The 144,179-nt window shown below is 47.3% G+C and overlaps 1 protein-coding gene across 1 annotated transcript; it reads right to left on the bottom strand.

Annotated features, from left to right (window-relative positions):
• Positions 1–24,584: 24,584 nt before the first annotated feature.
• WNT3A (Wnt family member 3A) lies at positions 24,585–122,653 on the bottom strand. Its single transcript, XM_066553473.1, has 4 exons — positions 122,583–122,653; positions 64,473–64,714; positions 28,296–28,561; positions 24,585–25,064 (listed from the first exon to the last, which is right to left on the bottom strand). The coding sequence occupies exons 1-4, from the start codon at positions 122,651–122,653 to the stop codon at positions 24,585–24,587; spliced, it is 1,059 nt and encodes a 352-aa protein (XP_066409570.1).
• Positions 122,654–144,179: the final 21,526 nt, after the last annotated feature.

The following is a 144,179-nucleotide window of genomic DNA, read 5'->3' as shown; positions in this document are numbered from 1 at the left end:
TGGCATTAAGGCTCTGTAAGGAAATGTCTGCCTATCTGTCCATCCTCAACCCATCAGGGAAGATACAGACAAGCAGTTTAATCACTCTCCTCCTTTATTTAAGGACTAAGTAGCTTTTCCTGTGTGATCCATCTCTTTTCTGGGCTATTTTTCCTCTGCGCACACCAATCCTGAATGCACTGAGGAGAGGCATTGTCTGAGGGATGGGAGGAAAAGGCTGCTGGGCACAGAGTGGATGTGGAACCCCAGCATCCAGGGGAACTGGGGGTGGGGTGTGTGGAGCACCCCAACTCTCCTGGGGGATGGATGCCCATGGTCACAGCTCCTTTTTTTGGGCAACAAAGTGGCTGCCACCTTTTCCAGGCTTTCTCAGGAATAGAGCAGAAACAGGAAAAGAGGGGAAAAATTAAATTATCAAAACAAAACCTCTCCATGCCAAGAATCCAGCAGCAGGGATGGATGACAAAGCACAATGTCAGATCTTGTCCTGGTGTAAAGCTGATGGCAGCAGAGCTAAGCTGGACTTAAACTGGATGAGCCCATAACCCTCCAAGTTATGGCATCGATAGAAAGCTCAGTATCAGGGGTTGGGGGTGAAAATTAAGGCACAAAAGGGTATTCCTGTTATATTGTGGGACACCCCTCTAATCAGGATATTCTCCCTCAGCTTTGCTTTGCTCTAACCTCTGATAACAGAACTGGGACATCTCAGTGAGTGGGGCAGGTGTGGGGCCACATCTGTGTGTTTGGGGCTGGGAGGGATTGTGTGTCCTGTGCCACAGACTGGGCAGTGCCACAGACTGGGCAGTGTTACAAACCTGTGTCACAGACTGGACAGTGCCACAGACTGGGCAGTGTCACAAACCTGTGTCACAGACTGGACAGTGTCACAGATTGGGCAGTGCCACAGACTGGACAGTGTTACAAACCTGTGTCACAGACTGGACAGTGTCACAGACTGGGCAGTGTCACAGACTGGGCAGTGTTACAAACCTGTGTCACAGACTGGACAGTGTTACAAACCTGTGTCACAAACTGGACAGTGTCACAGACTGGGCAGTGCCACAGACTGGGCAGTGTCATAGATTGGACAGTGTCACAAACCTGTGTTACAAACTGGACAGCCACAAACCTGTGTCACAAACCCATACCACAAACTGGACAGTATTCAGAATTCTTGTGTCACAAATTGGACACAGTGTTACAAACTGGACAGTGTCACAAACTGGACAGTGTCACAGACCCATGTAACAAACCTGTGTCACAAACTGGACAGTGTTACAAACTGGACAGTGTCACAGACCCATGTCACAGACTGGACAGTGTCACAGACTGTCACAAACTGGACAGTGTCACAGACTGTCACAAACAGACCTTCTGTCCTTCTGTCCCCAGCAGCTGAACAAGGGGCACAGCTCCTGTGTTTTCCCTGTCACAACCAGAGGGTCCCATCCAAGCCAGCCTCGCCAGCTGGCTTTCAGACAGGGGAAGCTTATTCATGTTTTTAGAGCTCAGCCAAGCTCAGCCAGGAAGGCTGAGATGTTTTAAACTGGGGGAAGGGCTCAGGGAGCCAGGGAGGTGCCAGCTGGGACGAGGGAGGTGTTGCATTATCCTGGTGTGCTCTGGAGCTGAGTCCCCTTTGTGTGCGCTCCCAGGGATAGAGTTGTCTCCCTGTGGGAACCCAGGACATCCCTCTGGCTGTCCAGGATGGCCAGGACCCCTGCCAGGGGGCTCAGAGACCCTGGCACAGAGCCCAAAACACCTCTGGGTTTGATTATGACCCGTGGAGCAAGTTACCAACCTTAGATGAAGATCAGCAAGCCACAACAGTTTAGGTAGAATAATAGTGAGGTTATCACAGGGTGGAAAAGTTGATTTTATGGTTTTTGGTATGGGGGTTCAGGGGGCAAGATGGAGGGAACTGGGCATGTCCAGCCTCTCTCCTTCTTCTTCTTCTTGGCCTCCATCTTCTGCTGTGATGTTGGCACTTTTGGATTGGTTTAGAGTAGAAGCTCACTGTCTAACACAGGTGATAGGTATTGGAAAGTAATTGTAAACATTGTACACGCAGTTTTTAGTATAAAGACATAACACTGCCCTGGGGGCGGGCAGAGTGCCTGGAACTGTCCTGCTGGATGGACCTCGGTGGGGCAGGAGAAAATTTTTCATAGATAAGAAACAATAAACAACCTTGAGACTGAGAAATTAAGAGCTCTGACTCCTTCTTCAAACTCTGGGCTGGGAAAAGAGACTTTCCAACTTTTCTCGGGGTCACTCTGAGCAGCCAGAGATCTCGACATCTCCCTACCCCTGGCATAATGCTGCCTTGGGAGGGGACTTTTTGTGGCTCTCCTGGCACATGTTGAGAGGACAAGTCCACCCCTGCTTGCTTGAATCACCTACAGTGTCAGGAGAGGAAGGGAGGATGTGCTGGAGCACGGTGCTGGTGCTGAGGGATCTCACCAGTGAGTCAGCCCAGTGTAGGTGGGTGTTGCACTGCAGCCCGAGACACTGACACGTCTGCTGATGAACCAGACACAGAGGAGATGTTGATTATCTTCCTGTGGACAAGGTGTTTGCTCCCCATCCCACCTCAGGATGTTTCCTCTTCAGTCTGCTCCGAAGAAGGAGAGAGCATCATCGTGCTTTCCGTCTGAGGTCATGGGGGAACGTCCCAGCAAAACACTTGAACCACCTTTGTGTAATGTTGCTCCTGGCCCTTTTCAAGTGTAAAAACATCCTTGGATGTTTCAGAGCAGGTGATAAGAAGATCTTCTTCTAAGGAATCCTACCCTGGAGATCCCTCAGACGTTATCTCATGGCCTTACACACCTTTTCCTCTTTAGTCAAACCTCACCACCATTACTCTGCTGTCCTGGATCCTTCTCCACCCATTCTGGAATGTCACCTATCCCTCCCTGAACAGCACGTCCTGTGGATGTGGACAGGAGAGAACACCCACTGTGGGAATCCATAAAATCAGAGGGTTTTGGGAAAGCTGCAAAAGGCCTCAGAGACAGCAGAACTGTGATTGGAGCTGAGCAGCAGCCATGAGATAATTTAGCAGAAAAATTATTTAAAAAGTAGAAAAGGACAAATAGAACAATGGTCTGTGTATTAATGCTTGTCTAGAATAACTCCTTAAGCTGCAGAAAAGTTTATCTAGTGAGATATTAAGAAGTTCTAAGCTTAATAATGGAGCTCTGTGCATTGTGTTTGAAGGCTCACAAGCAGGTATTGTATCTGAAATAATCAAGCACTGTTTAACCAAAGGTACCTGTGCTTACAGTGGTTGGATGGAACTACTGTCAATGTGCTTTTGCTTTGTGTAATCGGTCAAAAAACTTTTAAAGTGAGTTGTAACATTGAGTTCTTGGTCTGCTGCCTGGGATGTGAGCTGCTGGCATCTTCCCATTGTCATGACCACGTAATGAGACTGATGCTGGAAAATAAAACAGCTCAAGGCACGTTCCTGGCAGTCCTGTCCTGTTTGTGATTTGTACAGAGGCCCCAGGTGGGGATAACCCAGCACTATCCATCGGGTTCTCCATGACTTTCATGTTGTGATTCCCACTCCTGACCCCACAGCCACTCCCCAGCACCCTTTGCTGGACACCTGGAAGGGGCTAAGCAGGGCTGGATGAGGGTGTTTGTTGGAGAAAAACCTTCTGAAGGACACTTCTCATCCTGGTTACACTCAGCTTTCCTCACCACAAGCTTGGAGATCAGACAAGGAGCATCACAGGGATCCTTCTCAAAGTGCCCTGTCTCTTGTGGTCCTCTTTGGTCTGCTCTTGGAGATGAGTTTTGCACCTCAGGGGGTTTTTGGTTGATCCCTGAGAGCTCCTCTAGAGCTGTAGGATGCTCATGGACCTGCTACAGCCCGTGCTGAAGATGCTGTAACACAAGAGACAGTGTGTCCTAAACTTGGCTGTAAGCCTGGATTAGAAATTAAAGGCAAATAAGGCAACCTAAGCTCTGGAACTGCATCAAAGGCAAAGCCAGGATAATGGGAAGGATCCAATTTCACAGTTAAGTTTGTTAAACAGGTGGGTGGTGGCTGTCGGTGCTGCACACGTCCCTTTATTAACAATTTAAAAATGAAAAGTCCCTGCCTGGAGATAGCTGAAGGATCAGAGCTTTTTTGGGCTGATCCTTTCTCATGCAAGGTTCCTACCAAATCCAGCAGAGCTACCCCAGGCACAAGGACCATCCTGGATAAATGGAATATAGGAGCCAGGAGAGAAATAAACTTTTGGCAGTCACAAATCTTCCTCTTTCTTTTTCATTTGTGGGTAATTCATGAGTAAATAAGTCCCAGATAGAAATTATTCATCTGTTGATTCACACAAATATCGTTTTTGTTTCAGATGGCTCCTGAATTTCCCTGGAATCAATTATACCCCAGGGTGCTCCCCTTGCACTGAGGCTCTGACTGCCTTCCCTGAGATAGACTCTGGTTAAAGATGACAATTTGGCAAAGAGAATTTGCCAGATGATTTTTTTCCTTTGGCTACAAATCTTAATGTCATAATTATTGGATAGTCATTAAAGCCAGAGTTAGCAGAGATCTCACTGACAGCATTTTTAGATCTCTTTGCAATGTAGAAAAAAGGCTTTGTGTAAACTTAGAAAAAGTTTAATAGCTTCATTCCAAAGCTCTCCCATATGTTTGTTTGCATTTTTCACCAAACAAGAATTATTAAAGGTGTCTTTTCTACCTACATCAGCATCAGGATGAACAAATATGATTTTCATTTATTTCTGTGCATAACTTTCTGTGCCCTGTTGAATTATTGCTACTTTGTGCCTGATTTTTTTTCTTGCTTATGGCACTTTCTGATTCAACTGCAGACCTTTTATATATCTGGACTTTTCCTCACATTTACATTCTCAGCCATGTGATAAATGAGCTGAAAAAGAAACAAAACCTCTTCCCTGGATTTTCACAAAACCTTTTCTCTTGATTTTTAGCACGCAGAACCAGGACGGAGAAACACCCACATGAGGACTCAAAACTCAGAAATAAATTGCACGGATCCAGCATGAATTATTTCTAAGGTGTCAGGATGTTTGAACAGATCTGATGATTTTGGCAGAGAAATGCCTGGAGAGGTTGTTGGGCTGCTTGGCAAGGGCAGCGCTACACGCAACAAGGCTGTAAACAAAAGGAGGTAATTAAAATACATTTGCCAGAAAAGAGCCCCAGATTTCCCATGCAACGAGGAATACTCCAGGCAGCAGAGCTTTTCCTTTCTGTGCTCCCCTCAGCTCCTTGGTTTTGTCACCTCTCAGTCAGAGGCAGGCAGGACAATAGAAATTCTTTGAGGAATTCTCTACAGGGGACACGACGCCGAGGTCTGTGGTGCCAGTTTTACATCTCCTTGGGACTTGTCTTCATGGCAAATGTGACCAGAATAGCTATTTTGGAATTAGCTGTCTATGGTGTCACTATTCCAGAGGAAAGAGATTTTATTCCAGATGAATTACCCCGTTGAGGAGGGCGCTTGCTGTTTTTGCAACTAAAACACGTCATGGGTAGAGCAGCACATGGTAACGTGCAGAGCTATCTGACATGAAGAGGGTCAGATGTGATAAGGCCACATTAATGCCATGCTCAGATCATGGTCTTATCTGCAGCAACATGTGGGAAAAATAGAGTATTCCTCCTTAAAATGTATTTTATTAAAATACCTTGTCCAGCACGGGCTGCCCACCTTGTGTCTCTCACCAGATAATGGGGTGAGAGGCTCCTCCACAAGGATCTTGGCTGTTTCGGGTATTTTTGGGTGGAAGAATTGCTTTGTATAAAATTTTACCCCTCTTTGATTAGGAAGGGAGCCAAAATTCAGAGCTTAATCTAGAACAGCGGGAGTGGTGATGAAACAAATCCTCCTTCAGGTGACCTCTCTTCTCAGACAGGGCATGGGACTCATCCTGCCTGCTCAGATCAGGTACAGGTTGTGTTCTCATGGTGAGAACACCTCCGACAAATCCTGAGATATACATTTAAGATGCCAGCAGGTCACCTGTGGACAAAACCTGTGCACCTGAGTTCAGTGGTGGGCCTGGGTTTCTCAGAAATTGTCACCTTCTCATGAATTCCCCCACACCCTTATTACCTCTTGCCAAGCATTGTCTTTTGTGTGGCTCATGTCCCTCCCCATGCATGTTCTGCCCTGGGTTTAAAATGTTTTTAAGCAGAGGGAAGCTGGCCCCCACTGCTTGGCACTGACCGGCCTGCAGAAATATCCATCCTGCCCGTGGTGGAGGTGCTGATTCTGGATTTTTAACCATGTATGGCCCATGGGGAATGATAAAAACACACAGCCCATGTTCAGGCAGCATCTCTGAGCCACAGAGCCTCCGTATCAACTGCCCCAGAGGAGAGATGTCTGCAGGGGTTCTCCCAGTTTGATGGAAAATAAATAATCTTAGCTTTTTTTTTTGGGGGGGGGAAATGTGAGGATGTTCCCTCCAGTCAAGTATTGTTGGGGAAATTGGTCCATCCCCTGAAAGACGCTCCATAAATTCAGGGGAAAATCAACCCTACAATGGATTAAGGCCAGTCAAGAATTTGTGGAGAGGGGGAATATCCTTTATTGGGCCATCTGATATGACCAGAGCAGAGAAATGTGCTTCTGGCTACACAAGATCTTCTTCTCATCTAGATCAGCAAAAATTAGGAGAGATCAGACAAACGAAGTCGTTAGATTAGATTGTGCCCTGTGGTGGTGGAGGGTTTGCAGCCTCCCATCTGTGACGTAGGCTGAGCCTTATCTCATCAAGTTATGCTCAGAATTAACCTCAGGGGCCCGTTCCTGCTGCAATCATTTGTACAGTCCCTGGGGATATGGATGGATGGCTCTGGAGAGCATGGGCTGCAAGTCCAGTGTGTTGCAAGACCCAATGTGCGGATCAAATATTGGCAAAAGGCAAATGACAAAGGATGGGTCGGCCTTTGGAATGTGGGGATTCCATCCCTGTGATGCAAGTGCAGCACTGGGGGGAGTTATTTGCTGTGGGACCCATCTCACATTATTTACCAAAAATTGATGTCTAATCCAGCATAGTCTTTCACCTTCTGCTTAATTAGAGAGGCCTGGTTGTCTGGAAAGGGATTTGCCCAAAGGATTTTGGGGGCAGAGCATGACTCTAATTCCTGGTGTGTCACATCAGCCTCACTTCAGCAGCTTTTGCAGAATGAGACATCTCCATCTGCCTCTCCAGAAGGCAGCAAGAGACTCAACTCCTCCACTTCAGGAGACCAAAACCAAATAAAACAAATAATATCCTGGTTTCTTTGTGCTTCTGCTCCTCACTTGTAAAATAAAAGTGAGCAGCCTCTGCTCCATCACAGAGACGGTGTGGATGGAGATGTGTTAAAGAACCTGAGGTGAAGCTGTGGCTGCCCCTGGATCCCTGGAAATGCTCCAGACCAGGCTGGAGAGGGCTTGGAGCAGCCTGGGTTAGTGGAAAGTGTCCCTGACCCTTATTTTATCAAAAGGAATAGTGGTGGGAAGGCATGGAGGACTGTTGTCACTGGTGGGTGCTTGATGCCCAAAGCTGACCTTGGAAATGTTGATCTGAAAACCTTGTCCAACACAGGGGAGCAAAGAGTCTCTTTCTCTATGGAAGCACCTCTGGTGATGGGCACTTTACAGCCTACAGCAGACGCTGAAGAGCCAGGTACTTCAGAAAATCCCAGGAAAAAAAAAATAGGGATAATGGAAACTCTGCACTTCAGATCTTGGGGTGCCAGGAACAATGGGAAAACAACACAGTGTGGGGCAGCAGTGCAGAATGCAGCTCATTTGGGTCACTTTTTCTTCCCTGTTATTTCATCCTCTGAGAGGAAAATTCCAGATCAAATCCCTGTGCTGGTGATTCTTTGGGTTTAGAGTCTGGGGGGATTTACCAGCTAAGGTGTGTCTGGATCATCAATGCCTCAGCTCTAATACCTGGAGTTCTTGGGAAGGTTTGATGTCATGAGAATGGAGAATTTGGAGGAATTATTGACAGTCCCTCTGCAGGATTAAATTCCAGATCCTGGTTTTAGTGCTGCAGCTCTTCTCTTCAGACAGATTTTGTCTTGGAGGACTGCAGGGATGAACCAACCCTCTGCCCCACCTGGACCTCTGCTGCCAAGTGCAGAAGAGCTTCTTTTGAAGCCTAGTGGGAGAAAACCTTCATTTTCCCGCAGTATTTTATTTAGAAAAGGAGAAATCAAGGTGGGATTGATCATCACCCTCTGGATGTCCTCTGAGCTGAAATGAGAGAGGGCTGGAATGAGACACACAGGCTGTTTACAGTGAAACCCAACATCTGAGGCAACAAGAAGAGAAAATGTGTCTCAACAGACACATTTTGGCACATTTTTTGCCCAAAAGAACAGATGGAAGGTTTGCTGTTGAAGAGAGAGATGTGGCAGCACACGATGGTGCTTCAAGCAAACTCAGTGGTGTCACATCCCTTAAGGGACACGTCCTTCTTGAGACATCCCCCTTCCCAAAACACCTCCCCAAACGCACATTTCCTGCAATTTTCCTTGCAGGAAATCATTCAGCCACCAGATGTCTCTCCCTCCTGCCCTGGTGAACAAGGAGGACGAAAAATGGAAGTCAAGTCATATGGATAAAAATGCTTATTTATGGATTTGCACTCTTGCCTTTGTTAAACCAAATGCTTGGAGTTTGTTTTTCGCCACCTCGGTGGGTACTCTGCTTCAGGGGTGGGTTTTGAGGCATCTCCATGGGTTGAGGAGGCTGGAATAAATTGGCTCTGGGGCTCTTTTTGCCCATGGTGGCAATGTTGGAAGATCGGTGCCAATGAGGTCACTTTGGAGGTCAGAGGAGAATTAAGGAAGAGATGGTCTTTAATGAAGGGATTCCAAAGTGAGGAGTGTCCCAGACGGAGTGGAGTCCCCGAAGAACATCCAGCCATGAATTTAGAGCATGGAGAACACACCTGGAGAAGGCTCAGTTCCAATCTCCACTGTTTCTCCAAACTGCTGACTTCCAAGCTTTTCATCCATCAGATGTCCAAGATTCAAACTATCCAAAGTCTGAGGCAACTTTTGCTTTCTTTTTGAATTGAGAAGTTTAAAGTTAAAGACCATTTTGTGAACTGGGCACTTCAGAGTATTCCCAACAAATGGGGAGTTTCCTATGGAATTGCACATTCCTGAGAATAAGAGGTCATGGACCTGGAATAAGTGCAAGTTCCTCTGTCCTCACAGATCATTTATTCATTTAATCAATTAATTCTGCTTGGTGGTCAGTCTGCATCAGGTTAGGAATGAAATGTCCCAAATTTCCTCTCTTTCCCCATGGAAAATCCACATTTTTCTTTAAAAGCAGCAGAATGAACTGAGTTTGTGGAGGTCGTGGACTTGCAGCCTCTTAAATTTACTCTTTAAAATCACCCTCAATTTGGATTTACAGCCAGCTCCTGAATCCAACAGAAAAATCCAACAGAAATCCTTGTGCAAGTGAAAGATGGCAGCTCTGATGACTTTGGATCTGGAAGAGGAGCCCACCCTCCACCACTGCACACTGGGAAAGACTCAGCAAGGTGAGGGCTGGGTTTGAGCACCTCCTGCAAGGTCTGAATCTTCCTTGCAGCCACAGAGTCGAAATCCAGCTGACTCAACTCAAGCCTTTTGTGCTTCTTCAGCAGCTGTTCAGATTAATGCCATTAAGGATTTATTATTTCATGGTCCAGGCAGACACTGAGGGCATTTTTTGGTCAAGAATTGGATTTGTTTTGGTGTCTTCAGCTGCAGGTTTCTCCCTAGTTAGAGGTGGCCTTCACTCTTCAGGTCTTGTGATTATCAAGGGGTTTTCCTTCTTATGGAAGCGATTGTAGACTTCTCAGGGAGAACTATTTTTGGGCCAGGGGCTGACATGTTCAAAGGAAATTTCGATACCAAAATTTATTTAACCCATACAAAACACTTCTGAAACATATGTACATTTCCTTTAGTGTTTTATACCCTTTTTTGGATACTTTTTCCAAGTTCCACCTCACAATGGAGAACCCTGCAAATCTGAGGTGAGGCATGCAGTTTTGGGAAGGTTTCATCAGCCCTAATTTGCACCTCTAAGAATGAGATGCCCAGGTCCAAATCAGTCAGCCCAGGCTTGTTTTGTGGTCAAGGGAGAGGAGAGTCACCCCGAGGGGGAGATTCATCTCCTAAAGCAGACACCCAGGGTTGGCCATGCAAATCACCTGCTGGACATTGTCCCGCTCTCTCCTTGGCTGTAAAGATTTTTCAGGCTTTTAATCTTTTCAAAGTCAGGTGGAATGACCACTGTCTTCATTTTTCCAGTCACACTGAGAGAAGAAATCACCTTTTTCTGAAAGCCATTCCATCCTGAAGTGTTGAAGGAACAGTAGAATCTCAGGATCAGTTTCATGGATGTTTATGCCCATGGATTTATGATCAGCTGGGCTGGATCAGGCTGTGTTGCCCCATCTCCTGTCTCTGACACAGGTCAGGTGTAGGGGAAGGGCAGGAGAAGAGGACAAACCCAGGGTGACACTTCCACTCAACTCCCATGGATTTCCCATGGAATATTTGAGTCTTTCATATAAAAACTCCTCAAGTGTCTTTCTTTGCTGAGCACTGCCCAGTTGCTTCTTAAATTCGGATAAATTTAAATACCCACAGCTCCCTGTGGCAGAGATTTCTGCCATCAAACCCCACGAGCAGAAAACCTCCTTTCTGCTGCTCTCACCCTAATTACAGTGGATGTCTCCTGGGTGTAATATGATGAGAAATGGTGGGTATTGGATCCACATTCACCTCTCAGCACTATTGTGTCCCAAAGCCTGGCTGCCCCAAGGATTTCTTTGGTGGATTGTGCCAGCTTGCACCACGTAACCTGTGCTTACAGAGCAGTTCCCACCTTCTTCATGCCAGCAAGCTCTAACCACCTGCTTGATGAGCTAGCAGAACGTTAAGATTTTCATTGGCTTGTACTAATTGCAAGCCACAAGGGAAAAAAAGTAATTTCCTTGACATTACAGGTATGATAAATGATGGTGAAAGGTGGACCTGGCTTTCCTCTAGTTAACCAGTCATTGTGCTGTTAATAATCTGATGTTTTTCTCCATTTAGATGATTTGCAAGACATCTGCTTGATGTGTAGAGCTGTGTGACCTCCTTGGGTACAGCTGTTTTTACAGACAAATGGCTCAGGCAGCCCATGGCAATGCTTGAGAGCTGGTTTCATCCATCAGCATAGCTGTGGATGGAAACAGAGATAGCCAAAACCAGATCTCTAAGCCTGGAAGTTCTTTGGGACGGGGTCCACCACCCTGTGCTGTGTTTGGGCATCACCCAGCACACGAGGGATGGTCTCAGGATGGTGATGAGCCCAGAGGCACCACCACTAAACAAGGATTATCATTGTGATCGAGGCTGTGATAACAACAATGACACCTGGATCTCATTGTGTTCTCCAGCTATCAAAACATCCTGATTAAAGGGGAGGGAAACTAATCCATCCAAGCTGCACAGCCAGTCCTTTGGTCACATTTTATTCCGTGTTTGGAGTGTCTGCTGCCTTTTAATGAGTAACCTTTCTCTTCCCCCAGCAGGAACAACATCTGCTGCTGAGGCAAGGTGTGCCCAGCAGCCCCTGCCAGCCTGAAACAACAGCTGGGAGCTGGGGAACTTATTCAGAGCTCTTGAGGACCACTCAATTATCATTCATTAACAAGCCTAAAGGTTAGCTCCTTGCCAGCCCTCCGTGTGCCAAACCCCTCCTGTGTGACTGTGGTGCTTGGAGGGTGGTGTTCCCACTCCATGGCTGGACCAGGAACAAGTTTCCTTATTGATTTAGCTGTTCAATGTCAGCCAAAGTCCTTCCCTTACCCACTTCAGGATTATTTACTTGTCCTGCCCTCTCCACTTCATCGCGACACTGCGTTGTCCCAAGGGACACTGAGGGAAGCACAGCAGAGAGAAATCCCCTGCAAAGTCCTGGCGTGGCAATGTGGAAGGTAAAACCATCTGTAGGTGCTTGAAGGGGCTGTGTCTCACTAAATTCTGCTCTCACTGTGACAATTCTTGGTCAAAAAACTCCCCCATCTTCATCCTGATTCACCCAAGTCTCCCCCGTGGTCCCTTCCGTGACCTTGGGTCTGAAAAATAAGTAGAACCACAAGCTGCTTCTTTATTTTTGATAGAAATTAGAAATAAATAAATTTCTGGAATCTGGAAACACACTTGGAATCTGGGTGTGTTGCTTGTGAAGGAGCAGCTTGAGGAACAGAAATTCCAGAGGAAGCATTTGTCCTCTGGAAAGCAGCAGCTTGTTGAAATTGGAATTCCAGCGGGGTTGCTCAAGACCAGGCTGGAGTTATCAGTCCCTGGTGACTCAGGCAGGGCTTCAAACCTTTGTCTGATAGGGAGGGGAGGCTTGGACCTGGATTTCCATATGCTGCCATAAAGGCCTTGACATTCCCAGGATGAAAGGCACTTCCTGCACAAAGCAGCTGCATTGATTAGGACAGAACAAACAGGTTCAAGGCTCTCCCCGGATTCCTGCATGAGAGAAATTCTCACCGTAGTAAAGCTGGCACTTCTTCACTACCACCACTCTTTCCCACACACAGAATTGAGAATTATCTCTCGCATTCCAGGAAAAAAATAATTACAGAGCAAGTGGATTTCTGAGAGCTCAAGGGCTTGGTGAGGTGTAGTCAACACAGCTTTGCTGTGCCTCCTGTCTGACAAAAGAGCAGATGAAATTCAGGGTGTTGGGATGTTCCTGAACCAGGAGGAATGGCACAAGGACTGAAAGGGTCAGATCCAGACCACAGATCTGTTTTAAATCACCATTAAAGTGATTTAACCTTGCTGCCCTTGCACAAAACCAACTTGAGGAGGAACTGAGCTGACCTCACCCTAACACCATCACCACCAAGTTCATTAGTGAGCACTTCACCTGTTGACACTCCCAGGCAAATCCCAGACCGGATTGAAGCCCTGTGGAATGCAAACCTGGCTGTGTGCCTCCAAATGACTGCATGGTGGGGGGAAAAAACCCTTCCACACCTGCAAATAAAAGACATCAGTAAGCAAATTCCAGAGCCAGGCTGGGTAGCAGTGAGATGGCAGAGCTTTCAGATTTTATTGGGTCACAGTGTGTTTCTTTATGGCCTGGTGAGCTGCTGGACAGGAGCTGCTTTCAGCTGGATTTCACAGCTTCAAAGGATGCTGGGTTGGACTGATTGCTCAAGCGGGATTCAACTTGCAGATGAAGACATCATAATTTGGGTGGCAGGATGCAAAGTGCTGCCTGCATGTGCTCAAGGGCTCTGAGCTCCTGTTGCAGCCAGTGGAGATGGGATTTTCCAGGTGCCTGACTGAACACAGGTGTCCAGAACCATCTGTGGTGCCTCAGTGTCATTCCTCTGGGTATTCCCCTGCCAGTCCAGAAGGACACAGAGCTCCCAGAGGGTCCTGTATGTGCCAAATCCATATGACATCCAGATTTCCAAAGGGATACTGTGACCATGTTCACAGGGGTCTCAGGCTGAGGGAAGAGATGAGGATCTGACTCCATGTTACAGAAGGCTGATTTATTATTTTATGATATATATTACATTAAAACTATACTAAAAGAATAGAAGAAAAGGTTTCATCAGAAGGCTTAGCTAAGAATAGAATAGGAAGGAATGATAACAAAGGTTTGTGGCTTGGACTCTCTGTCTGAGCCAGCTCACTGTGATTGGCCATTAATTAGAAACAACCAACATGGGCCAATCACAGATGCACCTGTTGCATTCCACAGCAGCAGATAATCAATATTTACATTTTGTTCCTGAGGCCTCTCAGTTTCTCAGGAGGAAAAATGCTAAGGAAAGGATTTTTCATAAAAGATGTCTGTGACAGGATACAGGCAGCACTCAGCCCTCATGGTGAAATGAACCCCTCAACTCATTGTGAACAAAACCAGGAACTTGACAGTCAGACCTCAAGTTCAGGCAAATCGGGCTCAGTCACTTGGCTGGAGTGTCTAATGCCTGGTGACATATCCTGGGGGATCTGAGACATCTCCCTGGAGCCCCCAGACATGACACAGACCCGTGGTTCTCCTGGAGCAGCACCCAGAGGACAGGCAGAGCCTGGAGGGCATCCCCGTGCCTGTTTGTGGTTCTGTGGGCACCTTCACTGTGCGAGTGAACCCATGAGCTGAGCCGCACCCCCTGCAGCCCATGAAGCCTGTGGGACAAGGCTGTGACTTCATGGAGGCTTTGGGGGCCTTGCTCAGGATGCCTCGTGAAGGCTGACTAGAGCAGAGACTAGATGGAGCTAAAGAATAAAGTATTTATTAGTATAAGGTATTAAAGTATTAAAGTATAAGGTATTTATTAAAAGGATCTCCTCCATGGACGCACCTTGGGCAGCACCAGAGCCCAGCCAGGGCTGCACCCAGGATGAACCAAAATGGCCCCAAAATGCACCAGCGCTCCCGGGGTCTCTCCCTGGGATCAGTTCTGCTCCATTTGCATCTTGCAGTTCATTGTCCCATTCCAGCTTTAGCCCCTGCAGTCCCACCCTGCTTGTTTTTCTCTCTCCAGCCCACGGGGTTTGTGCTCCTGGGCTGAGATTTGGATCATTTGTCCTTGGTGCCCAGCTGGAGCAGGAATTGTTTTGTCTCCCTGCTCTGTGCACAGAGCTCAGCATGCCCTGATGTGAAGCCCAGACCCACACACTAAAGCAGCGCAGAATCTGAAAAATAGAAAAACTAAAACCTGAGGCATCATTCACATTGGGGGTGGTTGGTTTCCACCAGACTGGTGCAAAAGAACTCAGGTACAGAACAATCTGCACAGTTCCTGTGGATCTGGCACATCCCTGGCTGGTTTGAGGTGCTGTTTGTGCAAGGGAAACAGTCAGGAGAGGAGATGAAGTGCTGCCAGAAGTGTGAACCTGGCCATGGTTTGCTGAGGAGTAGCTCAGTCAGTGCTGAGGTGAAGGACTGAGAAATTTGAGGCTGTTCAGCCTGGAGGGGAGGAGGTCACAGCACCTGCCAGGATCTGAAGCAGCTGCATGAAGCCTGGAGAGGGACTCTTCATCAGGAGCTGTAGTGACAGCAGAATGGGAAACAACTCCATACTTGAGGAAGGGGAATTTAAGTGAGATACAGCAGAAATCCTTCCCTGTGAGGGTGGTGAAGCCCTGGCACAGGTGCCCAGAGCAGCTGTGGCTGCCCCTGGATCCCTGCAAGTGTCCAAGGCCAGGTTGGACAGGGCTTGGAGCACCCTGGGATACTGGAAGGTGTCCCTGCCCATGGCAAGGGGTTGGAAGGAGATGAACTTCAAGGTCCTTTCCAACCCAAACCAGTCTAATTCTAATTCTCATTCTAATTCTAATTCTAATTCTAATTCTAATTCTAATTCTAATTCTAATTCTAAAATTCTAATTCTAATTCTAATTCTAATTCATTCTAATTCTATTCTATGATTTTTTTGCTGGGGACCAAGCTTCACCAAGTTCAGTGCGCTGTTTCTGAAAGGAACATGGAGCTCTCAACTCTCGTGGCTGTCAGGTTCCTGGTACCCCTCTGCAGCACCTCAGTCCTTAAATTATGCCTGGGGATGAGGTTTGGCACTTGGCTCTCCTGTCAAATATCTCCCACTTGGTTGTGGAGCAGTTTTAGGTGACTTTTGTGAGCTGGGTTGTCTTGAGCAAAGGCCACTGCCTTGGCTAAATGTGACCATAGTTTGTGCTGCCTTCCAATGGGGGAATAACTCTTCTACAAAAATAAAAGGAAACTTCAAGAGTTTCTTTCATTCCTAAAAGGATCTGGAGGGGCTAAAAGCATGTGTAAGCTGAGAGTAACTGAGATGTCCACTCATGTCTTAGTTTTCCCTATTTAGGTTCAAAAAAAAAAAAGGAAAAAAGACTCTTGCTCAAACCTGGCAAAGCAGGCAACACAGCTTAACAAATAGGCTTATCTCAAGTGCTCTTTAATAAGAATGTCTATCATTTATTTCTGGAAAATATGCTGAGCCCGGAATGCTGAAAGTTCTCCGTGGTGTTTGACCTGTGTTGTTCAAAGCCAGGCATGGGGGGTGGTTTTGGGAGGGGGATATTTTGTCCAAGTGTGCTGCCCACCTCCCTTCCCAGGGAAAAGCTGTTTTACATTTATACAATAAATTATAAATTATAAATGAACACATTTATAGATGTGTTCATTTAGAGCCTCTGTAAGAAAACAGATTTCTCCAGAAGGTGATTTATACCAGCTCAGGTCTGTGGTTTAAATAATTGGGATAAATCTCTGGATGTGCTTAAATCCCTCTGTCAGTTATAAAGAAGTCATCAAGCTGGGTTTTAGAGCAGGTTCAAGGCTCCCAACCCAAAGTAATAACAGAGGAAGGAAGGAAGGAGTGATTGGAATTGGCAAAACCAACATGAAATTTCTTCTTCTTCCAGAGACATTGTGAAAACTCATCCCTTTGCCGGGATGATAACAAAGGTTTGGCTTTTTATTTAAATTATTTAAATGCTGGCTTTTTATTGCTCTGGGGGAAGAAGCTGGGTCCCTGAATGGTGATGCTCAGCTGAGAAATGGACTCATGACAGTTGAAATGGATTTGTTTTATTCATATTTATGTTGTCCCCTCCCACAGAAGCTGTGCATGGGTTAAACGGTGACGGCACAGGTGACATCTCTCCTTCCAAAGCACCCAACTCCTGTCCCACAAGAGGAAGGCATATTTATTTTTTATTTCTCATAATCTTATTCTCATAACCTTATTTCTCATTTCTTATAACCCAGATGAATTTCAGCCTGTAATATGAAATTCCATCCAGTCAAAACCAGGGAACGGTGGGAAAAAGCACCCAAACGCAGGTTAAAATTAATGCACTTTTTTTTTTTTAAATTTTAATTATAAAGTTAACACATCTATCAAACTTAACTGGTAACAAAAAACAGTTACAAGACATTGCTAATGTGCTGTCAGTAGAAAATGGGGTAAAAGCCAATGAGGTCACAAGCACAACAGCAGAGCAACAACACTGTCCCGATGAGTTATTTCCGCAAATATATACTCTTACTAATATATACATTTATTCATAAAATAAATAATCATAAAAAAATCATCAGACTTAACAAAATACTGAGAGGGAGGAAAAAAAAAACCAAAAAAAAAAAAAAAAGAAAAAGGTGACAACTCTACTTTGTACAATAGCTTTGGAATTCCAGGTTGTATCATACATGCAATCTGTACACAGGGGTGAGGGCAGGGGTCACAGACAGTGATGGAGCTTTGAAGGAGGTGATGTAATCAGGCAGACAGTCTGTGGGAAGGGAAAGCAACAGCAAAAAAAACCCACTCACAAGAAGGTACTTGTCCCTGACTGCTGGACAAGCATGTTTTGTACCTGGGGGAATCCCCTGGGGTGTTACAGGTTTGTGTTTTATGTCTTCCACACTGCTGGTGGGCTTGCCGGAGAGTCCAAAGCTACAACAGGGCTTGTTTGGGCAGGCTGGGTCCTGGGAGGGACAGAAAGTGATGCCACAAGGGATTGGTGGGGTTGGATCCCACTGGGATGAGGAGGTGAAGGCTGAGCTGCCATCAGCTGGGGACAGGGACAACCAGGACTACAGCAGAGACTCAGGAGGATTTTATCTGTTTTTGGAGGTTTTGGGAGGCTAACCTGGAATGACTCAGACCTCTTGTGCTTTGCAAGGGGCAGCAGCAGCTGGCAAGTGTTGGCAAGGAGCTCTGACACCATCCCTCAAAACCATGGGGGACACTCAGATGCTCGCTCAGCCCGTGTCTGTAGCAGACCTGCCTTCAGGATTTTTGGTGGAGTGGAATGAATGGAGAGAAATAAATAAATACTAATAAATAATAAGAAGAAACTTGGAAAAGGAAGGGAAACGGGGAAAGCTTCTCCTCACGCTTTCCCCACTTCCATGCAGGGCTGTCCAAGACCTCCCCTGGTGTGCAGAGCATGTGTAAGAAAAGCTCTGCAGAGACAGAGGAGGAGATCATGTGGAACAGACCCTTGTGGCTCCAGGAACTTTCTCCATCTGGGTGGTGTCCACCTAAGAGCAGGACCTTGCCCCTGGATGGCTTGGTGGGACCTGTCCATTCCCATTGTGTGCTCCTCAGCAGGAAGAGCAGAGATGCTCCCCTGGGGTCACAGCCATGACAAACCTGGCAGTAAAGTAGATTAAATAATTGTTTTTACAGAGTAGGCCCACTTTCTGCTCCCCTTGAGACACTTGTACCTGATTTTTGTCGGCTTAAGTGAGAATTGAGACCATGACCAGTTTTCCACCTCAGGGAATCTAAAGAGAGTTTGGAATCTGGAGTGGGATCCTGCTCATGGATGAAGACACACACAGCTGTGGATGTCCACAAGCCTGTGTCTGCATGGGAGTCAGACATCTAAACACCCATCTCTGATGGAGAAGCATTGCATGGGTCTGCCAGATATGCCCTGAGATCCAAGGGAAGCCCACATTCCTCCAGAGTAGCTTTTAGGAGCCAGTGGGGTACCCTGGAGCATCCCAGATGGCTCTAGACACCCATTTCAATAATTTAGTGCAGCCCTAAATGCTGAGTTTAGGCAAATGGAGCCCATAATTTGGCTTGTGGGGGGTTTAGGCACCTAGCACACATGCAGATACCTGCCTTTAAGCATCTCACTTTGTATTCCAAATCCCACTGCAGGTGCCACTGCCTGGGGAATCAACTCCTGGCCTCTTGTTCATGCTTGAGAAAAAAAAAATCTCCTCCTCCAAAGAGGAGATGCACCAAACACCCCTCTGCAGCAAAGTGGGAGCAGCCAACTTAACCAAGCCAGGAAAACACTGAGAGGGGCAGGAATGAGAATTAAACACCCCTTCTGGAAATGGAGGCCAGAGGAGCCCCCATTTCCCACCAAACTGAGGAATCTGCACCCCACAGCTGTTTATGGGGACCTGAGCTGAGGGTGAGGAGCTGCAGTGCAGGAGCTTTGATGGAGAGCACAAGGGAGGGCAGGAAACATGAGGATGGAAGGGTTTAGCTGTGGATAAAACAATTCAGCCAAATGCCACTGCTGCTTCCAGTGAGAGAGGGGAAATCTAGAAAAAAGAGATATTTCCATAATGAGAAGTCACAACTAAAGCAGCCAAGGTTTAGCTTGGAGGGAGGTAGAAAATAGGAAATTATAGGTATGAAGAAGAGATGAGGTCTTGTCCTGCCCAGCCCACCTTCTCTCCCGTCATCCAACACTCTCTGACATCTCATCCCAGCAGCTGCTGGAGCTCAGGAATGACAGATCTGAGCAGGGCAGTTGGGTTTGGTGCCTTTCGTGGCCCTGTTTTCATCTTCCGAAATGGATTTTGTTAAAGCATCAAGGGAAGTCTGGAGTAATTTCCATGGTGCAGATCCTGGGAGTGGATTCACAACTCCCAGCTCCTGCAGAGTGCTCATGCTGCAACCCTGAATATCCCCAACAACACCAAACACCAGATTTTCAGCACTGAAACCAATCTTTGAAGCTAAAAAAAAAAAAAAAAAAGAACCAAAGCTCAGAGTTTTTCTCCTGTATATTAATTTAGGATGGGGGCACAATAAGAATATGAACACACATTATGTAACATAATCCATGGACATTTCTGTGGCAATACCTCTGAATGCAATGAAAACACCAAAAACATTTGAGATTGAGAGGCAGAAGAAATTGTTTTCTGAGGTTTGTTAATACAGAAAATCTGCAATGCTCAGCTTAGACGACAGCACTGCAGGGCTGACGTGGTCAGTGCTGACTCAGGGATTTCTGTGCCATGTTGCATTTTGTGGTGTGGTTGTCTCTGCAATCCCCTCCAAAAATTAAATCCCAACTGCTTTAGTTCTGCACATGAAGCTTCCCATAAGGAGTGGAAGTAATTTTGGAGATTCCAAAATGCTTTGGAGAAGACTGTCAGTGCTGGGCACAACACTCAGCTGAGAGAGACAATTGGGGTCAAGCAACAAAAATGTTCTTCCCCCCCAGTATTTTCATTTTCTCTGAGAAAGAGAAGCCCCCAAATGCTGAAACAAAACCAAACCAAGGGCAAAAAAAAAAAAAAACAAAACAACCAACCAAACAAAAAACAAACCCAACAAAACAACCAAACTCCTAAACTTTCCATTTCTTTCATAGAAAGAAAAGAGATGAGGCCAAATTCACCCCTCGCAGGTAACGCCGCTGTCTTTAATACCTTGGATGTGGAACTGATGGGGCCCATCTGACCCATCTGTTCAGCTAAAGGAGAGGCTGGATAGCAGCACGGGAGAGGATGGAGTTTTGGTCCTTTTTCACTTTTATTTTTTACATCTGTTACTTTGTTGGGTGACACCTTGTCCCTTTTCCCCGTCCTGCCAGACACACCCCAGGTACAAACCATCTGCCTGAGGACAAACCTCACCTGAAGGGACACTGAAGGGAGGGACACCAGGGAGCACAGAGGTGAAGATGGCCAGTCCCATTTGTGGGAAATGAATGATGTTTTCCTTTTGACCATAAACTGGAGCATTACACCAAGGTGGGGGAGAGGGTTTGACAGAAAACCATGTCCAGAAAAGCACCCAATTCAATTTCCTGCACAAAGACACCTCGGGTCATTTTGGACACCCAGTGGTCTCTGACTACCCAGGTTTATGATCTGTGTGGCTCTTAGGCCATTGAAACAACATCTGGACCCCACAGGGCACCTGTAAAATCTCACCAGGTGTTTATTTTATTGAGTGAAATGCCAAGACCCTTCCATAAGAAATGTCCTACTGTTTTCACAGGAGAAGCTGAGGCAGAAGGCAGCTCTGGGTGGTATTCAGACCATCTCCTGTAGGGAAGGATGGCACCTCACTCATCACTGACTAAATTTTTCTCACCGGTGCAGTGGAAACCCTGACTCGAGACACCTGGTGCAGGCAGTGGAGAGGGATCTCAGTTTTCCAAAGACACCTCCCAAAGTCACCTGTAGCAGTGAGCAGCGGCCCAAGCCCCCTCTCCAAAACCATGGGCTCAGCCACAGGCCCAGCTCCCAGACCCCTGACAGGCTCTTTTCCCCCCTCAGGGATGGGCAGAGTCAGACCCAGGACTGGAACCCCCCCGGGTGTGCTCGGGGTGATGAACAGAATTCACTCAGGCATTTTTCATTGACTTTAGTAGCAGCTGCTCAGCCCCTTACATTGGATCATCACAGAGATGATTAATTACATAACAAACCCAAACAAGCACCCACAGGCTTCATTAAAATCCCCTTGAATAGGGGGGGAGGAGTCCCCAACCACTGAGCTGGTCCAAGCCTGACCCCAGCTTGGAGGGAAGGAGCACAGCTTCCAGCCCATCTCAGATGAAGATCAGGTTGTAGCTTCACCTCCTTGACTCATGGTGGATTTCACATCATCAGTCTGGACCCATGGAAGAGCTCATAGTCTGCTCTGAGCTCAGCAGCTGAAGTCAGAGATACACCCAGAGGGCACTCAACCAAACATAACTTAGGTACCATCCTAAATACCATGAATCACCTTCTGGGTTTGTTTCTTGCCATTGATACCAGCAGAAAATTAGATAAATAGCTTAGACCGGATGAAATAAATCCCACTGTTGCAGTCAAAATTTGTTCACCTCTAGAGGCAATTGCTCAGCAAATGCCCAGTTTCAATTTTTTTTTCCCCTGCTTCCCAAAAAGCTTCACCTGCTGGTGATGCTGGGTTTGCTCTGGTGCAAAAGCAGAAATGGTGGATGTGAACATGCTGTGGATGGGCTGGGGCCAGATTCCAGCTCCCACTCATGGAAGCCAAATCCTCCAACCAATTTCTTCACTGGTGTGGTATAAAAGAAGGAGTTTGAAACCACTTGGCTTAAAAATCTTAGGGTAGAACCAGTTGTGGGTGTGACCCCGCTGAAGTCAATGGATTGAAGGGACTGTGGCCTGCAATGATTTGAATTTTCACTGTTGTGTCACCATTTATTGGCAGAAGTTCCTGGTAGGACGTGTCTGAGATCTCTCACTGTGGCTGCTTGCACTGCATCACATTAAGTAAATCAGATGTATCTTCCCTTATCCCATCCTCTCCAATTTATCAATGTCTTCCACCTCTTATGTGGCTTTCTGGAGCATTTGCTTTCCTGACAGATTGTTTTTGAATGTTGGTTATAGGTGCAATCTCCCCCTGCAGTGGCTTCCTTCTCTATTTCCCATGATTAAGTTTTCCTTTTCTCCAAGACTGCAATATGAAAATCAGTCATGCATCCATTAATTGATCTTCATTTAAGTTTTCAGTGACCTATTGCCTTCTCCACGTGGTGTGTGGCCATTGATGGGGTGCACTGTTTACATGGACAGGCGTCACAGATTGATTTCCTCCCCATATTTTTCTTTGCTTCTCTTGATCTCCTGTCTCCTTCTCTTTTCTGCTCTCATTTCACTGCAGCATTTTTTTTTTTGGCAAAGCACTGATAGAAGTGCCTCCATCAATAAGCAAATCTTGCTTGTGCCTGTGGGCACAGCCCTGAGACAAATGGGTGATGCATAAACTGCACCAGGCTAGGAGTAGTCCCAGGAGACGCTGTGAGTCAGAGCCAGCCCTTGGAGGCATCATTTCCTCCTGTTTTCTCTCTGATGGGATTAAGCTCTGTTTGTTCCCTTCCTCTTCTGCATACTCCCTCCGTTGGTTCCTGGGAAAAGGCTGACACACAGAGAGGAGCACTCTGATTTCTCTACAAAGATTTCCAGGAGTGAAACAGCTAGAACCAGATAACGGCCATAATTACATTGCCATGAAAAGGGAATTAACTCATGCCCTGTTTCCCTTTCTGTGCTGAAGAGGCAGAATAAACATCCATCCATTGTCCTTTTTCCAGGATAGGAACCCAAAAGCAGGGGTGAGGCAAAGAGGACACAGGGCAAGTGCATCTGGGGCTAAAACAGGCCGTGACTCCATGCTTGGTTCACCCCTCATTTACCCCAGTATTGACCAGGAATAGCCCAAGCAGGGCTCCAGTGCTGTAAATACCAAGGTGGTGGGCTGAGCTCATGCCTGATACCCTGCAGGAACTCCTGATGGAGGGGGTGAGACCTGGTTCTATAACCTGTGATCCTGATCTGGAGTTGGAAGCAGAGCAACATGCAAAGATGGGCAGTCAGGGGTGAGCAGCAGAGATGGGCCAGCACTGCAAAGCTGGGATTTGGCTCTGTGTCCAAGCTTGCCCAAACTCTGGGCTGGCTCACACTCTGGGTTTTGTCCATTTTAATCTGTGCCACTTTTACAGGTGGGAATGGCTGTGGGAATTAGCTGTGGAACAAGGTTTGGCTTGAGTCTGAGACTGCTCCAGCTTGTGGGGAGTGGTGGTGGCGGTGGGCCGCTTCACCCTCATGTCAATTAATGGGTGACAATGAATCCTTCAGATCCATGTTCCCAACAGACCTGTGGGCTCAGGCTGCTGCCAAGTGCCTGGGAAGCCTGCATCAGGTGCAGAGAGTGGAAGAACTAAGTGCACTTTCCACTGCTGGTGGCAGACCTCCTTGACCAGGAGGGAAGGGTGAACACTTTCCCTTGCCATCCTTTCCCTGGGGTGCTGAGGAGATGGAAGTCCTGTGCTCAGGAGTGAGTGTCCAGCCCCAGAGACTCACTGCACCACGTGTTTCCAAGGAAGACTCACTGGCTGAGCCACGTGCCAGGCTGGAGAGCTGGAGCAGCATTCCCAGGTGTGGGACTGTGTCCTTCTCAATGCACACAGAGTCCTCTTCACTTCACACACAAGACACTGAACTTTTCCGTACTGTGCACATCACCTGTGTGCCAACAGGGAGTTTACAGGAAATCATCAGCAGTTTTCTCTCTTCCTCTCCCTCCTCTTCTCCCTCCTTCCCTTTCTACAGATGTCACAGGATCCTATGTCCAATCTGGCAGAAGCTACTACGCTAAAAAGTTCACATCAAGAGCTTGCCCACTCTCCAGCTCTGTTAAATATTTGTAGACTTCTCTGCTTCCAAGGCAAAAGCAAAGAAGTAGTCATGTTCTCTATTTAAAAAAATCCTTAATTTATCTGCATTTATTTCTTTTGCTGCTGTTGCTCATATTACACAATCTGGCCATTCGGGTTTGCAGAGAGATCTCTCAGAAAGCTCAGTGCTGCTGTTCAGCACAGCCTCTGCCTGGCTGAGGGAAAAGGAGATGCTTAGGAAGATGCAAGTCTTTCAAAGGACACTTAATCACACGAGTCACTTCAGGTGGGTGGGAGCAGAGCAAATCCATGCTTTTGCTAATGCTCTTCTTTCCAGCCCGGTGTTGTGGGCCGGTGGAAAGAGCTGCTCTCCTTCCAGAGGCATCGGCGTCGGGGCAGAACTTGTGTGACTGCCAGATGTACCTCAGGATGGCCCAGAAGTCATTAGACCTATTCTATCCAACCAGTTTTAGCCTTTTTATTTTTAAAATTTTTTTGTCCAGTTTTTATTCTTTTTAATATCAAAAAAAGTAGACTTCTCTCACGTCTGCAACCTCAGAGGAAGTAGGCTCGAAAATCCATTTCTCCACACGGAGCCCGGCCAAGGGGGGGTTTTACGCCTGATTTATTTGCACGTGTGGACGTCGTAGACTCGTATGCACTCCTGGCAGCGGACGTAGCAGCACCAGTGGAAGATACAGTGACACTTCTCTTTCCTTTTCTCAGTCCTCGTGTTGTGCCCGCGGCCGCAGCACAAAAGGTCACAACCGTCAATCCCGTGGGAGGTGACGTTGCAGATCCTGTCGCGGGTCCCAAAGGAGCCTGTCTCGGGGTTGGGCTCGCAAAAGTTTGGTGAGTTCTCGTAGTAGACCAGGTCCTTCTCAGTGGGGGCCTTGAAGAAGTTGTATTTGGGCCGCAGGGTCTCCACCCAGCCGCGGGATTCCCGGTGTTTCTCCACCACCATTTCGGACGCGCTGTCGTACTTGTCCTTGAGGTAGTCGCCGATGACCCTGAAGTCTGGCTGGGACCACCAGCAGGTCTTCACTTCACAGCTGCCCGAGAGCCCGTGGCACTTGCACTTGAGGTGCATGAGCTCAATGATGGACTGAAAAAGAGAAGAAAGGCAAAGGAGAAGGAAGACGTTAACCTGTAATTAAAACTCTTCATGACATTCTGCCACTTGGCCATGATTTTCCAAGGAATTATGGATGTTTTCATAGATATATTTATACTCTTGTGAACAAAAATCCCCTTATCTCCCCCTCACTGCTGGGTCTAAGCCATAGAACTTCTGTACTTTATGGTTTTCAGCGACTGGTTCTGACTCTCAGCTCAAATTTAAGCATTTACCAAAAACTTTCACCAAGGAGATTTATTAACTTCTGTCCTATCAATGTTCAGGTGGGAATATTATAGTGCTGTCACACAGGAAAAGAATTCAAACACATCTGGGCAGAGAAGAAAAGAACACACAAAGCTACTCAAACAATGCCTTCATAAATGGAAAAGGCAGCTTTTCTGTTGGAAACAAAAGGAAGATGAAGTGTCCTAACTATCTAGAACAGAACTCCATCCTTTACATATGTTAAGCAAACAAGGTTCAAGTCTTGCTATGACTACTTTCAGAAACTGAAAAGGGATTTGTTTTTATTTTAAAGCCAGGGTTATGATTTTTCTAAAATCACTTCAAAGGAAAAAAAAAAAATAAGAGCCCTACTTTTGATTTTAAAGGCTCAGGCTTCAACACAAAACACTCTCCTGGGATAAATGGGAGGGTGATTATTGATCCCAGAAGCTTGCTACTTGTTTTTACCTCTTATACAATGAGTTAAATAAACAGAGGTCTTGCCCTCCAGTACTCTGGGTGGGAGACAACCTTACGCAACAGCTTGATAATCTGCATTTCCAGAGAGATCAGCAAATTTCTGGGTACGTGAACAGGCGAGTGCCAGCCTGAGTCCAAGAGATTTGCCATGAATCAGCACCTTGGTGCTCACCAGGTGTTTTCCTGTGTTATTTATGGAGTATCACCTGCCACAAAGCTGGCTGCAATTAACGAGGAGAGAGAACCGCAGAAGGTTTGGTTTGTATAATCACACTGAGCTTAATCAAAACTCCTGGTGGAGCAGTAGGGTTGGAGTTCCTGTGGGAACTGATATGAAACATTGCCCATGGCTCAGGTTTAGCTGGGAACACTCAGGTATGGAGGCCTGGAAGAGCTGTCCCTTGGGTGCTGGCATGGTGAGGATGGAAAACACCAGTGCTTTCTAAAATTGTGGGATTTCAGGTCATGGTGTGACATCTGTGGGATTTCTGGTCATGGTCTGACACCTGTAAAACGTCCTAGAAGAACTCAGAGTCAAGGAACAAGAATTAGAGTAAAAAGGCCTCTGCAGGCCTGTGATCACAGGGAGGTTTGTGTCACAGGCATATTTTATGAAAAATCCTTTTGCCAGGATTTTTCGTCCTGAGAAGCTGAGAGGCCTCAGAAATGAAATGTAAACAATAATTATCTGCTGCTGTGGAATGCAACAGGGGCATCTGTGATTGGTCTCATATGAATTGTTCCTACTTGATGACCAATCCCAGTCCAGCTGTGTCGGGACTCTGGTCAGTCACAAGATTTTATTATTCATTCCTTTCTAGCCTTCTGATGTCTCCTTTCTCTTTCTTTAGTGTAGTTTTAATATCTCATTTTCTTTTAATATAATATGTATCATAAAATAATAAATCAGCCTTCTGAAACATGGAGTCAAGATTCTCATCTCTCCCCTCATCCTGGAGACCCGCAAACACCACCATGTTTGTTTGTTTTTTTACAAGGATTCTCACTTTAAAACAAATTCTCACTTTAAAGGAAACCCCTCTTTTTCCCACTATGTATCCCAGTAACTGCCACCAGCGCTGCCCCATCCCTGGGGGTTCCTGGGATAATTTAGGCCAGAGCTGGAGGAAACCACATTATTGCTTGTGGTCATCTCCATTGCAGACAATTTTGGTTTCTGGTGGTATTTCCCTTTCAGAAGTTGTATTCCAACAGCTCTGCTGTGGTGTGAGGTGGGATAACACCACTGGGAATTCACAGTATCCACTTCAGGAGCTCTCAGGAAACCCCAGCCTGCCTGTGGACGTGTCCCAGCACAGCAGCTGTGGAGGCTTTGGTACAGCTCAGTGCACAAATGTCCTCCTGGATATGTGCAAGACCTTCTGCTCTGGGGACAAGACCACATTAACCTGTTCCCTCTTATCTCAGAGAAGCTGTGGCATAATCTCTGTTAGAAAGGGCTTTGTGGTTCAGTTCTACAAATGATTTCCCACAAATTGCATTCTTCTGGATTTATGGGCTATCCTTGAGATTAAAAAAATAAAAAAAGGAATATCCCCCTTTTGGGATTATTCCACCTAGGGAAAAGATTCATTGTGTATGTGGCAGATTTTGTGCCTTCTTTCCCTTTACATATTTTGTTCCAAGATTGTTTGAAGTAAAAACAGCTTCAGGGAATGATCCAAGTTTAATCAGGAGGCACCAGAGTTCTATTGCCTCTAATTTTGTTTAAATATTTCCTGGGAAAAAGAACAGGGTTGAGAAGATGGGTTGTGGGAAAAGCTCTCCTGGCTCTTCTCCTCCCTCAAGGCTGCAGAGAAGGGGAATGTACAATTGCACTTGAACTTCAGGTGCCCCACAGGCAATGGAAGGGAACAGGCACCATTAGGACATTAATAATAGCTCTAATAGTGGAATAAGGGTTAATAACTCTAATAGTGGAATCACAGAATTATTTGGGTTGGAAGGGACCTTAAAAATTGCTCAGTTCCAACCACCCTGGAATGGGCAGGGACACCTTCTGCTAGCCCTGTCCAACCTGGCCTTGGACATTTCCAGGAATGGGGCATCCACAACTTCTGGGGGTAGATATCCTCATAAGATGGGATCAAATCCCATCTTCTGGGGGTAGACATCTTCCTAAATTGGGATGAAATCCCATCTTCTGGGGGTAGATATCCTTGTAAGATGGGAAAAAATCCCATTTTCTGGGGCTAGATATCCTTGTAAGATGGGAAGAAATCCCATCCTCAACCTGCCTTGATCCATCCTCTATAAAAGAGATCTGGACAGCTGACTCCAAGGCAGGTGCTTACATCTGTGTGGGTGAATTCATGTGGAATTCACAGACCAGGCACGTCGATCTAGAGCTATCACAGGATAGGTACTACCATTTTGTGACAAAAATTTTGCCCCAGTTTAGGTCTTTTGAGCCCCCTTAATTCCCTCCCACCACTCATCCTCTCAGGTAAGAAAACACCAACAGGAAAGGAGGAAATGAAATGTCCTTACCGTCCTTCCAGCCTCGTTGTTGTGCCTGTTCATGGCCGAGCGGGCGTCGGGCCGGTTCTCCCGCGCGTCCGCGAACTCCCGGGACACCATGCTGCCGAACTCCACGTCCTCACTGCAGCCTCCCCACTTCCAGCCCTCGCCAGGAGAGCCCTTGTGGCGCGTGTCACACCCGCAGATGGTGGCCGAGCCCTCGGCGCAGGACCTGGTGACAGCAAAAGCCACCCCGGCGGAGGCGATGGCGTGGACGAAGGCCGACTCCCTGGTGGCTGTGAGAGAGAGGAAGTGTCACTGGGATATTTTATGGAAAATCCCTTCACTGGGATTTCTTCTCCTGGCAAGATGAGAAGCCTCAGCTTCTCTATGTTTTGCTCCTCTAGAATGTGATTTGGAGAATTGCTCACCCCAGTATGTGAATTGTTTTTACTTAGTAACTAGTCCCAGTCCAGCTGTGTTGGACTCTCTGGTCTGTCACGGGTTTTTATTATTCATTCTTTTCTAGCCTTCTGATGTATCCTTCCTCTTTCTTTAGTATAGTTTTAGTATATCATTTTCTTTTAATATCATATCATATCATATCATATCATAACATAATAAATCAGGCCTTCTAAGAACTTAGAGTCAATTCTCATCTCTCACCTCATCCTGGGGACCCTCACAACACCACAACAAGGAAGGGCCAGTGAAGGATGGATTTGGTCGGTGCTCTGAACACCTTCTCTGGAGGCCATGGCAGAAGGCCAGGGAATCCTCCTCTTCCCTGTGGTCTGGCTTGGACCTGCTCCAAAGACTTTGTTTTTCGCTAGGAAATGAGTTCCTGTGCAGACAGGACCAGGCTTGATTCAAGGCCACTGAGGGCAGCCAAAAAGTTCTGACTGGGGTCATCCTCAGGCCTTTGGAGAGGGCCATGGCACCACAGACAGTTGTGCAAACCTGAATTTCAGGGGAATATTCTGTATGGTACTGTGCAGCCAATGCACCACATGGCCAGACCCTGAGCTGTGGGCTTTGCTTCAGAATTTGGGTATGTTCCCAAAAAAAAATAAAAAATGCAGGTTTACACTTAACAGCCTCATGGTCCCACCACCAGGTAAAGCTCCTCTTCCTTGACAGGGAGAGGTGCTGGTGGCTGGAAGGTAGGAAAATGCCAGGATGGTCACATCCTCAATCCTCAGGATGAGAACCAAACCTTGTCCCCTCCCTCCATCTCTTTTCCCCAAGGCTGTGCCTCTCACTCAGTGACAGCACTCAAAATGCACCTTGCACTTGCCCCAAGTTTTCCTCCTTTGCCTAATTAAGGTCCCTGCCAAGGGGGACTGGAAATGAGCTTTCCCTTGTGCCCACGGGCTCAGGCTGGAGGGTGGGATCAGCCAGGGGATGTCATGGCTAAGGACTGAGGAGTTTTAGTCTTTGTGGAGAACTTCCCTCACAGCCTTCCATCCCAGGGAGAGCTGGGCAGGGAAGGGGAGCAGGGAAGGTTTTCCTGGATGTCACAGCTTTTTCCACACTGTGCCAAAATGAAAACCAAACTTTTCGAACTGCTTTGCAAGTGGGGAGCACCCCAAGATATCAAATTTATTTCTCTTTCTCCCCATGGTTTTGGTTTCTTCACTGACAAGAAATGACCCCACAGTTCAACATCACACCTCAGAAAACACCAGTAGGGTAAAAATGGGATTTTTACCATGAACAGGGCTGTTCTCAAACCCTTGGGGCAATTCTAAGCAGGCACAATGATTCTGATAACTGACCTCCCTGAACCTCCTGTATTATTCCCCACTCACCTTGTGCTTACAGACCAGTTATCCTAGAAATTGTGTTCTTTCTTACATTTTTTAGATTATTCCACTGAGACATTGAAATATTAATGGATCCATAAAATCACAAGGTCACATTTTCAGTTGATGCAACTTCACCAAAGCTTCTACTGAGCTTTGTATCACCTGACTTCTCCAAAACCACTCAAACTGTCCCTGCACCATATTTTGCTGATCTGAGCTTTCCCTGGGCATTTTGGCTTAATCTTTGCCTTCCAGATGCTTCCAGGCTTTGCTAATGTGAAGAGAGTTTAATGCAGCAAGCCAAAAAACTCAACATGTTTTCGGGGAGCAATCACAACTGTGGAGCAGTCCTGGCTGGATTTTAGGCTTAAGCAAGAACTCAAGCTTTGCTTTGGGAAGGCTACCAAACACAACAGTATGCAAATCCCATAATGTGCATGAATTTACAGGCTGAAGGGATGAGCAATGTCCTGGAACATGTTTGCCAGGGCACTTGGGGAGATTATTAAGTCACCAAGGGCTACAACCAAAATAAAAAAAAAAAAAAAAAAGGAAAATGCAGGAGCCCTCAGGTCCCCAGTGTGATTTTGAAAAACCCTTGTTCAGCATCTGGCCATCCTGGAGGATGCCAGCATCCTGCAAATGATGACCATGCAGTTCTTGATTGTGAAAGCTCAGCTTGGAGCATGGACAGGAGAGTCCCGTTCACACAGGACTGGGGACTCTGCATCTTGCACTTGCCTAAGTCCAGGTGGGATCCAGAAACCAAATTTTGGGGGTGCAGCAGTTCATATGAGGTCTCCAAGAACATTTCTGACCAGCTCTGGAGTCTCTGAAGAATGAAAGGCTCCTCACAAAAGCCAGTGAGGTGAGGCGGTGGGGTGGATGCCATTATAATCTGGTCGGGAGGTGGAAGGTGCAGTGTCTGACCAGGGAAAGGCTGACACACTTCCCACCTCCTCTCAGTGTGGCCCAACTGATCCCGAAACCTTTCCATAAAATCACAGAGTGGTTGGATTGGAAGGTCCTTAAGGGTCAAGTGGTCTCAGCATTCCCAGTTTTCCTACTCAGGGCTGCTTTCACCCCTTTCTCCACCCAGCCTGTGTCTGGGATTGGGATTGGCCTGACCCTTGTGCAGGACTGTGAGAAATGGATTTGTGAAGGGTTCTCAAAACCTGACTGAAAGCTCACACAGCCTTGTACATCTGTGTGCAAACTCTGAGTGAAGGTGTGCTGGCTTAGGAAGGTCATGGAATGGAGATGACATTGCTGAGAGAGAGATTGAGCAAGAAACCAGTTTCAGGAGATGGCCTTGAAAAAAGACCAGATATTTTAGAGAATTTGAACTGTGAAAGATGCATTGTAGCAAGACCATATGGGGTATAATAATAGGTGATTATAGGTGATTAAAATAATAGGTGATAGCAGAATTGTGTGGCAAAAGCTAATAGGCTGAAAAATATTTATGAGGTACATCTTTATAAGGTAATATTTATGAGGTAACCAGGAAATAGGTTGGCTTCTGATAGATTAGCATTGAGTTTTTCATCTCTTATGTCTCACCCTTCATCGAGACTGATAACGGAATAAACTCTTTTAAAACACCTCTCAGTTTCCCTGTCTCTGTAGAGCTGGGACTTTCCAGCACAGGACCTTGCACTTGGGCTTGAGCTTCATGAGGTTTGCACAGAGCCACATCTCCATCCCTCCCCTCTGCCTGGTGTCACCAGCAAAGCTTCTGAGGGTGCCCTGGATGCCTCTGTCCTTGTCACCAACAAGCAGTGCCAGCCCCAACCCCCAAGGAGCATCGCTGCAGTGCCACCGTACAGATAATTCCTGACCCACAAGGTGGTCCATCCATCAAATCCAGGTATCTCCAATTCAGGGACAAGGATGATGTGCTTCCCTAAAGTTCCTTAGTTAGGCCAGCTCTCATCTCTTAGGAATCACCCTTTCCTCTGCTCAGGAGAGATATGATCCAGGCCTGGGAAGGAGCTGTGGGTGCTGAACTGATGTCTGCAAACCTCGGGGAGAACCCCTGTGCCTTGCCAAGCTTGGGCCAGAAAGAAAATGTCTACAGCAGTGGGGTTTGTGCAGGAAAACTTCTCCTGTGTGGGGGTGAGAGGGGTGGCCTTGGCTTGGGAGTCCATGGTTGGGATTCAGCAGGAGCCATCAGCCCAGTGGTGTTTCCCTGGGCGTTCCCCTCGCTACCAGAAAGACATGGAGGGGCTGGAGCATGTCCAGGGAAGGGGCTGGAGCACCAGGAGGGGCTGAGGGAGCTGGGCAGGGGCTGAGCCTGGAGCAAAGGAGGCTCAGGGGGGCCCTTGTGGCTCTGCACAGCTCCTGACAGGAGGGGACAGCCAGGAGGGTCGGGCTCTGCTCCAGGGAACAGGGACAGGAGGAGAGGGAACGGCCTCAGGTTGTGTCAAGAAGGAAAATTTGGGAAATTTTAGGGAAAATTGGATATTTTGGTTGGATATTAGGGAAAATTTCTTCACTGAAAGGGTTGTCAGGCACAGGGGAGTGGTGGAGTCACCTGGAGGGATTCAAAGGATATGGCACTTGGGAACATGGGTTACCAGTGGATGTGGCAGTGCTGGCATCATGTCTGGGCTCAGTGACCTTGCTGGTCTGTTCCAACCTTAAGGATTCTACAGTCCAATGGTTCTGTCCAGGTGCAGAGCTCAAACCCCAGGGAGCATCAGGCAGCACAGCCTGGAGAATTCCCATATTTGCCAGGGCTTGGCCACAGCCGAACAAGCAGTTCCAGCAGTTCTTTGGCTGTAGACACCAAACCCTAAATCTCAGGTCCATCCCCTAAACTCTGCGCAGCTTTTAGCCCTCATTGAAAGCCAGGAGGGTATTGATGGGATTTTCCTTAAGAAGCACCAATTACATCGAGCTCTGCTCTTCCCAGAAAGCGCCCGGTGCCTTTTACAGCCTGGATAGGACTCAATCACTCCCCTGCTTTTGAAATGCAGCCACCACTTAAGAGCACACAACAGGAAGCAAATCGCCTTGTATCTGATCGTAACTACCTGGGGAATGCAGGCAGGCAGGGCAAAGGAGCTCAGCTCTGGCCCCGGGGCACCGAGGTGAGGAGTTTTGTCTCTTGAGAAAGTCGCAGCCCGGTCCCTTAATGACTCCACGAAATTAGGGCACTGGCTTTAACATCTCCTACCCCCCTAAGTTAAGGCAGCGGGTTCAATATTGACGCAGATGGAGCCGTGCCATGGCGTGAGTCACGTCCTGCCACCTCCCAAAAGCCGTGGGACATGTCCTGCCTTCCCCGAGCATCCCCGAGCATCCCAAAAACATCCCCGGGTTGCAGCCGGGGGCGGTGCGGCTGCAGGAATGGAGCAGGAGCAGCATGGAGATGGAGATAAGCAGGAGGAAAGCATGCACTTGTGATGGAAATGAGGGGTTATTAAGGTGCCATATAAAAATGCAAGAGATTTGGCGAAGATAGCAGGAAAGTGCCGCGTGTTTGTCGGGTCGCCTCGTCCCTCTCTGGGTGGCTCTGGTGGCAGGAGGTGGTTGGGGCTTGGAGAGAGTTTCTGGAAAGTCACCTGGCCAGGAGGAGGTTAGCAGGGACCAAAATCTCACGGGGATGTTGACTTCAGAGCATTTTAACCACTTTATTTTGGTCACCAAAGCTCTGGCTTCATTCAGCTCCTTTGATTCCCTGAGTTTCCCTGCAGGGCCCAGAGAGTTGGATATCTGCAGCTTCTCCAAAATTCCCTCTCCATTCTGGGAGGACTGAATATCAGTGAAAAAGTGACTTACAGAGGGCCTTTAGGGGTGTCCTCTAAAGGAGAGGTCTCTCTCTCTCTGGAAAGGGTTTCCTAAGAAGCCCAGACTGAAATCTGAGGAAATGAACGTCCCCTGAATACCCTGTGCAGAACCTCTCTGACCACTTGTCCCAGCACCAAACCCACTTCAGATGCAAAAACACTTGGCTGAGAAGTAAAATGTGACCCAAGATTTGCTTTCCTGCTGTGACAGGGCTGTTTTATGTGACTGTGGGCAACTCCTTTAGTCGCTCTGTGCTTCTCCCTCCTTATCTGTACACCTGAGGACAATCCTGCTTATCTCCCCAGGAGCCTGCAATGCTAAATTCAGTGATGTCTTCAGAATTGTAGGCAGAAGGGATTGGAGCCCAGCAGAGGGTTCTCAGATTGTGGGATGAGGAAGGCAAATGAATAACTGCATAAATATCTCAGCTGTCTGATATGTGGAAACTGCTCTCCTGTGTTCTTCTGCCCAGACAGTGACTTATTCTCCCTGAGTCTTTCCCTGAATGATGAAATGATTAACCCCAGATCAGGTCAGGTGGGTGTCCCAGATATGTGGCAAGATGGACTGTGGTGATGCAGCAGGACGAATAGAATGGTTTATTTTTCTCTGAATATCCCTTTCTATCACAGCTATATAGCAACACTGGGCCCTGCCATCTCCATTCCTGAAACCCTAAATCTTTCCTTTTTGAAACGGAGTCCTTGGAGTGAAGCACTGACTTAGTGCCTTTTTGGGCTGGATAATGTATAAACAACATGGAAAAGAACAGAAATGTCCTAGACAACAAAGGAAAGAATTCCCAGCCATGTCTGCTCCTGAGGAGAGGATCCTGCTCCATTCCATGATTAGAAAGACATTGGAAAATTTGTGGCTGTGAGCCCTGAATTTCTGACACCACAGACCTCTGGAGTGCCCTTGGGAGAGGCATTTTGCTACAAATGGGGTGAAATAGAGGAAATGGTCTGTTTGTTTAGCAGGGCTGTGGGGAGGAGCCGTGCTGGCTCCTCTGAGCTTTGTTTTTCAAAGCTAAAATTCTACAGAAAGTACCTCTAGCTCCATCTTAGAGGGGTGGAAGGTGCCAGGGCTTCCCAACATCTTTCTGGTAGGGCAGAGTCCCTAGGTGCACCAGGGAGTGTTAGAGAGGGTTTCAATTCCCTCCTTGGCTCCAGGGGATATAAACCCACAGCTGTCAGTTAAGATTTGCACAACAGTCGACACTGCAGTGACTCTGGGTTAAAATGGAAAAAACCTGACCAAATAAACGAAATAAACCCTAAGAACTAAGAAACTGGAAATAAAGCTGGGAACAACCCGGTGTTTCTGGTATTTGGAGCAGCACAACCCAGCCTTTTACACTGGGGGCCCATCCTAGCTCACTCTCCCTGGTTCCTGTAGTTCTCCTGCACCTTTGGCATCCCAGGAGGTGGTGAGGAATTTGTGAGGAGCTTTGGAGGCCCAGCCTTAGACTGAGGTGGGGTGAAGCACAAGCCCTGTGAGGGACCCCTGAGGGAGCTGGGGGTGCTCAGCCTGGAGCAAAGGAGACTCAGGGCTGCCCCCATCACTCTCTGCAGCTCCTGAAAGGGGCCTGTGCTCAGCTGGCCCTGGGCTCTTTCTGCAGCAGCACTGACACAACCAGAGCACACAGCCTCGAGCTGCACCAGGGGAAATACAGGCTGGATAGCAGGGAAAAGTTTTTCACAGAAAGAGTGAGAAAGTTCTGGAATGGCTGCCCAGGGAGGTGGTGGAGTCCCCATGCCTGGGTGTGTTTAACAAAGCCTGGATGTGGCACTGGGGGCCAGGGTTTGGTTGAGCTGTTGGGGCTGGGTTGGACTCTGTGACCTTGAAGGTCTCTTCCAACCTGGTCATTCTGGGAATTCTGTGAATTTGGGTTTTGACTGCAGTACAAAGATCACCACCCAGCTGCTCTCAGCACACTGTGCTCTCTTTGAATCCACCCAGAAACATCTCCACGAAGATAAACCAGAAGGCTTTGAATCAAAGCTCACACTGCATCACTTTGGATGAAAAAGAAGAATCCCAGAAAAGATTAATACAGAACGAGCCTGCTCAGTTGTTGAGGAGCTGGTGGCCCTTGGGAGAAGGAGTTTCTTTAGGCTCTGACAGCCTTGCAGGCACAGCTGCTTTCTGAACAGCAGGAGTGAAATCCAGAGGGACTGGTGAGTCAGAGCTCCCAGGATTTGCAAAAGCACACGGAGGCATCGCTGCTGGCTTATACCAACACAAACGGCATTGCCTGCTGGCCCTGAGAGCCACGTGCAGGAGGAGCAGTGCAGCCCAGCCTGCCCCAGATTCCAGCAGAGGATACCCCAGTCCCTCAGCACAGCTGGGCTCTGCTGGACCTGCAGCAGATCAGCAGCTCCCTGACCAGCAGCTCCCTGAAAGCCAAAAGCTGAGAGTTCAGGACATAGGGATGGTGTCTCCCACCTCATGATGCTCTTTAGTGGCTTGCAAGAAAGCTGGGGAGAGACTCCTCAGTAGGACCTGCTGAACTAAAACAGGGGCAATGGTTTTAAGCTAAAAAGATGTGGATCCAGACATAAGGAAGTCATTTTTTATGACGAGGATGGTGAAGGACTGGAGCAGGCTGTCAAGAGAGGTGGTGGATGCCCCATCCCTGGAAGCAGCCAAGGTGAAATCAGGTGGGGCTTTGAGCAAGCCTGATCTGTTGGAAAGGTGTCCCTGCTCACTGCAGGGAGCTGGACTAGATGAGCTTTAAAGGTCTCTTCCAACCTAAACCATACTAAGAAATGAAGGTTCATATTTTCACGGGACATATTTCTCCTCAGGGAAAGGAGTGATAGTGGGGAAAAAGAAAAATAATGCTAAAAGCCTTTTTTTTTTTTTTTTTTGAATGATCCCCAAGCAGAAAATCATTTGCCAATCAGAACTATTAAATATTGGCCCAGCACCAGGGGAAGGCAGAGAACAGGGAACTCCTTGGCACAGGCTGGCTGACAGATCCATCCACAGGCTGTGCCCAAGTGCTGGAGGGCAGCAAGCTCTGTTCCCATCACAGGGGAGGAGGAGGAGGAGGAGGAGGAGGAGGAGGATCACAGGGGTGTCACAGCTGCTGGGACCCTGACAGTGCTCAAGGGGAAAACACTGGGAACGTTGGAAACCAAATATTGGCTCTGGCAGCCTTGGAGGCAGCTGAGCTTCAGCTTCCCCACATTCCTCTGGGTTGTAGCAAGAAAGGATCCCATCTCAGATAAAGCAGCTAAAGGGTTTTACATAAGTCTGGCTCAGCCTCCAGCTCCCCTCAGCTTCCCTCTGGAGAGGTCCTTGTTTCCAGAGTTCCCATTTCCCTTGACCCATCCTCACCATCTGCAGCACCTCAGACCTCCTCAGTTATCCCTTTACTCCTTAAAAAGGGGCTCCTTGTCCCACACTTGCTGCTTGCTTTCCACCCATTAGGATGGAGGATTTCCACCCTTGGATGTGCTCAGCACGAGGACTCTAAAAGGAGTCAGGATTCCTGGTGGGAGGGACACTCATTCCACAGAGCACATTCCCAAATTCTGCAGCATGAGCAGTGTCCAGTTCATCCTGGTTGTGTTGGAAAACTCTTCCCTATAAGTGAAAGCTTCAGGAAGAAATCCTGAGATTCTGAGATCTTTAAAGCTTTTGTTTCTTTCCTCGGGGTCACTCCCAAGCCTCAGCCACCAAGTGCCCTGACCCTGAATTTCTGTTTGACCCACCAGGGAGCCCTTGTGGAGCCTGCAGAGGCTTTGGGAACATCAGAGCCTGGTGACAGCACCAAGGGCCTCTCTGGACATGGGTGACTCCAAAACTCTGCCTCAGTTTCCCCATCCGCAGAGCAATGGGCAGACAGCTCATCTTACCCTCTCCAGCCTGAGCTTTGGGCACCATTTCAGCATTCCACAGGTGAGGGGCAAAGGACAGGAGTGTTCTCCTCAGCCAGGGCTGCATGATGCCTGAGTACCCCATGAGTGCTGCTGGGATCACTGTTTATCCATGGAGCCCTCCAGAAGAACCTCAGCACCCTGAGCTGCCCCAGGGCTGAGCTGTGGTCACCTCATTGCAAAGGGGTCGGACTAGAGGACCTTTAAATGTCCCTTCCAACCCAAACTATTCCATTATTCTTGGGCATGGAGACTTTCTAACCAGCACCTCACCTAGTTACAGGTCTTGGCAGCAGCTCAGGATGTTCCAGAGCAGCTCTGCATTGCACTAAGGTGTGCCCAGGGTTATATAAACCCCATCAATCTTGTCCTAAAGACCTTGGGAACCTCTGAACAGGAGCAGAGCCTAAATGGCTGCCTGGGATCCCTTGGATGCAGAAGGATCATTAATTGCATTCCTCAAAGATCTCTTTGTGAGATTGCAGTCAGAGAATTACAGAATCAGAACGGTTTGGATGGGAAGGGACCTCAAGATTGCTTCTTTCCAAGCCCCTGCCATGGGCAGGGAGAACTTCCACTAATCCAGGTTACTCAGAGCCCCATCCAGCCCAGCCCTGACCATTTCCAGGGATGGGAATCCACAGCTCCAGTCTCCACACAGTTCCACAGACTGGCCTGAAAGATCTGGAGTCATTCCCCAGACTCCTGCTGCCATTGCCTTGTGTCACATCCCCTCCTCTTCAGCAGCGTTCCCGAATGGTTTTATCTCCAAACCTAGGGAAGCTCACTCCACCAAAACAGCAGTCCTTGGGGGCTGCAGGCAACTGAGGCTTTCCCTGGACTGGGATGGGGGTGGCTCCAAGAGCAGCTGCAGCTCTGGCAGAATTGCAGCACCCACCCTCAGCTCCTGGTGATGCCAACCAGGAGCTGTCCCACAGCTCTGTGTGACACCACAGCCTGTCCCCTTCCTCACAGAGAGCCCTGCCAGCTCCGTGCCCAGCTGGCTCTGCACAGTTTCTCATCAAAATCCAGCTCCAGGCTTTGCCTGGCTTTTTTAACCACTTAAAAATCAGGCCCCTAAATTTGCAAAGACTTATGCAAATGCATAATAACAAGAAGTTAACCACACTTTTGCATATCTGAAAGGAAAGGTTAGGTTTGGGTCCCATCTGTGTTTTGAACGGAGTTCTGATTGAGTTCTTGTTTCCTCTGAACCAGCTGTGCTAGTGTCAACACATCCCTGGGAAGATGAAAGGCCCTAAAAAGACATTTGATCAGATTAGCAGTGATTCAGCTCATTGGAGGGAAATTATTAAATGGGCAATTCCTGCCAGGGAACATGAAGGCGATCCAGATAAGAGGGAATGTTGGATTGAAGGAGGTTGGATTAGCGCAGCTTGTAAAATCCTGAAGGCCAAGTTTCCCCAAAACATCTGACTGATGGGGGCCTTCTGTCATTCTCATTTTCTTTTCACTTTCTCCCTGTTGGTTGCTCATGGTTCTCGTTGCACAACAGAGCTGCAACCTCCAGTGTCGTGCTCAAACCTCCGAACTTTTCTCGCACTTCCAAACCTTTCTCGCACTTCCAAACCTTTCTCGCACTTCCAAACTTTTCTCGCACTTCCAAACCTTTCTCGCACTTCCAAAGGTTTTTCGCACCCCCAAACCTTTCAGGCTGTGCCTGGAACAGGCAGAGCCAGCTTGCCCAACGCCAGGGCAGCCTGCAAGCCCTGTGTCCTGGGAGCAGGGCCAGTGCTCCCTGCTGCCCTGCCTGTGAGCCCAGCGTGGCTGGGAGGCTGGAATGCTCTCCCTAATTAGCCACTGTCAAAACAACCCCAGGTGATCTCGCAGGTAACCAGACCCCCGAGATAGGCAAATCAGCCGGACGGTCTGGTATCAGTTACCCGAGTCTGATACCTGCAAAGCAAACACTCCCTTATCTCTCTCCCTATCGCCCTATCTCTCTGCTGATCTAATCATTGCCGTGTATGTCTCCCTACCTACCCTGCTTAGTGCTTTATCTGTCTTTCTGTTGGCTTGATCATGTGTGAAACGTTCTGATCCCCCCCTCCCTCCATCCCATGAATGCCTTCTCCTGAATATTCCATCGTCCTGGAGCAGCACGGTCCTCTCGATCCGCCCTGAATTGCCCCTGGTCTCCCCAACATCCCTGGGAGGCTCCGGACAAAAGGAAGCTGTGTGTGCCAATCGGGGGTGATTAGCAGAGATACAGGGTGCTCATTGTGCCAGGACAGGGTTCTCAATGAAAGGGGAAGGAGGAAAAGGAGCAGGGAAGGACTGGGGTGAGATTCTCCAGGTTAAAGAATCATTGGGGTCCCTCCTAGCTTTGGGAAAAAAAAAAATAAATAAGGCAAGAAAAAGAAGGCCCCAAAAAGCGCCATGCAAAACAGCCCCAACGGTCAGTAGGATACAGGGGAAGCAAAAAAAAAAAAAAAAAAATTGTATTCTGTTATCAGAAGCAACATGGTTGAACAAAAGGATCTCCTTCGCCCACCTGAGAATGGAATGCGAGGCTCCATTTCGCTGCTCTGATCGCATTTGACAGCCCCCCTCGAGACTGCCTGGTTGGTATGGCAAATCGTCCTTATTACCTGCTGGGGGGAATGAATCCCCCTTTGTGCTGCCACTGTCACGCCGCATTAGGTTGACAATGGGCCGAGATATTTTATATGAAATTTGCCCTCACTTGTGATTAGCCAGCACCAACTAAGTCATAGCAACCTAGAACTATGCATTGGCCGGGCCCCGTTGTCGGCCGAAAGGGAAATCCCTATTCAAATGGTTTAATAAAACAATCTAAAGGGCGTGTGAATCGTGAAAAGCATTTTCACTTTTCTCTTTAGCTTAATCTCATGGTCGCTGGGATATTGTGCTCCGAGCAGACCCCAGCAGGGTGTGGGCTAAGGTCCCCCATCAACTTCTTTTACAGCCTCCTTTTCTGCGAGTTAATGATATACCGGTGTGATTGCCTCCCGCAGCAAGAAGAAACACGCATTTGATGAAAAGGATGGACCTCCTAACACATCCTAAATGGCAACAATTTCTCATCCAAAGGTCACAGGTCATAACCTGGATTTTGAATCACCACCCAGATCTTTTTCAAAGCCCTGCTAAAGCTGGGGGATTTGGCGAGGCCGTTTTACACACACACACACACACACACACACACACAGACACGGCGTTATCTCCAGAGGTTCCTGCTCTGCTTGAGACCTGAGCTTAGAGCTTGGAAACAATTGGATTTTCCCCTGGTTTGGGGGCTACAGTTTGCTGCTTTTCACATCCTCTCAGCCCCGGGGAGAGGCGGGCAATGCAGAGATGTGCAGCCCCTGAGGGTCACCCAGAGCTCAGCAGCTCATGGAGTACAAGAAACGTCCTTGCTTGAACCAGCAGCTTCTCAGTAGGGCCTGCTGAACTAAAACAGGGACAATGGTTTTAAACTAAAAAGATGTGGATCCAGACATAAGGAAGTCATTTTTCATGCTGAGGGTGGTGAAGGACTGGAGCAGGTTGTCCAAAGAGGTGGTGGATGCCCCATCCCTGGGAGCAGCCAAGGTGAAATCGGGTAGGGCCCATTCACCCCAAACCTGTCCCACTCCCAGCCCCAAACATCACCTCCAGCAAGGCTTTGAGGTCTCAAAACACTCCCCACCTGCTTGAAGTGTGGAGAAGCTCCCCCAGTGCTGATCCCTGCATAGATGAGATCTCCCATGATGGGTGAGATGCAGCCACAGACTTTTGGAGTGGGGTGGGGTGGGAGGAGGGAGAAGGAGACACACAGGGCTCCCCTTCTGCGTTTCTGCTCCACTTCCTCACTGGGGCTGGGAGGAAGCAGGGTCCCTGCAAGGCTGGATCTCAGCATTTACCTGAGCAGAGGAAAGCTTTGCCTCTGCAAGGCAGGGCTGGAAATCCCCAGGATAACAAGCTCCCTCACGAACCTCCCAACCTCCCGCAGCCCAGTCCCTGAGCACAAACCAAAAGTGTGAAGGGGAAAGCAGCACAGGAACCTGTTCAGTTTTCCCCACTTTTCTCCCCTCTTGATTCCCCTCACAAAGCCTTAAGCCAGGTGGGGAGCTCATCTCCTGCTTGAACATCAAGATTCTCCTTTGAGGTTTTCCCACTGGAGCCCAGCAGGAAGAGTGGGGCTGCACAGGCTCTCGTGAGGGACCCTCTTGGCTTCCAAAATCCTCATTAACCTCTCCTAAAAGGTGCTCACATGAGCTGTGGTGTGTTTCCACTGCAGCTCCCCACATAATTGCAAGCTATCTGGGGCAAGGAATGGTTCTGTTATTAAGTGCTTGTACACTATTTAGCACAATGGGGCCCTGATCTCTGCTTGGGGCCTCAGAGTCTACTGTAATACAAATAATTAACCATAATAGAGCTGGGAAAATATCTTAATAAAACCATGGAATCAATTTGAGGCAATTAAGCAATTTTTCGGCTTGCAGAAATTTTTGCTTTGCAGGCTCCATTTGGAGAAGGGAGGGGGTCTGGGTGCTGGAGGAGCTGCTCACCTCCCTGCAGCAGGCTTGGGCAATCTGGTTTTCTGGGGCTTTTTGGGGTATTTTTTTTGGTTTTTGTTTTTTTTTTTTTTTTCCTGTGGGTTTCAGTTTCACCCAGTTGGGGAAGCAGAAAAATTTGATGTAGCTCCCACAGCACAAAAGCCACTTTTTATAAATAGCTCGTGAGAGGAAGCATGGTTTGGAGGCTGGATTTGCGGCCCCTAAGGGAGAAGGGGCTCAGTCCTACAAAACACAACTTTCAAACAGCTCCTCTGCCCCAGCTGCCCACCTGTGAGATGGAGAGCCACCATTGTCTTCCCACTTTCTAATCCCAAACACCCGAGGACAATGCTGGGGAATTTCAGATCTATTTAGACACCAAGGAATAAGGAAGTTGCAAAGCCCCAGACACAGGCTGGATGATTTACAAGCAATTTTAAGTCAGCAGATAAGCTGGGGATGACAGATATTCTGCTTATAGTTGGAGCTCTTGTATAAATCTCAAGCAGAAAAGGGAGCTAAATATATTGAACACTTGTCTGAAATTTCTCCATCACTGGGGGGGTGCACGTGGGGACACTGCTGAAGGAACTCAGCTCCTAAAGATGAGAAATCCAGAAAATCCCCTGCCTCACCCAACCAAAACAGGAACCCCAAAAACTGAGCTACAGTTCCCTTTCCAGCAGCTCCACCTGCCATGAACACATCTGCCGCCCGGGTGGATAAATAACTTTATCATGCATGGATTGTTATGGCCCTTAGAAACAAGGAACATTTCTCATGGAACCACGGAACCACAGAGGGGTTTGGGTTGGAAGGGACATCAGAGATCTGGTTTCAACTCTTCTGCCATGGCAGGGACACCTTCCACTGTCCCAGCTTGCTCCAAGTCCCATCCAGCCTGGCCTTGGGCACCTCCAGGTATCCAGGGGCAGCCACAGCTGCTCTGGGCACCCTGTGCCAGGCCCTCTCCACCCTCCCAGCCAAGGATTCCTTCCCAAAATCCCACCTAACCACTCCCTCTCCACCTTAAAACCATCCCCCCCGTCCGATCACAACTTGCTCTTTCACCCTGACCAACAGCCGTGTTTTGAGACATTCCCTTAAATCTTTCAATCCTAATTAGACACAATCAAAATAATCAGAAGAGAAAAAGTGGAAAAAACCCCAAATTTCCTCCTTATGTTGTGCATTGCCAGCATGGCTGAGAAAAGTCTATGAGCTGGTGATCAGCCTGGTGCTGGTCCCAGATATGGAGAAATGAGTCCTAGAGGTTAAAAATGGAAGAAAATTATCCTGACCACAATTTCAAAGCAGACTTCACCCTCTACAGCATCATTTAGATAAATAAATAATTAAAATAAAGTTTCATTTCAGCCACCAAGAGGAGCCAGGCTGCCATTGTGTTGGGCTGAAAATGTCACTGGTTGGGTTTGGGAGGCTGAGCAAAATGCAGAAAGTGAATACATGGCATGGGACCTCCTGGGAATCTGTCACACCCTGAACAAGACATGAGACCTTGTGTTCCCAGTGAATATAAGATCACAGAAATGGGATTTGTGGATGTTCTTCATTGGCTTCACTGTCAAATCATAGACAGATGTATAATAATAATAATAATAATAATAATAATAATAATAATAATAATAATAATAATAATAATAATATCAACAGCACTAAAATAGCCAGAACTTGTATCTGCTTGTGATTTAAAACAGTGAAGCTCTCACCTTGCCCTCACCAATGTGAGTGGGCTATTTGACCTCAAGAAAACCCCAAAAAATCAAATAACCTGCTGTAGAAGCAGAGGATACCAAACACCTCTGAATCTGTCACACATGAATGAGACATATTCATAAGATATTGTGCTCTTGGTGAGTATAAGATCACAGAAATGTGATTTGTGGTTGCTCTTCATTGGCTTCACTGTCAAATCATTGACAGATGTTAAATAATAATAATAATAATAATAATAATAATAATAATAATAATAATAATAATAATAATAATAATAATAATAATAATAATAACAACAGTACTAAAATAGCCAGAGCTTGTGTCTGCTTGTGATTTAAAACAGTGAAGCTCTCTCACCTTGCCCTCACCAATATAAATGGGCCACTTGACCTCAAAAATACCCCAAAAAAAACCAAATAACCTGCTGTGGAAGCAGAAGATGCCAAACACTTCTGAATCTGATATACCCTGAATAAGACATATTCATAAGACCTTGTGCTCTTGGTGAATGTGAGACCACAGAAATGTGATTTGTAGTTGCTCTTCATTGGCTTCACTGTCAAATCATTGACAGATGTATAATAATAATAATAATAATAATAATAATAATAATAATAATAATAATAATAATAATAATAATAATAATAATAATAACAGCACTAAAATAGCCAGAACTTGTATCTGCTTGTGATTTAAAACAGTGAAGCTCTCACCTTGCCCTCACCAATATAAATGGGCTATTTCACCTCAAAAAAAAAAACCCAAAATCAAATAACCTGCTGTGGAAGCAGAGGATACCAAACACCTCCAGATAATTTTCTTAATCAGGCATCATTTGTATTCACAAGACAAACCAATTTCATTCATCTGGTGCTTCCCTTGTTTTATCCAGGTTTCTTAAGCTCAAATAATGACCACCTCTAATCAGAGAGATGCCCTGTGCCGTGCACTGCTCAGCCCTCACATCCAGGAATCCTCTCTCCTCTGGAGATGATCTCTTCCAGCCTGAACTCCACATGGATTTTGCCCTCCCAGGCAAGGAAAGCACTGGGGACCAGACTGGGAATAACCTCTGGGCTGGGACTGGGGTCTCTCTGAAGGGACCAGGGCAGTGGGACAATGGGGAGAGCAGGGAGGTGCTCTGGGGTTTGATTCAGGTTCAATCCCTGTCTCTGGGCTCACCCACTTTAAGCCAAATGATAACAGATCCCTTGATGAACCATTCCCTTGCTCAAGCTATGTGTCATTGCAGTATATTTTCTTCTTTTCTTTCACATTCTGAGGTTTTTCCAGAGCTTTGCCAACCTGATTGCAAGAAAACTCACAGTTCCAGCTTTGGCTTCTCATTCTGGCTGCTGACAATTCACCAAATGCCTGCTTGTTCTTCTATCAACCCTGCCTTCATATCTGAGGACTGGACATGATTTTATTCCTGATTTGGCTGATTTTAATCCTGATTTGACATCTGATGTTCTGTTTCAGGTTCTTGAAAAGCATCCACACCCCCCAGCCCTGGCTGTGTGCTCTCCAGAGCTGGGGGGAACAACTCATGGCTCCTTATGCGTGATATTAATTGGAGGGGAGGTGATGACCTGTTCTGATTTTGGTGGCTTTCGTGGGAGGGAAAGGCACTTTTCAGGCTGCTGGAGGAACCCAGCACCTTGAGGATTTCCTGCCAGTGCACATTGCTTTCATCCTTGTCTATCTTAGAGCAACAAAATCAAAGCTCCGCATCCTGCGGTCCCTTGGGATGGGAATTGCTGAAGATTCCTCTCTTGCTGTTAAAATGTGAGCTCCCTTGGTGGCAACACTGCTGCTGCCCTGTGTAATGAGTAGGGGGAAGATGACATGTGAAGTGCAAAAAAACTGGGGAAAAAAAAAAAAGAAAAAAAAAAAAAAAAAGAACTGAACAGCCTTTGGAAATGTCTATGCAAATCAGATACTGAATAAATCGAGTCAAGTAAAAATATATATTTTGGCCATCAGCAGAAAAACACGTGGCCTGATTCTCCTCTTGGCCTGGTGTAATTTATGTCTAATTCAGTGGAAGTGGCAGAAAATTAAGCCAGTGTGATTAGGGGTGCATCTTGGTATTAAAATACTCTTTTTTTCCTAGAAAAACTTACTTTGTTTATGATACAAATTTGACTTTGCACTGGATAGACTGGCAGGGCTCAGCCTGTGCTTGTCAGAACCCAGGACATCCCTCTGGGTGCCCTGGAGGATTCAAGACCCTGGCAAGGGGCTCAGAGACCTTGGCACGAAGACAAAGACCCCTGTGCCTTTGGTTTTAACCCATGGAAACAATTACCAACTTTGTGTGAGGAGTTACAAGCCACGAGAGTTTAAGTAGAATGATAGTTAGTTTGTTACAAAGTAGAAAAGTTGAATTTTGGGGTTTTTAGAATGAGGGTTCAGAAGCCAAGATGGAGGGATATGGGCATGCCTTGTCCTTCTTCTTTCTTCTTCTTGTCCTCCATCTTCTGGGTGATGGTGGCACTTCTGGATTGGTTTAGAGTAGAGACAGACTGTCTAACATAGGTGATAGGGATTGGAAAAATATTGTAAATAAAGTACAGGTAGGTTTTAGTACAAAAAGATAACACCACCCCAAGGGTGGTCAGTGTGCCATGAACTGATGTGCTGGACAGATCTCAGCAGGTCAGAGAGAGAATGGAATAGATGAGAGAGAATAAAAACCTTGAGAACCAGAGCCAAGGAATCCTGACTCCTTCTTCAGCTGCCAGGCTGGAAAAAGAGACTTTCTAACACCCTAGGGTCATCCTGGCCACAGAGACCCCGAGACGTGCTCCAGAAGCACTTAAAATCCCAGATCCCAGACTTGGACCTCTCACCCTGATGCCCAAAGGCAGGATCCAGTGTGCCTGAGCCATGCTGACAGATGTTGCTCTGATTTGTTCTCCAAAACCTCCCAGGTTGGGGCTCCCACCCTGTCGGAACTCAGTGCATCCCTCCGGGTGTCCAGAGTTGCCAAGGACCCCGTTGGGAGGCTCAGAGACCCTGGCACGCTGCCCAGAACACCTGGGGATTTGATTTTGACCCTTGGAGCAAGTTGCCAACTTTGTATGAGGACATGAAAGTCACACAGGTTTGAATGGTGTAATTACAAAATGTTTATAAGGTGAAAATGTAGATTTTAAGATTTTTGGTATGGGAGTTATGGAGACAAGATAGAAGAATCTGGGTGTGTCCAGCCTTCTTTCTTCTTCTTCTTGTTCTCCATTTTCTGCAGTGATGCTGGCACTTTGGGACTGGTTTAGAGTAGAAGTGCACTGTCTAACATGGGCGATAGGTATTGGGAATTAAGTGTAAATATGTTATATGTAGTTTGTAGTATAAAAGGACAACACAAAGAGTGCCTGTGGCTGCCCTGCTGAGCAGATCTCGGCTGGGCAGAAAGAAAATTTTATAGATGAGAATTAATAAACAGCCTCGAGACCGAAAAGTGAAGAGTCCAGACTCGTTCTTCAGTTGCATGGGCCGAAGCAGAGACACCCTGCACATCTCAGGGCAGCAATTATCAACAGCAACCCCGTCCCTGCTCACACCTCGCTGCCCTCTCCGTTACTCTGCTCTTCCCCAACTCTGCCCTGCCATGGGCTGGAGATGGAGAGAACTTGTCCAATTCACCTGGAGGGGGTGGGAGTGAGGGGAAGGGGAGGATGGAGCTGTGGAGTTGTGTAACAGAGCTCAGCTCCCTGGGCTCTGTGAGTTATTCCTGCGTAAGCAAGGGAGCCCTTAATTTCTAATTCCACTGGGAACCTCGCCTTTCTCCTGGCCTTTTTTTGAATTTGTTCCCTCTCCACGCTCCTGATGCTAATTTCCCTTCCCTCTCAGCATCTCTCACATGTGCCCTGGGAGGGAGAGGCTGCTGTAACACGAGCAGTCCCTGACTGAATCATCCCTTTGCTTCTGCATGACTAACACCCCTGCTATTTGTCTAACTATTTCCACTGATGTACATTTAATATGTAAAAAGTTAATTAAAGCCTTATTCATAAAAAAATATCTGGGCCAATTTAATATTTTTTTTATAAATACCTCAAGGTAATATTTCAATTAGGGACTAAATACCAGAAAACACTGTCAGATTCACCCTTCCCCCCATCATCACCTCCCTATCTCTAATCAAAGCATCAGGTTCTGATATTATAAAGGAAAAGCCACCAAAACCACAACAATATTTAGAGGAATTCGCTCTGCAGGTGCAGAGATCAATCCTGAGAGAAGCTGAGAACACCCAGCTCTCGTGGGAGTCGCTCTGAGGAAAACCCAGTTCCATGCCCAGAGCTCCTTCCCAAGTGGATCTGTGCCCATGCTGGGCTTGGAGAACCTGCTGAATCTTTCTGATCACTTTGGTCCAGCAACCTTTAATCATGTAAATGGTTCAATTCTTCTCTGCAGCTCCAGACTTGCCAGCAAAAGGTTTGCAGGACTAAAATTGGGATTTCTCCTGGCACAACAAAGCTGCTGATGGTTCCAGGCTGGAAAATGCATCCCAACAAGCAGATGCTTCTCCCTGGTCAGCTGGGAGGAGTGGAAATTCTGGAGCTTGTGAATCACATGGTCCAAACAGTCTGGTCAGTGGGGCAACATCATCCAGGAGCTCAGTGGATGTATTGGTGCTTCGTGGAATCCCAGAATGATGGAATGGTTTGGGCTGGAGAGGAACTGGAAGATCACTCAGTGCCACCCCTGCCATTGGCAGGGACACCTTCCACTGTCCCAGGCTGCTCCAAGCCCTGTCCAACCTGGCCTTGGACACTGCCAGGGATCCAGGGGCAGCCACAGCTGCTCTGGGCAACCCGTGCCAGGGCACAGGGAACAGGTTTTTCCTCAATATCCCACCTAACCCTCTTCTCCTCCAGCTTAAAGCCATTGCTGTTTAACCTGTGAGCATCCCACACCCTGTAGGTGACCTTAGAACAGGTGGCAAAGGCACCTCCAGAATGTGAATTCTACCAAAGTCAGGAAGTTCTTTACCCAGAGGGCGGTGAGGGCCTGGCACAAGTTGCCCAGGAGAATTTGGGGGGGGGGGAGGGGGGGGGCATCCTTGGAAGAATCCAAGTCCAGGTTGGAAAGGGCTTGGGATGGTGGAAGGTGTCCCTGCCCATGGCAGGAAGTTGGAACTGGATGATCTTTGAGGTGCCTTCCAACCTAAACCACCCCAGGAGTCTGACTCTGGGAAATCTCAAAATCTGTTGCACCAAAAAGGAGCCAAATGAAAATGGCATGTGGAAGGAACAGTCCCCAAACTCTCCAGCAAAGGCTGAGCCATGAGATTCATTCTGAAGAAGATCTCCAGCCCCATTTAACCCAAGTCTCCATTTCTGGAATTTTTATGGGGTCATTCCAAAAGCTCCTCCATTTGTGCCTTCAGAGAGGGATAGTGGGATTCCTGGAGAAGCTGCTGGAAGGTGATTTCCCTCCATGGAGCCTTGCAGGGCACACCCAGGAGCTGTCAGAAATGCTAATATGGGAGCACAGGCCTCGACTGGAAACCTTAAAGAGGGGATTAGAACAGATGAGTCTGCACTGAGCTCTCCAGAACAACAGCAGAGATAAATCTGGCTGCTCCTTTGGAGGGTGTTAAAGGAGGATTTCCTGGGAGGTGGATCCCCTCAGTGGGGTGTTATTGTATGGGCTGTGGGCAGGGAAGGAATGGATTAAGCCACTGGCAACGGGACGTGGGGCCTTTTCCTGTGCTGACAATGGATCTGAGCTGGGCAGGGTGGAAAGCTGTCCGTGGGTGGAGGAAATCAGGGGTGGCTCCTGGCTTTGTCCTGGAGGCCACACTGCTGCTCTGGAGATGGGAATTACTGCTCAGATGTTCAGCCATGGCTCTGCTGGGCCTCCTGGCATGGAGAAGCAGAAGCTGGGTCACCCACACACTGCCCAATCCTGTCCTGCGGTAGAACAATGCCAATGCTGATAAGAAATGTTATAAATGTTATTTCCTGCCTATAAATCACTCCTAGGTCCCACCGTCCTCTTGACTTTCTTGAAGATGCACAATTTTTTTGGTGCTGTTTCTTGGCTACAGTGGGAATTTTGGGATGTTTTCCTTCCAATCTCCATGTTTGTTCTGTTGTGGATAATAGTGTTTTGGGCATCACTACCAGCCTTGGTGCTAATCTTGGGGATTGGTGGAATCCCACACAGAGTTCAGGAACTGAGAGCTCAGCTGAGCAAAGCAGAGAGAGATTTTGGAGAGGAACTGCAGGGATTCTTTTCATTTCAAAAAATCATTATTTGATTACTTTTTATTGATTTTAATTAATTAATTATTTTTAATTTCGGTGTTTGCTCTTAGCTTAATACTGAGCGCAACACGAAGCCTGTGATGCTCAGAATCCTCTTGAATAAATACATTTTTTTAACCCAAGACATAAAATTCCCACTACCTGCAGATCCCCACAGTCTCACAGAGCTGCTTAGAGGTCAAGCACTGAGATGAAGAGCTCCCATGTGGTGAGTTTTACACAAGGCAGACAAATCTTTCACCCAAGCTGGTTAACCTCAGTTGGGTTAAATCAGTTTTTATGGCAGGGCAGCTTGTGCACTTGCCTGGCTGAGGTCCAAGGCAGGTTTGGGTTTTATCTTGGGCGAGGAGCTCGGTTCAAGCTGTGAGGGCTGGAATGACTCCCTAGCAGCAGCTCCTGGATCACGTGTGGCTCTGCAATATTGTGTTGGTGGTCTCTGGCCTGGCTGTGGGCAGCAGGGCTGTGCCCAGCAGGCTGGGTCACTCTGGGATGGGGTTTTCCTGCTCAGATCAGCTCCAGAGGAGCCACCACCACCACCCCCAGCCTCTGAGGGAGTCCTGGTACAGCACCAGGCTGATGTGCATCACCTGTGGTGACAGCAGGACGAGGAGCCACCATCCCACACTCAGGCTCGTCCCAAGCTGCCTGATCCCAATCAGGACCAAGCTTAGCTCCTCTGCCATTTTAAGCCAGGCTGACTTTCCCCAGCCTGAGCTAAGAGCACCCTCCTTATTCTGGCAGCGTCGATGGAACCAAATAAAAGCCTAAAGCACCACGAGTCACAAACCTCACAAAAGAAGGTGCAGCCCTGCATTTACAAACCACCTCCAAGCCTCTTAAATATCTGAAGACCCATCCCTACCAAGAAAAGCCCAATATACTTCCAGCTTTTAGCCAACCACAGTAGTGGTCAACCCCATAAAATGGGTAAATGCATGTGGTGAATTGGGCTTGATGCAGTGACCTCACTGAGTTGCAGCACCAGTGATTACAGGCTCTTTTCCAGCTGGAATGCTGATCCATATGGTTTTAAATTGCATCTACCCCACTCTCCAGACTTGGAATAACTAATATTTTGTAGCCAGCACCAGTGGAAGAGGCTTGTCCAACAACTGGTTGGTGTTAGAGCAAAGTATATGTGAAAAGTAAGGTTAAATATGGAAATATGTTTGGAATCCTTAAAAAAAATCAATTCACAAAACAAACACTTCACTATTTCTTAAAAAAAAAAAAAAGACTTTATGGCTTTATGTCATGTTGGTGTGAGGATTTCAGGGATGTCACAGTGGCTTTAACGTGTACTGGAAACATCCAAGGTGAGGCTGGATGGAGATCTGAGCAATCTGACCCAGTCCAAGATGTCCCTGCTCATGGCAGGGCTTGGACTAGGAGACCTTTAAAGATCCCTTCCAAAAATCACCCCCATTTTCCTCCTTTTTTCCCCTAATCTTTTCCTTTGGATCCTGACCCTTTTCCAGCTGAAGCGGGAAGAGGGAAAAGCTGGGAAGGGGGAAAAGCAGGAAAAGGGAAGAGCAGGAAAAGGGAAAGGCAGAAAAGATCAGGAAATTGATCCCACTAAAAAACACCAACATCACCTCAATTTTCCTGCATTTTTCTCCAACTTTTATTTTTCATCCCAATCCTTCCTGACCTTTTTCCAGCCAGTCCGGGTGGCTCCATAGTGGAAGGAAGGAAAAAGAGGAAAAGGAAAAGCAGGAAAGAAGAAGGGCAGGAAAGAGGAAAGATCAGGAAATAACTCCCACTAATCACTCAGCCTCAATAATATAAAACCCACTTCTATATTCTATAAAATACTAAAGGTGTGAGTCTACGATGGTTCAATGATTTTCTATTTTAGCATAAGATCGAATTTAAGTTAAAAAGAAATTAAAATGCCTCTTTTTCAATAATTCAAATGAAACTATCTGAAATGTGCAAAAATAAAAAAAAAATTTAAAAAGGCGGGAAAAAACCAAAATTGTGAATTTTTTGTTTTCCTGGAAATTAAGGAGAAGCTGCAAAACATCTCCAGTTTGGTGCAGCTTCTTTTTCTGCTGGAAAACTGGCTCAGAAGAATAAATAAACACATTTTTGACAAGATACAAGATCTCCTATGTTGAATCTGGCGTGCTTAGCCTAAGGGGTCTCCAACTTTTCCATGGCTCGGGGTGAGCAGAAACATCTCCTGGTGCCCTCCCCACCCATTCACACACCCACAACACCCCTGTGGCAACAGCTTCCCTGGGAAAGCAGCGTGATTAGGAAAGGATAAACCATAATTATTAGCTATCATTGAATGTGATTTAGCACCTGGAAATAATGGGGAGGAGGAAATGGTGCCAGGTGCTGAGTCAGCAAACTGCAGCCTTACCAGGGAAGTGTTGCTGCCCTGTCCATCAAACTGCAAGAGAAACGCTCATGGAGGCCAATAAAAGTTCCTAAATTGTGCTTCAGGAGCTGCAGGGCCCTACTTGTGACCTACTTTGGGATATCCAGGTGGTTCCATGGAAAATGGAGAGGCAGGGGAAGGAGGATCTGCTCTGCTGCATCCAGAACCAGAACCAGAACCTCTCTTCTCTGCCTTGCTCCCCACCACTGCCCCTGGCTGGGTCATGAGTGCTTTGTAAATTTTCTCTGTATTTTGTAAATTTTAAATAGTGCTTTCATGATTTTTCTCCTCTGGGAAGGGTGAGATGAGTCAAAATGGAACAAAAAGTGAAAGACACTTTCTGTTTCTCCAGCCAGGACCTGCTCCCAGGGCCTGAGGACAGCTCTTCATTTCCCTGGATCTGGTGGCTTTCTGCATCTCTCCTTGTGTTTTCACAGCAGCATACAAATATTGGGGTTGGAAGGGACCTCAAAGCTCATCCAGTGCCACTCCTGCCATGGGCAGGGACACCTTCCACTGTCCCAGGCTGCTCCAAGCCCTGTCAAACCTGGCCTTGGGCACTTCCAGGGATCCAGGGGCAGCCACAGCTTCTCTGGGCACCCTGTGCCAGGGCCTCAGCACCCTCTGAGTAAAGAGGAAGAATATGAATTCTATAGAATTCACATTCTATAGGTGGCTTTGCCATCAGATTTTAGGGTCACCTCCAGCCAATCTCCAGAGCTTCCCTGAGGTTCCTTCCACCTCCTTAAAAAGCCTGCTCAGACCAAAACCAGCCCACAACAGCTTCCTTCAAGCCCTTCCCTGGAGCATTTCCAGACCGTGACATATCCACATCCCTCCTTTATGGGCCCACCTGGCAGTGGCCCCTCCAGGAGCATCTCTGTGAGCCCTGGGAGCACAGGAGGTGGGCAGGAGACAGAGCACTCACTGAAGGGCTTCATGGCTTGGGGTCAGCTTCACACAGCCTTCAGCTGCCTCAGCTTCACCCATCTCATGCTGCTTTCCAAAAAAATGCCACTTCTGTGGCACAGGGAAACTCCCCACCTGCATCAGGTGGAGCTCTCTGACCTCTTAGCATCCCCCAAGATTTTGGAGCCCTCCAAAACCTGCTTTCCTCCTTTGTCCTCACTGCTCAGCCTCGAGCCAGCTGTGCCCTCATCATTCCTAGGAGCACATCATTCACCTGCACCACAGAAATCCAGAGTCACACCAACCCTCCTGAGCCATTCCCTCTCCTCCTGGTGACTGATCCCTGCCTCTCTCTAAACCCTGTAGACCTGCTCAGATGGCCAAGTCCTCACTTTGAAGGAGATGCTCCCAGAAAGATTAGGCTGAGGAAACAAGGAGTGAGAGAGGCTGAACCATCCAGGCACAGGATTCCTCCTGCACCAGAGCTCAGCAGGGATTAAGCATGGAAACTCCATGGTGCTCTGCAGGAGACATTCCCATTCCTCTGCCATGCTAGTCCATCACAGGAAAAGCCAGACAGGGCATCTTTATCCACCCTGGTTTTCCTTTATCTCCTTGAGGATGGAGAGGAGGAAAATCATTCCTGAAAATCATTCCTGAAAATCATTCCTGAAAATCATTCCTGTCGGGGGTTATTTGGGCGAGTCAAAAGTTGAGTGTGGTTAGGAGGATGCTTAGGGTCAGTGATAGGGCTAGGATGAATAGGATTATGTTTATTACTCTTCTCTGGATTTAAACCAGATTCTAAGGATTGGAAGTCAATTTTAATTAATACACTAGAAGAGTAAGATCCTCATCAGTAGATAGAAATGTAGAGGAATAATTATACGATGTCTACTAAGTCCAGCTGATGCCTCAGGGTTTGGCTTTTCTATTTTCAGATTCTGTGCTGCTTTAGTGTGTGGGTCTGAGCTTCACATCAGGGGATGCTGATCTCTGTGCACAGAGCAGGGAGACAAAACAATTCCTGCTCCAGCTGGGCACCAAGGACAAATGATCCAAATCTCAGCCCAAGAGCACAAACCCCGTGGGCTGGAGAGAGAAAAACAAGCAGGGTGGGACTGCAGGGGCTAAAGCTGGAATGGGACAATGAACTGCAAGATGCAAATGGAGCAGAACTGATCCCAGGGAGAGAGCCCGGGAGCGCTGGTGCATTTTGGGGCCATTTTGGTTCATCTTGGGTGCAGCCCTGGCTGGGCTCTTGTGCTGCCCAAGGTGCATCCATTGATTAGGATTAATAAATCCCTGCTTTATTCTTTAACTCTGTCTATTCTCTGTTCTAGATCAGCCTTCTCAAGGCATCACACCCAGATGATCCCACAGCCCCTTCTGCCCTTAAACTCCCCTCCTCCATTCAGCACTGCCAGCTCCCAACGCATCTCCCGGGGAAGAAAAGCCACATTCACAAGCTTGGATCCCTCTTTGTCAGGAGGGAATAGAAGACACATTTTCCACTCCTTTTGGCTCTTTGGGACGTAGCAGACACATTTACGTCCTCAACCAGCCAAACCCACCCAGGGCTGGTTGGTTCTGGAGCCATCCCAAAGCAGCCCCCAGCTCATCCCCCTTCCCCCCAGCATCCGGGTGAAGGAGACCAAGGCTTTGCTGTCGCTGTTTCCCTGCTTGGCTCCTATCCATGTGTGTGTGTGTGTGTGTTTGTGCCTCCCGTGGCGCGCCAAGGGCCCGTTTGGGGCCGGGATTCTCCCGGGACAAAGGGATGCTAATTCAGCTCCCTCTGCTGTTCCCTTTTGTCTAGGGCCAGCTCCCACGCCTGGACTTGGCACTCTGGGGATGCGGCAGAGGGAGCTCCTTGTTGCGACCAACCTGAGCCCTCTTTGGGGAATGTACGCAGCAGGGGAAGGGGGAAGGAGGGCAAGGGCGGGAGGAAATAAATCCGCAATTCCGCGCATTGTGAGCGCAGCCCCAGGCTGGAGCTTCCAGTGCCTCCCGACGCCGGGGAGAGACGGCACCGGGTTTTGTAGCCACGGGCTGTCTTGCTGCTTTTGCCCTCCCCTGATCCCCTGTCTGATGGTTAAGTAGCCAGGAAAAAAAAAAACAAAAAACACCAAAAAACCCAAAAAACCAAAATACAGAACAAAAAAAAACCCCAGCAACAACAAAAAAACCAACAAAAAAATCCCAAAAAACAAACAAACAAACAAAACCCAAAAAACTAAACAAACTCCCCCCCCAAAAAACAACACCAAAAAAACCCAAAAAACCAAAAAACAACAACAAAAAAAAACCCAACAAAAAAACCCCAAACATGCCAAACCAAAACAAAAAACAAACCCCCCCAAAAAACCAAAAAAACAAAATGAAAAATAAACCACCCCCCAACAAAACCCCAAAAACCAAAAAAACCCCAAACAGAAAAGCCAAAGAAACACCACCAAAAACCAATACAAAACAACAAAAAAGAAAAAGAAAAACAAAAACCCCAACCCCGTCCCAAAAAAACACCTAAAAAATCCCTGCAAAAACCCTAAAAAATCAACCAAAAAACCCAAAAAACCCCCAAAAAACAAACACACTAAAAACCCAAAAACAAAAACGAAAAACCAAACCAAACCAAAAAGCTCCTGCATGTCAGGGTTGACAGATGAGTGGGAGGTGGAGGGAGCACAGAGAGCAAACGGGATCAGCTCCTGGAATTGCTGCCATTTCCTTTTCCCCATCACTGCTCTCAGGGTTTGCAGCCTGCACCGGCTGTTGCCTCTTTACAGCTGTTTCCAGCTGTTTCCAGCTGTTTCCATGGGCTGTCTGCTCTCCAGATGCACGGGAGCCAGGTCTTTACCCCAGGCTCACTTTATCACAGGGAGCTGATGAGGTCAGAGCCCCTCAGAAAGCCCCAAAACCCGAGGGCACTGGGGATGGAGAGGCAGATGCACCAGGTGTGATGCTGTCCCTGCCCAGGGCTTGTCCTTGGACACCTCAGAAGGCACCAGAGGATGAAATGACCCCTCTGATGGTCCCACCTGGCTCCAACAGCAAGAGGAGGAGCTCCTCACCACCTCAGCGCACTCCTGCTCCCAAAAGCTGAGGGATAACACCTTGGCACCTTTCCTCAGCATCTCTGTTTGCCGCCCTTGCAACCTGCCAAGGCTCAGGGGAAGCTGCAAATCCCCCACAGGACTCTGTGGGATGCAGCCACAGCTCCTCCAGACATCCCCAAACTGCTTGTCCAGCATGCTGCAGCTCCAGCACGCTGCCTGCACTGAGTTAGCCACCCAAAACCCAGGTCAGGAATGCTGAATTTGGGAATTTGGGCTGCAACTGGGTCAGCAGTGCAGCATCCCCTCATCCCATGCAGTATTCCCCACTCCTAACTCAATTTCCACAGACTGGAATGGGCTCAGCAGTGCAGCATCCCCTCATCCCACGCAGGAATTCCCACTCCAAACTCAATTTCCACAGACTGGAATGGGCTCAGCAGTGCAGCATCCCCTCGCCCCATGCAGCAATTCCCACTCCAAGCTCAATTTCCACTAAACCTAACTGGAGCTGTCTGGAGGAGCTCCAGTTGGATTTAGTGGAAGTTCAATTTCCACAGACTGGAATCTCCAAGCTCAATTTCCACAGACTGGAATGGGCTCAGCAGTGCAGCATCCCCTCATCCCATGCAGTCTTCCCCACTCCTAACTCAATTTCCACAGACTGGAATGGGCTCAGCAGTGCAATATTCCCTCACCCCATGCAGCAATCCCCACTCCAAGCTCAATTTCCACTAACCCCAACTGGAGCTCCTGTCTGGAAGAGCTCCAGTTGGATTTAGTGGAAGCTCAATTTCCACAGGCTGGAATGGGCTCAGCAGTTCAGCATCCCCTCAGCCCATGCAGCATTCCCCACTCCAAGCTCAGTTTCCACTAAACCCAACTGGAGCTCCTGTCTAGAGGCTGGCACGTCCTGCCTCTGGATTTCTGCTGGCAAACCTCTGGATTTCTGCATCCTGCTGGCCAAGAGGAGCTTGCACAGTCACATTTTCAATCCTGATCCTTCCAGTTTCCTTCCCCATAGTTACAGGGCAGAGTTTGTAGATCTCCGTTGTTGATACCAGGGCAGCTGCCCAAATTGCCATCAGCGGGGAGGGAGACGGGGTGGGGCTGGAAATCAGATCCTCTTGGGAAGAGTTTCATGAGAGAGAGGAGAGAGAGTACCTCCTACATGTAACAAACCTCCTGGATGGATCAGTATCTTGTGGCTTTCTGCTCATGCCTTACTTTATTGCAGAAGTGGAGAAGGCTGATCCAGAGCAGGGAAAAAGGAGGGGGGAAGTCTCCAAACTCTGTTTGGCTCGGAGACAACTGAGATGCCAAAATGCCATCAGGAAAATAGGATGAGATCTGCTAAAGGGATTAATTTTAAAAGGTTATGAGATGTCGTTATGCCTTCAATAGCAAGGGACTGGCTGCATTCAGTGGTCCAGGAGATCCTTTCCATGTTGTTCCATTATTAAAATAATGGAACCCCCTCTCCAGCAGGGGCTGGATGTCAGGATTGCTTTCAACAGGAGAAATGTGAGGGGTGGGAACAATATGCCCCCAAAATGGGCCTCTAAGAAGCACCCATGGAAGTCTGAGGCTGTAGCCCTAGGCTCCCTCTATAGTCAATGGAGAGAAATAAACATCTTGCTATGATTCATGTTATCCTGAGATAGGTGTCTGAGATAGGTCAGATGAATTGCTCCCTGGAGATGCCGGCTGCTCTCCACGGACTACAAAGGGAGCCTGGGGTGACTGCTCAGACTCTGACAGCTAACTCTGGGAGATGAGATCAGGCCCATCAGGGAGCCCGAGGAGTGAGGCTGTTATGACACAGCAAGAAAAAAAAATATGGAGGAGACTTGTGACTCCAAGGGATGATAACTGAATCTAAAAGTCTGGTTCCATTCTTGCCTGATCTGGGGAAAAACTCGCATGGATTTCACCAGACATGAGAAGAGCTTCCTCATCCACAATGGGGAAGAGTCAACCCTTGAACACAGCTTTGTTTGGGCTTTCTTGAGAGAGAGAACACGTGGGGCTTATCCCCAAAATATCTAGAGTACAAAATAAACCAAACTTCACAAATGAGCCGAGCCCAAAATCAGCCTGGCAGCAAAAGTGACAGTGCCCAGCATTCCGCAAGAAACTGGATGTGATTTGAATCCCCCCTCTCTCAGGAGCTAGACAGATGCCTGCTCTGCCCTTCATGCAGTCCCTGGGAGCAAGAGTCTTCTCATCCAGAGCCGGTCTCCCTGGATTCCCTCAGTGATTGACGGAGAGATGTAGAAACGTCAGGGTGTGAATAATTTAATCCAAACTGTCTGGAATACCTCAGATGAATCATGCCCTGGAGGACCCCAGCAACAGCTGGAACTACCTCGACCTGTCTCGCTGTCTGGCATCTAGGACCCAAAGTTCTGCTGACCCACTGCTCTTCTGCAGGCCCCCCAGTTTTAACTTTTTAGGGAGAAGCAAAGAAAATGGTCAGTGCTAGAAGAGAAAATAGAGGGGCTGGTTGTCAACACCAGAGCGGTGGAGGAGATTTGTAAAGAGGAGGCTGTCTATCTCTTGGTGATATGTCAAAGCAAAATGTCCTTTGGGAAGAGATGTTGCAGTCAAATTCAGATTTTGGTTTCATTCCAGAAGTCTGGAGGGGAAATTCTCCAGTCTGGATCATGCAAGGAGCCGGCTTGGATAATGACAGTCACGTCAGGCCATGAACAGGCATTGTGTGCTCTGCTGTGGGAAGGAATGAGGCACGGGAGATCAGGGATTCCAGATCCCTGATGGTAGCACACTGTTAGTGCTGCCCGTCTCCACTGCCAGGGGACCTTCAAAGGGGTTATCTGGTGTCACCTCCTGAAGGACACTGTAGGACAGTGTCATCTGCAGGAACGTGGTGAGGGAAGACAAGAGGGAATGTTTGGGCTTTGTGGTCATTCTGGGGAAGATGACAGAGAGATCCCATTCCACCTTGATTTGAGATGGAAGTGCTGGAAGGCAAGACACCCCCCAGTTTAACAGCAAAGCAATGCAGTGGTCTGAAATGCTCCATATTTCATCCCATCCTCAGCCTGGTGGGTGCCCAAAAGGAGCTGCACCAAAAGGAGACTCAGGAGAAAAGGAGACTCAGGGCTGCCCCCATCACTCTCTGCAGCTCCTGAAAGGGGCCTGTGCTCAGCTGGCCCTGGGCTCTTTCTCCAGCAGCACTGACACAACCAGAGCACACAGCCTCCAGCTGCACCAGGGGAAATACAGGTTGGATAGCAGGGAAAAGTTTTTCACAGAAAGAGTGAGAAAGTTCTGGAATGGCTGCCCAGGGAGGTGGTGGAGTCCCCATCCCTGGGTGTGTTTAACAAAGCCTGGATGTGGCACTGGGGGCCAGGGTTTGGTTGAGGTGTTGGGGCTGGGTTGGACTGGATGATCTTGAAGGTCTCTTCCAACCTGGTCATTCTGGGAATTCTGTGAATTCTGCGAATTCAGTGAAAGGACAGGGCTTTGCTGGCCACAGACGGGATTAACCCCAGGGAACAGGAGCAGAGGGTCACTCCACCACTGCTGTGACTCTCGACATTTGCCTCGGAGCAGGCTCAGCAGCCAACCATCATTTCCGGAATGAATTTATGCCCCTGGGCCTTGGTCACCCATCAGGCTCTCGTTTGTCCGCTGGGGAATTCACTGTACATCCTCACAGGGCTCATCCCATGGGTGCAGAGCCACGGGACACCCCTGCCCTGGCTCCTTCCCACCTCCTTGTGCACACAGAAAGGGCAGGAGTGGCTTCCCAAGGCTGCACACGAGTGTTAAAGTCTAATAAACAAGCCCTGCCGGCCGGGGCTGAAAGAACCCGAGCCCTCTCCAACAAAGCATTTAATCCAGTTTGGCGTAACCTTTGACATTATTAGGGATCTCAGTGACCCTAATCCAATCAGATTGATTAACTAAAGAGGAGACCCCATCAGCAGACCCCCCTCTGGCCTCTGCTATTTAGCCCTGACCAAACAGTGGGAGAGACGTGCCGTATTTACACCACAATGGGTCGGCGCTGAGAACCTGTTTCATTACAGAGAGACTTAAACTCCCATTACTCCATCAATGTATCATTCTTCAATAGTTCATTAAAAGCTGCTCCTCCACAATAACTATTAACCATTTCTCAGCCCAGCTGGCAGGTTTAAAGCCCTGGCCAGTCTTTAGCAGAAGGAGGTGGGAGTGAGTGAAAGAAATAGATAGACAAGGGCTCCCTTTTTAAATTTAAACGAACAGCGGGCTTAAATAGTTGGAGGTAATTTACTTTTATTGAATGGGGGGGGGGAGGAGAGAGAGGAAACTTTTATTTTGACTTAATTATGTGCTGAGGTCCTTTAAAGAGACAGGGCCATGATAAGCTTTAATTGTATTACTTCTCTTGAGATTGGTTCATATTTCTGCCCAGAGGAGTTTCAAAGGGAGCTCACGTGGCACCCAGAGACTCTAAACTCACAGCTTAAGCATGAACAGCCTCTTCAGGCCACAAAAGCTAAAATAAAGGCAAAAGGCACAATTCCCAATGCATGGCACTTCAGCTGGGGATGGAAAATGCCTGCTGGGTTGCACTGCTCACTTTCTGCTGTCAGTGATGGGGTGTCCTTCTCCTACACCCCCCAAAGTTTTGTTCTGCCTCTTTTTAGAGGCAATACAAAAATCTCCCTTTCTCCTTGGTGAGCTGAAAGATGCAACAGCCGCATCTTTCAACATCTTTGAAAGTTGCAACAACTGCATTAAAAACTGCCAGGCCTCTCAGGCAAGTGGATGAGCATGAGCTGTGGCTCAGTGGTCACTTCAGGTCATGTGGCCATTCCCATGGTTTTCTCCACTTCATAAAACACAGGTGGAGAAACAAATAACAGTATTTTTCCTTTCAATATTACGGTTTTTTCCTTTCAATATTAGAGTACTTTGCCTTTTGATATTACTGTTGCAAAAATTCAAGTGGGAGGTTCTTTCTACTGTCCAGCAGTTGAGACTTGAGCTTCTGGGAGACCAGAAATGAGTTGTAGTGTCTTTGTATCAGAAATGATAAGCAGATTACGTCCAGGTAGAGAGAAGGAAATCAGACTCAATTCTTTCCCCATACAGGAATCCTGGTTTTTTGCATTCCAAGTAGTCCAAACTGACCAAAACTCCCATTTCTTGGGGATTTGCAAGGAAGACCCAACAGTGACACCTGTCTGAATGTTGCTCCATGAAGTGGCACACCTGTCCATACACTCCCAAGACCACAGAGGAGGAGAAAAACCCCATCCCACAGCCCTGATCCTAAAGCTCATCTCATTACACCCCTGCCATGGGCAGGGACACATCCCACAGGCAGGGACACCTTCCACTTTCCCAGGTTGCTCCAAGCCCATCCAGCCTGGCCTTGGACACTCCCAGGGATAGAAAGTCCACACCTGTCTGGATAATTGAATAAATAGGGTGGGATGGGGGATTTCTGCTCTTCCTCTGCCCTGGAAGACGTACAAAGAGCAAAAGGGATTTAGGGTCAAGGGTTGCCTTCACCAGCAGCAGGTCAGGATCACTTGGACATCACCATTCCCTGGTAGCTGAGCTCATCAGTGCCAGTCCTGTTTAATTTGTGATTCACCCCAAAATCCCTGAATTGTTAGGGTTGGAAGGGACCTCTGGAAATTAGGCCTGGCTAAAAGAAAATTATACATAAATATAGACTTAGCTAAAAAATGGGAGATCTTTTTCCTTAAAAAGGCTGATGGGGGAAAAGAGTCTGGTTTTACAGGAGATATCAGAACATGGCTCTTAACAGGACCAGAGTCTGGTGACAGTTTGGCACTGCTGAATCACAGCTCAAGCCCATTCCTGAATGAGCAATGAGCTCCCACAGCAGCAAGGGCAGCCCAGACAGTGAGGCAGCCTCAGCGAGATTTGGGCCTGGAAAGGATTTCCTGGAGGCATTAAAATCGATCCTTTTCAGTGAAAGGAGTGCAGATAGTCTGTGAGGCAAAGGGGAGATGCTGTAGGAGCTGCTGAGGGAGGATGGGGATCCCCACTGACCCACACCAGAGCTGCACTCAGGTCCTGGGTGCAGATCTGAAAATCCAAGCTGCAAAACAGATTTTTGCTTCCTTGCTTTCTCTCTCTCTTTTTCCCCTTCTCTCTTTCAGGGTAGGAGCTCAAGTATGTTCCTACCCTGGGGGATCTGCCGCACAAGAATGCGACTGAGCTGTTTTTTTTCTCCCCCCCCTCCTGCTGTAGGTGAAGCAAAACTGAAGGGTGGTTTGATTCTCCCTCAAGGAACAACATTCTTCAGTTATGAAATCGTCCCAGTCTCCTCTCCCTCCCTGAGCCTGGCTACTGAGAGCCTCCAGTGTGGGGCAGGGACAGACCCTCGGTGCCGGCACCGCTGGGAGATATTTGGGAATTTGGGAGATGGTGGGGTTGGGGTTCCTCTGGTCAGCAGGGAGGTGAGGAGCAGTTTGTCCACGAGGATAATTGCTGCAGGAGATGTGGGGCGTAAAATCCCAGACTGTCTGGGAGAACATTGGCCAGTGAGGTTGTGGACTCCCCATCCCTGGAAATCCTCAAGGCCAGGTTGGATGGGGCTTGGAGCAACACGGTCTGGGGGAAGGAAATGCCCAAATCTGTTCTGAGTAATTCAGCAGGGGCAAAACTAAACAGAAAAACTAGATGGGAAGCACTGCAGAACACACCCCAAGGTGGGTAAAGATCAATTACATACACCAGATTGCCTGAAAATATTCCAAATGCTCCTTCCTCTTTTATATGAGAAGGAAGGGAAGGAAGGGAAGGAAGGGAAGGAAGGGAAGGAAGGGAGGAAGGGAGGAAGGGAGGAAGGGAGGAAGGGAGGAAGGGAGGAAGGGAGGAAGGGAGGAAGGGAGGAAGGGAGGAAGGGAGGAAGGGAGGAAGGGAGGAAGGAAGGAAGGAAGGAAGGAAGGAAGGAAGGAAGGAAGGAAGGAAGGAAGGAAGGAAGGAAGGAAGGAAGGAAGGAAGGAAGGAAGGAAGGAAGGAAGGAAGGAAGGAAGGAAGGAAGGAAGGAAGGAAGGAAGGAAGGAAGGAAGGAAGGAAGGAAGGAAGGAAGGAAGGAAGGAAGGAAGGAAGGAAGGAAGGAAGGAAGGAAACACAAAACTTATCCCAGACTTAGTGAGACCAGCAGATCAGCAGGACCAGGACCAGGCTGGGTTTTAAAAGACATCCAACAAGTTCAAAGAAGGATAAAGGAGTTCTCACAGGCTCCTATCAACTTATAAGGGAAAAGACCAGATACTTAAGCTTAGCTTAGGGCTTAAATCCCATAAGATTCAACAACCTAAGGCAAAAAATTTCTGAGAGTTTCCACTTCTATCAAGGGGTGCAGAAAGAGTTGCCTGAATTTGCACCCTGTCCTAAGCATTAATTGACGGTGATTTCCCCAGGCCTTTGATCTTCATTGTATTTCATGATAGTATAAAAACTGCTGTTATCTGCTAAGTCCAGTTCCTAGGAACCATCCCCAACAGCTCATCATTTCCCCTCTGCCATCCTCTAGAGAGCTGAAAATACAGCACGGGGTTCAGAAAAGGAGCCAGGTCCAGCTCGAGCACTGCAAACACAGAAACCCTCATTCCCAGGGTGCAGGATGATGGGGTAACTCATGCTGAAAGGGACTCAGAGAGGAGATAACCCCACTCCTTTATCCAGCTCAAGGCCTGTCTCTTGCAGGACATTTTACAGGAATTTTTTTTCAGAAGGGAACGAGTTCACAGGAGCTTTCTCAAGACCTCTGCTGCCAATTCCACCACAGATCTCCCCAGACCCGTCGCTCCTCACTCACCTTTATCCAGCACGGGCCCAAAGATGGCCAAGCTGTCGTTGACAGTGGTGCAGTTCCACCTTCTCCCTCGAAACTGGTGCTGGCATTCCTGGATGCCAATCTTCACCCCTTCTGCCACGCTGGGCATGATCTCCACGTAGTTGCGGCAGAAGCGCAGCTGCTTGGGCACCAGCCCCGGGATGCTCCCGCACAGGATGGGCTGAGTCCCCAGGGAGGAGTACTGGTGACCAATGGCCAGGGACCTGGGCAACAAAAACAGGGGAAAAGAGATCTGTCAGGCTGGGTTTCACCTCTGTGCTTCTGGCTCAGAAGAATGGGGACAGGAAATCAATGTCTTTAGTTCCTCGGCATTCCTCCTCACCAGGAAATACCATTTTCATTGTTATTGATCCCTAAAACATCTCCTGAAGTTCCCTACAGGCCCAGCAAGGCAAAAAACTCTACTTTAAATACCTTCCTTCCCTTTTATTTATCGTCCCAAAGCCTTAATCCATCGCTGTGAAATATTTCCTTCCTTCCTTCCTTCCTTCCTTCCTTCCTTCCTTCCTTCCTTCCTTCCTTCCTTCCTTCCTTCCTTCCTTCCTTCCTTCCTTCCTTCCTTCCTTCCTTCCTTCCTTCCTTCCTTCCTTCCTTCCTTCCTTCCTTCCTTCCTTCCTTCCTTCCTTCCTTCCTTCCTTCCTTCCTTCCTTCCTTCCTTCCTTCCTTCCTTCCTTCCTTCCTTCCCTCCTTTCCTTTCCTTTCCAGCCAGGGGGTCAAACATGCATTTCTTTCTCCGAGACACACCTCTTACAAGATGTTTTATAGGAAATTTTGGCAGCTGAGTCAAAAGCACTTCTGGAGCTACCCAAAGGAATAACTCCAGCAGCTGAAACCATCAAGCTCTGAGTCTTTGGAAAGGCAGCACCAAGAATTTGGGAAGGGGAGCAGCATCATTCTTGTGGGGCTTTGGTTAAAGTGAGGGGAATGAAATTAAAGCCAAACCAAACCAACAACCAAAAACCAATCCCAATTAAACTTGAGTGCAAACTCTGTGCTCAGCCCAGTGGAAGTCTTGAAAGGAGTGTCCATGAACCTTTATGTTGGTGAAGCCTTGGAGACAAACAAGTCAGCTCTGCAGGGAGATCAGCAGATATGCAGCTAATTAGATAGATTTTTAAAGTGTTTTTTACTGGTGCTTCTAATAATAACCTTGATTACTAAAACTGAAGGGATTTTTAGAGTATAATTTCCTTTTCTTCTAATTAAATCTCTTGATTGTCTTTTCTGCCCTGAATTAATGACAAAGAGGAACCTGCCTGGGCAGTGTGTATTTCTGTTTACATTCATTTTTTTGCTGTGTGGTTTTCATTTGGGAACAGCCTGGTGTGTTTAAATTATCAACAGGGCTGTCAGGGAATAAAGCCTTCACTCTCTTTAGCTCTGACTTAAAAAATAACACAAGAATTCTATCGTTGCCAAAGTCCAGAAGAAAATTAGTTTGACTTTAGCAGTTCTCTAGGCTAGGATAAAAATTATTTTAAAATTGCTTTGTTTTAAGGAGAAGGGTCCTTGCAGCCAATTAACTCCTGTCCTGGAGGGGACCTGGTCTAGAGGGGCCACAAGTGAGAAGAAGGTGACATTCACATGGTCAGGAGCCACATCTCAAGGGCTTTGCCAACTCCAGATTAATCTTTACAAATCCATCCTTTCCAGGCAAATGAGGACATCCATTTCTGGATTCCAAATGGCTCCAGCTAGGAGTTTAGAACCTGGATAATCAGCTCAGCCAAGAACGTGGCCTCCGCTAAATGAACTTCAGATGGACAAGGTGGAAGGTGTGTGGGAAACCAAAGGATTTCCAGCTGATTTCCTGAACTTAGATGCCTCTCTCCACCTCGGCTGGACTTCTGGGAGATGATTAATCTCAACATTAAAGGATAATTAATCTGACCCCAAGGAGGGAGGCTGAGACAAACAGCATGAACTGCCCGCCAGCAGTGCCCCTTTTTAACATTGCATTAAAAGGGGGAAGGAGCTCCAAATTGTGCCCCTGTCACCCACCCTCCAACGCTTGCTGGGGTGTCTCCAGCTCACCCCAGGCTGCTTTTGCAATCAGAGAGCAGCAGACATTTCCATGCCCCTGCCCAGCTGAGGTGTGTGCTTGGGGCTGGGGTGAATCATGGCCTTGCCCCCACTGGCTGGGCTGGCCAGACTCAAACCCCCCTGGGTGGCTGGGGCATGTCTGCACGCTGGGAGTCTCCAGGTGAGTCACACCATGATCCCTGACAACCAGCAGGGATAATAAGTTCCTTGAAACTCTCCCACCCAGGAAAGTCCAGCCCTGGGTTGAAGGACACACAGAGACCTCAGCTGGAGGAAGGAGATGAGTTCCTGCAGGTGCCTGCAGGAACCCGCGGGAGACAAGTGAGGAAAGGACCCATTAAACTCATTTTCCTTATCTCAGTGGCTAGATATGGGGTTTTCTGAGCTTTAGATTCATTCAGGGTACACAGCTGGCAGAGAGCCATCTGTGAAATGGAGCCCATGCCAAGTGCACGTTTTTGTTTTGCTGTTAAATATTATACAAAGCACTGGACCAAAATTTCTGGGCTAAAGACACCTTCTGATACTTCAGGTTTCAGAGGACTTGTTGAGTGTTGCCTCTGTCGCCTTGTTGAGTTTTAGGGTGCCACATACCCAAATTTTAATTCTTTGAACTCTCACAAGACTGGGACTTAGGAGGTGTTCCCAGCTTTAGGACTGGGAGGTAAGTGGTCCTATCTCTGTAAACCATCTGGAGAGATGCCTTCATTGAAGTCTCCAGGTGAAAACATCAGTTTACTTGTTCCTACTCATCCTCCAGCCATTGATGACAGGGAGTCCAAAGTGTGGATGTTTTCTGGTGTCTGAGGTTAACTCTGGTGGGAAGATCTGTAGAGTTTGTTTCCACATCACCTGCAGCCACCAACATCCTTCCCAAAGCTTTCCAAAGTCCCTTACCCAGTTCCCAACAAAGATAAAGTATCCATGAGTTACCTCCAACCTGTTGCAGGCTCCATCCACAATGTTGTGAAACCAGATGGATTTTTCTGAGCTATATCAGTAGGACCCTGATGAAGTTTAGGATTCCAACCTCATAAACTTTAATCATTTGAACAGCCAAACTCAAGCCTGTCTCTGGGTTGGTTTTTTTTGGTGGTTACTCCAGTGGTAAAATGAAAATACCAGTCATAGGAAGAGGAGTTTATAGGTTGGTGCCCTCAACTATTCATTTCCGTGGCTGGGAAGATTTTCTAAGATTAAAAAAAACCCCAAAAACATATAGAAATACCTGTAATTGCTTTTTCACTCTGCTCCCTGCTCAGTACAGCAGGGAAACAGTCACACCTCACTTTGATCTGAGTTACAGTCTGGAAAGTTTAATCTGCAAAAGACAATCTCCAGCGAGAGCCTTGTTCTCAAGGTGTCATCAGGCCCTGAGACGGTGCAACACCAATTTGGCATTTCATGGGGCACCGTGGAGTCACTTAACTCTCAGCTGGAGCTGCAGGGTGGAATCTCAAAACATCTCCCCATGAGCAGTGGCTCTGCTGTTGAGCAGAGCTGAGCACCTTCCTCCTCCTCTTCCTCCTCCTCCTCCTGCTCCTGCTCTTGCTCCTGCTCCTGGCTCACTCGCAGCTCCTGGAGTGTGATAACATCTCCCCCAGCACCCTCTTTTGGTTTCTACTTTGCTTCCAGCTGTAAACACTTTCTCCCTCTCTAAAGTCAATTTATCTTTAGGAGAACCCAGTTCTTTCAGCTCCCTGTCATTATTATTGATCATCAGGTGGGAACCTCATGAACCTTCCAACCTTCTCCTCCACCCAGAAAAAAACCCAACAACAACCCAACAACCAAACCTTTAGAAAAGATTGGGAAAGTCTGTAAAGATCAGAATCTCATTTCAGTGTTGCTCAACTCTCTCGTAGCTCCCATCATTCATTTTTTTTTTTTTCTTGCTGTTTCCAATGATCAAACCTGGCATTTGCATTTTTCCACTCTCCTGGGCTCTCCTCCTAAACAATCTCCTTCATGTGGGCAATTTTGTGTTGAGAAATGGGCCGAGTGTCATCTACTGTGGTCTAACCTTCAAATTCCCTGAGCACCACAACTTCCAGGATGCACTGACCCCAACCTCTCCTTTTCCATGGAGAATTCCTGAAGCTCTCAATTTTACAAACACACTCGTGCCCAGAACAGGCTCTGCTCAAGTCTGAACCAAGGGAAAGGGTCAAAGAGTTGTTGCTTTCAAACCAACCAGGCTTTTCTTCCCATTAGCACAGGAGGAGCCATGAAAACACTGCTCTGTATGTCCACAGCCAAAGTTCTTAGCTTATCTTTAAGCCTTGCATGCCCTGAAGTGTTTAATTCAACCTCCAGTGAGCATTTTTCTTTGCCAACACACCTCGAGAGCTCTTCATTTCCTTTATCTCAATCTATCTGCTCCTTCAGCAGAGCCGTTGTAAATAAGTACCTGGCCACCTTCTTAATAAATTACATGTACCCTCCCTCTTGGAATGGACACCCCAGCCAGGTTAGGAGGGAGAAATATGCAGGAAATACCTGCTCAGAGGTTTTTTTTCAGAAAAAAGAGAGGGTTTCAGCTCTGGATGACCTCACTGCACAGCACCACTCTGCTGACTTTTCAAGGTCAGCACCTTCTCAGCATGTCAAAAGTCCTTGACACATCAGGAGCAGTGTGTGGAGACTCCTACAGCTGCCTCCTTCTCCCTGAATTCTCTAATTCCTGAGCTTTGTTTTGCTATTCATCCTGGAGGGGCTTTTTGAGAGCTTCTTCCAGGGATGTCCTTCTGGGGTCCCCAACACAGGGAAAATAACTTAATTTATCAATGCTGAACAGCAAGGGTGCAACTTGCCAAATGACCCCAGAGAAGACCCTGTGGGCACCTAAATCCCACCAAATATTACAAACTGAGCACCAGGAGTGACTTTGCTCCTCTTGTCCAGCTAGTCCTGCTGAAGAAGTCAAATCAAAGGATGTCTATCTACTCATACAGAGGGATTTATGTTCTCTTACAGATGCCTTCAGTGCTTCTCTCTTTGCAGGGAACCCCCTAACAGCAAGATGCCTCCTCCAAGTCCTTTCCTATAATCCATCCAGGTTTCCAGAGGTTCAGCTCAGCCCCTGTTCCTTCCTAACTCATTTTGGCTGCCTCTCTGAGGTGCCACATCCCTCAGAAGAACCTCAACCACGTGATGAAAAAGGGGACAAATTGTGTAAAGCGTTTTCTCTAAAAAGATGGATTTTCACAATACATCTGTGGCATTATGATCCTAAAATATTGAAATTGAGAAGATGGCTGGAGAAGAGTCCATAGGAAAGGCTGTGAGGAAAACCCCTCCAGGGCTGTCTCACATCTCCTGGAACCAGAGGGGCTCACAGAGAAGCAGGTGAGGAGTGGGCAGCCCCCACTCCACCCTACAACATCCCAAACAGACCCTCTCTCATCTCTCACCATAACCCTTCAAGTTGACCAGCATGAAATCCATGTATCTGAGGCTGCCTAAAACCACCTTTTTTATTTTTTTTTAATTTTATTTGAGAAATGAGCAGCTGGAAGGCTGTGAAGGATCCAAAAATGGGGGCTGCCATGCATGGCTAATGTCAAGAGGCTCCTGGGGCAGGGTCTGTAAGTCAATTCCCAAAATCCCTCACCACCACAAAGGGCTGCCACAAGACAGATGGAGTGTGGTGTCCATCTAACATGGACAACTGGAAGATGGCAAGGATATCCCAGAGGTCGAGACCAGGAATAGGAGATGGAATTTTTTCTGTGTCTTGTCCACCCTGGACACACAAATGTCCATGAGACACATGGGGAGGACATGGACCTGCTGGAGTGAGCCCAAAGAACAGCTGCAAAGTGGATTTGAGGGATGGAGCGTGGTTCCTACAAGGAAAGACTGAGAGAATTGTATTTGTTCAGCTTGGAAAAGAGAAAGCTTTCAGGGTGTCTTCACTGTGGCCTTCCTGGACCTGAAGGGACCCACAAGAAGGATGGAGAGAGAGAATTTATGAGCCTGGAATGGCAGGACAAGGGAGAATGGCTTCAAACTGCCAGAGGGCAGGGAGAGATGGGATATTGGGAAGGAATTGTGCCCTGTGAGGGTGCTGAGGCCCTGGCACAGGGTGCCCAGAGCAGCTGTGGCTGCCCCTGGATGCCTGGCAGTGCCCAAGGTCAGGCTGGATGGGGCTTGGAGCAGCCTGGGATGGTGGAAGGTGTCCCTGCCATGGCAGGAGCAGAATGGGATGATCTTTAAGGTCCCTTCCAACTCAGGCCATGCTATGGTTTTATGATTCTATGGTTTGAACCACCAGCCCAGAGGCCCAGTGGGTGGACAGGCAGGAAAACTTCTAATTCTACATTCACTGAATGGCTTTGTTTTTCACAGAAAATACCAATATTCCAGCAGAGGCTGTGATTTATTTCTCTTTTTTACTGTGCAAACAAAACCTAGAGAAATTTTAGAATGAAAAGAAGTAGAACTTGTCACACCCCGTTATTTTAAATGGAAAAGGAAATCATTCTGCTCACTATTGTCCCTCCTGCATCAAAGTGGTTTTATCCTGTGAGATTAAAACTATCCTAAACCCAAGCAACTACAAAATGTGGACAATAGCAACAATTTTAATTGTTGTTTTAGTTGAAAACTTGGAAACCACCTTAACACAGATCAGCAAAATGATAGGTTTGGCTCTCGAAGACATGAATCAAGTAACTGATTCTGATGAAAGATATTTTTTCAGTTTGGGGGTTATTTTTTTGTTTTGCATGGACCAGTAACAATCAAGCTTAGGCCTAGGCAGTTTAAATTACAGAAGTGTCATACTTTAATTCAGAAATTATTACTCTCTGCAACATTGATTGTGGTGGGGTCTTCAACATTTGGCTCTGGGCATCATGCTATCAAACCTAAGACATTTCAAAGGGGTTCACAAAAAGAAATCTAAACCTGTTAGACAGCACAAATTCTGTCCTTCCAGATTTTTTTTCCTCCAGCCTGGAAAAGAAAAAGTTTGTAACCTACTGGGTTAACTGTTCTTGCTGGATAATTCTTCATTCATCTCCAAGAACAGCACAAGGGCTATATTTAAATCCTTTTTTTTCTCCTCTAACCCTGAAAGTATGCCCATAATTGTGTGGCCGAGTCCAACCCTGCACACACACAGAGGTTTGGAGGTGCCTTTTCTCCCACAATGATTCCCTCACCCTTGCCCTGTATGAATAACAGCAGTGGTGATGGTGATGATGCAGCAGCACTGGGTTTCTGCTGCACCTTTCATCAGAGCATCTCCGAGCGTGGGACTCACCTCACCCCACTCTGACCATCTCAAAGTTTGGAACCTCGGCCAAGCTCGCTGTCTACCGGGATCCATGGAGCAACATCAGCATCTCCAGAGGGCAACTCAGCCCATCCTGAGAGAGATGCCTCAGATAGGGGGGCTGAATCACTGGAGATGCCCCGGAGGCAGCACTGGCTGTGCAAAAATGAGGAGCACAAACTGGACACCTTTTGTTGTTTTTTTCAAGCTGAAAGTAGGAATTGGGAATTTCACCCTTTTCTTTTTTTTTTTTGGCAGAATCTCAGAAATCCTTGGAGAGCTGGAAGAGGAGGCCAAGGAAAGTCCTTGCTATCTCTAACGCGGAGCACGACAGATTGTTTAGAGTGGTTTGAGGCTGGATTTGAAAAATAATAAGCTCAGTGGCAGCTTCAAGTAGGTGCTAAGAAAGCAAAATTCCCTGAGCTGAGGTTTGGCCAGGACAGCGAATTCCCACAGGAACTAAGGCACACCACAACACTCAGCACCTTCCACTCGGAGTGCAAGAGATGTTGCTTTGACTTTGTCTTCCCTTAGGATCTACAGAACAGAGGAGGAGAGAGAATACAAGTATTAACAACCCAGTTCCTTGGAAAAAGTCTTTGGAACTCTTTAATTACCCAAGGCAATTAACTCCTTTGCTACACATGTCATCTGAAAAACAACCCAGGCAGCAGAATAATGGCCCCTCAAACCACGTTTTCAAGCCTGGATCCAGGTTCCAGTGACCCTGGTGTTGCTTCCATTCCCCATCCTTCATCTGGGGCTGCTCCCTGGAGGTCTCCCCACTTCAGATCTGCCTCCATGCAGCTCCATTTACCTCCTAAAACGTGCCAGGATGGCAGTGCAGGGTTTTAGAGATGCATAAGCCTTAACATTTTAATCTGCCACCTACACTGCAGTTTATGAGCGCTGTAAATCTCGTGGTTATAATGAACTCATCTAATGATATTGCTGATGGATAAATTCACCTGGGACGAGGAACAACAGTTACTTGCAAATGAAAGGGGAGCAATTTAAAGTTTCATGTAAACACCTTTGCTGCCTTACTTCTGACTTCTCCCAGCCTAACCCCTCTCAGGGTTTCATGACAAATGGAAAGAATGCGTGTTTGTGAGGCAGCCACTGGCTGGCCTGGAAAAGAACCTGCCTCCTTCTCCCCAGCACAATGCTTATATAACTTGGGCACTGGAATGAAGTTTTAGGTGAAAATAGCTCTAATTTTCTGGGTCAGGTGTGCTAAATTAGGGGAATGGAGGGAAGGGATAAAGCAACATATTAGGCAATGAAAAATGCCTACACAATGCAAAGATATTTAGACTCCTACTCTGAATTTCAATAATAATTACGACTGTGGCTAGTCCTAATGCTCCCAGTTCCCCCCCTCCTCACCCCTAAAACCTCCCAACTTGAACCTTTTTTAAATGCTCAGCAATATAAAGTACATCTTGTGGTTTCAAACCTCTCATTAAGGCTCATCCCCCTGCGCTGAGGTCTGGCCTGGGCTATGTCAGTGCTAAATACCTTGGAGGACTGGGCTCAAAGACCTCAGATCCCTGCAAAGATTGGATTTGGACTTCTAAATTGCTTAAGTGCTTAAGTGCTTGGGGGAATTTTATCCTGAAACTTCTCTGCCAGTGAAGCCAATTTTGAAATGAGAACCACGGACGGAGAGCGCCGTCAGTTTGAGGTTTTGGGTAAGAACAGCAGGATTTTCACTGTCCACTGCTCTGGTAAAGCAAATTGCTCACATTTCTCACCCTTTCCTTGGAAACTCTCACTTCTCACCCTTTCCTTGGAGAAGGTGCTGTGAATATGCATTGGGTGAGCACACACAGACCCTCACACACACAGGGCTGCGAGTTCCTCCTCTGGCTTTCACTGACTCATCAGGCTCACCAAATGTGTGAACTCACGCTATAATGTTCTCCCAGAAAAATAACAAATTGATTTCATTTTTACAGGCTACAGCATGCTATATAATTGGAGACACTGCCTTGTCAACTCAGACCGGTCTGACCCGACCAGAGACATTGCTTACAGCTGTTTACGGAGCCATAAAGTTTCCTCCTCTTTGTTTTTCCTTCCTTTTGCACTCTCTCTCTTTTTTTTTTCTATTTTTTTTTTCCCCTCTAATGAATCCTACAACTACTTTTTGTTCTGGTCATAAAATACTCCTAAGGAAAATGCAGGAGATTTAGAGAAGCACTTCAGCCAGTGCCTCGTGTTAACACAGGGGCTTGTGCACATATTTAAAACCGAGCATGTGTTTAAGGACTTTTATTGCTCCCAGACAGTCAATAAGGAACTTGTCACACTGTTATGTGCTTTTTTTTCATGTAATTATCGATACCAAATTAGAAGTTTGGATTGGGCAACCTCAGGGATTGTTTCCTCTGCAGACCCACAGCACAGTTCCAGTTTCATCGGGAATTTTGCCATTTCTCATTGTCACTGGGTCCAAATCTGAAACATCTGAGGAAGGGCAAACTCCTACACTAGTTTATCAACTCTACTGAAACTGCCACCTAGGACTGGACACAGTTTTTTTACATGACAAAAAAACCCACCCTGAAATCTTCTGAGTTTGGCATATTTGCCAAGCACTCATAATAAGCTTAATTTTTCTGACCAATGTAAAAATAACAGTTTTTTAGAGGGTGGATTTGCAAGCAACTGTATTTTGTGTAAAAATCTTTTATGTTTATCTTAAAATACTCAGAACCTCAAAAGCTAAGTGAAATGTTTTGATTTTTTGGGAAAAAAAAGGATTTCTGATCACATACCTGATTCTGCTACCATGAAAAAGTTGCTTCACTTTGAACTAATGAACTGAAAAAAAAAAAAAATCCCAAACCCAAAAGGGCTTTTCATCTACTTGCACTATCCATCAAAATACCTTCTAAGTACTTGGCAATAAATTATGGTTGTGCTTCCTTTCATATCACTCATTCATCATGGAATCTGCTCCTCCTTTGGCCTGAAATGTCACAATTCTCCTCTCATTCAGAGCTTCTGAACGACTCAAGGACTGATCAAGAGGGAATCAGCTGTTCCAGAGTCACAAATAGACAAAAACACATCTTACACCTTCTCTGAGGACCATTTCTGTCCCAGAGGGAATAAGGGGAATATTTGTCTGGATCCTGGTCCTGCCATACGGGAAAGGAACATGAGAGCAGGTCAGGAAAGACAAACTTCCCTCCAGAAAGAGGTTTCAGATCTCTATTCCAGCTTTTAGAAAATGTGGAAAGCAGCAGAAGGCAGAGAGCTCCTTATCCTCTCCTTCCCTCTCTTTGGGAAAAGATGACCTGGGATTAGACAGTGAAAAATCCACATGGAGGAAGGACACAAACAACACCAGAGCCCAAAGAGAAAACAACTCTTATTTAGCACTAAAACAGCAACAAGACTGCCATGAAGCCAAAGCTCAAACTTTTTTTTCTGCTTATAAAATGATTTTTTTCCTCAAATGAAAGTGCAATTTCTGCTGCAACAGAATAACTGGATTTTTTTTCTTTTTTTTTTTTTTTTGCAAAGAAACTGCTTTGCATGGGAAAAAAATCCTCATGGCTCCTTGACATGTTTCAGCTAGATCTCAGTAAAATTAAAGAGGTACAGACTGATGAGTCGCTCAGAGGTACAGGAAAAGTGCCAGTGGATGTCCTGGCATTTGTATACACCTTGAGAGAGAGAAAAATTCTCTCTCAGAGATCATCTCTTACAACAGAAAGAATAACAACCACAATAAAACCTGGTGTAGGGAAAGAAGGGAAAGGTTTAAGTTGCTTTACAGCACTGACTTTTAGCACTGTCTGCAGATAGCTCCTGTTTACTGAAATGGATGTGCTGGATCTCCTTCAGCCCAAAATTCATTCTGCTGTGGAGGGAGCAGCCAGGGAGGTTTCAGCCATAAGGCAGCTTCATTTTCTTGGGGTGCTGAGTAAAATCCCTCCATTTGGCTACCCCTCAACAGTGACAAGGACCTAAAGTCAAGGTTTTATAATCTGTTTTGGAGAAAGGAAGCCATATATATATATATATATATTTATATACATTTAGACTGGGTGTTCAAAGGAGACCCTGGGATGGAATTCCCAGAGCAGCTGTGGCTGCCCCTGGATCCCTGGCAGTGCCCAAGGCCAGGCTGGATGGGGCTTGGAGCAGCCTGGGACAGTGGAAAGTGTCCCTGCCATGGCAGGGGTGCAATGGGATGAGTTTTAGTGTCCCTTCCAACCCAAACCATCCCATGATTTGATGACTCTCAAGCAAGAGACGACCCACTCTCCAAATCTCTTGGGTGAAAAAAGATGATTGATATGAAAGGTTCTTCCAGACCTGGTCTAAATTCCAAAAACTCAGCCAGAGCATTGGCGCCACCAATGCGTGCAGCACCAGAGAAAGGACCAAGCTTTCCCCTCCAGGCTCCTCTCCCTAAACCTGCTGGGGTCTGCTGCTCTCACACCAGGAGCTGGGGCTCAGAGAGTTTCTTCTCCAAGTGGTTTGGCAGATGTGATGCCCTGATGCCCCTCAGAGGAACAGAACTGTTCTCCAGGGTGGAAGCTTCTCAGCTGGTGAGGCAGAGCCTGGATGAAAAACATCTGGAAAGGGTCAGGCTGGTGAATGGCAAAGAAACTGGGGAAGGAGGAAGAATCATGAAACAGAAATACAGCAATGGCCTGGGTTGGAAGGGACCTTGAAGGGACCTTAAATCTACTTCCAGCCCCCTGCCATGGCAGGGACACCTTCCACCATCCCAGGCTGCTCCCAGCCCCATCCAGCCTGGCCTTGGGCACTGCCAGGGATCCAGGGGCAGCCACAGCTGCTCTGGGCACCCTGTGCCAGGGCCTCCCACCCTCACAGGGAAGAAATCCTTCTTAATATCTAATCCAGCCCTACTCTCTTTCAGTGTGCAGCCATTTCCCCTTCTCCTGCCACTGCAGCCCTTGTAAATAGTTTATTTCTGTCTTTCTTGTAGCTCCCTTCAGGTCCTGACCACAATTAGGTCACCCTGAACCCTTCTCTTGTCCAGGCTGAACCATCCCCATTGCAGGCAGGAGGGGAAAGATTTTGAACGAAGAAAGTGAGTCAGGAGTTGTCCTTGCAGCAGCATAAACTACCCCAAATCTCTGACTTGGGGGGATGGAACAAGATTTTGGGTGAAGAGCCAGGGACCCCTCAGTGCTGGGGGCACGGAGCCTCCGTGGAAGGATTTGGGAACCTCTCCAGTGGCAGCAGCAGCACCTGCACACCTGAGCAGCATCCCAGCCTTAATGATTTCTGTCTGAGAGTGGCTGGGGAGCTCAGACAGGCTGCCAGACCGTGATCAGCTCGTGGAGGGGTGATCACTGCTAGGCACAGATACCAGCTTTGACATGCAGCAAGGGAAGCAGCCAAGAATTTGGGAAAGCAATCCCAGCTTTCTGCTGCAAGCTCCTCTGCCAAGATCCCTGCTCTGTTTACTTTAGAAACCAGAGACAAGCCCTCCTCAGCATAATAATAATAATAATAATAAAGCTTCAAGGTCACTCAGCTTAGCAGATGGATTCCTTCCAGCTTGGATTTCTGTGCAGAACTGAAGCACTTGGTGGATCTGGGGGATTATGCAATGTCCATAACTGGGTTTCACAGGAGATCTGAACGGTGACAAAGCCACTCTGTGGGAAGGGAGCTCCACTGGAGACAAAGCAAAGCCATCCATGGATCTCATGTGGGGTCTGAGTGGCCACAGGCACCACTGCAGAAGCAGCTCTGTCTCACCAAAGAGCTGCTCACTCCCTGGTTTTCAGCTTTCCCATGCTCCCAGACCCTAAATACAGAACTAGAGAATCATGGAATGGATTGTGCATGAATGGTTTGTCTGGGGATTTCAAAGGTCACCCACTCCAACCCCCTGGTCATGATCAGGAATGTCTCCAACCAGATCAGGTTGCTCAGAGCCCCATCCAGCCTGACCATGGATGTTTGCAGGGATGGGACCCACCACCTCTCTGGGCAACGTGTGCCAGTGAAAATGCATCAGAATGTGGGAAAGTAGGGATCTAATGGAGATATTTTGACTGGCCAGAAATATTTAACTGAACAAACCACTCAAGATTTTAGCAACTTTTTTTTTTTCTTTCAATTAAATAATATAGGAATTTTGAACTGCCCATACTGCCTGGACAAGAGAAAGTTCAGTTTTAAAGGGACTTTACAGGAATAACATCCTAAATGGTGTGGAGGCTCCATAACTACTGTCTTAGAGCACAACTCTGGGGTTTATGACAATGCTGAACCAATTAATTAATGGAACTCAGTTCCACAGATTATCACCAAGGTTCAGAAGAACAGAAGGGGGTTTAGCAGCAATAGGAAGGGCTCAGTTGTTTTACACAAAGCAGGAACACCTGGAGGTTTCACAGCACAAAGACACCAGGGCTTTAAAGGTCTCTGAGCTCTTCACCTACAGGACATCACCCCATTTACTACCAACCAGGAGGGCAGAGAGGACACTTTCTTTGGAAAGGATTGCTCAGCTGCAGGGCTGAAAATGGCATTGGAAGCCAAGCCATGAGCATGAGATTGTGTTTACCCCTGATGCCACCATCAGATGTTCTCTGTTCCCTTCCCTTCCCGCGTGTACCCACACACGGACACACCTATTGACACATCCCCGGGTTTGGAGGCTTGGTTGAATATTTCTCTGCTCTGGTGCACCCAAGAATCCACCAGAAACATCGAGGGTGCCCTCAAGGAACTCTTTCTTACACCTCCTTTTCCTACAAACAGTGACTAATAACGTTTGGGAGTCAGAAGCTCAGGACAAGGCGGGTGAAATCTCCCAAAGCTGGTGAGATATCTCCGGACATGCCAGGGTCAGGTTGAGTGCACAGGGACATCTCCTGGGGGTCAAACCCGGCTCCCAAGTGCCACAGGTTTTCTGTAGGACCCGTGCAGTGGCTTCCAGCCCTGCCTGGGTGTCTCAGGTACCACTGGGAATCTACACCAGGATTGGGAGCCTTGATGGGGACCCTCAGCTGCTGTGGGTGGCCGCAACACAGAGCTGGGCCAGCCATCCCACATGTCCCAGGTGTCCAGCAGGAAGAACTGGCCACATTTAGGAGATAAGCAACTTGGCCTAGTCAAGATAGCAGTTTCAACTAGAAGTTAAGTCATGGAGTTAAGTCCAGTTTAGTGCTGGACTCCCCTGGCCATGAAAGTGTAATGCTACCTGTGCATCCCTGGCAGTGCCCAGAGCCAGGCTGGACAGGGCTTGGAGCAGCTTGGGGACAGTGGAAGGTGTCCCTGCCTACAACACGGGGTGGAATGGGATCATCTTTAAGGTCCCTTCCAACCCAAACCATTCCATGGTTCTGTGATTCCTCAGCTGTGAGTTACTGGCCGTGCAGGTGTCCAGCGGGATGAATCCCACCTCGACCTCAGGATTATTTAGTCAGGTGATGAACAAGCGGTTTGTGTTCGCCTGTACCAAACCCTCTGGCCAAAGGTCTGGCTCTGAGCTCCACAGAGACTTGCTGGGAGCAGAACAGGGGCTGCAGTGGGGTAGAAACCCCCTCCATGGGAATTATAGCAAATACAGGAGCAAAGCCCCGAGCCCAGCAGTTCCCACTGTAGACCAAGCCAGGGACATCCTCACCAGGACACAAAATTCTGGACTGAAGATTCAGCACTATTCCACTCATTGTCTCCTTGGGAGATGATTTTTCCTCAGCTGGAGCAGGGGATCTGGTGAGAGGCAGTCACAAAAGCTCAGGAATTCTGCTGAGTTCCCTTCCAACAACACTGTAATCTCATGGATTCATCAACGTGTATAATTACCAAGTCAGACCACCCATTAACTCATCTCCTCTACAGCACTGGCCTGAATCACCTCCTCCAGAAAGGTGCCCACTGTTGATCCAGAGATATCCAGAGGCAGGGAATCCAGCAGTTCCCCCAGGGATGTGCTGATCCATCCTCCCTGTGAGAGCTGCTGGAGCCACTCTCTTGTGGCAGTGGTGGCAAAGAGGTTTGTGCACAAGGACTGTGGCTTTCCACACATGGCACTTGCAGGTGCTAATTTTCACTCTGCTGAAATCACCGAGACCTGAATCCTGTCTAGAACAGGAAGCAAGAAGAGGAAGACAGCCAGCCCCCCATAATTTTTAACCTGGGCTTGGTTTACGCCCTTAAAAATAATAATTAGAGGCTTCCCCCTCTCCCTGCAAGAGATCATTTATTGCTTCTGCTGTAAAAACGAGTTTGCAGGTGAAAACATTGGCTCTCTGCTGGAGTGCTTGTGCTGGGCATTCACTGTGCTGATCTGATTTTCAGATCTCACCAAGTGGGTGGTGGGGAGGAGGGGAAGCTTTGGGGTTTTCAAGGAGGCTGCTGGGGGAGGATGGGGACCTGCCTGCCCTCCTGCTTTCCCCTCTCTCCTTTTCCTTTCTGAGCAGCAAACTGCTGCTGCTGCTGCTGTTATTGACACATATTTCAAACAAGCCCGTGCAAGGGACTCGAGACACATTACATTGCACATGGTGCCCCGGGCCACACATTCGCCTCCTTACACCGACAGCACGTTTTGCTTCATAAAGAATGTGCAGGCCTTCACCTGGAGCTATTTATCTGCTGTGCTCCAAAGAAAGGAGAGGGGGAGAAAGCCCCACATGCCCGCGTTGGCTGTTAACCCCAAGCTCCCAACCCTGTAAGTGGCCAAACATTGACCTCTCTGGCTGTGAGGTCCAGGCCACTGTCTGCTGGCGGACCTGGACAGATGCCTGCAGTCCATTCCCCAACTTTCTGGGCACCTGAATTTAGGAAAACCCATTTTTGCACCCTGACTGATCCAATCCCATAGCTCCCAGCACATGCTCCATCAGGGAACACAAGCAGAGCTCCCAGACTCCTGCATCACCCCACCCTGGAAGAGGAAGCCTATCTGGTGATTAAAAGTTGCTGATACACACCTCTTTCCAGGATCAGGGTAATCTTCCCTTGCTGTTAGCAACATTTTTTTCCCCCCTGCTTTCTCTAAATCTTTCCATCATTGTTATTACAACGATAACAACAATAATTATTACTATTATGCCTCGAACCTGACTCTGAGATTAGGGCTCCCATTGTGCTAAGAGCTCGGTGGAGAAGTGTCAGGGAGATGATTCCTGCTGTAAAAAAGCTCATTTTCTGCACTCAGGCAGGACATGAAGGGGTGAAAGAAAGAGAGAAGGGGCCAGGAATGAGGTAGGATGGGAGGCAGCAGTAAGGAGAAAGCGAAGAGCAGTGAGCAGAATAGCAGGAGTCAGCACTGGTGCATTGCCTAAGCAAACCCCACTCCTTGTCTGTGTCCACACATGTCAAATCTCGACAGGGAGAAGGGGAATGCTCCCTTCAGTTTCTCAGCTGCAGAAATGTGGATTCTATTATTTCTCTTTTTTTTTTTTTTTTTTTTTTTTGACACAGCAGCGGGAGAGCCTTCAGCAGCTGCTCACAGCCATTGTCTCTTCTCTGGTAGACCCCTGCTTCAAAAGTGCCAAATTCCCAGAATAAAAATCCCCTTCCTCTGTGGCAAAATCAGGGTGGAGAACTTTCCTCCACAAAAAAAAAAATCCCTTGCTCTGCTCTTACCTTGAACAGAAATACCTGCACTCCTGTCCTTTTGGGGGCTGGAAAGCTGCCAGGGATCCGGGGTAAGGAGTTGCTAACATCGTGCCATACTAATAATTCTTCATTTCACCCACCTTTTTTTCTGTCTCTTTAGATTAGATTTGAAGTGCTGCAGGGCAGGGACTGTCTCTTGCTATGTGCACACACGGTGCTCAGGACAAGGAACCTTTCCACTTTCCTTGGAACTGGCAACTGCTAAGGCATAATCATAAATAACAGGGAAGGTCTTGAAAGGCAGAATGACAACAGGGGGCTGGAAAGGGTCTGAAAAAGTTTTGAAAGCTTTTTTTTTTTGTTTGTTTGGTAAATGATTAAAAACAAAAGGTCATGTTTGCTGGTTCTAAGGAATCAGTGATTCTACTGGGACTGTGATCCAGGAGCACTGAATTACAGAGGGGGGTTAAAAGAAAAATCTGTCCAGGTAGAGCATGAGAAATTTAAGAAAAGTGAATGCAATTTCCTTAATCACCTTTGCTCTTACAAAAAAGCAAGAAAATAAATGTAGGTGAAATCCCATGGGGAGGTTTAAAACTCATCCATCAGCTCCCAGCACTGCTCATGAATGTCACTCACCCCAATCCTCTGTGCACAGGTGAGAAGAGTGGGAAATTGTGAATATAAATTAGGACAAAGAAAAGGCAGATAAGCGATAAGGAAAGCCCATAGTGGATAATCCATGGTCATCAGTGCTAAGAACATGAGGATGACCTATAAATAATTGTTAAATGTGTTGTTAGAGAACATACAGAGATATTCAAACACACATTTGTAGTCCCTAATAATGTATTAACCTCCTGTAGATAAACAAGGAGATAAAGAAGGAAGGGAATATTGGATATTTCTGGATAACTACTGTTAACATTTGTAATAAATCTCCAAGTGATGATGGAAAACAAGAGAATGCCAAATAGGTTAGGAATCCACTGTGTTGTTAAAGAGCAAATGGATAACTGTAAGTCTGTTATCTGGCCCAAAAGGGAATTGGATGATACAAGGCTGAACCCACAGAGGATGGAAAAATTGTCATATAATTAGTGGTGGTAACCACAGTTCTATGGAAAACTAATTTTGTGCAATTTTTAAATGAGATTGTTAAACAGAGGTGATAAAAGTGATGTCGGTACAGTATTTTTAGTCAGAATATAAAGAAAAAGAGGGAATACAGAATTCAAAATGGTGATATTTAGGATCAGCATAGTACAAAAGAAATACGTGGGGAGTTGACAACTCTCCAGTGTCACTCTGCTGAGCAATTGCCATCAAACAAAGCTGGTTTTAACTGGAACTCCATGAGATTGCCTCAGTGCTATTGAACCTTCTTACCAACAGCCCAAAAAACTCCACATCATCATCACTGAGAGAGCCTGAAGGATGTGGGAACATCAGAGGGGTGAGAGTGAAGGGCACAGGCAGGGCAGCAGCGCAAAGAGAGGGGTCAGGATGTCACCACCCAGTGCCACCTCCACGGCCCAGGTGCCAGGCCAGGCTTGTGGGGGTGACAGGAGCCACAGAAAATCCACAGAAGGATGTGGGGATTTGGGAACTGACCCCCAGGATGGGAATGCTGAGCACAGCAGTGCTGGAGAGGGAGCCCAAAGGAGGAGGGAATAACCCAGAACCCAGCACAGGGGAGGACTGATGCCTCAGGTTTGGCTTTTATATTTTCAGATTCTGTGCTGCTTTAGTGTGTGGGTCTGGGGTTCACATCAGGGCATGCTGAGCTCTGTGCACAGAGCAGGGAGACAAAACAATTCCTGCTCCAGCTGGGCACCAAGGACAAATGATCCAAATCTCAGCCCAAGAGCACAAACCCCGTGGGCTGGAGAGAGAAAAACAAGCAGGGTGGGACTGCAGGGGCTAAAGCTGGAATGGGACAATGAACTGCAAGATGCAAATGGAGCAGAACTGATCCCAGGGAGAGAGCCCGGGAGCGCTGGTGCATTTTGGGGCCATTTTGGTTCATCTTGGGTGCAGCCCTGGCTGGGCTCTTGTGCTGCCCAAGGTGCATCCATGGAAGAGATGCTTTTAACAATTCCCTAATTTATTCTTTAGCTCTGTCCAGCCTCTGCTCTGGGTCAGCCTGCACAAGGCATCAGGACAGGACCCAAACTGCCACATCCAGATGTACTGAAAAGCTGGGGAAATCCTAGAAAAGCAGAAGGATACCCAAATCTGAGAGAAATGACTGACCCATACCATCTGCTACATCAGCCTTCCCTTCACAGAGGAGGATACTGGACATGGGACTGAAGTCACACACAGAGATACTTTGAATATCACCAAACTTCTCTCAGGTGCTCAAAACCAGAATTTTAACCTGAATTATTCATTCCTTTCTTGATCTTTGACGTTACAGTGGTTTCCAATAAATTCCACTGAGGTTTAAGAGGTCTGAATGTGAGCCACAGGAATTTTAGGAAATGCCACCCAGGTCATCTCTTTGAATGCTCTAACTCAAACAGGGGTTGTTAGACCTGACAAAGGAGCCACCAGGTGTAGCCCTCATGGTCCTAATGGTCCTGAAGATACAGAGTCATACCGAGATTTCCTTGGAGGTTTCCCACCCAAGTAGTGACTCAAGCCCCTCATTGTTTTCGGGAAGGAATCTGACACGATCAGGCTGAGATGTTCCACGGCTCCAGGCCACAAAGTTCCCTATCACCGAGTGCTGTAAAATCCCCTGATCAGAGGAGCAATCCCCACCAGCCCTCAAAGGGCTGAGCACCACGTTCTGCCTTAGACAATGGGATGCAATATATCTACAACCATATAAATAGCGAGCTGGATGAGGCTTGGATAAGATCATGGCTTTACAATGCTGCCCCTCCTGCTTTTAACCCATCCCAGCGTCGGCTGAAACCGGGGATGTGGCAAGCCTCAAAGGGATTTATGCCTTGGAATTAGCAGCCTTCTCCAGCCTTACAGGAATAAGGATGTTGATTCTCAGCAGCAAATTGCTCCCACTCAGCACCGACTTTCCTCCTTGATCCTTTTAGCACCACCTTTTGTTGAGAGCATCTAATCACTTATCAGCAAGGGTCTTCAACTAAAAACCATTTGGGAACACCTCAGCTGTGGCCCTTTCATTCATTGTGCAGCAGCATCCTGCTCAACAAAGGCTTTGGCACCCAAGGCTTTCCTGTAAGTGAGACTGGACCCTGGGTCCCCAGTGTTGTGAAAGCACAGGGGAAGGGATTGCCTTTGCTGCAATTCCCATGCTGCTTGCTGTGACAGGACAGAAATGTCTCTTGGGTACCCAGAATTTGGTTGGCGCCAGAGCTCTGGGAACAGACTGCAAGGCGTGGGTTGTTTTTGGATGAATCATGTTTTTAATCATCAAACACTGCCAATCAGAACTGCAGCAGATTTTCCCCAGAATTTTTTTTTTTTTTGGTGTATGTGTGTGTGTTTTACCTTAAGAGTGATAATTTCAATTTCAGGGTCCCAATTCTGGATTAAGCACACATAGGAACCTCCTGAGCACCGAGTAACAAAAAATTCTCAGCCCTCTTGTTGGAGATGGAGAACCTTCAGCATTGACAGATTGGGTGGGTTATGAAACTGCCCCAACACTAGAGTGGAGATAATGATCATCCCAGTGTGCACATGGATCAATTCTATCAGTAAATTACCTTAATTAGAAGAGAAGGTGATGTGGTTATTAAGGTGTGAGCATGGGACTGTGGGCTGGGGGCATTTTGGTTTGCCTCAATTTCCTGCCTGTGAAGTGGGAATAATATCACCATCCCCATCCATGGAAACAGCCATTCCATTAGGGAATTAAGGACAAAGCTGTTGACACGTAGATGATGGATTATTAATGAATGAGCTGTATTTCAGTGGTGAACTGCTGATGGATCACTGGGTGGGTGTTCTTTAGAAGAGTTCCAGAGGTGCACATCCTGTCTCTGCCTATAACCAGGCATTTGTCAGTGGTTATGAAAACCTCACTTCCACTGTGGTAAGCCTATAAACACAATTTTGGGTGAGGGAGGCTTCACTTCTACTTCTATTTAGGAATCTCCCCACTTCATCAATAAATTTTATCCTTTTAATCTCTGGAACAACACCAAACGCTGTTGTTTTCTGCATTTCCACTCAAGTCTTGTCTGATCTGAGGTTTTTTTAAAGTTTTCAACCTTTCAACTCACTCTATGAAATAGGGCAGGTGGTGAGGGGCTGGAAATTTCCTTTTCCCCCCTCCTGGGTCAATTCCATTTGTTCCTGATTTACCCTGAGAGATGGATCAATGAGACACAAGCAAGAATGTAAGGACAGGATGTCCCACGTGCTTAAACATGTGGTTAAGTGTTTGGCTCAAGGAAAGTTTTCATAAGGATTAGATTTAATGCAAGGAAAATGAGTAATCCCACGCATGACCCAGGTTTCCCTGTGTTAGGTGCTTCACATTGGACCCTGCTCTGAAGAAATGGCTGCTCCAAGTGTTTTAAGATTTCCATCATTTAAAACCATGAAAATGTCCAAGAATTTTAATAAATAAATAAGTAAACCAGAACCAAAAGCAACTAAACCCCTCTCAGGTCAAACTTCCAATAAATCTGTGTTCAGCTCTGCTTTACCAAGTAAAATTATCCACTGAGAGATTTAATTAAAAACTTGTTTTTAATGAAAACTACTGTTTTCGTATCAGTTGCTAAATTGACAAAGATCTATAGGGATGCTTTAGCAGGAGCAGACAAAATTTGGCATGCAGGAGGGAGGCTTGATCCATAGCCTGATCCAAAATCTATTCCAGAGTAAGAAATTTCCAATAAAAAGACCTCCAGGAAGCCTCTGCCTCTCCAGCTGGATGGAGCTGACTCCAAGGGGAGCCCAAAACAATAAACTGAGATGGGAAATGAGAGCAGGGAGGTGACACAGATGTGTCTTTGCACAATGTGTATATTTAACGTATTTCCACCCATTCTTTCTATTTCTGCCACTTCTTAAATGATGGCCAACAGGAAAAATCCAGGAAAAAGCACAGGTAGGAACCCAGGGAAGACTCAGACAAAAATTGTCTAAAACTTGGTGCTCACAAAAGCCTTGAGCAGATTTGCCTTAAGAGAATCACACAAACTGACCCAGATCAGATCCCTCAGCCTCGTACTCCCTTTCAACTTCTGAATTCAGCCACTGTTGCATGTGGTTTGTACATCATTAGTAATGTACAAAGTAATTATTACTTTTATCAGCTCCCCTTTAAAACCACTTGGGAGCTTCTGTTTGTGGGGCTTTTTTAGGATAGGTGGAAAAAAACCAGTGGGGCAGCCAAGTCAAACCTATAATTTTGGATAATATCATTCTTCAGGTTGTTTTTTCTGCTATTTCTCCTCTTTTTCACAGAGACAGGTAAGGAATTGTGGTCAGGCTGTCCCCACCTGGAGCTCAGCTCCTGAAGATTGGAAATCAAAAAGCATTTTGCCAGTTCCCTTCATTGGAAGTGCATCACTTCAGTGAGCTTTGAGTGAAATCAGGATTTCCTGGAAAGAGCTGGCTGCAGAGGGCTTTGGATCGAGTAAATCAGGATTCTGGTCATGGTTTTACAGCCTGAGCCCTTTGCAGAGCTGCTGGCAGCTTTTGGGTACTCTGTGCAGATGAGATCAGCTTAGTGGGCAACCAAGACTGGGGATTTGATCCAAGTGAGGAGATAAGAATCCCAAAGGGCAGCTTTATGGCTTTGTTACTGATAAGGTGGCAGAGCAGGGACTAATCTAGATACCAGCATAATTGATAATAACCTTGGAGCTTCTCAGAGCTGTTTAATGACCCAGGAATCTGGGGAATGCTGGGGCATGGCAGAGCTCCTGCCATGTGCCTGACACAGCTCCCACCTGGGGCTGTGAGAGGAGGTATTGGGTCAATACTGAGCAAAAGGATTTCTTCAGCCCCAAATGTTGCATGCCTGAGATCTTAACTCCTCACAGACCCCCAATCCTGAGATACCACACCACCAAGGTGAAGAAAAACGTGCTTCTCCCTTGGATAATTCAGCACCTGGGAGACAATCCAAATCCACGGGGCCAGCTCCCATCCAGGAGCTGGGGAGCTGCGTGTCACACCTCAGCCTGGAATCAAACAGATTCCAGTAGCTATGGGAAAACATGCAAACAGTGGCTTCCAGCTGAGACAAGTTCAGCACGGCTCGGCCAACGGGGTGGAGGCTCCGTTTTTTGACTCACCTCATGGAGCTCCTCCTGCCCCAGGACCACGAGGGTCCCTGTGCAGTGAGCCACGAGGTCCAGCCAGGGCTGGGATGAGGAGTGGGGAGATCCCTGGGTGGGTTTGGTGCCCGTGCAGAGCCTGTTCCCTCCCATGGGTCTGCGTGCAGCCCTGCAGTCCAGGTGTGCTGTATCACCCCACCAGCTCCATCCTGGGCTGGGATGTGTCCCCTGGGGGTTCTGCTGGCCTGTCACCCCTCATTTCCCACTCAGGTGAGGGCTGTGTGCCCGTGCAGAGCCTGTTCCCTGCCATGGGTCTGCGTGCGGGTGCGAATGTCAGCATGGCAGCCCTGCGGTCCATGTGTGCTGTATCACCCCACCAACCCCATCCTGGGCTGGGATGTGTCCCCTTGGGGTTCTGCTGGCCTGTCACCCCTCATTTCCCACTCAGGTGAGGGGGAAAATCAGCAAGTTCAGCACAGCTTGGCCAACAGGGTGGAGGCTCCGTTTTTTGACTCACCTCATGGAGCTCCTCCCGCCCCAGGACCACGAGGGTCCCTGTGCAGTGAGCCACGAGGTCCAGCCAGGGCTGGGATGAGGAGTGGGGAGATCCCTGGGTGGGTTTGGCTGCCAGCTGGATGGGAAGGGTGAGATCCTCCTCCCGAGCTAGTCTCAGCTGGAAGGAGCTCAGCACAGACACAATTCATCCCTGCTCTGTCCTTTCTGCCCAAATCTCATCCCGAGGGGTTTTGGAGCAGCACAGGGCGTACCATGGCAAGGCTGCTGGAACCCAGGGACCTCTGTCAGCTCCCTGGGATGGCAGGTGGGGACAAACAGCACTCCTGGACTTTCAGAAAGCCAGCACTCAGGTCCTTAACAGCATTTAGTGTGTCCCTAAGGATACCAGCCCCACCTTGGCTGTGATGGCAAAACCCTTCCTCCTTCCTTCCAGCTGCATTCACACGGGGATCTGATGTAACCCCACAGCCAAGAGCACACTGGCATTCCATCACACTCATGGAGACCCCAAAAATTAGTTTGCAAGTTCCATATGCCCTTCTCCTACCAGTATCTGGCCAGGCCAATCAATAAACCCTGACTGTTTGCTACATTTATGTGCATTTTAGGCCATTTTCTGTGAGGAGCATCTTCTTAAACACCAGATCTTTGACTGAGGAACATGCTGGTTCCTTATCAGCAGGGTGCTAAAGAGAGAAGTAGCACAGTCCTTAAACAATGCTGATCCTGAGAGTCTTTGTACCTCTGTTGTGGGTACAGCCCTCTCACACTCTGTGATAATGGGGAGTTGAGAAATGACCACCTCACACACCGAGGGTGTGCCCAAAGGAGGGGAATATCTGTGTCCTACTCCTCTGAGCGGCACAAGATCAATTCTTCACCTCATCCCCACTCAGGAAAATCTAAAAGAGAGCACTGACCTGAGCTGAGGGGCTCTGACAAAGGATTCTCTGTTTCCATGCACTCAGGAGCTTCCCAAAAGCTCATTTGCAGCTCAGGTAGGACCCATCTCACCGAACATAAACCACCTAAAAATGTAATTACCTAAATGTAGCCTGACTATTCACCCACAGACCTGGTGAAAGGAAAGGTTCTCACAGGCAGCAACTCAATCACAACTCAGTTATGGCAACCTAAGTGAGAGAATTCCCATTTGTGGAGTCACAGAATGGTTTGGGTTGGAAGGCACAAGTTCCTGTGTCCAACCCCCTTGCCATGATCAGGGACATTTTCAAGCAGGTGGGGTTGTTCAGAGCCTGTCCAGCCTGACCCTGAATGCTCCCAGGGATGGGTTATCCACATCTCTGGGCAACCTGTGCCAGTGCCTCACCACTCCCATCATAAAAAATGCATTCCCTACATCTAATCTGAATCAATCCTTCCCTAGTTTAAAAACAATGAGCCTTGTCCTATCTCAGCTGCTCCTGCTAAAATGTTTGTGCCCATCCTTCTTGCTCTAAGGTCTCCTTCGACCTTCTCTTCTCCTGGCAGAGCAACCCCAGCCCTCTCAGCATCTCTGTGGCCTCCTCTGGCCCTGCTCCTGTGCTGAGGATTCCAGAGCTGGGTGCAGAATTCCAGGTGGGGGCTCCTGGGAGCAGAGAGGAAGCATCCCCTCCCTCACCTGTGGGGATGCAGCCCTGGATTTCCGGTCCCAGTGCACATGGACAGGGAATGTCCAGCCTCTCCCCCACCAGCACCCCCAAATTCAGCTCCCCTGAGCTGCTCTCAATCCCTTCATCCCCAGCCTGGATTGATCCCAGGGTTTTCCCAGGTTTTCTAGGAACTTGTCCTGGCCTTGTTGAATCTCTGGAGATTGTCCAGGTCCCTGTGGTGCCACCTGCACCACTCAGCTTGGTGTTATTAGCAAAGGGTTCCCTCAATGCCACTGATCCACGGCCCTGATAAAGGAATTACACAGCACTGGATACCACACAGACCCCTGGGGGATCCCAGTGGACACTGAGCCACTGACCACCACCCTCTGGATGTGACCATCCAACCCATCCCTGACACCAAGCAATCCTCCTGTCAAATCCACACCTCTCCAGTTTAGAGGGAAGGATGTGTGGGCACAGTGACTGATCAGGTTAGAAGATAAATTTCATAATTAACTTGAAGGCACTCAAACCTTGTCACAGCAAACTAATGCAGTCGGCGGGAAGTTATAATTGTACAGCTTGTTATCCCTGGTACACAAAGCCACAAATTGGCAATTTCACCATTTTGTATCCAAACAAGTGAATGCCCAAGTCCTGAGGCCGAGGCACAGATAAATGCCTGGAGAGTCCATCCAGTCATATCCTCAACTCCACCCCTTCCATCGCCTCTCCCATTTCTTTGGATTCTGCAACAGCTTCACTGAAGTCAGGGCACCTCTGGAGGTTCTCACCAGCTGAAGATAAACCCTGACTGAATTCCAGTAAAACATCACTCATTTGGTACCACCCAGCCATAAAATGGAAACCTCCATACACATTCCCATGGTCTTGCCTGGGATCACATTGAATAAATCAAACAATGATACTTTCATCATTTTAACATCACTCCTCTACACTGTCATTCTAGAGTCCAGGTTGTAAATTCTAGATTGTAGATTGTAGATTCTAGAGCAGGCAGGCAAGTTGTTTTCTCTGATATTTCACTGGTATTCCCCTTTCCTTCTTTCTTTCTCCAAGTTGTCCTCCTGGTACCCTGCAGAACGATCCCTCCTTGCTTTCCCCTACTGCATACATGTAAACCTTCTATCAAACTTTAAGAATTTTCTATAAATCCATTTCCCACACATACCCCTGACAAACGTTTGAGAGCCATTATCCTCTCATTCTTTGGCCCAGATAAGCACCTAGAGCCAATCTTTGCCCATCAGCATCAGTCCTTCCATCCCTCTGGCTCTTTGCCCTCCAGTTTGTCAACACCTTCCTGGCACGGGCAGGGGATGGAGCCCTGCGGTCCAGGTGTGCTGTATCACCCCACCAGCTCCATCCTGGGCTGGGATGTGTCTCCTGGGGTTCTGCTGGCCTGTCACCCCTTGTTTCCCACTCAGCTGAGGGCTGTGTGCCCGTGCAGAGCCCGTTCCCTGCCATGGGTCTGAGTGCGGGTGCGAATGTCGGCATGGCAGCCCTGCGGTCCATGTGTGTTCTATCACCCCACCAGCTCCATCCTGGGCTGGGATGTGTCTCCTGGGGGTTCTGCTGGCCTGTCACCCCTCGTTTCAGACTTAGCTGAGGGCTGTGTGCCCGTGCAGAGCCCGTTCCCTGCCATGGATCCGCGTGCGGGTGCGAACGTCGGCACAGCAACGCTTTCCATAAACGCGGAGGCCGCGGCTCTGCCTGCCTCTGTTTGCTCACCAAGGTGACGAGAAGCAAGGTATTGGCACACAATGAATGAGATCAAGTCATTCACAAGTTGCTGCCTGCCAGCAGAGCTGCTGCAACTGTCCATGCGTGTGTGCTCCGAGCCTCCACCAAGACGGCGAGGCTTAAATCTCTTCCTTTGCCCTTGACTCTGGATTAAGCTGAGGTCATGCACAGGTGTTGCAGGGCTGCTGAGGGCTGTGAACGTGTCAAGCCACAGCAGCTCTGCTGCAATCAGTCATCTGAGGATGATGCATTTTTTTTTTTTTGTTGCAAAGGAAGTTCAGTGCTTTGATAACCTGCCTGCCTTTGGTGCAGCTGCTTCTGGGAGTAAATTGAAGATTATCCCGTGTAACGCCATGACTTATCCTTCTAGGTAAGACAAACACCTTAATTTTCCTCTCCAACAATAATCAGACCCAGATCTAAATCAGTGCTACTCGATTACTCTTGAAAGTGAGAGCTACTTAAAGTCAATTTAGGGTCAGTGGCAGGTAGTAGGCTACCAGTGTCAGGAAAGTGTGGGATTCCTTCACCGCCACACATCAAATGAACTTCCACTTCCCTGAACATTGGCTCAACCTGACCCAAATTAGCTGAACCAAAACACAGGGTTCATTCTTTTCTTTCATATTTTGGTCATTCTTTTCTTTCCTGTTTTCAGGTTGCCCCAGGAAGTTGTTGATGCCCCAGCCCTGGAAGTTCTCAAGGCTGGGCTGGAAAGGCCTGGAGCAGCCTGGCCTGGTGAGAGGTGTCCCTGCCCATGGTAGGGGGGATTGGGACTGGAGGATAATCCTCCACACCCATCCCAACCCCTTAACATTCCAGAATTCCCTAATTCTGTATTTCATCCCCCTGTCTCCGTGATCAACAGCTCCCTGTGATGGCCAAGAGCTCCACAGCCAGGCTGGCAGAGCTCTCAGCCATCATTCCCATTATTCCCTGCATAAACCTTCACTGCTGCACAGAAGTTAGCTGGCCTTACTTTACATAACAGCATTTCCAGCCAGGCAGCAGACATTCCAAAGCAAACCTCCCAAGAGCTGCCTTTTGGGAGAAATTGTACTCGCCTGCTTGAAATTCTCTGGATATTTATTTTTTCCCCCCCTCCCATAGTTTATCACATGTTGAATTCTCAGGCTGGAATTCAACTGCTTGAGCACAGGTGTGTTGAGTACCATTTGAGCTGCTTTCCAGCACCCACCTGGCTCCAGCCTGGCTCCCTAAATCATGTGGATTCCTGGGGTGACACAAAGCACCCCTTTGGATGGCACTGCACACTCCTGCCTACACAACTACAGGGAGACTTAAAAACCTCCACTGACTCGGATCACTCCCTTGGATCACTCTGGTAGAAAGCCAAATAAAAATATCTGGATCTGAAGCTCAGCAATCAATTCAATTAGCTAAATATTTCCTAAATTTTTCCATGTGAAAACCCTTCTGTGAGATATTTACACAAGACAAGATCATGAGGGACCTGTGGAAAAGCTGCACATGGACTCCAGGGAAATCTCAAATGGTTTTAATCACCTGCATTCAGCCAAATGTATCAAACTCTCAGGGAGGGTTATCACTGTTCTCTTTGGAAATTCACTATTTTCACAGAGAAATAGTGGAATTCACTTTTAGTCCTTTTCCCTGCCTAGCATTGTACAAGAAATTAGGAATCCCAAAACTGAGATTATGGAAAGGACTATCTGTATCAGGGAAGGAAACTTGGAAAAGGTTATCTATGTTAGGGAAACTGGCAGCATTGTACAGGCTATTGAAAGATTCTGATTTGAAAGAGTAAATAAGTGCTTGTGTCATTATTTCTGAGCTCAAAGCCTCTTCATTCATCTCCTGTGCACTCAGTGCTTTGGAACTTGACCAGTTCTATGATTTTGGCTCACATGGAGGCAGGAATTGCACCCTGCAGAGAATTCTCAGCTCTCTGAGTCATCGTGAACACCTATAAAATGTATAGAAATCACTAATGATTTACCTACATGGGACACCATAGCAGAGGAACCAGGGGTGGAAGCACATTCCTACCTGTCCCTCACAAACCCTGAAACACAAACAGGCAGCAGCAGCTGAATAATCTGCATCAGAATGCCTCAAAGTCAGTAATTCTCCTTTGAAAGGTGCTCCAGATTTAGGCCACAGATTCTGAGATATCAGCAGGTCCCACATGGGATCTCTGGGAGACCTGAGGGCTTTTGAGAGGCAGGTGGATGGTACAAGATCCTCATCATCTGTGACAAAACTGATTGATAAAACTGTAATGAGAGGTCCATTTGTCATCCATTCATCCATTGTGATCCATTTGTCATCCAGCTGATGACCTCCAGGAGGCATGGAGTGCTCTCCATCTGAGACAGCTATCCAGCTTTCCCTCTCAGCAATTAAGAGAATTAACAAACACCATTTAAGGGCACAGTTCAAGGTGTTTTCGCCCCATTTTTTTTAAAGATCTTTAGGGTAAGAATCATGTCTCACTACAATCACCCCTTTCTCCACCTTGTCGAGGAGACAGGAAGAGATGTCTCTGCTGCAGAAGCCTGAGTGTGGATGTCCTGGAGCACATCCTGAAGGAATCACTGCTCAGACACCACAACAAATCCCACTTAGGGCTCAATCTCATGGTCAAGCAACAGAGGAGCTCAAATTACTCCCTGGTGCTAGCTGACCCACAGCAATCCTACAAATGTGAATCCCTAGCCTACAGCAAATGCTGGCGAATGTGATTTAAATTAACCCTTTTTTATTGTGGGTAAGCAAAGTCTAATTACCTCACTAGCTGCAGGCTAGTGAACACACAGACAGGTACCAGGGGTCAGCTGATGTGTGGTAACTTGTTGCACCGCAGAAACTCGATCAGGACTTTAATTTGCTAGGACTTCCACACGCAGGCAAACCCTGACACCTGGATTCTAATTTCTCCCAAAGCCTCGGGCAGTACAAAACTGACTAAAAGTTGCATTGAGGAGAGGGAGAGGTCACAGAGATGCCCCTCCGTGCTGGGAGGTGCCACGACAAGGTGGACTTCAGTATTGCTCCAAAGCCCTCCACTTTGTACAAACCTAACAGTGGTAACAATTAAAAAACCCTTAAATTCCTTGTTTTTTTCCAGCCTAAAGCATTGAAGCTGCTTGTATCAAAGAGCAGCAGGTCTGTTTCACCAGAACAGCCAGCATCCCTTACCACAGGGCTGTGCTGAGGAGAAAACAGTAAAAAGCATTTATTTCTCACAAATAAATAAGTTTTTAGCTAAGTTGAATAAATAGGACTAAATAGGATTTTCAACAACAACAACAACAACAACAATAATAATAATAATAGTAATAATAATAATAATAATAATGACTAAATAGGTCCTAAATAGGACTTTTCCTTCTGAGGCAGGAAACACCTAATTAATGTCACCAAAGGTCCTTAGTTATGGGTGCCATGATAGCCCAGTCAGGTCTAAGTCACAAACTCAACCTCTTTACTGTTAGAAGAGACAATTTTCAAGGCAGACACTGAGTTTTACCCTCCCATCCCACCTCTGCTCTCTGCTCCCAAGACAGATGTGATCAGCAGCGTTGTGACCATGAGCAGGGTCCTGCTCACCTCACCAGCCTGGGACAGAGCACAGGAATGCTTCATTCCAGACCTCCAGTGATCCAGAGGGTCCATAGGACACTCTTGGAATTATCTGCTCCAAGTATTCTTGAAATTACAAACTCCCAACCAGATACTTGGATTATACAAAGCATTTTTTCCAATTTGGAAGTGAAATGGGAACCAGTTCACTGAAACCAGACTCAGCTCAGAAGCAGACCTGAAGTGTGGCGAAGCTGATGAATCCCCAACTGGCCAAACGCCCCAATAGAAAGCATGGATTCTCACAACCTGTTGACATCATCAAGATCTCAGCTCAAAGTTCTTCTCAAAAAATGCATTTCAGCCCAACTATTTCCCCAGTAGAGGAAAAATGTGGTGGAATCCTCACTGCAATCTTAAAAAATGAGCCCACAGATTTTTACGTCCCAGACCCACTTTCAGATGGGTCAAACTATCAATCACTAACGCTGGAATTTCCTGGGATGGGACTCAGTTCACAGACTGAGACAAACACAGGGTGGATGGATGGATGATGGATGGATGGATGGATGATGGATGGATGATGGATGGATGGATGGATGGATGGATGGATGGATGGATGGATGGTGGATGGATGGATGGATGGATGGATGGATGGATGGATGGATGATGGATGAATGGATGATGGATGGATGGATGGATGGATGGATGAATGGATGATGGATGGATGGATGGATGGATGGATGGATGGATGGATGATGGATGGATGGATGGATGATGGATGGATGGATGGATGGATGGATGGATGGATGGATGGATGGATGATGGATGGATGGATGGATGGATGGATGGATGGATGGATGGATGGATGAATGGATGATGGATGGATGGATGGATGATGGATGGATGGATGGATGATGGATGGATGATGGATGGATGGATGGATGATGGATGGATGGATGATGGATGGATGGATGGATGGATGGATGGATGGATGATGGATGGATGGATGATGGATGGATGGATGGATGGATGGATGGATGGATGGATGGATGGATGATGGATGGATGATGGATGGATGATGGATGGATGGATGGATGGATGGATGGATGGATGGATGGATGGATGGATGATGGATGGATGATGGATGGATGGATGGATGGATGGATGGATGATGGATGGATGAATGGATGATGGATGGATGGATGGATGATGGATGGATGATGGATGGATGGATGGATGGATGATGGATGGATGAATGGATGATGGATGGATGGATGGATGGATGATGGATGGATGGATGGATGGATGGATGGATGGATGGATGGATGGATGATGGATGATGGATGGATGGATGATGGATGGTGGGTGGATGATGAATGGAATGGATGGATGATGGATGGATGGATGATGGACGGATGGATGATGGATGATGGATGGATGGACAGGATGGAATGAATGGGGTGGGATGGATGGATGGATGGATGGATGGATGGATGGATGGATGGATGGATGGATGGATGGACGGACGGATGGATGGATACAAAAACATCCAGCAGGGCTAATTCTGCCTTTAATAAATTCACTGTACACCGAATATTTGGCAATTAAACTTTACCCATCCAGGGCTGCAGGGGACCCCAGTCACCTGTGGGATCAAGCTGTCAGTATTTTTAAGAAAGCCCTGGAAATATGGACCTGTTTTATGCTAAAGAGCTGAGCTTGCTGCTCCCACCTTTCCCTCTGACTTTCTAAATAAGGCATGGATTGCACTGCACCAACAAATGAAAAAGCTTCTTAAATCCTAGAGGAAACATGATGCAAAGAACAGGAAAGCAAAGGGAAAGGTGTTCAGACATTGTGGAGTTACAGGAAAGCAGATGGATGCTTCAACTGGATAAAAATTAGGTAAATTCTGTTTAAATTTTGCAGAGCTGAAACTTTGCACTAACTTAGAAACTCAATTGTAATCACTTTTGGCAAAAAGGTAAGAATGGGGAAATCATCATGAAAACCAAGTAGCCATGGAGCTCTGGAGGTCACTGGAGATCAGATGTGATGATATCCCTCAGTTGCTTAGGATTTGCTTCAGTTGCTTAGGGTTTTCTGGGGAAACCTCCCCATTTCCAGGTCACCTCCTCTGAGCACACATCCACAAAAGCCTGATGAAACACCCAGGCTTGCTCTTATGAAATCAGTCTGCAGACAGAGGCTTTCTCACTGGGGAGGTTTGCAGCAGAGCAGAGCAAGAAGGAAGCTTCCAGAAGGTGGTTAGAAAGTTCCCTGGAGTCAGGGTTGCTGGAGGATTAGCACAATTAAGATTTTGGGTGGACGTGTAGGTACTAGCAAACTTCTCAAGCCCTGACTCTGTGCAAGCAGCAGCTCCTGCAGCTTCCTCAGCCACAGAGCAGCTGAGGGTTCACCTCTGAGCTGTAATATCATTAGTGTGACATTTGTCACCTGCTGTCCCCATCCTCCAGGCTATGGAGCTGTGCCAGTTCACACCATTCCAGCTTTAAACAGGCTCTCAAGGCTGCAGGACTTCAATAGATATGAACAAAAAAAAAAAAAAAACTCCTCTGAATTCACCAGGACTGGAATTTCACACATGCTCATGGCAGAAACCCATGTTCAATGGAGTTCATCTAATCTCTCTGGAACACCTTGAAGTTAGGAATTCAGTTAATGGTATCACCCAAAACCTCTCTGACCTTGTAAAAGAATCATCAGGGCCACAGAAGATCAACTTGCTCTGTCGTGAGATAGATGGCTAGAATAGGTGGGGTGGAATTGCCCTCTGGGCAATTTAGAACCCTAGCAAAGGGTTCCACATGGAAATTATGGACCAGAGGTTTCATTTTGGGGGACAAAAACTTGTCATGATGAATCTCATCCTCCTGAGCCATAGACACACAGAAAAACTACCAAAAAAAACAAGTTCAGGGGGAGAAGTTTTTAAATCAACTCTTGGCTTGGTTTTAAATGAAAAGATAAGAGATTAAATGAGATATTAGGAAGAAACTCTTGGCTGTGAGGCCCTGGCACAGGGTGCCCAGAGAAGCTGTGGCTGCCCCTGGATCCCTGGAAGTGTCCAAGACCAGGTTGGACAGGGCTTGGAGCAATCTGGGATAGTGGAAGCTGTCCCTGCCCATGGCAGGGGGTTGAACTGAAATAACTTTCAAGGTTCCTTCCAATTAAACCCTTTCTTCCAATTAAACCCCTTCTGTGTTTCTATTATTGCTGTGATTCTGCAGTTAACAAACACTGTCAGCAACTCAATATTTCTGCAAAGCACTGTCCAAAGCTCTACCCAGCCATTGGCCAGTCACAAAGCATGAGCTGCCCTCCGAAGGGTGCAGTGAGGAAAAATTGCTGCTGTTTGCTCAACAAGGTCTTGGCTATACCCATCACAGCCACAAATGGTTATACCAGGCTGGTAACAATGCTCCAGTCCTAAAGAAAATGTGAATTTGCAGACCTGAGGTCAGAAACCCTTCCCTAGAGTGGCCAGAATCAGCTGTTCCAGAGAAGAAAAATGTAAGTGCACTGCACAGGATTTTCATGGAACATCATTTCCTAGCAAAAATCTTATTCTGGCCTTCATTACCCAGATGTCACTTTAAGCCCAAAAATGAAAGTCCCAAAATACTCTTTGTTATTAACTACGACAGCCCAGAATTTTTTACAAAATACTCTTTGTTATTAACTACGACAGCCCAAAAATGAAAGTCCCAAAATACTCTTTGTTATTAACTACGACAGCCCAGAATTTTTTACAATAACTGCAAATATTTCCTGGAAAAAAAAATATTGAAAAATACTGTGTTTCAATCAGAAGAGTTTGAAGAAGAAGATTTTGGTCTTTTACCTCTTTTCTCCAGGCAAAATCAGCAAGGAAGCTCAAGGACCTGACAAACACCTCAGGTTTCTCATCAGCCTCTCTTAAAATAGGGATAAAAACCTCCCAGACACCAACTGGCATCACATCAATGATATTTGTGGGGTGCTCAGGCACCCAGTCATCCCTCCCAACTTTACCTGTCTAAAAGGGAGGTGTTTGGGTTGTTTCTGGAGTGGATGGAGAGAGACAGGCAACTCCAGACAGTGATTCATCACATCCACTTGAGAGATCCCAATCTCAGGAAGGATGAATTGCCCTCAGAGGGTGCCCAACTTTCTAAGATGGTTGGCTCAGATAGTTGAGCATTACATGGCTAAAATTAAGTGAATTTGGTCCAGAGGTCTCTTAGGGAAGGTTCTGTTACCCAGCAGAGCAGAGATACCACTCCTGGTGTGCTTGGAGACTCAAGGAGTGCTTGGACATCCTGAGAAAACCTCTGCTTTCAAAGCAGAGCTGTCCCCAGTTGGTGGAAGGTTTCCTGGAGGATGAATTCAATCTTCCCCATCTCACCTGAAAGGAGATCCCTCAGATAACTTGAGTCAGCCCTTGGGATCATCATGAGACAAAGTCCCAGCCCGTAAGCAAGTGGGTTATGGGTTTGGTGGGTATTTTTATTTGACTGGAACATTCAGTCCAGTTCTTGGAATATTTTAAAGACATTTTCCCTTGCTCAGTCCTCAGGCTCATGCATGGTTATGCTGTGCCTGCTCCCAGGCAAGGTTTTTATCTGTGCAGCACTGGAAGACTCACAGACCACTGCTCCAAGGCCTTTCCTTCAGAAAATCCAGGCCTTTCCCTCAGAACACTCCATGACCATTTCCCAGATCTATGGAGAGCACTTGGAAAACACCTGGTGACCTCAAGGCAACCTGGGAGCATCGCTCATCCCACAACCACACCACCCTTTCTCCACTGGCTAAAGAGCTTTTTATGTGCCTGAATTCATATCTCCACACGTTTAAATCTCTTCAGGGCTCGGGAGCTGGCTGTGAGAAACAGGAATTATTAATATTCTGTCAGTGCCCAGAAGGTCTCTGACTATGAGGCAAGAAAAGCTGGTGTGGTCTGTCTGTAGATTATCTGCCCTTGTTGGCTGGTCCTGGCCACAGGACCTCAAGGACCTCAAGTTTCCTGCCAAAACAGGAGCAGTGGAGTCAATCTCAGCAAATCCTTTCTGGCAAACCAAAGATGAATCGAAATAATTGCAATTTGAAGTGAAGAAATGGCAAAATTTGTGGTTTATGTAACGCAGAGCAGTTTGATTTTTCTTTTTTTTTGGGATGGCTTTTCAAGGGTACTGAGGTTAGAGGCACAGGCCCAAGTTACTGGGAGTCAAACCAGGGTGTGAGCCATGTGAACAGCCATGTGAACGTTCTTCCCCCTGGTAAATATGAACCATCTCGTGTTTATTGCAGGGAAAGAGCATTCACACGGGCAGTTACCACAGAAAAACTGGCATCTGATGAGTTCACACCCTACCTTACCTCGTGGTAATTTGTTCAGGTGCCCATCCCCTAAGGTGCCATTCCCAAAGTGAAGGTGGAGGACGCAATGTCCCCTTAATGCTCAGAGTCAGCAACTCTGTGGTTATGGCAACAACCCATGGGATGGGAAAATGAGCTTCACCAGCTTCATCTGCTCCATCCCAGCAGGGTTTTGAGCCCAAGCTCCCCAAATCTCAGCAGCACACCCTCGCCAATGGATTATGCCATTCCCCAGAACCACCAAATCAATTATTCACATGGATTGAGGCTTGGCCAACCCTGGGGATTCAGCCAGGAGCTCTCAGCTCCCATCCCAGCTAAGAGTTGGGTGCACAAATGGATTTTGTGAGGAGGATACCAAAGTTCTGCAATTCTGCCTTTGCATGTCCCAAAACCCCATCCAGTGAAGGTGGGGGACGCAATGTCCCCTTTATACTCAGAGTCAGCAATTCTGTGGTTATGGCACCAACCATGGGATGGGAAAATGAGCTTCACCAGCTTCCTCTGCTCCATCCCAGCAGGGTTTTGAGCCCAAGATCCCCAAATCTCAGCAGCACACCCTCGCCAATGGATTATGCCATTCCCCAGAACCACCAAATCAATTATTCACATGGATTGAGGCTTGGCCAACCCTGGGGATTCAGCCAGGAGCCTGTGGAGCTCCCATCCCAGCTGAGAGCTGGGAGCACAGATGGATGTTTGTGAGCTCTGAAGGATACCAAAGCTCTGCAATTCTGCCTTTGCATGCCCCAAAACCCCATCCAGCTCCAAGCCAAGTTTTGCTGCACGTTGTCAGATATGTACAAGCCTTAACTGGGCTCCTTCTCTGCCCTGCACTGGGATAGGGGAGATGGGACTGAGATATGCCTGTAATTTCCATATATTATTACTCTGTGTCCCTGATAGCAGGGATAACAATGTGCTGTGCATCAGCCCAGCACAGGAAAACTCCCTGCTCCCAGGCTTCACCTCAACCCCTGCAACCCAGCCCAGTGCCCAAGGACAGAAAATGAACAGAGCTGCCCCGGTAGTTAAGGATAAACACAAAGCAAACATGGCACTTTCCTGGCCCAGAATTAAAGGTTGAAGCAAGTGGAAGGATCAAGACCGAAAGGAGCTCAAAGTCTTAAGACATGAGACAAAGGAATTGCTCCAAAGCAGAACTTTCCTGGCCCAGAATCAAGGTATGAAGTAACTTGTAGGATCCTGAAGGATCTCAGAGCCCAAGATACAAGATAAATAGGTTGTCCCAGAGATTGTTACAGTCAAAGGAAAATTTTCTATGACTTCCAACTGTCTTTGGAGCAGGAGCCAAAGCTAAGAAGAGGGATATGTGATCTACCTATCTATGCACATACATATAATCATATTTATATATTTTACTATGTTCCTTCACAATAAATGCTCTTTTACCCCACAGAACTGTCACAGAAGGGGTTCAACCTTCTGGACTTTTCTAGGACACATCATTGGGAGCTGCCAGCACCAGCCACCATGGAAGAAGTGAATGGCACACAGCTGTGACTGGGAACCATGGACCTCCAAAGCATGGGAGTCCTTCATCCTCCTTTGGGAGGATGTTCCTCCTCTTCATCTCTTCCTCCTCTTCATCCCTTCCTCAGCCACACAAAGCAGTGAGGAGATTCCTGGCATGGCCCATTCCTCTCATAAATCATATCTCAGGAAGGAGGGAAGGGAAGGGAAGGGAAGGGAAGGGAAGGGAAGGGAAGGGAAGGGAAGGGAAGGGAAGGGAAGGGAAGGGAAGGGAAGGGAAGGGAAGGGAAGGGAAGGGAAGGGAAGGGAAGGGAAGGGAAGGGAAGGGAAGGGAAGGGAAGGGAAGGGAAGGAAAGGAAAGGAAAGGAAAGGAAAGGAAAGGAAAGGAAAGGAAAGGAAAGGAAAGGAAAGGAAAGGAAATCCTCTGATGATCAGAGGGCTGGAGCAACCGTCCTACAAAGACAGGCTGAGAGAGTTGGGATTGTTCATCCTGGAGAACTGGGAAGATCTCATTGTGGCCTTACAGTAACTAAAGGGGGCTTACAAAAAAAGAGGGAGAGGGATTTTTTACGTGGGCAGACAGGGATTGGACTCCAGAAACAGTTTTAAATAAATGAGAAGAGATTTAAATGAGACGTTAGGAGGAAGTTCTTTACTCAGAGAAGTACTGGATGAGCTTGTGGATGCCCCATCCCTGGAAGTGTCCAAGGCCAGGTTGAATGGGGCCCTGAGGCACCTGAAGCAGTGAATGACATCCCTGCCCATCACAGGGGGCTGGAGCTGGGTGACCTTAGAGGTCCCTTCCAACCCAAACCGTTCTGTGCTCTGTAATTCTGTGAAACAGGGTGAATTGAAGAAAACAGAAAAACAGAACAAGGAATTATTCTGTGGGCACTGAAACTGGTGAGCACTGACTGCTCTGTCTGGATTTAGGACATCCAGGGAGCATGGATGCACACACACACACACATCCTCACACCCTCCAGCCCCTGGCAGGACACTGCTCACGTTTCTACCCCATTTCACTGCCCATTTTGGTGAGATTTGTGGATATCTAACATTTCTCAGAACCTCTGCCAAATGAAGCTCATGGGGCAAAGAGGTTTAAATATCATTATGGGGACAAAGAGGCAGCAGGATTGCTCAAGCCTTGGATCATGTAGAAACCAGTTCTGAGAGATGGATTAGGGCAGAAGTGGATCTGAAACCCTTCCATGAGCCCCTCCTTGCCCCCAGCCTGGATCCCTCTCCAGGGCCTGAAGGAGCCCTTTGCACAAGCAATTACAGCTTTTACTGCACAAAAACACTTTGCAAAGGCCTGAATTTCACAAAAAAAGGGTCAACGTGGCTGAAAATTACACAAATTACACCTGAGATGTCTCTGTCTATTCTTTCCTAAGAAAGAATTATTATTTTCCTAATAATAAAGTCTGACTTAGCACAGTAATGCCCAAGGCTAAGTTCATGCCTAACTTAGCACCCAGACAGATTTAAAATCTGTGCAGAGACCTGAAGTTTAGTCAGTTCAGAGTTCACATCACTTCCCTCCTTCTTCCATTACATTGATGCCACTGCATTCTTCTGGCATCAAAGAAAATCCCAGGCACCTTTCCTGACATCTCCAAGATCAAGGAAATTGGAGACAAACCCAACTCTTCCTCATTCACAGGAACAGAAACAGTCTGGGAATTCGAGGAGCAGACAGTACAAGCGTATGAATAAATTTGCACAGATCCTATCAGCAAGGTCAGCAGAACCATGAAAACATGAAGCTCAGAAGGCAGCAGGAGCTGGTGAGTCCAGCTGCAGGGATTTTGGGATCAGAACCATGATTGCTTTGGAGGGTGCTCTCTGTCAAGGTGCCTCTACCTTGACACAAGAATTCCCTTCAGAAAGCCCTTCTGAGGAATGGGATTTTTGCTTTTCTACACCTGTGGAACTTCAAGTGAAGAGGTTTTTTTAAGGCAATTTGGTCTCTAAAGATTCACATTGAGGGGTCCTCCAATGGAAAAATCTCTTTTAAGCATTCCACATGTTTATGCAGAATATAAAATGCCCAGATGCAAGATCACAAGAATTCCCTTCAAAAACCCTTCAGAGAGATGGGGTTTTTGCTCACTGTTGGCTATAGAAAATCAGTCCAAATGACCAAATCTTTGACAAATGATGCTTTTGCAAGAGCATTTTTCTTGAATCTGCCTCTGCCCTGAAACATCACAGAACCCAAAAAGTAGAGACTTTGGCAGGAAATACAAATTCCTTGTCCATGGGAACCAAGGGCAGGATGAGCTTGAGGATTTGGGCACGATGGAATGAAATGATCTGACCTAACCTTGCTCACCCAGGAGTCCAGCTGCAGGGATTTTGGGATCAGAACCATGATTAGTTTGGAGGGTGCTCTCTGTCAAGGTGCCTCCACTTGGCAGCTCACTGCTGGCTACAGAAAACCAGTCCAAATGACCAAATCTTTGACAAACGATGCTTTGGCAAGGGCACTTTCTCCTCAAGAACTTCAGTGTCTAAGCTGTGGTGGATGCAGGGTTGGCTTTGGCAGCCCAGCATCTGTACATCAGAAACAAGGTGCCTCACACAATACCTTTTTCTTCTGAGAGTCAGTCACCTTTCTGCCTGATGTAGCTAGGAGCCAATTTGAGGACAAGCAGATTTCCTTACTATGTGATCCACGGGTGATTCTGTAGTTTCACAAAGCTTCATCTCCCCATGTGTCTTCACAGGTGAAGACACATGGGGAGGTGTGCCCTGAAACACCACAGAACCCAAAAAAATGAGAGATTTTTGCAGGAAATACAAATTCCTTGTCCATGGGAACAGGATGAGCTTGAGGATTTGGGCACAATGGAATGAAATGATCTGACCTAACCTTGCTCACCCAGGAGTCAGGCTCCCAGCTGGTCATCTCGGTTCTGCTGGGCCCCAAAAGAGAGAGACCCTTTCCTCCTGGCAAAGGAGGAGCTGAGACACAGCCAGGAGGTGCCAGCCCTCCCTGGAGGGCTGCAAAGGGAGCTGGGGTGTCGCAGACATCCCTTATGAAAAATCTTTTCCTGAGGACTTTTCCTCCTGAGAAGATGAGAGGCCTCAGGAACAAAATATAAAGAATGGTTATCTGTGGAATGCAGCAGGTGGAGCTTTGATTGGCCCATGTTGGATGTTTCTAATTAATGGCCAATCACAGTGAGCTGGCTCAGACAGAGAGTCTGAGACAGAGCCTTTGTTATCATTCCTTATTATTCTATTCCTTGCCAGCCTTCTGATGAAATCCTTTCTTCTGTTCTTTTAGTATAGTTTTAATGTAATATATATCATAAAATAATAAATCAGCCTTCTGAAACATGGAGTCAGATCCTCATCTCTTCCCCCATCCTCAGACCCCTGTGAACGCCCTCACGCTGGGGTGACACCTGAGATGGGATGTGCAGCTCTGAGGCAGTGCAGGGTGATGAGCCCAGCTCAGCTGTGTGTCAGCACAGCCCTGCAACAGAGAGGAACAACCCTCAGCTCCTCACTCCTGCTCTGGATCACCTCCCACCACCCCAGGTGCTTCAGAGCCCCTTCCACCCTTCTGACACATTCTACTATTTTCTATTGATATATTCCATGATTTTCCCACAGTGAAGGATTCAGGGGCTGGGAAGCTCAGCCCAGCCCATCCCCTTGCCCAAATTGTGCTGAGTTTTTAATCTCTAGAGAAAGGACCTGGCAGCCCAATCTCCGTGCCCTGAGAGCTGCTCTGCTGCAGCATTAGCAGGGCTGTGGTTGGGTCATGCCCTGGCAAGATTTGCTGCTGGAAGTGCTCAGAGAAAACGAGAGGCTGGGCGGGAAGTGTGGGGCAGCTTGGACACGTAATTTGTGCTTTCTGCCTCAGATTTATCAGTGGCATTGCTGCAGAGTGATCAGTTGGCTGATTTTACTGAGCTGCCCCTTGTCACTGGGGTGCAGTGACTGGCCCATGAACACCCTCAGCTCATCCTGAGTGTGAGGAAAAGTGCATGAGCTCTGTTGCTTTTTTAGAAGTGCTTATTTCCTCTCACAGAACAGGCTGTTGGTTGAGCTATTTTTATTGCTCTCTAATTTTTGTTTTAATTTTTTTTTTTTTATGCTGTGAAATATGGTAGGAGAGTGTCCAAATCTGAAGTAGCTGCCCTGGCAGTTTTCCATATTAAAAAAAAAAAAATAAAATTGGCTGTCCTGGCTCTTATCCTCACCCAAAAATTGCTGGTTCTTTTTTCAAACAGTGAGTCAAAGGTAAGTCTGGTCCAGCTTCTCCTCCTGGCTCTGCTCAGTGAGCCCACACTGTCCCTTGGAATGGGACATGAACAGCTGCCCCTGCAGGAAACTCTCATTTTCTGCTTCTCCTCTGACCAGGACACCCAGCTTTTTGTTGAGGCTTGTGAAGGGCAGAGAAGAAATACGGCCAGAGCTGCCAAGGATGTGTTTTAGCTCCTGAATTGCCCCGTCCCCTGGTTAATCACAAAGTCTGCAGTTCATTAGATAATCAAGGTTTTGCAGGTTGCCCGCCCTTTGGCATTGCCAAAATGGGCTCTTGCATGCCAGAATCCAACAAGAGCCTGGTTTGCCCCATTCTGGAGCCTGTCTGCAGGACAGAATTCCTCAATTTATTCTGAGTGCCAGTGCTGGGGCAGCAGGAGCCACCACCAAGGCATCCGTGGCTGGAAATTTAAATCCTATACAAATACAATGCAATATATACAATACAATAATATATACAATAGAGCCTATAGAGCCTACACAAATCCTGAATTAGTTTCTCTGTTAGAATTTGGAGAATCTCCTGGCCAATTGCAGTTTTACTGGCTCTGTTAGGAAGCTGGGAGCAGCCTGTGTTAGGCTGGGCTTGACCCTCTCATTCACCAGGACACTGAGACTACACATGGGTAAGCAGGACAAATTCTGAATTCGTTTCTCTGTTAGAATGTGGAGATTTTTCTGGCCAATTGCAGTTTTGGTGGCTCTGTTAGGAAGCTGTGCTGGGAGCTGCTGTGTTAGGCTGGGCTTGATCCTTTCATTCACCAGCAGACCAGATGACACATGAGTCAGCAGGACAAATTCTGAATTAGTTTCTCTGTCAGAATTTGGAGATTTTCTGGCCAACTGCAGTTCTAGTGGCTCTGTTAGGAAGCTGTGCTGGGAGCAGCCTGTGTTAGGCTGGGCTTGACCCTCTCATTCACCAGGAGACTGAGACTACACATGGGCCAGCAGGACAAACCCTGAATTCGTCTCTCTGTTAGAATTTGGACACTAAAAATTGCAGTTTTAGTGGCTCTGTTAGGAAGTTGTGCTGGGCACAGCCTGTGTTAGGCTGGGCTTGACCCTCTCATTCACCAGCAGACCAGACTACACATGGGTCAGCAGGACAAACGATGCTCCTCAGGATCACAGACTTCCCAATTGCCTGTGGGCAACTTACACCAAGGGTTTCAGTGGCCACGGAATTAGCATTGCCCTGTCTGATCCCCGATCTTCTGCTAATGTGCCTTATCTATTCCCTTTCAACCGGGCTGTTTGCCCCATCTGTCTGGGCCGCGTTCTCTCCCAGGCTAAACCCAGTTCCCAATTTTCCCCCAGTCCTCTCCTGCGAGTGGCTTTGAGGTTTTGCAATCAATCCACTCATATCCATGAGCCATCCTGCTAGGAAAAAGCAGTGATGCAGCAAGCTCCTTCCTTCTGCAGATGATATTCCTGTAAGCAGTGACTCAGAGTGAACTGAGTGCTCGTATCCAGGACTTCTCCACGATTCTGATTTAGGCAGATTTAATCCAGCCCGGAGCATGTGAGGATGGATCAGGTGATTTCTGGATTTAACGGTGGTAGATGTGGTTACACCTATTTTTGCAAACCCACAGAGGGATGGAGCTCAGTTAACCCAAGGTGTTTGAGAGATGGACAGCTAAATCTGTGCTGCTTAAAGCCAGTTCTCTCTGTACTTCTTAAACTTTCCCTACAGCCAGGACAGCCTCCTCGTGTGTGGAACAGATGCATTTTAGATAAAGCAGGACTCCTACTGACTGATCCTGCAACTCGGGGAAGACACATAAAAATAATGAAGGCATGTGGCCAAAGAATGAGAGAAAAAGCTCCCTATTCTTTGCCTAAATATCACCTGAACTGTTACTATAGATGACACCAGCAAGAGGTGTTAGAGGTTTTAGAGGTGGTAGCAGTTTGTTAAGGCAGCCTTCCTCATATTCCACCAACCAGTGTCCCACCTCCTTGAGCAGGCAGCGTCATTTTCACGCCTGCCTGAAAACCTCTAGAAACTCACCAGTTTCAGTGCCCACAGAATAACTCCTTGTTCTGTTTATGGTTTTCTTCAATTCACCCTGTTTTTGTGCAAGCTCAAAACCAACACCCCACACAAAATCAATACAATGGCACAGCATGCCCTTTGCCAATTTTATTTTTTTAAATGGAAAACTCCCAGAGCAGCTACTTCAGATTTGGATACTCTCCTACCATATTTCACTCTCATACTGTAAGAATAATAAAAAAAAAACAAAACAAAACAAAAATTAGGGAGCAATAAAAATAGCTCAACCAACAGCCTGTTCTGTGAGAGGAAATAAGCACTTCAAAAAAAGCAACAGAGCTCATGCACTTTTCCTCACACTCAGGATGAGCTGAGGGTGTTCATGGGCCAGTCACTGCACCCCAGTGACAAGGGGCAGCTCAGTAAAATCAGCCAACTGATCACTCTGCAGCAATGCCACTGATAAAGCTGAGGCAGAAAGCACAAATTACGTGTCCAAGCTGCCCCACACTTCCCGCCCAGCCTCTCGTTTTCTCTGAGCACTTCCAGCAGCAAATCTTGCCAGGGCATGACCCAACCACAGCCCTGCTAATGCTGCAGCAGAGCAGCTCTCAGGGCATGGAGATTGGGCTGCCAGGTCCTTTCTCTAGAGATTAAAAACTCAGCACAATTTGGGCAAGGGGATGGGCTGGGCTGAGCTTCCCAGCCCCTGAATCCTTCACTGTGGGAAAATCATGGAATATATCAATAGAAAATAGTAGAATGTGTCAGAAGGGTGGATGGGGCTCTGAAGCACCTGGGGTGGTGGGAGGTGTCCCTGCCCATGGCATGGGGTGGGACTGGATGGGCTCCAAAGTCCCTTCCAACCCAAACCATTCTGGGATCCACAGCAGGGCCCTGCCCTCAGGGCCTTCAGGATGGCTCTTCACCAGCCCAAATCCATGGGATCAGGGTGGCACCCGATCCCATGGATTTAGTGATCCTGGCATTCGTGATCCTGGTCTGGATCACTAATTCAGCTTATTCCAAATCAAATTCATCTCCATGGCTGCTCCCAGAACATGCAAGGAGTTGAAAGTTCGCAAGAATTCCCTTCAAAAGCCCTTCTGAGAGATGGGATTTTTGCTCAGTTCTTCCCCACCTGTGGAAAGCAACACCAGGACTTCAGGTGAAGATTTTTTTAAAGGTAATTTGGTCACTAAAGATTCACATTGAAGGGTTCTCCAAAGGAAATACCTCTTTTCAGCATTCCACATTTCTGTATAGAACATCAAATGCCCAGATGCAAGTTCACAAGAATTCCCTCCAAAAGCCCTTCTGAGAGATGGGATTTTGCTCAGTTCTTCTACACCTGTGGAACTTCAAGTGAAGAGTTTTTTTAAGGTAATTTGGTCACTAAAGATTCACACTGAAGGGTCCTCCAATGGAAATATCTCTTTTCAGCATTCCACATGTCTATGTAGGGCATAAAATGCCCAGATGCAAGTTCACAATTCCCTTCAAAAACCCTTCTGAGAGATGGGGTTTTTGCTCAATTCCTTTACACCTGGGGAAAGCAAGACCAGCACTTCAAGTGAAGAGTTTTTTAAAGGTGATTTTATCACTAAAGATTCACATTTCCCCAGTGGAAACATTCCCTTTCAGCATTCCACATGTCTATGTAGAACATCAAATGCCCAGATGCTCCTGATGTTTAGGAGTGTTTCAAAGCCAAACCTGACCTGTCTAAAGGGAGATACCTTTGTCCCAATCATCCAGGATCCTCTTCCAGGCAATGGTTGGGAATCTGGGATGGGATGGGACTCACCTCACCCCAAAGTAAATGTCTGACAGGTGTCAGATGAGCTGGATCTCCTCTCTCACCACTAACTCTGAAGGAAACTTCACTGTAAAATATTCAGGAAGATTCTCCCTCCATGAAGGACAGAAACCAATCACAGATCTCCCCCAAAAAACAGCATGAACCAGATTTTTGTGTTCTCTGGAGGAACTGTGGCTCTACCAGTACATCCTGCACGTCTTATCTGATGCCCAGCGGGATTTTCCTGACACTCAGGGGGTTTTGGATGGGCTCCTCCCTGTCCACACTGTCCCATTCCTTCCCAGCCACAGCAGGCTCAGGGAAAAAAGGGAATTTCCCTTGTGTCCCTCAGCCTGCTGAGGATTTAGATTTATTTTCTGTCACAGCCCTGTCTAGCAACAGGCCCCATTGTTGTTCTCCTGGGGGCAGAGGGACAGACTGAATGGAAGGCTTGGCAAGTGTTCAAGGAGCTCCTTTCCTGCTTCCCACCCCTCCATTAGACATTGGAAATATCTCTATTAGACATCAGAAATATCTCTATTAGATATTGGAAATATCTCTATCAGACATTGGAAATATCTCTATTAAACATTGGAAATACCTCTATTAGACATTAGAAATATCTCTATTAGACATTAGAAATATCTCTATTAGACATTGGAAATATCTCTATTAGACACTGGAAATATCTCTATCAGACATTGGAAATATCTCTATCAGACATTGGAAATATCTCTATCAGATATTAGAAATATCTCTATTAGACACTGGAAATATCTCTATTAGATATTGGAAATATCTCTATCAGACATTGGAAATATCTCTATTAAACATTGGAAATACCTCTATTAGACATTAGAAATATCTCTATTAGACACTGGAAATATCTCTATTAGACATTAGAAATATCTCTATTAGACATTGGAAATATCTCTATCAGACATTGGAAATATCTCCATTAGATATTGGAAATATCTCTATTAGATATTGGAAATATCTCTATTAGACATTGGAAATATCTCTATTAAACATTGGAAATACCTCTATTAGACATTAGAAATATCTCTATTAGACATTGGAAATATCTCTATCAGACATTGGAAATATCTCTATTAAACATTGGAAATACCTCTATTAGACATTAGAAATATCTCTATTAGACATTGGAAATATCTCTATTAGACACTGGAAATATCTCTATTAAACATTAGAAATATCTCTATTAGATATTGGAAATATCTCTATTAAACATTGGAAATACCTCTATTAGACATTAGAAATATCTCTATTAGACATTAGAAATATCTCTATTAGACATTGGAAATATCTCTATTAGACACTGGAAATATCTCTATCAGACATTGGAAATATCTCTATCAGATATTAGAAATATCTCTATTAGACACTGGAAATATCTCTATTAGATATTGGAAATATCTCTATTAGATATTGGAAATATCTCTATTAGACATTGGAAATATCTCTATTAGACACTGGAAATATCTCTATCAGACACTGGAAATATCTCTATTAGATATTGGAAATATCTCTATTAGATATTGGAAATATCTCTATTAGACATTGGAAATATCTCTCTTAGACACTGGAAATATCTCTATCAGACATTGGAAATATCTTCATTAGATATTGGAACTATCTCTATTAGACATTAGAAATATCTCTATTAGATATTGGAAATATCTCTATTAGACAAGGTGAAGCCCTCTGGAAGCACAAGGAGCTCCTGCTCTGCTCAGAGAAATTTGGATTTGTCTCCCAGGCTCAGCTGCAGCAGAGATGGGCTCTGCCTTTTCTCCCTGCTGGGAATTCTGTTGGATAAAGCTGACTGCCCTGGAAAGATGGGTGTGCATAATTTTTGCTATAAAACTGCCTCTTCCAGCAGAAATACAAACCTGCAAAGTGAAATAAGAGGTACGGACTGGGAAAAGGTGGGAAGGGTTTGATTTCAGAGCACTGAGAGCAAAGCAGAGTCAGAGGAATTCTTGAAATGCAGAAACATTGTGCCTGTGTCCCTCTGCCAAGATAACTGTCAGGACAGGGAAATCACTTCAAATCTCTCCTTAAGAAGCTTTGAGATAGAGTTCTATCACAACCTGGAGGTAATGACTTGTGGGTGTGACTGGGGGACTCTGGATGTGTCCAAGAGCATGAGGAGGATGCATTTGCTCTCTGGAGTGTCCTGGATTAAAGGCAGGAGTAAATATTTTACAGAGGAAGCTGCAAAACCCTCAAAAACCCCAAAATATTGAGAGCCTCAATATTTCACAGAGGAAGCTGCTGAGGCTTTCAGCAGCTGGGCTGAGACAGGACAAAAGATGAATTTCCAGAGAGGGGCGGTCTAAAGGTTTTTAGGACCAACCTGGATGTCATGAATGCTCCTGCACCCATTCCAATACACCAACGAGCACTGAAGAGATTATAAAATACAGAGAAATGATGGATAAAAAGTCCATGACCCATTTGACCCACGTGAACTCATGCCTGGCAATGGAAATGATGGATTTTAACAACTAGGAAATGGGCAAGTGTGCAAAGGCTTTTGGTTTTGGGTATGTTCTGACCAAAGCTGGATGATGTTGGTGGAGGTACCTCTGAGCTGGTCTCCTCACCCAAGCTGGCACAGAGGACTTCACCAGCCAGGCTCCATCAAACACCTGAGACAGGAACTGCACCAGGAGAAAGCGCCCAGCTCTCCTCAAAGAAAGGAGCCAGGAGCCCCTGGCTTGGATGGAGACATGGAAATTGCAGCCACGGGGTGGGTGAAGAGAATTCCACCTGAGGCTTGGCCTGCAGATGGACATGGAGTGATGCTGAGGTGCTCTGGGGTTTTCCCAGCTGCTGCCAAGGAAGGAGCAGGTCACCAGTGGGTTGTGAGCAATCCCTGCCAGGCCTCTGAGGATGCTCAGGGTGTCACAGCCCCTCAGCCTGGCATGGGCTCCTGGTGGGAACCTGGCCATGCCCATCTGGGGGCTGGATGCCGTTACAGGGAGGCCTGTTTGAACTGGGAACACTGGGAATGGTGCCTGGAGACCATTGGATAACACCCAAACCTGTGACGAACCCCAGGGCAGGCTGGAAATGTGAGAGGCTGCCCTGCCCTGAGCTCGAGGAAGAGCTGAGGCACTCCCTGAGCCTTCTCCAACACACTTAGAGCCTACAGAACCCCACGGGAGAGGAGAAATGACCCTCCCAGACACCTGGAACCCTTTGCAAGGCGAGTGAGGTGAGAAGGGAACCAGCCACGTGCTCTGATGCGACTTTGCTGGCAAAACCTGAGAGTGCCAAGGTGCAACAGGAGAAAATAATTTCAAAGCATGAAGGAATATCCACCTTGGGAAAGGGCAAGAGCATCCCTTCTATTAATTATCACTGAATCCATGGAAGAATAACTGAGAGGTTTGACACCAGGACAGAAATTGTGCTGAGGAGGAGACCAAAGGCACCTGGGACTCCTTTGATGGCCCAGTCTCTACAAATGCAAAGCTCCCTCTGGGCAGCAGCAGCAGCAGCACCCAGATGGGAAAGGGGCTGTGAATATGCAGGTGACAAACCACCAAGAGGGACAAACAGCACCTTTGTGATGCAGAACAGCCTCCCCTGGCTCCCAGGCTGCCTTTAAAGCCGTGCCCTATGTTAGGAGTTGAGAACAAGGCAGTTAATGCATCAGCTCTCCTTCCCTCCCCTTGAACTGATGGATTTTTAGAGCTTGTGCTAAGACAACAGGACTCAAATCCTGTCCCTTTTAAAGGGACAAAAGGGAAAAGAGAATGGATGGCACAGGATGGATGGAAAGAGCTGGCAAGGATATTTTCATGTGTGGCTCTTCTGCAAGACCAACCCCAGACCCAGTCGAGGAAAGCTCTGATGGATACTCCATGGGAAGGCTCCTGCCTGGGTGCTCCTCCAGCTCCAATATTAAACCCCACTGAACCATCCATGCTCTGGGCTGTGGCAGCAAAGCAGAGATGGGTTTAGAGAGACCTTTTGGGCTGGGGACACTCCTGCTGCAGCCTTGGCTGGGCACGGGGAGGAGACCTGTGTGCTCTGGCCAGCGCTCCTGCCCTGCCATGAAAGCCCCTTCCTTCCACAGATTCCCAGAATTCCCAGAATGACCAGGTTGGAAGAGACCTTCAAGATCATCATTGAGGTGTTTTAATAAATCCCTACTTTATTACAGAATCACAGAATCACACAAGGTTGGAAGAGACCTTCAAGGTCACGGAGTCCAACCCAGCCCCAACAGCTCAACCAAACCCTGGCCCCCAGTGCCACATCCAGGCTTTGTTAAACACACCCAGGCATGGGGACTCCACCACCTCCCCGGGCAGCCATTCCAGAACTTTCTCACTCTTTCTGTGAAAAACTTTTCCCTGCTATCCAACCTGTATTTCCCTTGGTGCAGCTTGAGGCTGTTTCCCCCATATTCCAGTGGGTTTAACCCCAGTTTAACCTGTCTGGGCAGAAATCACCGAGCTCCACACTACCAGAACTCTGTGGGTGCCTCTCCAGAACCTTCTCCTTCCCAGCCACGACCTCCAGACCTCCCCTCTTTGCAGCCACACTGTTCATCCCCACAGGATCTTCTTTGGGCAGCAGTATGACTCCAGTGCTGCTCTGGGAAGGGAATTTCCCCGTGGATGGGGTGGGACCTGTCCATCCCTGCTGGCAGGACACCCCAGGTGTGCTGCCCATGCCGGGAACAGCTCCCAGGGGCCCATCCTGACTCGGTGCCCGCAGGATTCCCCTGGTGCTGGGTGCTGTCATTATCCCAACAAAGGCCTTTGAAATGCAGCCGGGCCCTTTGAGTCAGCACTCCAGGAATCCTGAGCAAGGGCACAACTCCTGCTTGTCCCGGTTGGATTTTCCTGCCCTCCCGTGTGGCATTCACATTCTCTGGAAAAATCCCTTTGCACCCAGGATTTTTCTTCTGGGAAGCTGAGAAGCCTCAGAAAAAGGAAAATAATTATTCTCCCATTTGCCTCTCCTGTGTTTTGCTCACATGTGGAATGTGTTTGGAGATTGTTTCATTGGATTCTGCTGTGAGTTGTTTTCACTCTTTGGCCAATCAGGGTCAAGCTGGGACAGGACTCTGGAGAGAGTCAGGAGTTTTCATTATTATCTTTTAGCATTCAGTATCTTTTCTGTATTCTTTAGTATAGTATATTATGGTATAGTATTATAGTATTATTGTATATTATAGTATTAAATATATAGCATATTATAGTATTATATATATAGTATATAGTATATAAAAATATATAATATTTTATATGCATATTTATATTATATATAGTATTATAGCATAGTATTCTTTAATATAATATAGCTATATACTATAGTATAGTATATATAGCATTATATATAGCATATTATAGTATTTTATATATTATATATAATAAAATATATTATATATTCTATATATTTAGAATATATGGAATATATTATATAAAATAAAATATATAATATATATTCTATATATTTATAATATATATATTATAAAATAAAATATATTCTATATATTCATAATATATATTATAAATATGTATTTATAATATATTTATAATATATAATAAATATATATAATACATATATATATTTTATATATATATATAGTATTATAGTATAGTATACTTTAATATAATATAGCACCATAAAATAATAAATTAGCCTTCTGAGAACATGGAGTAAGATCCATCATTCCTCCCTGCCACAAGGGACCCCACAAATACAACACTCCTGTGCATGCAAAGGACAAGCATCTGCTCCTCATGAGGTCTAAGGTGGAATCATCCCCTCCTCCTGTGCCCATGCTGAGCACCAGTGGTGCAGGGATTGGTGCAGGGGCTGCAGCAGCAGCAGCAGTTGCTGCATGGCTGGAGCTGGGTGGGAGGGAATTGGGATGCAAGCAGGAAAGGGATCCCACGGGGTTGGGATGGAGGCACCAGTGAGTCAGCCTGACTTCCCCTGCTGCAATCAGCAAGCCTTGATTTTCAGAATCAATCAGAAATCCTTGATTTCCTTCTCTAGGAAACACCACAGTGAAAATCAAAGCTCCACCATCCTGAATCTTTTAGAAAGGAAGTTCAAAAAGTCTTTTTTGGCCAACAGAAAGCAATGTGATTCCCATCCCTCAGTCCCAGCTACCCTGGTTGAAGGTGTCTCTGCTCACTGCAAGACCAGTTGACTTTTAAAAGGTTCCTTCCAACCCAAACTATTCCAAGCGCTCAAAACTTTTCCAGAAAGAATTCTCAGAGGTGTTCAAATGTCTGCAAAGGACAGGTTCCACCTCCAGGGCTACCTGGAAACAACTGGAGAGCAAAAGGATTCATTTTCTCTATCTGAGTTAGGAAAGGCTTTTTATTGGATGCAATTCCTTCAGCCAGTGCTTTGAATATTGAGTTGCTGGTTTTCAGGTTAATTTCTCTAATAAAGTCCTCTTAAAACGGAAAGGAAGAATCAATTAATACGTAGCAGAACAAGACAATTTGATAAAATGAGTCTGAAAGCTGAGCAGATGAGGGATTTGGGATTTTCTTTAGCACACACCAGGCTCTCTGGGGAAATCCCAGCCCTCCCCATGCTTCAAACAGGGACTTCTTGCTAAAACCTTGCAAAATTTTCAGTTCCTGCTGAGAAAAAACCCTCCTGGTATGATCCTGGTTCAGCTATTAATCTCACCACAACTGGCCAAAAAGAACAACACAAACACCATCAGCGTTTGTTTCTGCAGTCCCACCAAAAAAGATGGAGATGGGAAATGATTTCCCTTCCCCTTTGCACACAGTATGGACAAGAACTGGTTTTTACCACTTAAATCTTCACTGAAAGATCCCTGGACCCTTTTCCCTGTGCCCCTGTGCTGCTGCTTGGGTGCAAAGCACCCATCCCAAATCCCAACTGGGGCCAGAGCTGGTGTCTGAGAGGGGCCCAAACCATCGCTCTGTGATTAATCTCTGCCTGGAAAAACAGGGCTGGGTCAGATGCTGCTGTCATGGAGATAACACAGGTACAAAAAGGCAATTCCAAGGTTTGGGACAGGGATGGATGCAGAGCAATTGCACTGCTCCACTTGTTGGAATCCAAAATGCAGGGAGCCAAAGCTGAGAGTTAAACCCAGATTTGACCTGAGACCTTGGAAAAGGCTTCCCAACTGAGGTGCTAGAAGTGAGAATGTGGATTTATAGTTTAAAGCAGAGACATGTTAAGCTAAGTAGAAGAAAGTTTAGAGTTTAAGATACAGAAAAAATAAATGTAGTTACAAAGGTAATGAGAAGTTTTCGTAGGTTTGTGTGCCATAAAATGATTGGCTAAGAAATCTTACAATGTAGCATGGATCCATAAGACTAAATATTTAAGGATTGGGTCAAAAGCATAAATATTCTCGTTGGCAGTGTTTTTTTGGTCAATAACTCCTTAAAAAGTCTTTAACTGAGGGTCTTGTGACCTTCTGAGCCATGCAGTGAAGATGTGAGCTGAGCTCACCCTTCCTGCCTATGTAGAAGACAAGAAAAATAAATCCCATCACCAAAACCAACTGAGAGGCCCTGTCCCTAACTCATCCAAAATTCCCATGTACCCTGATGGATTTTAACATCTCACCACGACCTGCTGCAGGAGGGGAGGAGACACAGGTGAATTCCAGCACCTCAGCCCAGCCAACGGAGCAGAGGAGTGGGGAGATGCAACTCACACCTGGGAGCTGCAGAGATGGCTCCAGAGGAGCCCTGGTGGCAGCTCCTGGCTGGGCTGGCCCTCAGGTGACCTCCCAGATGATCACCCCAAGGCAAGCAGGGCTGGGGTTGGTTCTGCAGAGCAGGACTGGGCTTCTCACAGCAGCCAGAGCCTGGCCTGGGCTCCTCTCACTTTAAAACAGGGGCTGTTCCACCCACATTGAAGGGGACAAATCCAGGAAAGAACAGAGAGCACAAGGCAGGAGCTCATCCCTGCACTGCTGCTGCTGTGGGGATGCCACAGTGTGGCTGTTCCAGTTGTGGGTTTCTCTGGGTCTGGATTGAAGGCACTTGAGACAGTAGTTCATGTTCACACTCAGGTGTTTATTATCTCTTATCAGTAAAACAGCCTCACTGCTGGGAGTTCAGCAGCTTTTCATTAGAAGGCACAAAATGGCCACAATCTCTTGTTCCAAGGCCTTCTCAGACTAAACTGTCCAATGAAGAGCTGACACCTGGATTATTTTCCCTTTGAACCCAATCACTGATCCCACAGAGCTGCAATGGGGACTTTTCTGCCCAATTACAAAATGCCACCCAAACCCATGGAGAAGGAGGAAGAAGAAGCATGGAGCAGAAACCCAGGATGACACCCTGTGCCCTCCATCTTGCTTCCATCCACAACACACTAAAAACCCCAAAACCTCAATTTCTCCCCCAGTGACACACCTGCACTGCTCTCTAGAATCTATTTCACACTTTTGTGGGTTCCAGTCTATCTTGAAGTCTGGGAAACTTTCTCCATGGATGAGGGTCAGAGTCAGTGCTGCCCTGGGGGTCAGGGCAGCCCAGAGCAGACACAGAAACATTCCCAGTGCCCTGGGTTTTCACACCACAGAGCAGGGACAGGCTCAGGTGCTGCACTGAGCATTGCTGCAGTGATGTCCCTGCTGTTGGCGGGGCCCCCTCAACCTCACAACTCCTGAGTTGCAAAAAAATACAGAGGAAAGAGCTGCTGGATCCCTCTCCCCAGCCCTCCCAGAAAGGGGATCCTGCAGGACATCACATCCTGCTGCAGGGATCAGGAAATCCATGGAGCTGCTGGGGAACGAGAGCAAAGCCAGGCAGGGAAATGTCTCCACACACTGCCCCATCCTCCACAGGCCTGGCACCTCCAGGAACACTCCTCACTCCGCAGCCCAACATTCCCAGCTTCTCACGGGGCTGCTCCCATCCCACCTCACTCTGGCTGTGACACAGGGGCTGTGAGAGGGGACAGGAGCCCCAGCAGGGCAGGGGAAGGGACGGACTCTGCTGCCCAGGGTGATGCCACCACACCAAATCCTGTTGTTCCACTAGAACTCCTCTTGCCATCCCTCTCCAGGCACGGAATTTAACCCCACACGTCCCCAAGCTGCCTCACACCCAGCAGAAACGATGCCAGTGACTTTTTCCTACAGCCAAGGGGTCTCCCTGTATTTCCAGCTCAGCCCAGAGAGCCTCTCCTGGGATGATTTCCCCCAGAAACAGCATCCTGGGCTGCAGGAGGAGAAGATTCCCATCATGGAAGCTCTGTGTTAATTGTTAATGAATTTTTTTCCCTTTTTGAATCATTTCTGCCCACTGGCTGCGTTCAGACCAAGTCAGGCCACTTAGCGCAGACAGAAAAATAAAATAAATAAATAAATAAAATAAAATTAAAGGCTTGGTTTCCCCCCCCGCCCCCCCCATTCCATGTGGAGTCAGTCAAGGCAGTGCAAGCAAGCTGGAAAAAGTTTAAATTCTGCTCATGCTGCTCCTGTGACTCCCCACAGACCCCAGGCTGCCCCAGGACAGGGAACAGGTTACATTTAATCCTCCCTTCCCCAGGAATTTTGCTTCAGAATTCCCTCAGCCTTCCTTCACTCATTCCTATCTCTTTTTTTTTTTTTTTTTGAACAAACCAAAAAATGAACAGCACTAACTTTAAAAAAAAAAAAAAAGGCAGCAAAACCCGAAAATTATCTGATTTTTGCAGTTAATCTGGCCCCCTGGGTGTGGGAGAGCCTGTTGCTGCTCTAGGTTGAGCAGCTCAGTGCTGCACTGCACTGGGGAAGATCCTGTGAGGTTCCTGAGGCACAATGAACCCCTCCAGCACATCCCCAAAACCCCAAAACATCAATCCCAACAGCAGCCAGCCCCTCTTCTTGGATTATTTTTAAACCATTATTTCCTAAGCTTCTTCTATCCTAGTTTAGAAATGAATTATTTGCTGATTTTTTTTTTTTAATTATTTTTTAAGGAACTCACTGAGCCTCCCTTCCCACCCCCAGCATCATCAGGGAGGGATTTTTTCCTTTTTCCTCCACGGAACTTTTCCCAAAAGCTCCCAGGAATGTGGGAATCTGCTTGGTCTGGCTCAGACAGGTGCCCTGTGCCGTGCTGGGAGCAGCAATTTCAACAGCACAGCCTAAAAATGAGCTGTGAGAGGGCAGACACGACTTACAACACCTGATCCTCTGAGAAATTTATATTTTGGGACAGCAATGAAGCAAAACTCCCAGGAAAATATCATTTCTCAGTCCCTGTTTTTCTGCATGGATTTTCTCCAAGTGTAAATATCCACAGGATGAGATGATGCTTTAATTAGAAACGATTTAGTGGGGAGGGGGGCACAATCTGGGGCTGGTAAATGACAGATTTTCTGCTCTAAACACCCCAAGTTCACGGTGAGCTGATAGAGGGCATTGTGACCAGACTAAAAAAATTCCCGGTTCTCTCTTCCAAAAAAAATAATAGAAAAACAACAACAAAACAACAACAAAACAACAACAAAACAAAAGGAGGAGCGGGACACGACGACATGAGAATCAAATCAAGCAGCAGGGTGGATTTTGGGTGAATCTGGGAGCCCCTGGGCTGGCCTGGGAGAGAAGGAATTTGGGATGTGCATCCTGGGGACCCCAGGGCCACCTTGCAGACCCCAAATCCCACATCCCCAGGGCTCTCCAGCCACAGGGGTGGGCTCATAGCTCGCTTGGGGAGGAATAAAGAGGGAAAGGTTGGGGAGGAATCAAGAGGGAAAGGGCTGGGAGGGCGAGGGGGAATTTGGGCAGCCAATGCAGCAGCTCCGGGCCTCTCCCGCGACTCCCCCAGCCCAGTCCAGCCCTGCTTTGCATTTCCATGGCCTGAGGGGGGTTTGTCCTTGCGAAAGAACCGTCTGAGAGCGCTGCTGGCACCGGGGAGAAGCCAGCCCGGAGCCCGCAGTGCCACCGCTGCTGTCGCACCTGAGGATGCCCCGGCTCGGGTGGCGCCTCCTGCCCCCCTTCCCAGAGCCTTTTTCCCATCTTTTCCCAATTTCCCGCAGCTCCGGGGACCGGGAGGACACGGGGGACACGGGGGACAAGGGGGGACAAGGGGGTCGGACCGCGCTCCCCTGGCCGGGTGACAAGCGAATATTTATGTCGGTATTGGAGGAATGCGTTTCCTTCTCCAATCAGGAATGCGAGCAGAGTTTCTAATTATAAGTTAGATGGTGGCTGGGAATAAAAGATTGCTTTTTAATGACTCCCGTCCAGGTGCTCTCTCCTCGCTCTGCCTGTCTTCCCAAGCACACATTTGCATTTTATTGCTGCTTTTTTTTTTTTTCTTTTTTTTTTTTTTTCTTTCCTCCCATCCCAACGAATTCCCTGCTTTCAGGCATACCTGAAATAGTTGGAGAGGCTGCTGCCTTCACCACCCTCTCTCACCTCTGCACCGCCGGACAGGGGGGACCGCGCATCCCGCACCCGCACCCGCGGACGGGGCGGGGGGGGGCAGCGAGGATTCATTAAAAAATTCATTAAAAAATTCATTAAAAAATTCATTAACAGCACGGGGATGATGATTTTTTTTTGTTTTGGTTTTTTTTTAAGGGGGGGGGGGGGAAGCTTTTCACAGCCCCCTGGCTCAGCCCGCGGAGCCTCCCTGCGTTAGGGCTTCCCCGAGCGAGCGCAATTAGCTGCGCGGGTAATTAGAGCCGATCGTGCGCGTACATGCCTTGCCCAGCACCATTTGCTTTTCGTGGGGGAGCGAGAGAGAAAAGGCTCTTAAAGGCGTAGGGTGCAGAGCGAGGAAAAAAGGAGGAAAAGCGGCGAAACCCCCCCCAAAAAAACGAGGTGCGCATCCCCGCGCTAAGGGCGCGCGGATTCTGCGCGGATTCTGCGCGGATTTTGTGCGGATTTTGTCTCCCCCGGCCCCGACCTTGCTGTTCCTTCCCCCAGCTTCACCTCCTTTTTCTTCCCGTTTCCCACCCCTATTTTTCTTTTTATATATATTTTTTTTTAATATACCCCTCAATATTTCTTAAAGCGAAAGGGCTGCGGCGGGGGTGGGGGGGGGGGAATAAAAGCAAATAAAAGGCACCCAAAAGTTTTGCTGCTTTCCCCCCCTTCCTTCCACCTGACTAGCTCGAAATCACCTTGAAATGCTCATGTCAACTTCTATCATTATCTCTTTAATTCAGGCAGCGCCTTTTGTTCTTCACAGGAGAGGATCAAAGCGCTCAGAGAGAAAAAAAAAAAATAAAAACTTTCCGATCGCTCCCTCTCGCTCTCTCTCTTTTACAGTAGGAGAAGGAGAGATCAGGTATAACCCAGTCAAAATAAACAAAGTGAATGCATAAATAAAAGAGGTGAAATGCAGGTTCTAAGAACTTGCTGGCGCTGGAACAATCCCACCTCTTTAGCTGAGTGGCAACGAAAGGAGAATTTCAAGTCATCTTTAAGCGCAGGGGTTGCAGAGAAAACAGAGGAGGGGAAAAATAAATGAAAATGAGCGAAAAAAAAAAAAAAAAAAAAGAAGAAGAAGAATAAAACTTACCACCAGATTGGGTAACTTGACAGAGCCTGACTCAACCCACAAAGAAACAGGAAATATCCAAAAGAGGCCATTGATGAAAAGTTGTCTTTCTTTTTTTTTTTTTTTTTTAACCAGAGTTGCCAAAAACCTTCCTTTCTTCTGAGGCAGGGTGATGATTTTAATAATAATAATAATAATAATAATAATAACAATAATTTAAACGAAAAAAAAAAAAAAAAAAGTCAAATGAAGTGAACTCGACCCGACCAGGTAAATCCTCTCTTGCTTCCTTCTACTACTCTCAAGGGAAAAAAAAATCCCAGAGAGGTAAAAAACTCTTCTCTCAGCCAAGACACTGAAGGCAAATATTAAAAAAAAAAAAAAAAAAAAAAAAAAAAGGAAAAAAAAAAAAAGTTTGAAGTAGCTCTCTTAAAAAGGACCCAATCAGCACTTATTGCCAAAGGGAGAATTCTGATGCTTTGGCTTGTTCTGTCAATCAGGAGCGTGAAGTCAGGAATGAGCTAATTGCGAGGAGATAGTGTTTTAATACTCATTAGGGGGCACGTTGGCCCACAAGCCAAGGGATAAAATGTAGTTTTAAAAAGGGGAAGGAAGATTTAGGGGGTTTAAATAGACAGGGGGGACCCCTGTGGATTTGGGTAGCTATAACAACCTGCCCGGATTTCACTCCCTGGGTCGAAGCTACTAAAATGCAAAAAAAAAAAAAAAAAAAAAAAAAAAGTGTGAAAGGTTTTTTGTTTTTTTTTTTTTTTTTCCTTCTTCTTCTTCTTCTTTTAAAAATTAGTATTTTCTCAATTTTCTCCTTCTTGCCATTCTGTCTTCTTCTTCTTCTCAAAGCCCCATTGCCTCACGGGGACCGTTGGGATGCATTTGAAGCAAAACTTTCTAGAAACTTTTGCTTGGTGTCTTTTGGGGGGCTTTTTTTCCTCCTTTTTTCATGGAAAAAAAACAAAAAAACCAAAAAAAAGAGGATTTCCACCCAGGCACGCAGCCCCCTTCCCCACCAGTCCAAGCAGCCGCAGATCCAAGAGCTCCACTGAAGACATCTGCTAAAAAATCGACTTTTTCCATGCAAATCTCCAAAGGGCTCCTTCAGCTCATCCCAATTTCCAGGAATCCCAGCCCCGGACATTGGGAAGGCGCCGCTGCAACGACTTCATCCACCAGATCCACCCCACAGGGCACCAGTAATTGAGCTCTTTTTTAATTTCTCTCTCGACGAATTGTCCCAATTTCTCTCTTTTCAGCGCCGGTGGTGGGGGGTGATTTCTGCCGTCCCAAAAATTCGGATTTTTTTTTTTTTTTTTTTGCCATAGGGCAGAAAATAACCAAAAAAAAAAAAAAAAGGAGGTGTGGGGGGGGGGATTCATTATTAATATTATTATTATGAAGATGTAGCTCCTCGATTCCCGGTCCGTGGTGGGATTTGCTGCTGCTCTGGAACATATTGGTTAAAGCTGGCTGGGGCTGGGAGCAAGTGTCACCCACAGCTGACAGGCGTCCCCTTCCCCTGGCTCATTTGAAAGGGGCTGGAGAGGCGAAAAGAGGGGATGGAGGCATTGCCTGAGCGAGGAGATATTTCTCCCGATCCTCTTTTCCATGGTTTTATATCTATATATATTTTATATATAGATATATTTAATTTTTTTTTTTGTTGTAGCTGCTTGCTGCCTGTTTTGCTTTTGTTGTTTTTTTTTTTTCCTGGGTTTTATCACTTTTTTTGTTTGTTATTTTTTTTTTTAAAGGATTCAGCGGGCTGGAGGAGATTTTTTGTATTTCTTTGACTCGCTTTTCTTTTATCTGCGAATCAGAAAATTTCTGTGGCTCGCAGGGAACAAAGAGAGGTACAATTTTTAATGACTTTGTTGGGGGAAGCCTTGCAAACCCCGCATTAACTCAAATCAAAATGCGCTTTCATCCCTCATTAAGAGCCGCATTTATATTTTCCCTGAGTAGGGAATATTTCTATTTACACACACAGGGCTTTACATGCATATATATAAAGATATGTTTGTGTGGAGCTAGATGGGAGAGATAGATTCATTCTAGTGAAATTATACTAGAAATGCAGTTCATTCGGGGATATTTAAATCATCGGGAATTTTGGCAGGGGTCGGGCCCTGATTATTTTCCTTCGGCTTGGATGACAAGCGATTGCAAATGTGAGCACTGGCAAAGTGCTCCGAGATTTTAATCGCAGCGCGGAGCCGATCCCAGCGCCTTCCAGAGGGGGGAACGGATGCTCTGCGAGGCTCTCCCAGCAAATCCCCGCCGTGTTGATGCTGCAATTATAGCCAGGGTATTAAATTTAAATCCATCCTCCTCCTTGGGCAGCTCCCCCAACCCCCCCGGAGCAGCCCAAGGGGTTGGAGGAGGGAATTTTATTGCATAAGGTGGGATGAAGGGAAAGGAGGAGGAGGGATGGGGATGGTGGGGTGTGTGTGTGTGTGTGTGTGTGTGTGAAAAATCATCTTAAGGACTTTCCCTGTGTATTAGAGAAAATCCCATCCAATTATAGCATTACTGGAAAGAACCAAACACTGCGACTTTCAAAGGAGGGGATTTCTCTGTCTTTTCAAGTGGAATTGCTCACGCTGCAGACTGGAACACACACACACACACTCACACACACACACACACACAGAGCCAAAGGGCAGGACGGACGGACGGACGGACGGACGGACGGGGCAGGACACACATCGCTCCCAGCTAATCTGCCCCTCCTTTCGTTCCTGCAAACATCTCCCCAAGGCTCTGCCCCTCCCTGCAGGAAGCAGCTTTACCTGCAGGTACAAATTCAGCCACTCTCCCTTTTCTTTTCTTTTCTTCCCCCCCACCTTTGCTCTGCAGCTGCCGCTGGCTCGGGGAGGAGGAGGAGGAGGAGGATGGAGATAATCCACTTTGTCAGGGGCGGACAGACACACAGACACAGCCCGGGATGGGCTGCCTTGCCTCTCTCTGATGCCAGCAGCTTTTCATGACGCTGATCCCAAGCTTTTGGGCTGGCTGAGGGTTATTCCCAGCGCCAGGAATTGGATATCTATCGGCAGAGTTACTTCTGGACCTCCAAGGGCCAGGTTTTGCAGGGCATTAAAATCCATAAAAAAGCTGCCAGGGGCTTTAGGGATGCAGGGAATGTGGCACTGCTGGAGTTTGGCTGCCCAAAGCTGCAGGGTTTTCTCCCAAGGGATGATTTAAGGCCAGGTTGATCCCTTTTTCCAAAATATTTGTGCATTGTTCAGACACACCTTGGGATGGGCAGGACCTTTGGCTTCTTCTCTCCCGGACCTGCTCACCAATATCTGGGGAGTTTTGAGGGGAGAAATTGCCCAGCTGGGAAATTGTGAGCACCATGGTTTGCTCTGACACCAGCAGCTTTTAGTGATGCTGATCCCAAGGTCTGGGCTGCCTGAGGGTTATTCCCAGCCCCAGGAATTGGATATCTATCAGCAGAGTTACTTCTGGACCTCCAAGGGCCAGGTTTTGCATTAAAATCTCTAAAAAAAATGCCAAGGGGCTTAGGGATGCAGGGCAGCCTCAGGGAGGTGGCACCAAAGCTGCAGGGTTTTCTCCCAAGGGACGATTTAAGGCCAGGCTGATCCATTTTTCCCAAATATTTGGGAATATATCAAACACATGTTGGGATGGGCAGGATCTGACTTTGGCTTCTTCTCTCCTGGACCTGCTCATCAATATCTGGGGAGTTTTGAGGGAATTTTGGAGGGGAGAAATTGCCCAGAGAAGCTGGGAAATTGTGAGCACCATGGCTCACTCTGACACCAGCAGCTTTTAGTGATGCTGATCCCAAGGTTTGGTGTCTATCAGCAGAGTTGCTTCTCAACCTCCAAGGACCAGGTTTTGCATTAGAATCAGTAAAAAAGCTGCCAGGGGCCTTAGGGATGCAGGGAATGTGGCACTGCTGGAGTTTGGCTGCCCAAAGCTGCAGGGTTTTCTCCCAAGGGATGATTTAGGGCCAGGTTGGTCCCTTTTCCCCAAATATTTGCACATCGTTGAGGCACTCATTGGGATTGGCAGGACCTGCCTTTGGTTTCTTCTCTCCTGGACCTGCTCATCAATATCTGGGGGGTTTTTGAGGGGAGAAATTGCCCAGAGAAGCTGTGACTGCCCCTGGAAGTGTCCAAGGCCAGGCTGGACAGGGCTTGGAGCAGCCTGGGATGGTGGGATGGGATGGGATTGAAGGTTCCTTCCAACCCAACCCATTCCAGAGCTCTGTAACCCCACAAGAACTCTGCTGCAGGAGCAGGAGCAGGAGCTGGACAACTCCAGTGAGCCAAGTGGCTCAGGGAAAAGGGGATGGGAGGACACAGGGGCTGGAATGTGGAGGCATTGCTGCTTCTGTCCTGCTGACTCACCCTGCTGGCCCAGCTGGCAGCTCCAGGGGCCCGTCAGGAGAGCTGGATTTGGGAACATGAGTGATGCCCAGAGCAGGCAGGCACCACAGGCAGCAGCTGCTCCCAGGACAGGCTCATCCAGGCTGCTCCCATCTCACAGGAGCCGCTGGGGAGAGAGGAGGGAGCTCTGCAGGGATGCAGACTGGTCACACTCCTCAAACAGCCCTGAGTCACTTGTCCTGCTCTCCTTGTCCCCATGCCCTCCGTGGCAGAGGCTGCAGGATGGGAATATCACCCTCATGGAGACCCTACCAGAACCAACTCCCTGTGGGGATGAAGGTTTTGTTTCATTTTAGTGTGATTCACCCCTGCCCTCCTTCCCAGCTGAATTCCCACTGGGAAGCTCTGATCATTTTGCTGCTTCTGCAAATTTCAGCTGGGCTGAAATTGCAAAAATTTCAATTTTCTGGCTGGTGGTTCATCTTTCCAACCCACAATTTACCCCCTCTGTGCCCCCCTCATCACCCTCTGCTCTCCAGGGATGGTGCAGCCACCCTGGCAGTGGGAGAATGGCACAGCCTGGTGTTCCTGCTGTGCCTAGAGGCACAAACGGGCTCGAGAGGAGCACTGGGAGCACCCGGAAATGCCCACCAGGCAGCTCTGCAACCCTCCCTCCCTAAAGGCAGCCCTGCTGTGGAACACCCAGAGCATGTGGGAGACACAGATATATATATATATAAAATATACTATATATTTTATATATATAGTATATATATTTATATAATTATAAAATATAGATTTATATATTATATAGATTTATATACACAAATATATATAAATATTATATTATATTTATTTATATACTTATATAATATATATAACATATATTTATAATATATTTTATATATTTACATACAATATATATTAATTTATATATAATATATTAATATTATATATTAATATATTATATTATATAAAATATAATATATAAAATACATTATATATTTATATATAAAAATACATATATATTTTATATATTATAGAAAAAAATCTTCCTTCCTTCCTTCCTTCCTTCCTTCCTTCCTTCCTTCCTTCCTTCCTTCCTTCCTTCCTTCCTTCCTTCCTTCCTTCCTTCCTTCCTTCCTTCCTTCCTTCCTTCCTTCCTTTTATTTATTTATTTATTAACAATAGATAACAAAACTTCTTTTTCCTATTTTTATGAGATTACCCAAATGTTTGGCTTCTGGTTACCCAAATGTTCTGGTTTCCTGTCTGCTGGGCTGAAGGAGGCCAGGGTTTGTTGTGGCCCTGTTGATTTTTGCCGTTTTTGATCTCTCACTTTTAACATCCCTGAAGACTGGTACCCATCTCAGCCGTGTCACTGCCACAGCAGCACAAAAAGTGGCAATGTGTCACCATCCAGCTCACCAGAGTGAGGCAGGAGATGGGCACACAGGGCTGGGCAGGTGGCCCTGGGCAGCCCTGGTGACAAGGTGGGTTTGGAGCTCAATCCCTGTCCCCTCACCAAGGCCGGCCCAGCTGCTCTGGCTGGGGCTCTCCGTGCTGGAGAGGAGTTTTTTCCCAAAAGTATTCCATCTTTCCTTCCTCCTTGGTCCCCCCTGGGCTCAGGGGGAGCTGAGCAGCTCCTCCAGCCCATGGTGGGCTCCTCCTGGAGCTCATTCCTGCCCTTGGGATCTGCTCTGCTCCCATCTCCTGGGAGCTGGAGCTGCCTGAGATGCCCACAGGCCCCGAGGAGGAGGCACTGATAGCACTGAGCAAATCAGGGCAAATTGGGCTGTGCTTCTCAGCTCTTCAGGCTTCAAAGAGATGTCCTCAGCAGGCATGAAAGGGAACTGCAAACATTTGACATTGCCCCAAACACCCCTGGGATGTGCCCGGGTCATTCCGTGTGTAATCGGAATTTTGGCTGCTCCTGGAGTCCCATTTTAAACATTTCTGCGTAATTGTGTTACTTTCTGATCTCAGAGCTCTGAAGGGAAATGGGGGATGGCTGGAAGTGTGAAACCCAGGGCTGGAATGAGCCCAGGAGGGGTTGGATCCATCAGCTGGATGGAGGCAGAGCTGCCAAAGATCCTCTCTGCTCTGTCTGCGGGCACAGCAGATCTGCCGTGGGTGCTGATCCTTTGCAGTTCGAGATTCAGGCTCTTCTATTCCTGCTCCCCAGCCCAAAAGAACCCAAAATGTTCTTTTGAGGAGGGTTCTCTTGTGTTTTGTGTGCCTCCAGCTTCCCCACAGGCACCAGTGCTGACCCTTCCTTGGATCCAGGCTCTGCCAAATGTCCGGAGTGTCCTGAAGCACCAAGAGAGGAATGGTGGGTGCTGCTCTTCTCTGGCCTCCTCTGTGCACGGCCACTGCTCAGGGCTGGTGTCACCAGAGCACATCTGCCATGGGTGCTGATCCTTTGCAGTTCGAGATTCAGACTCTTCTATTCCTGCCGCCCGACCTCGGGTGACAAATATCTTCTCTTGAGGAGGGTTCTCTCACTTTTTGTGTGCCTCCAGTTTCCCCACAGGCACCAGTGCTGACCCTTCCTTCCCTCCAGGCTCTGCCAAACGTCCTGGAGTGTCCCAAAGCACCCAGGAGCTGCTTTAGGAGGGCACAAGGTGACAAACACAGGGGTTGAATGGGTGGTGGTGGCTCTGCAGAGCCTTTGCCACCACTCTGATGTGGCTTTGTCCCTCTCCTGGGATGGCCACCTCTCCTGATGGGGACAGCCAGACTCAAGGAGGACCTTGGGGCTCTCTGCCACCTCTTTTTGCCCCTTCCCTCCACCCCCTGTCCCTGCGATGAGGCAGGGCCACCTGCCCCGTGTGTCCTGCGGGAGAGGTGGCACTGTCACCCGTGTAGCTTTGGCCCACCTAGTGGTGCAGAGGGAGAACAAACCTGCCCAGGGAAAAGGGGATGGAGAACAAAGCCAGGGAAAAGGGAGGATGGAGAACAAAGCCAGGGAAAAGGGAGGATGGAGAACAAACCCAGGGAAAAGGGAGGATGGAGAACAAACCTGCCCAGGGAAAAGAGGATGGAGAACAAACCCAGGGAAAAGGGAGGATGGAGAACAAACCTGTCCAGGGAAAAGAGGATGGAGAACAAACCTGCCCAGAGACAAAGGAGGATGGAGAACACACCTCACATGGGCTCTGCTCTCCTTCCCCAGGGAGAACAAACCTGCCCAGGGAAAAAGGAGGTGTCCCATGCTGTCCCAGGTGTCCCATGGTGTCCCAGGAGGTGTCTCATGGTCTTTATTTGGGTGTGGGAGAACAAACCTGCCCAGGGAAAAGGGAGGATGGAGATCCAGGACCTCAGCTGGGCTCTGTTCTCCTCCCCCAGGGAACAAAGCAGCCACATGTCCTTGTCCCTGATGGAGACACAGGGTTCCCAGAGAGCTGCTGCATTGTAGGGACCTGCCCTGGAAGGTGACAGAGGAGTGCTGGGTGCTGCTCTTCTCTGGCCTCCCCTGTGCATGGCCACTGCTCAGGGCTGGTGTCACCAGGCAGCTCTTTCTGTCCCCTGCCACCAGCCACGGGGACATCAGCCAGCCCTGCCCCTGGAAAACACCAGCCTGGTTCCCTGCCTGGAAAACACCTCGTGCTGGCCACTGGACACTGCAGGGCCTCCACCCAGGTGTCCCCTGGCAAGCGACAGCAGAAGGGAGCCCAGAATGGGTGTCCAGCTCTGTCAGGAGGGTTAAAAAGCCCAAGAGGTCAGTGCCAGAGCTTGTCCAGATGGACGCTCCCTGTCCTCCCAAACCCACTGAGCTGTCACTGTCATCCATCACAGTGTCCAAGGCCAGGCTGGACACTGGGGCTTGGAGCAGCCTGGTCTGCTGGGAGGTGTCCCTGGCAGGGAGGTGTCCCATGGTGTCCATGGTGTCCCAGGTGCTGTCCCATGGTGTCCCAGGTGTCCCTGGCTGGGTGGTGTCCCATGGCGTCCCAGGGGGTGTCCCATGGTATCCCAGGTGTCCCATGGTGTCTGTCCCAGGTGTCCCTGGCTGGGTGCTCTCCCATGCTGTCCCATGGTGTCCCAGGGGGCGTCCCATGGTGTCCCATGGTGTCAGAGGTGGTGTCCCAGGTGTCCCATGGTGTTGTTCCAAGTGGTGTCTGAGGTGTCCCATGGTGTCTGTCCCATGGTGTCCCTGGCTGGGTGGTGTCCCATGCTGTCCCAGGTGGTGTCCCATGGTGTCCCAGGTGTCCCATGCTGTCCCATGGTGTCCCAGCTCTCCCATGGTGTCCCATGGTGTCCCATGCTGTCCCATGGTGTCCCAGGTGTCCCATGCTGTCCCATGGTGTCCCAGGTGTCCCATGGTGTCCCAGGTGTCCCATGCTGTCCCATGGTGTCCCAGCTCTCCCATGGTGTCCCATGCTGTCCCATGGTGTCCCATGCTGTCCCAGGTGGTGTCCCATGGTGTCCCAGGTGTCCCATGCTGTCCCATGGTGTCCCAGCTCTCCCATGGTGTCCCAGGTGTCCCATGGTGTCCCAGGTGTCCCATGGTGTCCCAGGTGTCCCATGCTGTCCCATGGTGTCCCAGCTCTCCCATGGTGTCCCATGCTGTCCCATGGTGTCCCAGGTGTCCCATGCTGTCCCAGGTGTCCCATGCTGTCCCATGGTGTCCCAGGTGTCCCATGCTGTCCCATGCTGTCCCATGGTGTCCCAGGTGTCCCATGGTGTCCCAGGTGTCCCATGCTGTCCCATGGTGTCCCATGGTGTCCCAGGTGTCCCAGGTGTCCCATGCTGTCCCATGGTGTCCCAGGTGTCCCATGGTGTCCCAGGTGTCCCATGCTGTCCCATGGTGTCCCAGGTGTCCCATGGTGTCCCAGGTGTCCCATGCTGTCCCAGGTGTCCCATGCTGTCCCATGGTGTCCCATGCTGTCCCAGGTGTCCCATGCTGTCCCAGGTGTCCCATGCTGTCCCATGGTGTCCCAGGTGTCCCATGCTGTCCCATGCTGTCCCAGGTGTCCCTGGCAGGGAGGTGTCCATGGCAGGGCATGGGACAAGGTGATTTTTAAGGTTCTCTCCGTGATTCTGTGATCTTCTCCAGAACTTTCCACAACCTCTTGGGGTCGTGGCAAGGGGAATCAGGGCTTGGCTGGAGGTGAGGGAGACCTTTCCAGGTGGTCTCCACCAGCAAAGCCACTTTGTGGAGATCACCCTCTGAAAAACGAGCGCTGTGAGGATAATTTGGGATCTTCCTTAGAGGGTGAGGTTTGGGGAAAACTGATTTATTTTAAGGCAAACTGATCATTTGAAGGCACATCTGAGCCCATAAGGAGCAGTCCTGCTTTTCTGGCACACTGAGAACTCCAGAATCATAGAGAAATAACCCAAAATTGGAGCTGAGGACCCCGATCAGGGGCAGTTGGCCCCTAAGGAAACTCAATAAATGTAGACACAACCTGAGCCCTGCGTGTGTGATGTGTGTCTGCTCCGGTGGAACTTCTCCAGGCCAAATTCAGATTAAAACCCCATTAATCAGCAGTGGAAGCTGATCATCTGTAGGGCCCCAAACCTGCTGTGAAGTGTAGAAACAACCATTCCTAGGAGGCTGGGTGCCACTAACTGAGAAAAGTAAATTTTTTCAAGAGAATAAAAAAAAAAAAAAAATTAAAAAAATAAAATAAAAATAGCCTGCTTACTTTGAGAGAAGCATTTTGGGATCAGATATTTTGGCTTTTGAGGGCAAACCCTGCACCCCTTTCTGGCCACATCCCTACTGCCCAGTCTCAGGCTCTGAAGGGATGGAAGTTTGGTGAAGATGCACCTCCAAAGGGGTTCAGGTCCTTGGGAGTGAAGAGATTTTGATGAGAGGAATAAAACATCCTTTGGGGGTCCTTCTTTTCTGCCCCTCTTTCATTAACCACTTCATTAACTACCTTCACCTAAATGCCCAAAATCAGCAAAGCTGAAGTCCAGCATTTATTTGAATTAGATGATTTTTGATGTCCTTTCCAACAAAAAAATATTCTGTGATTTTATTAAGAGTTTCTTCAAATTCACACTTAGATTTTTAATGTCCCTTCCAACCAAAAATTCCAACCAAATTCTGTGATTTTATAAATTCCAACCAAATTCTGTGATCTTATTGAGTTCCTCCAAATTCACCCTTGGATTTTTAATGTCCCTTCCAACCAAAAATTCCAACCAAATTCTCTGATTTTATTGAGGTCCTCCAAATTCGTCCTTGGATTTTTAATGTCCCTTCCAACCAAAAATATTCTGTGATTTTACAAAGATTTCCTCCAAATTCACACTTAGAGTAAGAGCTGGCTTTAAAATTGCATTTTCTTTACTCTGCTCCATCTGATTTCTCTTTATTTATTTTGAGGGTGGAGATATCCATTGGATTAAGGGAAGGAAAAAGAGAGGAAAGCCAAGTGTTTGTGAGACAGAAAGAACAATAAGATGAACAGTTATTTATTAAATCATGGATGCACTGATGTTGAAATTTTCTAATCCCTTTCTAACACCCAATTCAAATCACTCCTTTTCAAAGGGCTGGCCACACTCCTGCTGCAGGTGCAAACAAAGGAAAAAACAAATTTAAAATTTAAACCAGAATTTGATCCCTTTGTGAACTTGCTCCTAACCCCCCTCTTTGAAACTCAAGTGATAGCATCGCTGAGATGAATGTTGGGATTCAGCCTCGTGTTTGCAAATCAATATGCATTTTAAACAGGGATTACTCTGGGCTGCTGACAAGCACTGGACTGAAAAACTGCCCAGACTGGAGTGTCTTCTCTTTAGCCACAGAGCAAGTTAATTAAGATACATTAAAATCACTAATAGGAACACAGGGTACAATTTGAGAGCACGGGATCAGCTGCAGTTACTGCCTGATATTGCACTAGTGCCTTGGTCATGGTCTTCAAACCTTTAAATGTGTTTTTAAAGTGCTGAACATTAATTGCTTTTTTTTTTTTTAAATACATTAATAATTTTCTTTTTTGGCATTATGTTTGTCTTAAAACAGCTTCATTGGAAATACCACAGCGGCAAAGTTGTGGTGCAGCCACAGGATGGGAAAGAGGAGTTTGGAGGGGGCCAGAGGTGAAAAAGGGTGAGATAAGAAATAATGAATAATGAAATAAGTAATGAATAATGGAATATCTCCCCCTGCACCCCAAAATCCACTGTCAGGGGCTGGCTGGGGGTTGCCTGGTGCCAAGGGGAGAAGAGCTCTTGCAAAATTCGTGGAAGAAAAGATCTGCCTGCACCCGGGGGAGGACAAGACCCCAGCGATTTGGCTGAGGCAGTTAAAAAAACCCACAAAACCCCACCAAGGTGCTAAAACCTCAGTCAAGCGAGGTGTTGACAAGGGATCCCAGTTGATAAATAAACAGAAAGGAGCCCTCCCCTGCAAAGCCTGAATGACAAAGAGCCAGAACCAGGAGCTGGAGAGTGTCCCTCACCATTTTCATCACAAAAGCTGATGGTGGGGGGCAGGTTTTAACACGGCAACAAGTCTGACTTTCTCTCCCTTTCTCCCTCCTTTTTATTTTCTTTTTCCTTTTCCCCCCTCTTCCCCTCCCTCTTATAAACAGAGAGGACAAGAGGTCATATCCCCAGGGTTTGAAGAGCCACTTCTCCCCCTTCCAGGGAGGGTGGATGTTCTTTCAGCCTGTTTACAAATTAGTCCAAGTTATGATGTCTTCATGCACTTGCCGGGTGGCCACCTGTCCCCAGCTCCCTCCACTCCGTGTGCTGGGGTGACACCTGCAGATGGTTTCTGGCCCAGCATCCAAACCCACGGATTAAAATGGGGCAAAAAGCCACGAATCAGGTTCTTTGCTCGGGTGCCTGGAGCTGTGATGTCCATGGGATGATTTAAAGAAGGGATGAGTGTCCCTGCAGGGATGTTGATGGGTTTGATGCTGTTCATTCCTATGGGGGAATGAATTCAAGCTGAAAGAAGGTTTAGATTGGATATTAGGGAGAATTTTTTTGGCTTGTGAGGGTGGTGAAGCTTTGGCACAGGTGCCCAGAGAAGATGTGGCTGCTCCTGGATCCCTGGAGATGCCCAGGCAGGGATGTTGATGGATTTGATGCTGGTCATTCCTATGAGGGAATGAATTCGAGCTGAAATAAGGTTTAGATTGGATATTAGGGAGAATTTTTTTGGCTTGTGAGGGTGCTGAGGCCCTAGCACAGGGTGCCCAGAGAAGCTGAGGCTGTCCCTGGACCCATGGCAGTGTCAAAGGCCAGGTTGGACAGGGCTTGGAGCAGCCTGGGATGGTGGAAGGTGTCCCTGCCCATGGTAGGAAGGTTGAAACCAGATCATCTTTAAGGTCTTTTCCAATCCAAACCATCCTCTGATCCTCTGATTCCACTGAGGGAATTTTGCCATGGAATTTGCAGCATTTGGAAGCAAAAGCTGGGGCTGCACCTCTCCAATTCGCTCTCAACCTCGTGTTTACAGGACCAAAATCAAGCCCACATCCTCCCATTCTTCCCACTCTTTTAAAAAGCTCTTTCCAAGCCCTGGGCATGAAGCAACGTGGCTTTAGCAGCAAGAAATTCAGTGGGAAACGCAGCTAATGATGCTTGGTGCACCTTCCCCCTTCCTCTGCGGGCTCCGATAAGGGCTGAGTTCCCTTTTCTCCCGGGGGAAAGGAGGCAAATGCAGTAATAAGGTTGTTTTTTTTTTTTTTTTTTTTTTTTTCTCCTCCCCTACCTGTGCCCTTATTTTCATACAACTTAATCTCACTGAAACTTTTATCTTCCTGCCAGCGTGGGCTGGGATTGGCCGAGGGGGGCAGAAGTTGGAGGGGAGGAAACGAGCGGATGGAGACGCTTGACATAATCAGCTCACCCAAGTTTCCCAAGGAAACCAGACTTCAAATGCTTCACAAGGCTTGCAGGAGCTGCTTACAAATCCCAGTCATGAGCCAGAACCCCCAGTGCCAGGCACTGCACCAACATATTCCTGCACACAATCCTTTCCCCAGGCCAGGGCTCAGGAGTTGAAAACGAGGAGTTGAAGGTTGGCAAGCGCCCCCTTTTCAATATGAATGTGGAGCAACTCCCTTAATGTGGGTTGGATTTGGCTGCAGCCTGCAAAGGAGCAGAGCTGGGCTCTGCTGGGGTTGGTTTTTTTCATGGGAATGGCAAGGAAATCACAGGGCTTGATGAACTTTGCCTCTTAACAGCCCTACTTGGCTTTGATCCTGCCCAGAAATCCTCTTGGCTCTGTGGAGTAAAATCTGCAGGGCTTGGCCCCATTGGAAGCTGTGAAATTTTTTTTTAATTTATTTATTTTTTTAAAGAAAAAAACAGGATTAAACTCTTTCTCTGCAGGTAGAAAAAGAGCTTGGGTCTTCACAAGGCACTGGCTCACCCATGTGCCATTGCCCTGCTGGTGTCACACCAGGGATGAGCTGGTCCAGAGTCTGGAAAATGCCTTTATCTACCAAGGCAAGGCTTAAATCCTGGAGCTGCTGTAGGACACACTAAAAAAGCTATTTCTCCTTTTAGGTACTGGTTAAACTCCTGCAGAACTTCCCAGGAATCAGTGGACAGGAGGAGAAAGGAACTTTGTGGCAGGAAAGGACTGCAGGGTGTTGGGGATATTTGGGCAAGCTCAGAAGTCCTGGCTCTCCTGGGAGGACCTGACTCATCTTTTCCCAACCCAGATTTTCCCAAAAAAGGGATTGCTGTGCTCCCATCCCTGAGGCTGGTGGCATCACTACCTGACCTGGGGTTGGATCTTCATCCAGCTGGTAGGAAAGCCCAGCAGGTGATTCATGGATGGAGCTCATCTCTGTGAGATGTTTGATCCTCTCCTCATCCTGTCCTCACCTTCTTTCCTCCTCAGTAGGCTCCTGGCAGCTGGAGCTGCACAAATTTGCACACCCTGCAAATTTGGAAGACACCCAGAAATTTGCACCCCAGACATCAGGACTCTGCTCTTTCTCCTCTGCCTCCTTCTCCCAGAACTCCTAAGATTTGAAGGAATCAAATATATGTGGGGTCATGAGTTACTCTCCAGTTTGTAAATTTTAAAATTGGGTGGGGAAGGTGGTTTCTGAAACGTTCTCCCCACCATGGAGCTTGATGTACATTTGCACAAAACAGCACAAGCCAGAAGCTGTTGTGTTGTGAATAAACCCCAAAATAGCATCAAATATTGAGGTATTTCCTAACTTAAGTGGGAGGTACAGATATTTGAGGGAGCAGCGCATAAGAATGGAGGCTGGCGAGGTGGGGTTGGCAAGCTTGGTCATAAATAATGCAAATTTTCTGAAACATTTTGATTTTTTGGAAGAAATCAGCAATTTGAAAGACTCCTTGAAGCTCTTCTGAAGGAGGCCATTGGGACAAGTCCAGCCCAGTTAAGGGAAGGTGAGAGGGAGCTGCTGATGAGGACAAGAAGCCACCTGGTCCCGCTGCCTTTTTGTCCCTTTTTGTCACGCGTCTCCACCCAGGGGCTGCCTGGCACCTCCCAGAATCACAGGAGCTGGGGAGAACCTCTGAGATCACAAATTCCAAACCTCAACCCAGCTCTGCTGTGCTCACCGTGAACCCCTTGGGGCCACTTCCTGCAGTCTGGGACATGGCAAACCCTGGAACTCCCAGGGATTGGGAACTTTTAGGATGGGTGGAGGAAATGAACACTTGGGAGCTTTGCACCCTCAACCACCACGGCAGAACTTTGGAGCTGGCCTTGACCTCAGGTTTTTAGGGTTTCCTTCTCAGGGCTCTCATCCATCCTGGGGCTCCCTGGGATGACTTCCACCATCCCAGGCTGCTCCCAGCCCCATCCAGCCTGGCCTTGGACACTTCCAGGGATCCAGGGGCAGCCACAGCTTCTCTGGGCACCCTGTGCCAGGGCCTCAGCACCCTCAGAATAAAGAACTTCTCCCTAATATCCCACCTAATGTCCCATCTAAATCCGCTCTCTTCCATTTTGAAGCCATTCCCCTTGTCCTGTCACTCCAGACCCTTGGAAATGTTCCCTCTCCATCCTCCCTGTCCCCTCCATTTAGGTCCTGGAAGGCCACAGTGAGGTCACCCCAAAGCTTTTCCTCTCCAGGTGTTATTGTTCTATTTTTTGAAAAATTTTCTTTGTTTAGGATTTTTCTTCTGGGAAGCTGAGAAGCTTCAGAGAAAAGGAAAAGAATATTATTCCATTTGCTTTTTCCTGTTTTGTTACCTTAGAATGTGGTTTAAAAATTGTTTATTTACCATGTGAATTGTTTTTACTTAATGATTAATTACTGTCTGGCTGTGTTGAGATTCAAGAAGAGGTTACGAGTTTTTAAGTAGTATTTTGTTAAGTTTTCTGTATCTTTTTTCTGTTCTTTAGTATAGTATTCTTTTATATAATATAATACCATAAAATAATAAACTAACCTTCTAAAAACATAAAGTCAAATTCATCAATTCCTCCTTCATCCTGGAAACCCAGCAAATACCACATCCAGGCTGAACAATCCCAATTTTCTCAGCCTTAACACCAACGACATCCCTAAAGAGACACAAACCACGTCTCCATGGGAGCGTGGAAACATCCAACAAAGTGTAAAAAAAAAAAAAAAGTTTTTCAAGCATTTCCAAGGTTTCTGTGTCAGCTTGGGGGTACAAGTGGCTTCTCACCTCATTCAGACTGAAGTGTTACCATGGACTGTGAATATGGGATGGATTTATGGATTTCCCAGGCTTCAGGGTGATTGTGGCTCATGGAGAGACCAGCAGCTATCCAGAATTACTTAAAAAAAAGCAAAAACCAGCGAGAAACCCCCAAATTCTGCAGAGAAAATGGAAAGATGAAGTGATGGGCAGAGCAGGAAAAAGGTGGACAAGAGGGAAAATGCCAGTTTCTGTTAAAGTGGAGGAAGAATAAAAGGAGGAAGGATCAGGTCAAATTTGGTTAAAAAATAGATGATGGACGTGGGAGCAAAGTGGTGAAAACCCAGTGATGGTTTAGGCTAATTGGGGTTTAATTACCACATTAATGATACAATGCAAATGAGGCTGATGTCACCAAGCACAGGGAGCAGCTGATGCTGCCTTGGAAGAGCCCAGATTGGTGGGCACCAGGCAGGGCTCCTGCTCCAAAAAAAGCTGTGTCCTTGATGGACAGCTCCCTGTGCAGGGCTGATCCCCAAAAATAGAGAAATGGAGTCAGAAACCATCTGGGAGGAAAATGGGAATAATGCTGGGGGTGCCTCGTGAGATTGAAACTGTTCAGCCTCTGTCAAAATAGGAAAGGAAGAGAAATGGAGACAGAAAAGAGGAGCAGGTTAAAAATATCAGGGGTTCATTGCTGAGAGGTGGTGAGTAAGAGCTGCAGACAAAATGATCAGCAGAGAAATCAGTCAAGGAGCTGTAATTTGTTCTGACTCACGATGCAGCCCAATGGGATTGAAATTCAAATTGGTCCAAGCAGCCACTTCTCTACAGATGGCTGATGATTAAACCCAGCAACTCACTGCCACAAGATAGCACGGGGTTCTAATAATAACAGAGCAAACCCCAGGAGCAGGGAAACAGCACTTTTATGCTTTGATAAATCAGATAATTCCAGATTATGTTTTGGAAAAGTTTAACAACAGCCCCAGCATGGCTTGGAGTCTCTCTCTGGGTTGGGCTTTTCACCCTTGAGGATGTCCAAGCTCAGATCTGGTCTGTGCCACCTGTGAGGCTGCTCTGGGACCCCAAAGTGATGGCACTTGGTCACAAAATCACAGTTTAAATAGAGGTGAGCTTGCAAATAAAGAGATTTTTCTTCCCCCCCCACTCAATACATGAACATTCATTGATTACCAAGGGTAATATAGATTATTATTGGATATTACAGTCAAAATTAAAAATCTACCACCCAGATGGGAGTCAAAATTAAATTACAGTCAAAATTAAAAATCCAGATGAGCACCTGCTGTCCTGTGCTCAGCTTCAGAGATATCCAGTGTAAACTTCTGTTAAAATCTTGTGGCCATCCCAAAAAAATGCAATAAAATTCCTCCAGCCACCACAAAAATCAACAATTAGAAAATCAACAAAACCAAAGCAGCCAATCCTTTATACATACATACATACATATATATATATATATATATATTTTTTTTTTTTTTAAGAATTTTTCTACTTGGCAAAATTTGGGCAGGAAAATGCAACAATTGAAAATCTGAAAATCACATTAATATAATAATATGTTAGCCATATAATTTTGGAAAAAAAAAAATTTACTCATTGTTATTGGAGTAGACCCTCACAGTCCCAACCACCAGGACAGCCTTGCTCTGTTGGAGGCTTTTTCCAACTCCTCTTTGGAGTCTGATGAATTTTTAAAACTTTATCTCAGGTTTTTCAAGAAAAAAAAGGAGAATGGGAGGGATGGTCCATAACTGTGGGAAAAGCCTATTTTTAAGATGTTTTTTGCTTTTCCAGGGCTGTCTGCAGGGCAGTGACCACCACTGTGGGCTTGCAGAGATGGGAAGTGGATCCTTCCTTCCTCCTCCTCCTCTCCGTCCCTCTGGATGCTTCAGCCAACACAGTGGATGGACAACATCCTCTCTGCTCCCCAGGGATGTCCACTGGAGATCCCAGAGAAATTCCTCTTGTAGAGGTGGGAAAACCAGTGCCAGGCATGGAGGGCAAACCCAGGAGAGGATCTGCCTGGGCTCCATCCATGTTGGGTGTCAAGGTGCCTTCAGCACCTCCAAAGGTGCCCAGGTGTGGACATCCAGGGAATGACAGGTTCCTGCATGTCCTGAGGCCCAGGTTCCCACAGGTGTCCCTACAGGTGTCCCAGTGTCCTTACAGGTGTCCCTACAGGTGTCCCTACAGGTGTCCCAGATTCTCAGAGATGTCCCTACAGATGTTTCAGATTCTCACAGGTGTCCCAGATCATCACAGATGTCCCTACAGGTGTCCCAGTGTCCTTACAGATGGCCCAGATTCCCACAGGCATCCCTAGAGGCATCCCAGATCATCACAGGTGTCCCAGATAGTCACATGGGGCCCCTATAGGTGTCCCAGATTGTCACAGGTGACCCTACAGGTGTCCCAGATTGTCACAGGTGTCCCCACAGCACCTGAGGCTTTTCTCCCTCCAATACACCTGATGAGAGTGCAAACATTGGGTCAACCATAATTTGAGTAGTTGATTAATTGCTGTCACAAATTAAGCCCAATTAAGGCTTCTCCTTGGGAATGATCTCATGAAGAACCCCTCACACACAGCAGCAGTGGGTCCCTTTCTGTCCTGGAATGAGAATTTTTCTCACCTTTATCACAATGTTAATTTTTTATTTTGCTGGTTGTTGTTATCGTAGAATCCCAGAGTGGTTTGGGTTGGAGTGGGTTAGGTTGGAATGGCTTGGGCTGGGATGGGTTGGGTTGGGTTGGAGAGGGTTGGGTTGGAATGAGTTGGGTTGGAATGGGTTGGGTTGGAGTGGAATGGGTTGGAATGGGTTGGAGTGGAATGGGTTGGAATGGGTTGGGGTGGAATGGGTTGGATTGGAAAGGGTTGGGTTGGAATGGGTTGGGTTGGAAAGGGTTGGGTTGGAATGAATGGGTTGGGTTGGAACGGGTTGGGTTGGAATGGGTTGGGTTGGAATGGGTTGGGTTGGAATGGGTTGGGGTGGAATGAGTTGGATTGGAATGAGTTGGATTGGAACGGGTTGGGTTGGAATGAATGGGTTGGGTTGGAATGAGTTGGATTGGAATGGGTTGGGTTGGAACGGGTTGGGTTGGAATGAATGGGTTGGGTTGGAACGGGTTGGGTTGGAATGGGTTGGGTTGGAATGGGTTGGGTTGGAATGAACGGGTTGGGTTGGAACGGGTTGGGTTGGAATGGGTTGGGTTGGAATGGGTTGGGTTGGAATGGGTTGGGTTGGAGTGAGTTGGGTTGAAATGGGTTGGGTTGGAATGGGTTGGGTTGGGTTGGAGAGGGTTGGGTTGGAGTGAGTTGGGTTGGAACGGGTTGGGTTGGAGTGAGTTGGGTTGAAATGGGTTGGGTTGGAATGGGTTGGGTTGGAATGGGTTGGGTTGGAGTGGAATGGGTTGGAATGGGTTGGGTTGGAATGGGTTGGGTTGGAAAGGGTTGGGTCTTAAAGCCCATCCAGTGCCACCCCTGCCATTTACCATCCCAGGCTACTCCAAGCCCTGTCCAACCTGGCCTTGGGCACTTCCAGAGATCCAGGGGCGGCCACAGCTGCTCTGGAAATTCCATCCCAGCCTCTCACCACCCTCAGAAGGAAGAATTCCTTCCCAATATCCCATCTAAATCTCCACTCTTTCAGCTCAAAGCCATTCCTCCTGTCCCATCACTGCATCATCTCTCCTATGCTTTTGCCAGGAGGATAAACATGTAAATAATTTTATTTATTGAAATAAAATACTGTCTGGGGGGTTTTTCCCCTCTTTCAGCAGTGAATTCCACTGATGGACAATGTGTGGAGCACTGAAGTGTAGGAACATCTCACACGTAGGGTCGGGAACAGCACTGGAACCTTTTAGCGGTTCCCAAACTGCCAACCACAAACTCGTCCTTCTCACCTGGGCTGCTCCTCACATGCCAGGAGCTGCCAAATGTGAACAGCCACTGCCATCTAGTGACCACGGGACAGCTCCCAGCTCCCGAAAATTCCTTTCCTGCCTTCTTCAGGAACGTGAGAAAGGAGATTGTTGGAATATGAAATGCTGGGAGCTCTCAGAACTTTGGGCCTGGGAGCCAAAGCTTGGAATGAAACCCAGGATTTGATCTGAGACCTTGGGAAGGGCTCCAAAACTGAGGCGCTAGAAGAGAGAATGTGGATTTATAGTTTAAAGCAGAGACATGTTAAGCTAAATAAAGGGAAGTTTAGGGTTTTTTGAGTTTAAAATATAGAAAAAATAAAAGTAGTTACAGATGTAAACAAGGATTTTAGAATGCAGCACTGTAGATTTGTGTGTTATAACATGGTTGGCTAAGAAAGCTTACACTGTAGCATGGGTCCATAAGATGAAATATTTAAGGATTGAGTCAAAAATATAAATATCCTTGTTAGAAGTATTTTATTAGTCAATAAATCATTAAAAGGTCTTGTAACTGAGGGTTTGCAACCTTCTGAACCATGCTATAACAACATGAACTGAACTCACCCTTCATACTTATGTAGAAAATAAGAAAATAAACCCTATAATCTAAAAACTCAGAGGTCCTGTCTCCAACTCATTCCTTCAAAATTCCTTCCAAAATCCCCATAAGAGATGAGCACCTGGCCCCAGGAGAAGAACTTCAGATTATATGGAGTCATTTCATTGTCCATTAGTTTGACTTTTTTTGAGCAGGTGGGAAGGGAATTTGAACTCCACTGAAGTGTCCCTAGAATTTTTAGGGTTGGAGAAGCTTTTGAAGATCATTGTCTTAGTTTTGTATGGGAGGCATTTACAGAAGTAATGTAAAGCTTCTGACTATTAGAAAGTTGTATGTACTTTTGTGAAAAACACATGTTAAAGATGACAGAAACTTAGAAACTTCATCTTTTTTTCTGGACTGGAAGAAGGTAACAAGAAGCCCCTGTTTTGGCTAGGCCAGGCCCTGTCCATGAGCACATTCTTGTAAATACACCAGCAATTGACCAAGAATAAACCTACCACACTCATTAATACATTAACCTAAAAATCTCTAATTAACAAACTAATATCACTACAATCATAAAATCCAGTTAGTGTTCACCACTAACCCCTGTCCCCACATGGCTTGGAACACTTCCAGGATGGTGACTCCACCAGTTCCTTGAGAAATTGGTTCTGGTGGTTAAGAACTCTTTTGGTGAGGAAAGTTTCCCTGATCTCCAATCCAAACCTCCCCTGGCCCAGCCTGAGGCCGTTCCCTCTCCTCCTGTCCCTGTTCCCTGGGATAAGATCCCAAATCCCTCCCGGCTGTCCCCTCCTGGCAGGAGCTGTGCAGAGCCACAAGGTCCCCCCTGAGCCTCCTTTTCTCCAGGCTGAGCTCCCACAGCTCCCTCAGGAATTTTCCAGCTCCTTCCCAGCTCTGTTCCCTGCCCTGGACACACTCCAGGATGCTCCCTTCTCCCTCATCTTGGTCTCCCCATCCTGACCCTCCCTTGTGCCTCAGGAGATCTCAGTGTCCTCACTCCTCTCTCCTTTCCTGGCCTCCCCTAACCCAGATCTTGGAATTACAATCCTGAATTAACAACAGGAAGAAAGATCCCCTCTGGATCCTCTCATTGTCCAAAGGGGAGGAAGAGGAGGAGAACTCAGAGAGAGAAGTTTTGCAGAGATG

Source organism: Molothrus aeneus, chromosome 1 (genome assembly GCF_037042795.1).
Source record: "Molothrus aeneus isolate 106 chromosome 1, BPBGC_Maene_1.0, whole genome shotgun sequence".
In the NCBI taxonomy this organism is placed as follows: Eukaryota; Metazoa; Chordata; class Aves; order Passeriformes; family Icteridae; genus Molothrus; species Molothrus aeneus.
The sequence above is the reverse complement of the archived record's forward strand: the minus strand, read 5'-3'. Positions and strand labels throughout refer to the sequence as shown.

Excerpts from the sequence above, each read along its gene's own strand:
- WNT3A (XM_066553473.1), bottom strand. The coding sequence starts at position 122,653 with ATGGCCTCTTTTGGATATTTCCTGTTTCTTTGTGGGTTGAGTCAGGCT. Across the intron at positions 64,715-122,582 it reads TCAAGTTACCCAATCTGGTG|GTCCCTGGCCATTGGTCACC; the intron begins GTAAGTTTTATT and ends TTTGTTGCCCAG. Across the intron at positions 25,065-28,295 it reads ACAACGAGGCTGGAAGGACG|TCCATCATTGAGCTCATGCA; the intron begins GTAAGGACATTT and ends TCTCTTTTTCAG.